Raw genomic sequence first — 121896 nt, forward strand, 5'->3', positions numbered from 1 at the left:
TGGTCAGTCTGTGAAAATCGTGTAGGAACGTATCATAGCTACATGGGTCTTGTCACTGGAGATAGTGTTATCCCCCATTACATTTAATAGCGCTTTTAAAACAATTACCTGCACTCCAGTTCGCCAAATCTGCCAATAGATGGTATGGACATACTTCTCTTGAACACATCCATCCATTTATACAGTCATCACAAAATACATATTTTGCTTAGATGTGCTCAATCTAAACAGTGTACCAAATTATTCAACCCAGTTTCTCCTTCAAGTACCATATCGCAATGCACCCTGTGTGTCTGTGGGAAAGCTCTGCACTTGCTGTGAGCCAATGACTGTATGAAGCTCTGGGCAGAGACGAACTGCAAGTTAACTCTGTTTAAGACTCCTAAATTGACAGTGCAGTTTCTCTAGGTGATTTTACAGCTAGCTAGCTACTTCACATGCTGATGTGACTGGCATCATGTTTCTTCACATAGTGTTATTTAACTGTTAATCATAGGAATGTGTGGTGGATTATCCCTTTAAGACTTACATGAAAATACAATGGTGGACAACCATATGCACATTGTGAAGTACTACTATGGTTTGGATTCCTATTAATTCAAATAACAGTTTCAGACTTCCTAAATTAAGTTAAAGGGATACTTCAGGATTTTGGCAATGAAGCCCTTTATCTACTTCCCCAGAGTCAGATGAACTTGTGGATACCCTGTTATGTTCCTGCGTGCAGTTTGGAAGTTGCTAACTAGCGTTAGCGCAATGCCTGGAAGTATATGGAAACTATTAGCATGCTAGTAGATACCATAGACTTAGTCACTTCGCTAACGCTAGTTATCACTGGCTCGCAATACTACCTAACTTCCTTATACTGGATGCAGAGACAAACGGTATCAATGAGTTCATCTGACTCTGGGGAAGTAAAGCTTCATTGCCAAAATCCCAAAGTATTCCTTTTAGGGAGACCCCCTTGCACCCACCCAAACTGCCAATCTTCCCCCCCTTGGAATTCAGACAGTGAAATACCCTAACAACCAATCAAAACAGCATGTAAACAGAGAAACACAAATCCAAATTGACTGCAACAGCTGGACAAAGTGGGCTCCTTTCCTAGCGAATAGAACAGCCCCTAACCATGATTTACCAGCACTACGATTTCCTGAGTGTCCTGTCCAAACATGGATTCTAGGATATTATTCTGTATTTCTAACAAGCTTTGTTTGTGTAAAGGCTACTAGGCTTTAGGTACTTTCCCTAACCAATCATCTCCATAGCTTTGAAAAACTATGGTAAAAACACACAAAAAATGGCACATAAGCTTTGGTACTGTCTAGCTGTTTTGACTCAAGTTAAGACATCATAAGCCAACTTGGGAAGAAAGCTACAAACTCATTTGTACATCTTGCAATATTATAAGGCAAATATTTGAATCAGCTGGCTGTCAAACAGTATCCCTCGTAATGTGGAGAAAGACGAGACTATAAGCAAGACCATGTAAATCATTACTTTGGTCTCAAAGTAATTACTTTGAAAAAAAATGCTACTAACAGATACCAGCCAAGTACTCAAAAGCCTTTACCCTGCTGAAACCATGGCACCAAACCGTTCCCATAAGGACATAAGGCTTTGTGATTGAAAGACACATTAGCTGCAATAGTTATAGAATAACGTATATAAACATATGCTATTACAAAGTGGTTGAAAAAGGCATTGCGAATTGATGGAAGCTGATTCCAGTTCTGTGGTTGTGTTTTGGATATGATTCATGTAAAACTGGGAGTTTAAGACAATCTTAAAATTTGCCTCGTTTTTGTTTTAGTGGATTGGGGAGCTACACCCCATAAGGACTCAGGTGAGTCGAATTCCCAGCACCTGCTCCAACTCCTGTCTTCTCTGCTGCACCTAAGACACAGAAATGTGTATATTTTTAAAGGAATAGTTCACCCAAATTATAAATGACATTGTTAACCGGGTTACGTAAACCAGTCTATGGCCAAGGTATGACATAAATCCATGCATTGGTTTAGTTTCCTTGGTACGGTTTCTAAATGCTAACATTTTAGCATTCGTGACACAAATCACATTCAAGTCATGGTATCGATATTAGCATTTTTTCATATCCAAATCCTCCATAAGTATCTAAAATTAAATTGTGACGCTCAACAAAGTCGCTGAGATGATTTCAAAATGTGCGAAAAACTGTAATATCGGTACCATCATTTTGAAATCATCTAAGCAACTTTGAGTCATAATTCAATTTGAGATACTTTTGGATGATTTGGATATAAAAAACACTAATATAGGTACCATGACTTGAATGGGATGTGCCACAAATGCTAAAACGTTTTTGGAAACCGTGCCAGGGAAATAAAACCAAAGCATGGATTGCAGTCATACCTTGTCCATAGACCGCTTACAGGGTAAGGAAATAATCAATGTGTAATTTGGGTGAACTCTTCCTTTAACAGTGAAATGGCATAGTAAGCATTTCTTTATAAACGTCGACCAGCCCTACCTATATAAAACATCCTAAAAGTATTCATACAGGTGTGTCAACCTTGTTCCCTTTTAGTGATAGACCAATACAGAGTGTACTGCACGGATCCAACAAATATAGCCCTAATGAAAAATATTGCGACCCATCACCCATCCGATGGTGCTGGATGCCTACCTTAGAGTAGACGTATCGGCCTACAGCCTCTGGTACCCAGGGGGCCTGGTAAAACTCAGTCCTCCTCTCCTCCTCTGGGTTACCTGCCACGTCCGTCATCAACTGAAAAACAACAATACATTTACAGGTAAGTGTACAATATTTCAATAACTTGGTCCACCATCTCAATCTCCTCTATACAACATGAGAAGAGGATATGCTTTTGTGTACATTACATTCAAGGCATTGGATTCCTATACATACATTCTATTAAGTAGGACATATGCACAAGCCACTGGATTTACATTGTGAAAATATTTGGCTATGGAAGTGTGCAGAAAGAACCAAAGAGAGAGAGGGAAGGGAGCAGCACTTTGGAATGGAATGCAGCCCTTGATGCCAAGCTATTTACAGTCAGTCAGTACCTTGAGGTCTCGACTCTGGGACTTGAGCCAGTCCTGGATGAAGTCCTGCGGGTTGTTGCTGAAGCTCAACATGAAGTCTCGCTGGGTCTTCAGCTGGTTGATGGACTCAATGGTCTCGTGGATCTGAGAAGAGTCGAGTGAGGACATGCCTGATGAGATACTAGAAATGACATGAAGAGCTGTATGTTTTTATAGTTGGAAAGGCCAGCCCTAATAAGCCTGGACCCAGATCTGTTTATGCCGTCTTGCCAACTGTCTTGGCTATACAGCACAATCCTATCTGGGACCAGGCTAAGCACTAGCCATGCTGATTCAATGACTTCTTCATCCATCACCTAATAAGAGAAATGGGCAGATGCTCAAACATTGCACTTCAAACTAAGACCTGAGCAACAGAGGCTCTCCCATTTTACGAAGATATCTACTCACTAGTTCCGTCATGGAAGTTTTATTAGTCACTCAATGAAAACAAGCAAACACTGCAGGCTGCAGCCACTCAAAAGAAAGGGTTATTGCCAAAAGAACCCACTGACTTAAAGCAAGGGTCTGAAACATTCGGACATTATAGTGGTCAGGGTTCCAGACCTCTAAGGATCAATAAAGTTTATTCAATTCAAATCGACCTTCATCTCCAGGGCGGCGATCTCCTGCTGATTGGTAGTTGAGGACAGGAAACTATTCATCTGGGCCTTCAGAGGATCGTCCACCTCCACGTCAATGTCGTAGCACGCCGTCTTCTTCTGGTCGTTCGGGTCCACGCTACAGAGTGGCGAGAATAGAACAGAGACGTATTAAGACAGTCGTGATCGGTTTTAAGGGATGAACATAGAAAAATCCCTTTAAAAAAATTACCGTACATTAAATGACTAAATACAGATGTAAGAAATGGTATCCCAGACTTTAGTCTGACTGATATTACTAAGCTATAGTAATAAACTATGAACATGGGTTTAGGAACACTTTCAATAGGGCCCGATTCCAACAGGTATTAGATATCAGTATGGGGGCCACAACAAGAAAGCAGCTTGTGGGCCGCAAGTTTGAGATCTCTGGCATATTCCCATCCATTCCGCTCAGATCTATACAAGCACAAGGGTTAAGTGTCGATTTGGGATTGGTTATTAGCCACTCATACACACCTGATCATGTGATTGATGATTATTGGGTCAGGATGCTGCAGCAGGCCAGCCAGCTTCATGGGAATCTCAGAGAACCGCATACGTGTGCAGCCTAAAATCTGCAGTTCAGACAAGTTAAAGGGATAGTTAACCGTTTAAGTAAAGCTTATTTTTGATTTACAAAAAAACAATAAACAAATTAAAAAAAACATTCCTTTAGGACAGGGGTGTCAAACTCATTCCATGGAAAGCAGAGTTTGATGTTTTGTTATTTTCTTAATTTGTGTGCAATTATGTTCCGAAATGATCAGGGACCATAATTGATCATTCAAGTACAAGGCAGGAGTGAAAACCCGCAGACACTCAGCCCTCCATGGAAAGAGTTTGATACCTGTGCTTTAGGACAGTTTCATGTTTCAACATGATAATGCACGACCCCATGTCGCAAGGATCTGTACACAATTCCTGGAAGCTGAAAACTTCCCAGTTCTTCCAATGCCTGCATACTCAGACACGTCACCCATTGAGCATGTTTGTGATGCTCTGGATCGACGTGTAAGACAGCGTGTTCCAGTTCCCGCCAATATCCAGCAACTTCGCATAGCCATTGAATAGGAGTGGGACAACATTCCACAGGCCATAATCAACAATCAAATGCAAAGGAGATGTTGCACTGCATGAGGAAAATGGTGGTCACACCAGATACTGAGTGGTTATTTTTTACTCCTTTTTCATGATATCCACTTGGTATTTAGTCTTGTCCCATCGCTGCAACTCCCGTACGGACTCAGGAGAGGTGAAAGTCGAGAGCTATGCGTCCCTCGAAACACGAACCTGCCAAGCCACACTGCTCGCTTAACCCGGAAGCCAGCCGCACCAATGTGTCGGAGGAAACACTGAACAACTAGCGACCAAAGTCCACTTGCAGGCGCCCAGCCCGCCACAAGGAGTCGCTAGGACATGCCGGTTGTCAAAACCCTCCCCTAACTCGGCGACCCTCGACCAATTGTGTCCCGCCTCATGGGTCTCCCGGTCGTCTGTGACACAGCCTGGGATCGAACCTGGGTCTGTAGTGATGCCTCATGCACGGCGATGCAGTGCCTTAGGCCGCTGCTTTAAAACATGTTTTTTTTTTAAAGGTATCTGTGAGAAACGGATGCATATCTGTATTCCCAGTAGTCAAGGGCTTGATGACAAGTTGAACCAGGTGTGCTAACGGCTGGAGGTCCCCGCAGAGAGGTTTGAAAATCCCTGCTTTAGGACAACTGTTATCACACACATTCTACCAACCTAAATGGGCTCTACGTAGGAGTTTCATTCATTGTGGAGTTACTTTTTGTTTGCTGGTATTTCTACATGTTTGTGTTGTATTTATGTCAAGTTAAGTTGACAAATGGTTGAGAGCTTTCACAATTGCTCTCTAAGGCTACATGACAAGTAATGTTTAAATTACAGTTCACCCTCCCAAAAAACACATTTTGTTATTGTTCCACAAAAGTCTAAATTTGAGCTGTAATCTATTTAGGACTGTGTGGTTTGTTGATCATACTATATCTACATTAAGATAATTCTGCAGGCCTCAAAAAACATTGGCGAACATCCAATTCAACACTGACAATGTTCAATTGAGATGAATTATCCCTTTAAGACGCGAGGCCCTTTGCGTCACTAGGTGCCATCATGAATAAGTAAGTCATCCCTTTAAGCCTTAAGGGCCAGCACCTGTCTGAAGTAGCGGTTGCAGTTGATGTACTCCTTCTCGTGGCTGTCCTGCAGCTTGTTGTTCTTGATGTAGAGCCACAGCGCCTGCATGATGCTAGCCCGTGTCTGGGTGTGTACACCTAGCAGCCGGGCCAGTCTTGGGTCCAGCTTGTACTGTGGGGGCTGTGTGAAGAGGAGGTGGTGAAAGAAGAGGTAAAGGAGGGAGGGGAGAAGGAAAAATGCAGAGGAGAAAAGGAAGAGGGAGATGAGGGCTTTAGGCCAACATAGCCAATTGGAGAACAGATAAACACACTTTCCCATCACATCGTCTCTGTGGGTTACTGGAAATTTAAACATCACTATTCAACCCTCAAAATCAACATGCAGATATTAAACACGTGTTTGGAAGTATAATACTTCAAATGTGGTAATGCCAGTTTGGCTTTTAAAATTGGCACGCCTCCACTTCCCTAAAATGAAATACATATTGCGAAAGGGCTGACAGTCACACATCTGCCATGCATCCTTCAGTTGACCTTCCCCCATATCTATTATCAGGATCATGTTCATTACGGAAAGCAACGGAAAATCTTTTAAAACATTTTGCAATGGAAAACAAAAATGTGTGTTTCTTACTGGACAGTTAGTCCCTCCCTGTTTCAGTCAGTTTTCTTTGGTTTGGTGCCTAATTAATAATAATAATTATTGATTGGATTTATATAGCACTTTTCTACCAACTGAGGTACTCAAAGTGCTTTACGTAGTAGGGGGAAACTCACCTCATCCACCACCAATGTGTAGCACCCACCTGGGTGATGCACGGCGACCATTTATGTGTCAGAACGCTCACCACACATCAGCATTCAGTTGGAGAGGTGAGGAGTGATCTGCCAATTAGGAATGGGGGGGATGATTAGCTGGCCATGATGGAATGGGGCCAGGTTGGGAATTTAGCCATGACAACGGGGTTAACACCCCTACTCTTACGGTAAGTGCCATGGGATTTTTAATGACCACAGTGAGTCAGGACACCCATTTAAAGTCCCATCCGAAAGATGGCACACTACGTAGGGCAATGTCCCCTTCACTCTCCTGGGCGATTTGGATCTCCTTAGACCAGAAGCCCTTCAACACCACTTCCAGCAGCATCTGGTCTCCCATCCAGGGACCTACCAGGACCGACACTGCTTAGGTTCAGAGTTGAACCAGTAATGGGATACAGGGTGGTATGCTGCGGGCAAACATGACCCTGATAACGTCTGAGTGACTACGTAGTAATAACAGTCAAAACATACATCACAATTTTATGAACAAAATTGTCATCACCCTGTGATGGCATGTGACATTTCACCATAGCTACTCTGGTTTATTGGTACTGTAATGTCTACGTGTTACCATGCCGTATTACACGTCTGTGTGTCAGTATTAACTTCGTTTTTGGAGAGATTGAGATCTTTTCAGTGATAAGCACAATTAATATTAGCAGCACAGATGCACCGCTCTGTTCAACAGTGGGAAGGGTACTCTACACACAGCCTAGAGCTGGTGAGCTGCGGGGGAGCAAGGGATGAGTGTGGGCTCTGGCGCCGCCTCTGGCGCCGCCTCTGATCATACTCTTGCTTCCCCATAGCTAACCAGTCACCACCAGCCTTTATGTAGTTACCCTTTGACTGGTTAGGAAACAAACTGCTTTACGGAATAAAAACAATAGCAGCATTGAGTTAAATAGTTAACAGTCTAGCTATGTTTTTCTCCCCCTTGAGTATAGAAAAGTAGGCTGGCTTTGAATGTGTAGTCTCGCTCAACCCTCCCACATTCCCCACTGCATTTCATAGCCAGGTTCTGTAGCCAAGTCTCCCTCTTTTCCTCAGAAAACCGCCTGATTCTAGCCCTTACCGTTCAAAAGATATGACCAATAATACGGTTGCGTTTTCTTTCCCAAGCGCACTGGCGGGTCGCATTTATATTCATAAAGCATAGCGCGGGACAGTTCAAAGACTATGCTTCTTGCGGACTGGACCGTTAACCATTTGTTTAGGCTACACCTTGTTCAGTCATGTTCTTATTAGCCAACTTTAAATCTGAGAATTTTATTCGTCAAATGCGCGGAATACAACTAGTGTAGACCTTACCGTGAAATGCTTACTTACAAGCCCTTAACCAACAATGCAGTTAAGAAAAATATAAACTAAAGTAGATATTTTTTTATTTTGTGACTAAATAATGAGACTATATACGGGGGAACCGGTACCAAGTCAATGTGTGGGGGTAAAGGTTAGTTGAAGACATTTGTACATGTAGGTAGGGGTAAAGTCACTATGCATAGATAATATAGTAGTAGCAGCAGTGTAAACAGCCTAGGGCTTGTTCAGCAGGACACAATGTTTTGGAACTTTCAGATAGAACTATGCTATGTAGAACAATGCAAAATATATTTGGCCTAAACCCTCCCCTATACCCAAAATAATAATTATAACAAAGTGGATAGCAGAGAACATACTCTCACTTCTTGGACAGACCAGAGACTTGGATATGCCGTTTTACAAACGGTTCTTCATCCTGTAAGCATTTTTATAGCGCACAGGGCTGCGGGCCAAAAGGTTGTGGGTTCACATACCACCGTGGAAAAGAGTAGGGGAGGAAAGATCTCCTTTAGAGTAAAAGCATTGCCTGAATCGATCATCGTATTTTTGTCTTCTATAAACATTTCATGCAATTCTATGTAACTTTACATATTAGTTGAATATCTTTTTAATACCACACAAATTTACAGGCTAAGAAATGGACAGAGATATAGGCCTGTGTTCATATTATCATATTTCTCCAATGCCAAATCAGCGTGTGTCTTGTCTGCAGTTAATTTAATCTGAGACGTCATTATGAATCTGAGCATGGTACTTTCAAAAGTTAGGCTTACCTTTCCACCCCAGAAGGTAGGCCTACCTACACAGATAAACGTAAGCTTTAACTGCTGGCTACTCTTCTTCGGTGGCTTAACCCAATCAGAGGTCACAAGTGTTTCCTAAAAAGCTGTCTGGGTGAATAGCTTAAATCAATCCATAGTGACAGAATTTGATTACTTCCCAAGCAAAGTCGGCCTCTGAACGTCAAAGAAACTAGCTTATTGGGAGGTCAATAACATATTGTTTTTAATAAAATCAAGTATAGCAGTAGCACGCTATCAAAGTTGACCTCCGGTCCCTCTCATCTCCGCGCTCTCCTTCTCAAACTGAACAGATTGTTAGTGAATTTTTTGGACTTGGCCTAATCAAAAATTATTTTAGGAAGAAACCTTTGACTCTCCTCCTGAACTGCCACCGTAGCCCAGTCATTGGGTAAGTAGCACACACACCAAAAAAAGTTTTGGATCTGCAATAGCAGAGCAGGCTGGGGCTCAGGGTTGGAATATCCATTGCCGTGTATAATGCAGCCTAGTTTTATTTACACCATCCCAGCAGCAATCTTAGAAATATAACTCTGCTCTGTCCCTCTGAGCATGCACTTTGTAGCCTATAAGCTATGGATCACTTGATTGAGACCACACTAATTAGCCTATAGGCACACTTGATATTGAGCACCCAGTGGAGAATCAGAGATGAGGGGCGGCATCGGCACTATATGACTATAGTAAAAAAATTAAATAAGACAATGACCCAACACACATCTAGGCTGTGTAAGGGCTATTTGACCAAGGAGAGTGATGGAATGCTGCTTCAGATGACCTGACCTCCACAATCACCTGACCTCAACCCAACTGAGATGGTTTGGGATGAGTTGGACCGCAGAGTGAAGGGAAAGCAGCCAACAAGTGCTCAGCATATGTGGGAACTCCTTCAAGACTGTTGGAAAAGCAACCCAGGTGAAGCTGGTTGAGAGAATGCCAAGAGCGTGCAAAGCTGTCATCAAGGCAAAGTGTGGCTACTTTGAAGAATCTAAAATATATTTTGATTAACACTTTTTTGGTTACTACATGATTCCATATGTGTTATTTCCTAGTTTTGATGTCTTCACTATTATTCTACAATGTAGAAAATAGTCAAAATAAAGAAAAACCCTTGGATGAGTAGGTGTGTCCAAACTATGGACTGGTACTGTATATGTCATATTTCTCTTGTTGGGAAGAGAATAGGATGTTATGCAGAAAAATGTTGGTAGGACAAGGCTATGGATGTTTGTGCACATCGAAGTCAGTGATTTATGTTTACTATAGGTTAATGAGGCAATACAAATGTGATGTGACTAAAATGAAAGGGCATGTATAGTAGACTAAAATGGCCAACTGCCATTTTGACAATAACTAGACTAAATCATTATTCAAATGACAAATGTGACTAAGACTTAATAGACTAAATCAAATTTAAGTGCACAAAATATACACTGGTGTGTGTGTGTATACCTGGTGGTCCAGCATTAGGAGGAGGGTGCATTTCACGCTCACGTCCCCTGGTCTCTTCACCTGGAAGCCGTCTGTCTCCTGGGTGGTGGGCATCCTGTGCCACTGAGAGAATACAGAGAGTTTAGAACTGTGGGTCATATTAATTAGTGCAAGACATTTTGCAAACGAAATTAAAAACAATTGTTTATTGGACAAGTTTAGCAACTCCCTCCACATTTCGGCTTGTTTTGAGTCATGTTCATTAGGCACCAAATGGTAGAAAATGGACAAACAGGGAGGGTCTAACTGCACTTGTCCAATAAGAAACTAATTATCTTTTTCCGATGCAAAACATTTTCCGCTGTGTGCCCAAAAGAACTTGACATGGTGCAAAAACAGCACACTAACATCTATTCTTCTTTAGTGTGGGCTTTATTGAGATTCTCTTCATGCAAGCCGTTCTCTACATAACCATCCCTCAACACCATTCGTAGGATCAACATGGCTGTGTGCTACATGTGTTATTATATTGAAGTTTCATTACGGTAAGCCTTTCATTTTTTTGTTCATGTCTGACCAATTGAACAGTGGTGGCAAATTGAACGCTTGTTCAGTGGTACTATTCTAAAAACGTTGTCAATGTAGTTGACAAAGTATGTATTGGTGTCCTTCATACCTCTACCAAGTGGTTATCAGGTCCATACAGTTCCTTGTCGAGCTCAATGACCAGACTCTTAAAGAAAGACGAAAACTTCCTCTTCTGTTTCCCAGGCTAGGAATAGCATGTGCGGAAAGAATAGAAGAAAACAAAATCATTCACACTGGTATTTTTTGTTTTAGTGTTTTGCTACAGCTGCATTGTTTGGTACCTACCACATTAGGGGGCTGTGGCTGGCGAAAACCTAACATTCTGGGAGAAGTTGGCTAAGTTTACACCCCCCCAACAAAACTCACCCCTGCCAATGACTTTTTGCGCAACATGTCCCCTCTCACCCCTTCCCTCTCTCCTTCCTACACACACTCTAACCACTGAAGCAATGGAAAACAAGAAATAAATCCCCCCCTTTTTAATGTGGCTGCAGCCAAGCCAGTCATCGCATGCGTTCCAAATGGCACCATATGCCATATATAGTGCACTACTACCATAGGTGTCTGGTTAAAAGTAGTTCACTATATAGGGAGCCGTTTGGGATGCAGTCAATGACTGTCAGCTGGAAGATGAGAAGTATGAAGCGTGCATGTCGACTCATGGCACGTAGCAGAAAGAACGAGCCATGGTTTCAATTCCTTGTTTCGGAGAAAAGAGGAACATGAGAGAAAAACGGAAAAAACATCTGGCTGGGTAGTGTAAGCCAAGGACACAGGCCAACAGAATTGGAGAACGCTGAAGTTAAGTGCCTAAAATATTTTTAGAGACAGGCTCAGGTAGTAAATTGTAAAAAAGGGGCATTAGATTCAGATGAAATGGTGGGGGCAAAAACAATATTTCTGAGCATACTCAACACCACACGTATTTGGACAGTTAAGTAAAAAATTGTGAATTTGGCTCTATGCTCCAGCATTTTGGATTTGAGATCAAATGTTTCCTATTACCATTTAGAAATAAAGGCACTTTATGTACTAGTCTCCCCCCCATACAAAGTAATAAGTATTAGGTCGAATTCACTGATAATGTGAAAAGTTTAGTATTTGGTACCATATTCCTTATACGCTGTAGCCAGGGTTCCATACAATTGGCGACAGATTTTCATGTGAATATTCTAAATTCTGTATGTAAAGAAAAATAGGCAAATTAGTTTCCATCAAACTGACTTTTTGCAGATAAACAGCTGTGCATGACGACGTAGTATCAATATTTATTGTACATTTGCATAAAGCTCATTACCATGCACTTTATCCTCCATAAGTCATAAACTTATGAACTTTAAAACTTATTTCAGCCTATAAACTCTGCAACTCCCCATTTTAAAATCGCACGACCCTGAGTTTCCCAGCGAGATGGTTTTAACATCAATATTTGCGCATAAAAGCATATCCACCGCAAATGTCGCATAATCCATTTCACCAACAACAAAATGATCTACCAAATTTCCACCAGACCTGTCATTACTTTTTTTTTTTTTTATGCGTCAGGCAAATCATCTGCATGAAATGGTTGTAAGGAAATGTGGTTAATGACTACATAAAGCTTGTGTCTCTACAAACTTGGATGCATTTGTAGTGGAGATTTGATATCCACTCCAAATAAAGTTGTAACATACATTCAGAACATAGTGTAACGGAGATAAGCGAGAGAGAGGTCATACGCACTAAAATAAAGCTGGAACATATTTTCTAAAATGTATGTATTACAACGGTTATAACAGTTAATGGTTTTTGATCATGGCTGCAGCTTTAATGGTTGGCTCCAATTTTCCCATTTCTGTCTAATCGCTGCAGCCTCATATACAGACAATATTTCCAACAGAAAATTCAGTGACACTATTTGGATAGTCCATCTGTAGATGGTCTATAATTGCTCAATTAACTATCAACAAATGTTAACTAACCCCTACCCGAGGTATCTACTGCAGCACAAGATATTCCAAAGCGCACACATCCCTGGGTCGTTCATCTTTTCAGTTTGCTGCAGCTAGTGACTGGAACGAGCTGCAAACCAAACTCAAACTGGACAGTTTTATCTCCAGCTCTTCACTCAAAGACTCAATCGTGGACACTAACTGACAGTTGTGGCTGCTTCGCGTGATGTCTACCTTCTTGCCTTCTTCTTTGTGCTGTTGTCTGTGGCCAATAATGTTTGTACCATGTTTTGTGCTGCTACCATGTTGTTGTCACCATGCTGTGTCGTTACCATGCTGTGTCGTTACCATGCTGTGTCCCAGCCCCCGTCCCCGCAGGAGGCCTTTTGCCTTTTGGTAGGCCGTCATTGTAAATAAGAATTTGTTCTTAACTGACTTGCCTAGTTAAATAACTATTTTTTTTTATAGTTTGTTTTGGTTGCGTTTCAGATAATGTTTTGCCCAGTAGGAACAGAATGGTGAATAATGTAGTGTCATTTTGAAGTCACTTTTACTGTTAGTAAGAATAGAAGATGTTTCTGGACACTCCTAAATTAATGTGGATTTTACCATGATTATGGAAAGTCATTAATGAATCATGATGAGTGAGAAATGTAGAGGCACAAAGACCATACCCACTGAAAAATGCTTACCTCCCCTGTTATTGTAATGGTGAGAGGTTAGCATGGTTTGTTGTAGGCCAACCTGACTCATCATGATTTTTCTTAATCATGGCATTATCAAGGTTTATTTAAAAGGTGTTCAGAAACATCTTATCTACTCATTTAGAAAGAAAATTACTCTGGTCATCAATCACTATTCTGCTCCTATTGGGCAAAACATAACTCAAAACACAAACCTAAATCGAGTTTGTCGAGTCAGAAGCTTGATGTACTCATTGCGTGCTAGGAACATGGGTCCAAATACTCAATTTTTTACTACTAAAATGAATTTTCCCAAATAATTACAACTTCGTCAAATGGGGGGGGACTAGATATACAGTGCATTCGGAAAGAATTCAGACCTTGACTTTTTCGAAATTTTGTTATGTTACAGCCTTATTCTAAAATTGATTCAATTGTTTTTCTACACAGTATCTACACACGATAACCCATAATGACAAAGGAAAAACAGGGCAGGAAATGTTTGCTAATTTATAATTTAAAAAATTAAATACCACACTTGCATAAGTATTCAGACCCTTTACACAGTACTTTGTTGAAGCACCTTTGACAGCGATTACAGCCTTGAGTCTTCTTCGGTATGAAGCTACAAGCTTGGCACACCTGTATTTGGGGTTTCTCCCATTCTTCTCTGCAGATCCTGTCAGGTTGGATGGGGAGCGTTGCTGCACAGCTATTTTCAGGTCTTTCCAGAGATATTCAATCAGGTTCAAGTCCAGGCTCTGGCTGGACCACTCAAGGAAATTCAGAGACTTGTCCCAAAGCCAATGCATTGTCTTGGCTGTGTGCTTAGGGTCGTTGTCCTGTTGGAAGGTGAACGTTCGCCCCAGTCTGAGGTCCTGAGCCCTCAGGAGGTTTTCATCAATAATCTCTCTGGACTTTGCTCCGTTCAGCTTTCCCTTGATCCAGACTAGTCTCCAAGTCCCTGCCGCTGAGGAGTGGCTTCCATCTGGCCACTCTACCATAAAGGCCTGATTGGTGGAGTGCTGCAGAGATAGTTGTCCTTCTGGAAAGTTCTCCCATCTCCACAGAGGAACTCTGGAACTCTGTCAGAGTGACCATTCGGTTCTTGGTCACCTCCCTGACCAAGGCCCTTCTCCCCGATTTCTCAGTTTGGCCAGGCAGCCAGCTCTAGGAAGAGACTTGGTGGTTCCAAACTTCTTCCATTTAAGAATGATGGAGGGCACGGTGTTCTTTGGAACTTCAATGCTGCACAAATGTTTTGGTACCCTTCCACAGATCTGTGCCTGTTTTCCCTTTGTCATTTTGGGGTATTGTGTGTAGATTGCAGAGCATTTTTTAATCAATCAATTTCAGAATAAGGCTGTAACGTAATAAAAAAAATTAAAAAGTCAAGGGGTCTGAATACTTTCCGAAGGCACTGTATAAAGTGCTTTCATTTCTAAACTGTAAAACAGTTTGTATGAAAATCCCCTCGAATGAAAAGGTGACATTTTGTACTGTCGCCTCATGAAACATCTCAAAACACAAAACGCTGGAGCATAGAGACAAATTTTAGGTTCTGTCTACATATGGTGTTGATTGTACATCGCAAAAATAACATGGTGTTATACGAGTATAACAAACAAGCTCTATGGATGCAGTTTAATTCAGGTATCGTTTCCTCCGCTTTAAAAAAAGGTTTCCCTACATGGTGGATGACGACCAATACCTACTGGCTTGTGACTTACGACTAAACTTTGGCTAGAAATATGACTTCATTTGTCTTGTGTGGTTTTAGGTGGGTGACGTCACAAGTTTTAGGCTAGCTACCACTGGCGTCAGATAGACACAGTTGGGTCACTTACATCCTCAAGGAGTTTTCCCTCCACCCTTAGTTCCCAGGATGACACTTTTTCTACCTCTTCGCCTTCTGGCTTGCCGGGTGTGTAGGTGTTGGATATGTAGATCCTCAACTTGCGCTTTTGCTGAGAGGTAAACAAGAGCACACATCACAACCTTACAAAGAAAGTGTTTCCCATACCTATACCAATGTTGGGGAGGCCACCCTTCCTAGTTCTCTTGCCTGACAGATCTAAAATAATTTTTGCAGATCTAGACAGACTAAAATAATTTGACATAAACTGGATGTTGCCCTGGATTTCGCTTTGGGAGCCTTTGTATACTGACTGAAGAGGAATCTAAGGGAAACACTGGAAGACCAAATTGTGTTAATTGATCAATGTATGATTATTATCTTACAATACCATACATACAAATGAGTTTGAGCTGTACCGTAATGGGCTTTTTGATGGCTTCCTGGATCTCCATGCGTTTGCGGGCGATGGTCTGGTCCAGCTTCCTCTCAAAGGCCAGCAGGTCCATATAGGCCTCAGACTCTGGAACCAGGTCTCGGATCTGGAACAAGGAGGATTCAATATGTGGGGGATATGGGGTCTTCCTCCCCATTCGGGAATAAATGGATCGATCCAGAGCCATATACTGTATGCATATCTATGGTTTTAGATCAAACTATTATTTTTCAAGGGGGCAACGTTTATACTCACCCTCTGTGGTAGCACCTTGTCGGCCATCCTGCGCCTTTTGCTGCAAAAACACAAATCGAGACAAAGTGTTAGATCTTCACGCATCTTTAATGGCATATTGTAAGGCAATTAGAATGTTGGCTATTTAAACATAAACACCTTTATGATGATAGCTACACTATTCCACACAGGGAAAAGCTAGAGGATTGGGATGTGTTCATTCAGGTAAAACGTACCAAAATGTTTTGCAACATTTCTTATTGGACGACTTCAGATGGTACCGCCACGTTTCAATATGTTTTCTTCCGCTTCGTGCCTACTGAATATGACCCTGATGCCTGTTCAGGCTCACAACTCTTTGGACCCAAAGGCTAACACTTATCACAATTTAATCAACAAAAGCTTTTGTTTTCTTTGATCGAATTAAACTAGCTCCACCTTGCTTAAAAGTAAATCCAATTATTCAGGGCCTTTCACTTTCAGCCCTTGGTTCGACTCGCTAATCAAGTGCCAAGGATCTAATATATACTGAGTAAAAATATAGAACGCAACATGTAAAGTGTTGGTCCCATGTTTCATGAGCTGAAATAAAAGATCCTAGAAATGTTCCATATGCACAAAAAGCTTATTTGGCAAAAATGTGAACAAATTTGTCCAGAACCCTATTAGTGAGCATTTCTCCTTTGCCAAGAAAATCCATCCACCTGACAAGTGTGGCATATCAAGAAGCTGATTAAACACTAGAGCTGTTGCCAGAGAATTTAATGTTCATTTCTTTACCATAAGCCGCCTCCAACGTTATTTTAGAGAATTTGGCAGTACGTCCAACCGACCTCAACTGCAGACCACGTGTAACTACGCCAGCCCAGGACCTCCACACCGGCTTTTTCCCCTGCGGGATCGTCTGAGACCAGCCACCCAGACTGCTGATGAAACTGAGGAGTATTTCTGTCGGTAACAAAAGCCCTTTTGTGTAGGGTAAAACGTATTCTAATTCCCTGGGCCTGGCTCCCCAGTGGGTGGGCCTATGCCCTCCCAGTCCCACCCATTGCTGCACCCCTGCCCAGTCATGTGAAATCAATAGATTAGGGCCTAATAAATGTATTTCAACTGAACGATTTCCTTATATGAACTGTAGTATTAAGTAAAATCGTTGAAATTGTTGCATCTACATTTTTGGTCAGTATATTTTGAAAACTACATTCAAAAACACAGACCCTTGCGGTAAATCAAAATGATAGAAATAACCACCAGAAATCCATCCTCCCAAACATTTACAAGCAGATGACCTCATTCCATTTTGAGGTAAAAAAAAAAGAAAGAAAAAAAGATGCCCTTGTCCACGTGGCTCTGTCTGGCAGTGGGGCATGGTCATGGGACGTCTTCTTTGTTTTTAACTCCTCTGTGCAGCAGATTGTGTGGAGCAACAGACAGACCACTGACTGAGAGGACAGGGGTACAAAAGAGTCTTTCAGTAGTGTCCCTACACCACCGTCACTATCAAAGACCCTGGAAGGATCCCAAAAGACCGTGACCGTCTGTCTTGTGTGTCATTAATGTACCACCACACGGCTGACTTCTAGTACTGTGGTGTACACTTAATGGTCATAAAGGGCTTGTACTTGTTTGTGGGGGATCACATGGTGCTCTATTAGTTGTGGTTACCAGATGCATTATCATTGACAGTAGTGCAGTTAGGTTGCATGTCTTCATGACATGAAGTATTCAGCATTCAAACTGCATCATTCATTCAAAAATAACTGTGCCTGAGAATTCACCAAGAACGATAACCTGGTATAGACAATAGCCGAGTCCGAATAATCATACTAGCTTTCTAAATAGTAGGCCTTTTAGGTATGTGAAATTTCGAAAAGCGAGTATGCTTAAAATTCCAGGATGTTATTTTCCTTTTGGCTTTTCATCTAGTAGAATTCGCTGCACATTTTTGAGGAATAAAAGAGTATTTACAGACTCACGTGTGTGTGACAACAGCTGATAATGAGATAAGGGCACACGTTGTACCCAAATGAACGAATGGTGGGAATCAGCGCAATTTCACATTAGATGATACATTCTCAGGATGGGTGAGCCTAGTATGTTGATATTTGTTGCTTACTGCATTAATTTTTACTAAGCAGTATGTTCTAAATAGTATGTAGTTCGATTAGTAAATAGTGTGTAGTTTTAGTAAGTAAGTAGTAGGCATGACAGATTTCAGACAAGGCCAATGTCTGGCAAGACCAAATATATTTGTGTACAGCCATAATCCTCAGTCATGGTTAATCAATATGCTGTGCAATGGCGCCCCACAAACCCCACCACCACTACAACAACCCCGATGTCCCCTTCTAAAAACAGACTGTGTGCCCCCCAGACAGTCTACCCAACCCACCCCCTAACTCACCCACGCCTTGGGCCTCCCAGCCCCCCCTGCGGTTGTTGTTGAAGGAATCGCTTTCGGGAGGCGTCCATGGCCGATTGCCCCATTCCTATGCGTAAGGGCATGTTCCCGCCCCCATAAGAGGGTCCAGGGCCCCCAATTGGCCCCATCGGGATCCCCCTGTTGGGTGGCATACCAGGGTGCTGGAAATGAAAAGCACCGGGGGACAGAAAGGGGTTACATTTATGGCAAACTGACAACTTTCTTCCTCACTGAAGTGATCAATGTTTGTTATGATATCTTTCAAAGAGGAACCATGTATTAGTAATACAAGTTTACGTAGCCTAACACATTATGCATGAACTAGCTACATATAGTCATGCATATGGCGGTGATGAAAAAGCTTGCATTTCGGCTGCCTGTTAATTTGCAAACTTTGTTTTCCAACAACTGACAGTAGCCAGCAAGCAACCACGTGATGTATGATTAGCTGTATGAAGCTAGCCATAATAAGGATTAGCCACAATCGTTTAATTTGCGGTTGGCCTTTAAAATAAAAGCCTCCAATTGAAAGTAATTCAAACAGATAGAAAATAGTGATATCATGCCATATTTGGACTAGATAAGGCTAGAATATTTTTATATCAATTAAACAAAAGACAATTAGTTCATTTGAAAACACACTGTGGATGTATTAGACTTTAGAATTGCATTGGGGCATATTTACATGCAGTGTAAAGCCTAACCTATGGACTGTGCACCCATTAAATGGGGTTTCACACAACACAACTGTGTAGAGTTTACACAAATATAAGCTTCTTACTGTGGGATTTCGAATGGAAGGGGATCACCCTTCCAGTCAGTCTATTGGACATTCATATTGCACTGTACAGCAGTTTTTAACAGTCACACAATAAGAGATAAGACGCTATTATTTGAGTATGACTGAGTAGGCTGATACCCCATTTCATAGGTACAACATCCATAGGTTAGGCTGTACAGTGCACGTGAGTATGCCCTAATGCAATTATAAAGTATAACACAGTTAGTGCAATTAACAGATTTGTACTTGTGTAAAATTAACTCATTGTCTTTTGTTGAATTTATGTAACATTCCGACTTTGTTAAGCATTATCGAGTCCAAAAACGGCATTATTCCACTATTTGTATCCGTTTGAATCACTTTCAAAAGGGGGACGTTTATTTTGAAGGCGAGCCGCAAATTACACTATTGTGGCTAGCTTCACATAGGTATGATCAACTACTCACGCCGCGGTCAGTTTTTCACTTTCTTGAAATGCGGAAGTTGCCAGATTAAATGAAAAGTCAATATACCACAGATTAATAGGAAACGCTAATTAATTTTCTAACTACAGTAGCTGCAATGCCACTTGTCTGACACTTACAGCAGTGTCTAGCTAACTTTACTAGCTAGTAGTTAGCCTAACCCAACACTGTTTTTGTAACATGATAACGTTATACAGTAACGTTGCTTAACTTGTCACTAAGTAATATTACTTGCCATATTTTAGCCAATAAAGCAACGTTATCACGGTAAATGATATGCAATTAGTTACAAGTTAGCCGAGGGGAAACCTCTCGACAAGTTACCTGATGGTACTGAGGAGTGGCATTCATGGCTCGGAAACCCGAATTCTGTTGGATTCCTGGCATCCTCATTCCACCGCCTGCATGTCCAGCGTTCATGGGGTTAACACTGGGGTTCATCTGAGTAGCCGGAAAGCCCCCTCTTGAAGCCATTTTCGGAGCTACAAGTGGTGGTAGGTCGCCGTGAAGTTTTCGGTGTTGAGAACAAGCTGTCTTGCTGATTGTACACAGGCCAAACGTTTATTCTCCACGCGTGTTGACAGTTGTGTAGCTAGTAAACATTGCCACTAAAAAGCTAGCCAACTGAGCGTAACGTTACTAACGTTAGCTAGCTAACCAGTTCCGGGGTGTTTATTTGCGAGTGATGACCGACGGTCGCTTTACTCCTTCCTACAAAGTGGTATATTTGTATCATCCCCTCCCCAAATAGTTGAATTTGTCAGGCCAATTTATATTAATGGTCACAAGAGCATGTTGAAGAGTCTGTCCAATGTCTGAAGATAGAAGTGTGTGCGCCGTGTCAACTGCCAGTGCCGCCTCCTACTAGCTAGTTGTTGCCAGATTGGTTGAAACCATAGAGGATGATAGAGGCCTCTAGTGGTCAAAAGGCTATGTTAGCATGGGCAGCGCCATTGAGGGCTTCCACTATTTTAATTGAGTCAACTGGGTGAGACTTCCAACTTCATTGGCTGATCCCTCCTGTTGACCCTGTTGGAGTCATGTCCAACCCAGTCATCAGAAGGGATCAGCCAATCGTGAAGAATAAAATTGACTACTTCAAAATGGAGATAGCATCTGCATGGGCAGTGCCATTGAGGCTATAATGGCACAGATACAAAGATGAGTCCTATCTCTACAGCTGAAACTTTTGAAAGCTCCCTTTCTGCAAGAATGGGGGGAATGGGTTTTATTTGTCACTGTTCCGACTGTAGCAAAGATACTTTACTCTGAGACTGAAGGCTACAATGTCAACCCTCATGCCAAATACAATGTATGAGTCTATAGGCTTTAAAATCAAGACATTTTCAAAAACACATAGCAAGCTAAAAGCCCTACTAGCTACATCACTTTGGGCACACACCAAAAAACAGCAAAATGTTGAATTTCCACAACAGGCAATCAACAGCCTCCCCTGCTCACGACTGAGTGCACTACAGGCTGGGAAGGCTTAGGGTATGTTCAGGTTCATTGAACAGAAAAGTGTTTACTAAAACTTGGCTTTGTTGCAACCCCCCCTCCCCAGATGTATGCATCAGCCCACATCAAGCCAAACATAATTTTAATTACTATACTCGCAGTTCAAATATTACACATCGACAGATGACAATCGTTTATTACTTGACAGATGAACAAATACAAAGCCATGATAGCAGCATTTCAACTATTTAAATATTTACACTATCACAACACTGAGGACACATATAACCCTTTACAATGTAAACAAATAATAAAGAATGTTTTGAATGCTAGAAAACAAGCCTAACTAACTACTCATCTACAATGAAACAGATTAACCCATGTTCTACTGCAAGGAGTTTGCAGTTTATTTCAAAACCTATTTCCACAGGTGAATGACAAGTGACGGGAGTCCTTTCAGCATACTCATCAGTAGGAGAATCATGATGTTGACATTGTGAATATGGAGTAATAAAATGACAAACCATTAATTATTATTGTCTGTAAGTTATGTGACTCCTGTTTTTAACTGTCCATAATTATGTTCTTGTCAAAAAAATGATAGTTGAAAAGACTTCTTGACTGATAATATCATCAAAATGTCAGTGCATAATCAAATGGTCCTTGGTATCCATTGCTCTGACTTCGACTGCCTCTGCCTAGCCACTGTACGACCTGACTCCTTGTCTGTGCATTGACAGATTCTAACACAATATTTCATAAAGATGCCAGCCAAGAGCTACCTATCGATAAAATAATGTATGATATAAAATAATGATTATTGGTGCAACGATTCGGTGAGGGGGGAAAAAACGGAAGAGACACACTGTGCAGGGGGTCTCTGGACTGCTTCAGCAGTGTTGTGTTCATTAGGGCACACAGTAACAAAACATTTTAAAACGTTTCACAATGGAAAAAACAAACAAGCATTTCTTATTGGAGAAGTTCAGTCACTACCTCCCTGTATCAGTCAGTTTTGTTCAGTGTGGTGCTTAATGAACACGACCCATTTAGAAATAGTCTACTACACATCTGTCACGGTCCATTGAAAAACAAAAGGAGCCAGGGTGGACTCTGAATGGTCTTCCTGTGTGTCTGTCACTGAGGGAAGGCCTCATCTTTCATCAGCATGCGTGGGCTCTCCTGGTTGTCCATACGCCGTCTGGGGCCCATCATACCTGTGGAGACAGACTGACTCTATTTATCAAAGTCATCTCCATTCTCCACTCCAAGCAAATTATACTGTGGCTGTGAAATTATGATTATGGGGACGTTCCAGGAGGTTTTTATTTTAGTTACACTCGTCAAATGATCTCTGGAACCACCTTCATATAAAATAGCAATATCTTCTGAGGTGCACAGCGCAACTGCAAAACATCTGACCTAAAACTTATATTTCATATGCGCCACAGTCCACACCTTACTTAATGTCTCAGTCTCAATGACCTAGAACTAGGGTAGAGCGTCTCAGGGACAACTTGCATACAGTATATCCTTTGTCATACTATTGAATTAATGCCAGAGTGTGTATTAGGCCTATCCAAAGAATGAGGCCTAAAGCAATCGCTCCATTTGTCACAATTACCATGCATTTAGTAGTTACAGACTAATGATGATAACTTACCACTCTTATGTTTAAATGATTTGGATCTCCTGGGTGAGTTTGGATTCTACAATAAAAAAGGAATATATATATACATATATTTTTTAAAGAGTTTACACAAAACTATAAGAAATATGTAATTTAATTGTCATATTTAATAAAAATAATATGTTCTGTTTAACAGAAAGCTTGACAATCACAACAAGCATTAAAATTGAAGAAATCAAAATTTGGTCTCGTCGCCTTTCAGGATCATGCTGCATACTGTTGGAAACTTTATGAACATATTAAGATAACTTTATTTTTATGGTTTGTTTTGGTCGTGCTTTCCTGTAGTAATTTTATTAGATTGGTTACAACTACACAAACCCCAAGTGCCAATCAACATTCTCCCTTCGATTTCTCACTTGAAATTCAGCTGTGGCACTGGATTCTATTCAGATAAAGCATCAAGAAAAGCAGAATGATCAACTAGTGGCAAAACTATGTTATTACAGAAAATATTTCATTGTGGTTTCAAAGAAAGTGTAAATACCTTATCTGATTTTCTCTTCTTCGCTGCAAAAATTAGAGCATTTTATAAGACACTTGGACATAATTTTCAATGATTTACAAGATATCATAATGTACAAATACACAAGAGAACCAAGCACATTGATAACACTTCAAAGCATATTTCTTAACTACTAGATCAAACATGTACAACTACATTTTGGATGCATGTGCACACAGTTGAAGTCAACTCTGTTTCAGTTCAAATTAATGTAGAGATTGACTACTGGTATTCACCATTATAGGATTCTAATTTCCATTTGTCTTCTCTTATGAGTAGATACATTTTATATAACTGTCAGTCACCAGGGTTGTGTTTAGTAGGGCACACTGTAGGAAAACGTTTTGCAATGGAAAATAACAAACAAGCAAAAACTAAAGGAGGAAGTACCAGTGACTCGCTCAATACGGAAGTTGTCAGATGACGCAGATGCCCAACGATGAACCATCAAACAGGCAAAGCATCAATACAGGACTAACATTGAATCCTACTACACTGGCTCCGATGCTCGTCGGAAGTGGCAGGGCTTGCAAACTATTACGGACTACAAAAGGCAAGCACAGCCGTGAGCTGCCCAGTGATACGAGCCTACCAGACGAGCTAAATTATTTCTATAGGTGCGCATCTGGGCAAGCAACACTGAAGCATGCAGGAGAGCACCAGCTGTTCCGGATGACTGTGATCACGCTCTCCATAGCCGATGTGAGTAAGACCTTTAAACAGGTCAACATTCACAAGGCTGCAGGTGTAACAGTTTAACTTTAGACCGTCCCCTCGCCCCGACACGGGCGCGAACCAGGGACCTTCTGCACACATCAACAACAGTCACCCACGAAGCATCGTTACCCATCGCTCCACAAAAGCCGCGGCCCTTGCAGAGCAAGGGGAACCAGTACTTCTAGGTTTCAGAGCAAGTGACGTAACTGATTGAAACGCTATTAGCGCGTACCCGCTAACTAGCTAGCCATTTCACATCCGTTACACAGGGCCAGACGGATTACCAGGGCGTGTACTCTGAGCATGCGCTGACCAACTGGCAAGTCTCTTCACTGACATTTTCAACCTGTCCCTGACCGAGTCTGTAATACCAACATGTTTCAAGCAGACCACCATAGTCCCTGTGCCCAAGAACACCAAGGTAACCTGCCTAAATGACTACCGACCCATAGCACTCACATGTGTAGTCATGAAGTGCTTTGAAAGGCTGGTCATGGCTCACATCAACACCATTGTCCCAGAAATCCTAGACCCACTCCAATTTGCATACCGCCCCAACAGATCAACAGATGACGCAATCTCTATTGCACTCCACATTGCCCTTTCCCACCCGGACAAAAGGAACACCTACGTGAGAATGCTATTCATTGGATCACTAAGTTAAGGACCCTGGGACTAAACAACTCCCTCTGCAACTGGATCCTGGACTTCCTGACAGGCCGCCCCCAGGTGGTAAGGGTAAGTATTAACACATATGCCACACTGATCCTCAACACGGGGGCCCCTCAGGGGTACATGCTCAGTCCCCTCCTTTACTCCCTGTTCACCCATGACTGCATGGCCAAGCACGACTCCAATTCCATCATTAACGTGGTCCCGTGTGGCTCAGTTGGTAGAGCATGGCGCTTGCAACGCCAGGGTTGTGGGTTCATTCCCCACGGGGGGACCAGGATGAATATGTATGAACTTTCCAATTTGTAAGTCGCTCTGGATAAGAGCGTCTGCTAAATGACTTAAATGTAAATGTAATTAACTTCACCGACAACGATGAGACAGCCTATAGGGAGGAGGTCAGAGACCTGGCGTGTGGTTCCAGCATAACAACTAGTGGTCGACCGATTAATTAGGGCCGATTTCAAGTTTCCTTTTTGGACGATTACATTGCAATCCACGAGGAGACTGCGTGGCAGGCTGACCACCTGTTACACGAGTGCAGCATCAAAATGACCTGTGGCTGCAAGGAGCCAAGGTAAGTTGCTAGCTAACATTAAACTTATCTTATAAAAAACAATCATTCCTAACATAATCACTAGTTAACTACACATGGTTGATGATTTTACTAGGTTAACTAGCTTAGAATGCGGTGACTGTTAATTGAAGTAGGCTGTGATTCGATGATAAATTTCGCCAAACAGGTGATGATTTAACAAAAGCACAATCGTTGCACAAAAGTAACTAGCCATAAACATCAATGCCTTTCTTAAAATCAATACACAGAAGTATATTTTTTTAAACCTACATATTTAGTTAAAAGAAATGCATGTTAGTAGGCAATATTAACTAGAGAAATTGTCACTTCTCTTGCGTTCTGTGCAAGCAGAGTCAGGGTATAAGCAGCAGTTTGGGCCGCCTGGCTCGTTGCTGTGTGAAGACCATTTCTTCCTAACAAAGACCGTAATTCATTTGCCAGAATTTTACATAATTATGACATAACATTGAAGGTTGTGCAATGTAACTGCAATATTTAGACTTAGGGTTGCCACCCGTTCGATAAAATACGGAACACTTCCGTATTTCACCAAAATAATAAACGCTTTGTTTTCTAAATGATAGTTTCTGGATTTGACCATATAAATGACCAAAGGCTCATTTTGCTGTGTGTTTATTATATTATAATTAAGTCTATGATTTGATATTTGATAGAGCAGTTTACCTACCACCGCTCAGTCAGCAGCAGGCTCGTAAGCATTTATTCAAACAGCATTTTACTGCATTTGCCAGCAGCTCTTAGCAATACTTGAGGCACAGCGCTGTTTATGACTTCAAGCCTATCAACTCCCGAGATTAGGCTGGCAATACTAAAGTGCCTATAAGAACATCCAATAGTCAAAGGTATATGAAATACAAATGGTATAGAGAGAAATAGTCGACACGTCATAATGCCTATAATAATGACAACCTAAAACTTCTTAAATGGGAATATTGAAGAGTCATGTTAAAAGGAACCATCAGCTTTCATATGTTCTCATGTTCTGAGCAAGGAACTTAAACATTAGTTTTACATGGCACATATTGCACTTTTACTTTCTGTATTTTTGCATTATTTAAACCAAATTGAACATGTTTCATTATTTATTTGAGACTAAATTGATTTTATTTATGTATTATATTTAGTTAAAATAAGTGTTCATTGTTCATTCAGTATTTTTGTAATTGTCAATATCACACACATATATATATAAAAATCGTCCGATTAATCAGTATCGGCTTTTTTTGGTCCCCCAATAAATCGGTATCAGCGTTGAAAAATCATAATCGGTCGAAAACAAAGGAGATGATCGTGGACTACAGGAAAAGGAGAGCCGAGCACGCCCCCATTCTTATTGACGGGTTGTAGTGGAAAAGGTTGAGAGCTTCAAGTTCCTTGGTGTTCCCATCACTAACGCACTGTCATGGTCCAAACACACCAAGGGCAGAGGGCAAACAAAACCTATTCCCACTCAGGAGACTGAAAAGATTTGGCATGGGTCCTCATATCCTCAAAAAGTTATACAGCTGCACCATCAAGAGCATCCTGACTGGTTGCATCACTGCCTGGTATGGCAACTGGCACTAGAGGGTAGTGCGTACGGCCCAGTAAATCCAGGACCTCTATAACAGGCGGTGTCAGAAGGCCCTAAAAATTGCCAAAGACTCCCAAGTCATAGACTGTTCTCTCTGCTACCGCATGGCAAGCGGTACCATAGAGCCAAGTCCAGGTCCAAAAGGCTTCTTAACAGCTTCTACCCCCAAGCCATAAGCGTCCTGAACAGCTAATCAAATCGCTACCTGTGCCCCCGCACATTGACTCTGTACCGGTTGCCAGGGTTGGGGAGTAAAATATTACAATTTAAAAAATGTGTTATCTGTTACTTTACCATAAAAAATATTGTAATCAGATTACAGCTACTTTTGAAAAACTAGATGATTACGTCGAGGATTACTTTTAAATTCAGAAAGCATGTTATATCCATTGATTCTTGAAGAATATCCTTTATAAATGCCTCATGAGTTTTAGTTCAACTGCCACACTCCACGAGAACCCAAAATATAAATATAAGCTTGTTTTTCTCCATCGTTTGTAAACATTGTAAATGTAAACAAACACTGTATATCCTCACAACATGGTTAAAACATGTTGATAACATGGATGGTCAGTCCTTACATCCATAGCTCTGTCTATTAATCTGAGAGTGGTTACATTTCTCCAGGCCCATCCCTCAGCTTTTTACCAAAACCGAGGTGGGGTAGCCTTTTTGTTATTGTTTCATCTGTGGATTTACCGTTTAAACAGTTATAGATTATCAAGATATCAAAGTCTTACCAACAAAAAGGTAAACAATAGGCCTATAGCAAATGCAGCTTACGGCATTCCTTTTTCACATGTAAATAGCACTTTTCAGTAGCACTCAAAGTATGCCATTCCATGAGAACAGCATTTATTTTTCAACTCGAATCAATGAGCCCAATCAGTCCTCCATGACAACAAAATCAGAAACAGAGTAGGGCTGGCTAATAAGTCCTTAGTTTTGGGGTTATGCTCAGGTAAAACAATTTGGCTAATCTATACTTCCAAGTCCTATTCTTGAAGATCAAAGGGTAAAACATTTATTGGAATGACTGGAATTCTGATAGACTTTGGTTTTTAATGTAAAGATATAATTGAATCATATTATTATATGTAGTAGAAAGTGATGGGTTAGAAGAAGCCTACATAACCAACCCTTAAAGTAAAATTTTACATCCATATATGGCCAGCTATGTAAACTTTAACATTGATTTATCCTACAATAGATGTTGTTCAATTGCTAACATACATTTTTGTCTTCTAATGCCTTTTAAGGAGAAAGTAACCTAATAGTAATGGAATGTAATCAGATTACGTTACTGAGTTTGAGTAACCCAAAAGTTATGTTACTGATTACAATTTTGAACAGGTAACTAGTAACTAACGGATTACATTTAGAAAGTAACCTACCCAACCCTGCCGGTACCCCCTGTATATAGCCTCGTTACTGTTATTTTATTGTTTCTCTTTATTTATTTTTTATATTTTCTAATTTTCTTCATTATAATTTTTATGTATTTATTGTTTACTTCAGTTTATTTAGTAAATACTTTCTTAACATGTATTTTTTCTTAAAATTGCATAGTTGGTTAAGGGCTTGTAAGTAAGCATTTGATTGTATTCAGCACGTGACAAATAAAATGTGATTTGATTTAACCTCTGTTCTTATTGGATAAGATCATTTAGTACCTTTCTGTTTCACAACGTTTGCTCTTGTTTTCTGCCTACTAAACAGGACCCAGATCACCTTGAAAAGGAGGGTGAAAGCCAGTCCTTTACCTTTCTTTTCCGCCCCATAGGACCAGTCGTTATCATTGACGTCATCATTATCCTCCTGGTCGCTCTCTGATTTATTGTTAGTGTTGTTGCCGGTGACTATTCTGTGTGGGGAAGAAATGACAGTCAGTGACATCATCCATTGATTTATGGCCAGACCTGGGTTCAAAATACTATTTGAAATCATTTCCAATACTTAATCTGCGCTTAAATTGAGCCTGTGTGGTTTTATGGACCAATAGAATAGTCTCAAAACGGCAAACCCCGCCCATCTGTTACTCCAGGCAGGCTAAAGCAAAGTACTTGAAAGAATCCTTCCTTCAGGATTGCTTGAGAAAGTAAGGCTACAGTTTAATTAAAAGTGTGCAAACTATATTTGATTAGAAAATAATAATACCCTGTTGTGGTATGAGGAGAGGGTAAAACATATATTTTTAAAGATGTTTTATTGTCACATACACCAGATAGATGCAGTGAAATGTGTTGTTTTACAGGGTCGGCCATAATAGTACAGCGCCACTGAAGCAAATGAGGGTTAAGTGCTTTGTTCAAGGGCACAACAACAGATGTTTCACCTTGTCGGCTTGGGTATTCGAGGCAGCAACTCCAGTCTTAACTTCATTACATTGCTGTCTGCACTGCAATGTCAACTGGTTTTAGGGTAGCTGTGTTTAAAGGTTAGCTCAACCAAAACGAAAATACTTGTCTGGTTGAAAACGGCCTATGAGGCATCGACATTAGTCAGAAACATTTATTCTAGTGCCAAAATGTAATACAAAGTGTAAATAGGATCATTTTGGTCATTAAGTCAATATCTTCCAAAACTATGACATAAATTCCTAAATCCTTGGATATTTATGAATTGGTTTTTGATTTCAATCATGCCCAGTCTTGCCCACTAAAAGGGGATGGTAACGCCTAAGGAGATTTGTCATGCACGGAGAAGCAGCTGAGCTGAGTTCAGCAGAATCAACCTACAGCCTGCCCATTTCTTTACAGACAACAGAAATACCCATTAGCACGCAGCGCCTCAGTCTTGTTTACATGAAACAATACATAGTTGCCAATGTTATGTTGAAAGAACGAGACTTGGTCTTTATAAAGGGGTTGTTTTCCCTCCCCCCAACTCAAACATCCTCACATTCGTGAAATAACATTAGCATCATAAACACAAGTATCAAAGGTATTCTAGAAAGGAAGAAATGCTCAGGGTTTAGGATTCTTGACCAATCACATTGTCATGCTGCGTCATGTGGTTGCTAAAGCCATCCATCTCGTAAAGTATGGTTGCTCTTTAGGATCAGTAAAGAGGAACACACAACACCAGGCTATTAGCGAACAAAACACTCCCACTTCAAACTCTGGTTGCTTCAGTCATGGCTTCTAGCATTTCATAACAAGGATGTGGAAAAGGGAGGCAAAATTAGTGAGTTCAGACACCCCTTTAAAGATGTCAGTAACCGCATCAATATGACATACAGTTGAAGACGGAAGTTTACATACACCTTAGCCAAATACATTTAAACTCAGTTTCACAATTCCTGACATTTAATCCTCGTAAAAAAATTCCCTGTCTTAGGTCAGTTAGGATCAGCACTTTATTTTAAGAATGTGAAATGTCAGAATAATAGTTGAGAGAATTATTTATTTCAGCTTTTACTTCTTTCATCACATTCCCAGTGGGTCAGAAGTTTACATACACTCAATTAGTATTTGGTAGCATTGTCTTTAAAATTGTTTAACTTGGGTCAAATGTTTTGGGTAGCCTTCCACAAGCTTCCCACAATCATTTGGGTGAATTTTGGCCCATTCCTCCTGACAGAGCTGGTGTAACTGAGTCAGGTTTATTGTAGGCCTCCTTGCTCACACATGTTTTTTCAGTGCTGCCCACACATTTTTTATAGGATTGAGGTCATGGCTTTGTGATGGCCACCCCAATACCTTGACTTTGTTCTCCTTAAGCCATTTTGCCACAACTTTGGAAGTATGCTTGGGGTCATTATCCATTTGGAAGACCCATTTGCGACCAAGCTTTAACTTCCTGACTGATGTCTTGAGATGTTGCTTCAATATATCCACATAATTTTCCACCTCATGATGCCATCTATTTTGTGAAGTGCACCAGTCCCTCCTGCAGCAAAGCACCCCCACAACATGATGCTGCCACCCCCGTGCTTCACGGTTGGGATGGTGTTCTTCAGCTTGCAAGCCTCCCCCTTTTTCCTCCAAACATAACGATGGTCCTTATGGCCAAACAGTTCTATTTTTGTTTCATCAGACCAGAGGAAATTTCTCCAAAAAGTATCATCTTTGTCCCCATGTGCAGCTGCAAACCGTAGTCTGGCTTTTTTATGGTGGTTTTGGAGCAGTGGCTTCTTCTTTGCAGAGCGGCCTTTCAGGTTATGTCGATAAAGGACTTGTTTTACTGTGGATATAGATACTTTTGTACCTGTTTCCTCCAGCATCTGCACAAGGTCCTTGCTGTTGTTCTGGGATTGATTTTCACTTTTCACATCAAAGTACGTTAATCTCTAGGAGACAGAACATGTCTCCTTCCTGAGCGGTATGACGGCTGCGTGGTCCCATGGTGTTTATACTTGCGTACTATTGTTTGTACAAATGAATGCGGTACCTTCAGGCGTTTGGAAATTGCTCCCAAGTATGAACCAGACTTGTGGAGGTCTCCACTTTTTTTCTGAGGTCTTGGCTGATTTCTTCTGATTTTTCCATGATGTCAAACAAAGAGGCACTGAGTTTGAAGGTAGGCCTTGAAATACATCCACAGGTACACCTCCAATTGACTCAAATTATGTCAATTAGCCTATCAGAAGCTTCTAAAGCCATGACATAATTTTCTGGAATGTTCCAAGCTGTTTAAAGGCACAGTCAACTTAGTGTACGTAAACTTCTGACCTACCGCAATTATAATACAGTGAATTATAAGTGAAATAATCTGTCTGTAAACAATTGTTGGAAAAATGACTTGTGTCATGCACAAAGTAGATGTCCTAACCGACTTGCCAAAACTATAGTTTGTTAAGAAGAAATTTGTGGAGCGGTTGAAAAACGAGTTTTAATGACTCCAACCTAAGTGTATGTAAACTTCCGACTTCAACTGTACATGTATTGCCCAACTGCAATGTAGATGACATAGCCTTAAATAATTGGTTAATTTGCATAGTGCGACTTCTTTGTGGACAGTCTCGAACATGACAATTGTTTCAGTTGTGCGGGGCGGGTAGGTAGCTAACCTGCGGTTGGCTATGCGGCTGCTATTGCGCCCCATGCCCAGGCATTTCTCCAAGTGAGGGGCGAAGCGCGACGCAGCGATGCTCCGGCTGCAGTTGGGACAGACACACTCCTTGTTCTTCCACTGGTTGTACACCTGCCCGAACACATCCACTCCTGGCTGGTCCACAATTTCTACTCATGCAAAAAATAAAGAGAAAGAAAAATTATAGTTCAAAGCACTTTACATAGTAAAGGTATATATTATATATTGCAATCATTGTATGGTGGTGTAGTTAGCAAATTAAGAATTGTGGAATGATATCTTCTGTACACGTCTTTATCTTAACCATTGTTAAACAATAATTTAAAAAAATAGGTGAGTAGAAAGTAGAAATACATACCAAAGTCCCTCATGGTTTCTTGGTCCGTGTCTTCCAGGAAAAAGTAGCCCTGCTTGACGGCCCGGTGTACCTCAAAGCACAGGCCCAGACAAGCATCCTCCACCAGGTCAGAAAGGATGTCCTGAGCTACGCCCTGCCAACCACCACAGCATTATTATATAGAACCAGGATATAGCCTTTCTATGGAATGATACTGTGAGATGAGTTGGCTACAGAACGGATTCACACTAGGGCCAAACAGTCAAGCTGAATTGCGCTGGCCAGGTTACGCATCGGCCATAGCTGCAGTCCAAATGACACACAGTCCAAATGTTTAAGCCTTTGTCTAAGACTAAAATGAAATGTGTGGGTGAAAAAACGATACCCTCATGTATAGTCCACACAGGACTAAACCAAACCTACTACTATATTTACCTCCAGCTTGCTGTTGTCCAGGCTGGACATCGAAATCTCATCCATTTTCATTTGCCAGAATTAGAAGATGAGCCCACACTTCTGTGTTCATGCTGTAAAGCAGCATGCATTGGCCAAGACGGGGCTAGACCAGACAGGAGAGAAGACACATATCATAACACATAATTTAATCTTCATACATTACATTTACAATGTAAACTATATTTTAATGAGTCATGGTAAGGAGTGTGGGGAGCAACAACAAGCAATGAAACATTGTAACAAAGGGTGACACAACTAAATGCACAATGAATTATATTAAAAAAGTGTTATCTAGGCTATTCACGTTAATAACCTGTCATTTATGACAAAAAAATAATTGGATTATTCGTTGTTTGTCGTACAAATCAGATAACGACATGCTACGTTTCCTGCTTTGCATCATATATCGTTTACAGAACAGCATTGAATAAATGTGTTCCTTATATTCTTTTTTAAAAATCATACAGAAGTCCTCGGCCCCTACTATGGGGCATAACATTGTCCAGTATGCACAATTGAAAATAACGCAGATAGACACCATCGCATTCGTGTCGATTTCAGATTAGCAGAAAGAGACGGGGGATATTTTGTGATTATTTACAGAAAATAACAAAAATACTGGAAATAAATGTATCATCAACCTAACATATGGTGCAATCGGAAGCAATTGTAAGACTTTGAATGTTACTTCAAGAAACAGATTACTGCGAAGCACGCTATGGTTTGTTTAGTGCACTGCTGCTGATCGTTTTAAAAACTCGATACATTGTGTCACAAGAAAAATATCACTTCACGGTTGTAGCTCCCTTTAGCCTTGACGATCACAACAATTAGATACATGCCAGTCCATAAATGTTTTTTTATTTACCTATATCGGAAGGCATCCATCTTTACATCAGACGACTCAGGCAGTAGCAATCGATCGCTACACAAGAGAACGCCAAACACTAGCAGCATTGCTGTCTTCAGTGAACCCAGCCGGCTATTGTCAGTGGATTTAAGCATGTCCACGTACAGTCCAAGTGACCCATATTCTCCCACTCCAGTCTTTAACACTCTCTCTTTCTCTCTGGGATTTACATATAACATGATTTGTGATTTTATGGTAAATGTCTGCTTTAAAAACTTGGCAGAATGGCTTTAGTTGTTGAAATAGCAAATAGAGGCAAGTTAATAAATGCTGATTGCAATACAGCATTCCTCATTAGAGGTCCCCTCACATACAATTAAAAGAGACATCATGAAAAAAATAACACTTCCCTTCTCTACCGTGTATCTCAATATTGGTATCATCCCGGCCCTTGTTTTAGCATGCAGGTGTTGAGAATTATAATGTAGATGCATATCAATATTATATTTGAGATAAATGTACATGATTGACACATTGGTGTATGTTGATTTCAAATTATAAATGTCTGGTCAGTTTGATGAAAGTGGTGGAAATGACAGTAGTGATGGGCAACAGCTTTGAAGGTTTCTCCTGCTTTGAATGGAGTTAGGTTTTTGCACAGGCTGCTCATGCAATTGTGGCACTGGGTGTATGCCAGTGTATGCCAGTTATGACAAGTGCAGCTATAGACTGCCTCATCTTCAGCCTCGGATCCAATAATGTGCAGATACTCAGTATAGCCAGATCCCAGAATATGTGAACCTGCTTGACAACCCAATTGCTCTTGTGTTGTCATAAAACAAAAAATTTGGGCTACCTCCAGCCTTCTGTTGGTACCACGTAATTGTCTAGGTCCTGGTATCACTAATAACATTTGAGATTTTAGTCATTCTTATCCAGAGCAATTAGGGTTAAATGCCTTGCTCAAGGTCACATCCACAGATTTTTCACCTAAGCTCGGGGGGGTTTGAAATAAAGACCTTGAAGAAGATAGACTTTATGACCAAAATGTTTCACCTTACTGTAGTTAGTGTTATATCAGTCAGAGGACATCACAGCTCAATAAATCAGAGGACATCACTGCACAAACGCTATAGACAAAAGTCTACCATTTCTAATTGTAAAGGGAAAGGAGGAACAGAATAAATACTGTAAATAAGTAAATAAATATTTGTGTGTGTGTGTGAAAATGCATAAAAGAATATATTTTATAAGCCATGGCCCATCGAACAGTCAATGGCAATGTAAAAGCTGAAAAAATTGACTTAAAAGTTGACCTATTCTGAAGAAATCTTGTGTTCATTAATTTATGAAATATGCTGTTTCATAAAATATATTTTCAAAGATGGATTTTAAGATGCTGTTCATGATCATGCCTCGAGACTGGCTGAAAAATAAAAGTAAATGACTAAATAAGAAAAACATACCTACCATTACCTTATTCATAACAAATGAGAATAGAAATGTAATTGTCTCAAAGTCAGGAAATGAAGATAATGACCGATATTAATCTGAGTTATTTGAGACATTCATAACCAGCTACAAAAGCTGTGTAACACAATGGTTGATACAGTATTGGAGTTAACATTGCAAAGCATAACATGCCCATATTATGCCAGCTACAACATTGGAAATATACTTGTTTTTTCCTAATATAGTGAGCTTTGAGGGATTTGTAAATACATTTTAACACAATAAAAAGGGATGGTAAACATGTGCTACTAGTAGATCACTAATCCATTGTCATTAAAATCGCAATGTATAATATGCCCATTATATGCCAGCTACAACATTGGAAAAAAATAGTTTACTGTATATTACAGTGATTTTGGGGGGGTTAGAATTCAATTTGAACACAGTAAAAATGGATGGTAAACATTTTTTCACGTGCGCCACCAGTATATCATTCATAATTTCAAAGTATAAAATGCCCATATTTTGCCAGCTACAAGATTGGAAGAACTAATTTACTGTATATTACAGTAAATTCAATTTTAACACAGCAGAAATGGATGGTAATGTTTTTTTTCACGTCTGCCAATAGTAGATCACTAATACATTCTCAATACAATTGCAAAGCATAACATGTCTGTATTTGCCAGCTACACCATTTGAATAATACTTGTTCTGTCCTATTACAATTTAAATTTGAGTGATAATAATAATACAATTTTAACACATTTAAATGGATGGTAAACATTTTGTCATGTGTACCACTAGTAGATCACTAATCTATTGTCATTAACATTGCAAAGCATAACAGCCCATATTATGCCAGCTAGAAGAGTTGAAAAACACTAGTTTACTGTATGTTACTGTGACCATTGATGGATTACAATTAAATTGTAACACAGTAGAAATGGATACTAAACATTTTGAGTTTGGATACCGCGACGAGGTTGGTATCAGTTGCTCGGACCGCTACTATTTGTCCAGTGATCCTGCCGACCAAGGGTGGGGTCTGAGGAGCTGTTTGGCATAGCTGCCTATCAAGCTAGCAGGGTTTTCTTGAGGGCTTGAACGCAGCCGGCAACGCGGTTAGACATTGTGGCTGGGACCACGGATTGTCCCGGGCTTGTGGCTGTCTAGATACTTGTTGTTTTCAATTTTCCCTGCGACCTGCCCTGTCTAGAACTGCTAGTAGTAACAGCGTAACCTACGCTGAAGGATCTTTTAAACAAACAAAAATATTTCTACAAGCAGTTGTTACAACAACAAGAAAATAGATTCAAGTGTTTTGTCCAAATAATGGTGGAGTCAACTAATAGAAGAATGGACGACCTGACCAGAGGTCCAGGACCTAAAGAACAGTTTGCAGTTCTCCCTGGGTCAGTTCGATGAGTTTAAACTGGAGACAGGCAAGATGCAGCAATCTGTAAGTCATTGAGAGAGGACATAAGTTCTGTATGTGAATCCATGATAACAACGAGAGGGAAATCAGATCGAGGGACAATCAAGGCATGGTTGTAGACGAAATTGCAGAATCTCCACATGAGACCTGGACGGAGTCTGAGGACAAAGTGAGGGAAATTATCTTGGAGAAACTGAAGATGGGCCACAGGAAGATTGAGGTGGAGTTCGCCCACAGGACTGGAAAACCCACCACTGGCCCAGGTGACAGGCCCAGGCCAATATTGGTCAAGTTCCTGAGGTTCAAGGTCAAGGTAGCTGTTCTGGAAAGAGCCAAGAACTTGAGAGGAACGTACAGTATATCTTCCTCAACAAGGACCATCCTGAAGCTGTGTGCCAGAAGAGGAAAGCACTTATTCCAGCCACGAAAGATGCCAGAGCGCATGGGGACATTGCTTTACATCCGCTATGACAGGCTCATTGTCTACCCTCCCTCCCAAAAGCTGGGAAGTGTTGAGACAGCCAAGCCTATGGGTTGTAGCTTCAACCCCGCAACACACACATACTTACACACATGAACTGATGAATGTATATTTTTCTCTCTTGTTTTGTTTGCTCTTTTCCATATTATGTCTATCTCTGTTATATAAGCTACCCAGGAAAAAGCTGAAAATTGCCCATATTAATATATCAAATCAACTTTTATTGGTCACACACATGGTTAGCAGATGTTATTGCGAGTGTAGCGAAATGCTTATGCTTCTAGATCCGACAGTGCAGCAGTATCTAACAGGTTATATCTAACAATTCCAAAACAAACCTAATATCTAACAAATTCCACAACAAAACCTAACACACACTATTTAGTAAAGGAATGGGATGAGGATATATAAGTATAAAATATATGGATGAGCAGTGACAGAGAGGCTAAGACGCAATAGATAGTAAAGGATACAGTATATTCATATGAGATAAGTAATGCGAGATATGTAAACATTCTTAAAGTGGCAGTATTAAAGTGACTAGTCTTCCATTTATTAAAGTGGCCAATGATATCAAGTCTTTTGGTAGTCAGCCACCTCTCTGTGCTAGTGGCGGCTGTTTAACAATGATGGCCTTGTGATAGGATCTGTTTTTCAATCTCTCTGTCCCAGCTTTGATGCACCTCTACTGACCTCGCCTTCTGGATGGAAGTGGGGTGAACAGGTAGTGGCTCGGGTGGTTATTGTCCTTGATGATCTTTTTTGCCTTTCTGTGACATCGGGTGTTACAGCCCGACAGAATGGGGGGCTCCTCTGGGGGGCTCTGCGGTTGTGGGCGGTGCAGTTGCAGTACCAGGAGGTGATACAGCCCGACAGAATGTTCTCAATTGTGCACCTGTAAAAGTTAGTGAGTGTTTTCAGTGACAAGCCACATTTTTTCAGCCTCCTGAGGTTGAAGAGGTGCTGATGCGCCTTCATCACCACACTGTGTGCGTGGACCATTTCAGTTTGTCCGTGATATGTACACCGACAAACCTTCTCCACTGCTGTCCCATCGATGTGGATAGGGGGGTGCTCCCTTCGCTGTTTCCTGAAGTCCACAATCATCTCTTTTGTATTGCTGACATTGAGTGAGAGGTTATTTTCCTGGCACCACACTCCGAGGGCCCTCACCTCCTCCCTGTAGGCTGTTTCGTTGTTGTTGGTAATCAAACCTACCACTGTAGTGTCATCTGCAAACTTGATGATTGAGTTGGAGGCGTGCATGGACACACAGTCGCGGAGGAAATAACTACACTGTTTGTATTCGGCCATGTTTCCAGTTGCCTTGCCATGATTAAATGAGGTGTAACAGTAGCTTGCGAAAGTATTCAACCCCCTTGGCATTTTTCCTATTTTGTTGCCTTACAACCTGGAATAAAATTTATTTGTGGGGTTTGTATAATTTGATTTACACAACATGCCTACCACTTTGAAGATGCTAAACATAATTTTTCAAAACTGAAAACTTTAGCGTGCATAACTATTCACCCCCCCAAAGTCAATACTTTGAAGAGCCACCTTTTTCAGCAATTACAGCTTGAAAGTCTCTTGGGGTATGTCTCTATAAGCTTGGCACATCTAGCCACTGGGATTTTTGCCAATTCTTCAATGCAAAACTGCTCCAGCTCCTTCAAGTTGGATGGGTTGCGCTGGTGTACAGGAATCTTTAAGTCATACCACAGATTCTCAATTTGATTGAGGTCTGGGCTTTGACTAGGCCATTCCATCACATTTAAATGTTTCCCCTGTAACCACTCACGTGTTGCTTTAGCAGTATGCTTAGGGTCATTGTCCTGCTGGAAGGCAGAACCTCCGTCCCAGCTCAAATCTCTGGAAGACTGAAACAGGTTTCCCTCAAGAAATTCCCTGTATTTAACCCCATCCATCATTCCTTCAATTCTGACCAGTTTCCCAGTCCTTGCCGATGAAAAACATCTCCACAGAATGATGCTGCCACTACCATGCTTCACTGTGGGAATGGTGTTCTCGGGGTGATGAGGTGTTGGGTATGCGCCAGGCATAGCGTTTTCCTTGATGGCCAAAAAGCTCAATTTTAGTCCCATCTGACCAGAGTACCTTCTTCCATATGTTTCGGGAGTCTCCCACATGCCTTTTGGCAAACACCAAATGTGTTTGCTAATTTTTGTCTTTAACTTCTTTATGATAGGGGGCAGCATTTTCACTTTTGGATGAATTGCGTGCCCATAGTGAACTGCCTCCTACTCTGTCCCAGATGCTAATATATGCATATTATTATTACTATTGGAAATAAAACACTCTGACATTTCTAAAACTGTTTGAATGATGTCTGTGAGTATAACAGAACTCATATGGCAGGCAAAAACCTGAGAAAAAATCCAAACAGGAAGTGAGAATTCTGAGACTGGTCAATGTTCAACTCATCGCCGATTAAATTCCCTGTAAGATATGGATCTGTTTGCACTTCCTACGCCTTCCACTAGATGTCAACAGTCTGTAGAACGTGGAATGAAGCATCTACTGTGATGTGGGGCCGGATGGGAGGTGTTTCAGTCATTGGTCTGGCAGAATGCCAGTTCCTGGTCACGCGCTTTCCTCATGATATCGCCTTGCGTTCCATAACTTCTACAGACATGAAGGAATGCTCCGGTTGGAACGTTATTGGATATATATGATAACAACATCTTGAAGATTGATTTTCTACTTAGTTTGACCAGTTTATTTGACCTGTTATATAACTTGTTGAAGTTTTCGTCCGAGTTTGCCTGCATCTGCGCGAGGGTTTGGACATGTGCACTAAACATGCTAGCAAAAGTAGCTACTTAGACATAAGTAATGGACATTATCGAACAAAACAACGATTTATTGTGGAACTAGGATTCCTGGGAGTGCATTCTGATGAAGATGATCAAAGGGAATATTTATGATGTAATTTCTGTTGACTCCAACATGGCGGAGAAATGTTGTTTTTATCTGAGCGCCGTCTCAGATTATTGCATGGTGTGCTTTTTACGTAAAGTTTTTTTTAAATCTGACACAGCGGTTGCATTAAGAACAAGTGTATCTTTAATTATATGTAAAACATGTATCTTTCATCAAAGTTTATGATGAGTATTTCTGTTATTTGACGTGGCCAATGTAAACCGAGATTTGTGGATATAAATATGCACATTATCGAACAAAACATAAATGTATTGTGTAACATGATGTCCTATGAGTGTCATCTGATGAAGATCATCAAAGGTTAGTGATTAATTTTATCTCTATTTCTGCTTTTTGTGACTACTATTTTTTGCTGGGAAAATGGCTGTGTTTTTCTGTGGCTATGTACTGAGCTAACATAATTGTTTGGTGTGCTTTCCCCGTAAGTCCATTTTGAAATCAGTAATGTTGGCTGGATTCACAACATGTGTAGCTTTAATTTGGTGTCTTTCATGTGTGATTTCATGAAAGATAGATTTTTATAGTAATATATTTGAATTTGGCGCGCTACATTTTTTCTGGCTTTTGGCCAATGCTACCGTCCCACATATCCCAGAGAAGTTACACAATGTCTTTTTTCTGGCCACTCTTCCATAAAGCCCAGCACTGTGGAGTGCACGGTTTAAAGTGGTCCCATGGACAGCTACTCCAATCTCAGCTCTGGAGCTCCTTCAGGGTTATCTTTGGTGTCTTTGTTGCCTCTCTGATTAATGCCCTTCTTGCCTGGTCAGTGAGTTTTGGTGGGCGGCCCTCTCTTGAAAGGTTTGCTGTGGTGCCATAATCTTTACATTTTTTAAGAATGGATTTAATGGTGCTCCATGGATGTTCAAAGTTTTGGATATTTTTTTACAACCCAATCCTGATCTGTACTTCTCCACAACTTTGTCCCTTACCTGTTTGGAGAGCTCCTTGGTCTTCGTGGTGCACCTTGCTTAGTGGTGTTGCAGACTCTGGGGCCTTTCAGAACAGGTGTATATATACACTGAGATCATGTGTCAGTTCATGTGACACTTAGATTGCGCACAGGTGGACTTTATTTAACAAATTATGTGATTTATGAAGGTAATTGGTTGCACCAGATCTTATTTAGGGGCTTCATAGCAAAGGGAATGAATACATATGCACGCACCACTTCTCCATAGTTTGTTATTTTGTTGAATTTTTTGAAACAAGTTATTTTTTGAATTTCACTCCACCAATTTGGACTATTTTTTGTATGTCCATTACATGAAATCCAAATAAAAATCAATTTCAATTACAGGTCGTAATGCAACAAAATAGGACAAAGGGGGATGACAACTTTTGCAAGGCACTGAAAGTGTTTTCAGTTTTGCGCGAATGTGGCCATCAATCCACGGTTTCTGGTTAGGGAAGGTTTAGCAGTCACAGTGGGTAGAACATCTCCTATACACTTCCTTATAAACTCGCTCACCGAGTCAGCGATACGTCAATGCTATTGTCTGAGGCTACCCGGAACATAGCCCAGTCCACGTGATCGAAGCAATCTTCAAGTGTGGAATCCGATTGGTCAAACCAGCGTTGGATAGACCTAAGCACGGACGCTTCCTGTTTTAGTTTCTGCCTATAGGAGGGGAGCAACGAGATGGAGTCATGGTCAGATTTGCCAAAACGAGGGAGGGGGAGGGCCTTATATGCATTGCTGAAGTTAGAGTAGCAGTGGTCGAGTGTGTTACTCGCTCGTGTACTGCAATCGATATGCTGATAGAATTTAGGTAGCCTTGTTAAAATCCCCAGCTACAATAAATGCAGCCTCAGGATATATGGTTTCAGGTTTGCATAAAGTCCAGTGAAGTTCCTTGATGGCCGTCTTGGTATCAGCTTGCGGGGGGATATACACGGCTGTGACGATAACCGGGGAGAGTTCTCTTGGGAGATAATACAGTCGACATTTGATTGTGAGGAATTGTAGGTCAGGTGATCCAAAGGACTTGCAGTGTTGACCCTTCTTTTTCAAGACCTCTGCAATCTGCCCTGGCATGCTGTCAATTAACTTCTGGGCCACATCCTGACTGATGGCAGCCCATTCTTGCATAATCAATGCTTGGAGTTTGTCAGAATTTGTGGGTTTTTGTTTGTCCACCCGCCTCTTGAGGATTGACCACAAGTTCTCAATGGGATTAAGGTCTGGGGAGTTTCCTGGCCATGGACCGAACATATTGATGTTTTGTTCCCTGAGCCACTTAGTTATCACTTTTGCCTTGTGGCAAGGTGCTTCATCATGCTGGAAAAGGCATTGTTCGTCACCAAACTGTTCCTGGATGGTTGGGAAAAGTTGCTCTCGGAGGATGTGTTGGTACCATTCTTTATTCATGGCTGTGTTCTTAGGCAAAATTGTGAGTGAGCCCACTCCCTTGGCTGAGAAGCAACCCCACACATGAATGGTCTCAGGATGCTTTACTGTTGGCATCACAGGACTGATGGTAGCGCTCACCTTGTCTTCTCCAGACAAGCTTTTTCCGGATGCCCCAAACAATCGGAAAGGGGATTCATCAGAGAAAATGACTTTACACCAGTCCTCAGCAGTCCAATCACTGTGCCTTTTGCAGAATATCAGTCTGTACCTGATGTTTTTCCTGGAGAGAAGTGGCTTCTTTGCTGCCCTTCTTGACACCAGGCCATCCTCCAAAAGTCTTCGCCTCACTGTGCGTGTAGATGCACTCACACCTGCCTGCTGCCATTCCTGAGCAAGCTCTGTACTGGTGGTGCCCCGATCCCGCAGCTGAATCAACTTTAGGAGACGGTCCTGGCGCTTGCTAGACTTTCTTGGGCACCCTGAAGCCTTCTTCACAACAATTGAACCGCTCTCCTTGAAGTTCTTGATGCTCTGATAAATGGTTGATTTAGGTGCAATCTTACTGGCAGCAATATCCTTGCCTGTGAAGCACTTTTTGTGCAAAGCAATGATGACGGCACGTGTTTCCAAGCAGGTAACCATGGTTGACAGAGGAAAAACAATGATTCCAAGCACCACCCTCCTTTTGAAGCTTCCAGTCTGTTATTCAAACTCAATCAGCATGACAGAGTGATCTCCAGCCTTATCCTCATCAACAATCATACCTGTGTTAACGAGAGAATCACTGACATGATGTCAGCTGGTCCTTTTGTGGCAGGGCTGAAATGCAGTGGAAATGGTTTTTGGGGATTCAGTTCATTTGCATGGCAAAGAGGGACTTTGCAATTAATTGCAATTCATCTGATCACACTTCATAACATTCTGGAGTATATGCAAATTGCCATCATACAAACTGAGGCAGCAGACTTTGTGAAAATTAATATTTGTGTAGTTCTCAAAACTTTTGGCCACGACTATATGTACCCTTAGAAACAAGGTTTATGAAATCAATAACTTGCTAACATCAGATAACATTCATATATTGACCATTTCTGAGACTCACTTAGATTTTTTTCATTTGATGATACAGCAGTAGCAATACAAGGATATAACATATATAGAAGAGACAGGAATGCTTATGGGGGAGATGTTACTGTATACAGTGCTTATACAGACGCCTTCCCTTTTACCACATTTTGTTACGTTACAGCCTTATTCTAAAATTGATAAAATAAAACATTTTCCTCATCAATCTACATACAATACCCCATAATGACAAATTGAAAACAGGTTTTAAAAAACAGAAATACCTTATTTACATAAGTATTCAGACCATTTGCTATGAGACTAGAATAACTTAATTGAAGTCCACCTGTGGTAAATTCAATTGATTGGACATGATTTGGAAAGGCACACACCTATCTATATGAGCACCCACAGTTGACAGTGCATGTCAGAGCAAAAACCAAGCCATGAGGTCGAATGAATTATCCGTAGAGCTCCGAGACAGGATTGTGTCGAGACACAGATCTGGGGAAGGGTGCCCAAAAATGTCTGCAGCATTGAAGGTCCACAAGAACACAGTGGCCTCCATCATTCTTAAATGGAAGAAGTTTGCAACCACCAAGACTCTTCCAACAGCTGGCAGCCCAGCCAAACTGAGCAATTGGGGGAGAAGGACCCAATGGTCACTCTGACAGAGTTCCAGAATTCCTTCCAGAAGGACAACCATCTCTGCAGCACTCCACCAATCAAGCCTTTATGGTAGAGTGGCCAGAAGGAAGCCACTCCTCAGTAAAAGGCACATGACAGCCATCTTGGAGTTTGCCAAAGGGCACTTAAAGGACTCTCAGACCATGAGCAACAAGATTCTCTGGTCTGATGAAAGCAAGATAAAACTCTTTGGCTTGAATGCCAAATGTCACGTCTGGAGGATACATTTACATTTAAGTCATTTAGCAGACGCTCTTATCCAGAGCGACTTACAAATTGGTGCATTCACCTTATGATATCCAGTGGAACAACCACTTTACAATAGTGCATCTAACTCTTATAAGGGGGGGGGGGGGGTTAGAAGGATTACTTTATCCTATCCTAGGTATTCCTTAAAGAGGTGGGGTTTCAGGTGTCTCCGGAAGGTGGTGATTGACTCCGCTGACCTGGCGTCGTGAGGGAGTTTGTTCCACCATTGGTACCTGACACCATCCCTACACCATCCTGACACCATCCCTACGGTGAAGCACGGTGGTGGCAGCATCATGCTGTGGGGATGTTTTTCAGAGGCAGGGACTGGGAGACTACTCAGGATTGAGGGAAAGATAAACGGAGCAAAGGACAGAGAGATCCTGGATGAAAACCTGCTCAAGAGGGCTCAGAATCTCAGAATGGGGCGAAGGTTCATCTTCCAACAGGACAACCACCCTAAGCAAACAGCCAAGACAATACAGGAGTGGCTTCGGAATTGCTCTCATAAAAGCCTGGGTTTTCTGCGCGGGACAACCACCCTAAGCAAACAGCCAAGACAATACAGGAGTGGCTTCGGAATTGCTCTCATAAAAGCCTGGGTTTTCTGCGCGTTAACACTAGAAGCTTATTACCTAAAATGGATCAATTGAAAGTGTGGGTTCCCAGTTCCAATCCAGATGTGTTGGTCATTACTGAGACGTGGTTAAGGAAGAGTGTTTTGAATACTGATGTTAACCTTTCTGGATATAACCTTTTTCGGCAAGACAGATCTTCCAAAGTTGGGGGAGTGGTAATCTTTACCAAGGATCACCTTCAGTGCTCGGTTGTCTCCACCAAGTCTGTCCCCAAACAATTTGATTTGCTGGTTTTAAGCATTAAACTTTCAAATAGCTCTTTGTTGACTGTTGCTGGGTGTTATCGTCTTCCATCAGCACCGGCCTGTATCCTACCTGCCCTAAGATCTCTCCTAGCCCCTTACACTAAGTCTGAATTTGTCCTGCTAGGTGACACGCATACTCAGGCTGACTGGCTCTCGTTCAGGCAAATGAGAAATAAGTGCACTCAGGCTATCCGGAAGGCCAAAGTTAGTTAGTTTAAGGAGCAGTTCTCTCTCTCTCTCTCTCTCTGGGTCTAACCTCCAAAAGTTCTGGAAAATGGTTAAAGACCTGGAGAATAAACCCTCTTCCTCACAGCCATGTCCCTTAACGTTGATGATGTGGTTGTTACTGACAAGAAGCACATGGCTGAGCTCTTTAATCACCACTTCATTAAGTCAGAATTCCTATTTGACTAAGCCATGCCCCCTTGCCCGTCCAACATTTACTCACCTCCCACCTCTTCTAATGCAACTAGCCCTGATACTCCTCCCTCTTTTTCCCCTACAAAGTTTCTCCCTGCAGGCGGTCACTTAGTCTGAGGTGCTAACGGAGCTCCTTAAACTTAACCCCCCAAAAACATCTGGGTCAGATGGCTTAGACTCTTTCTTCTTTAAGGTTGCTGTCCCTATCATCGCCAAGGCTGTCTCTCCTCGTTGGGGAGGTTCCCATTGCTTGGAAGGCAACCACGGTGCGTCCTTTATTTAAAGGGGAAGATCAAGCTGATCCTAACTGTTATAGGCCTATTTCTATTTTGCCCTGTTTATGAAACGTGTTGGAAAAACTTGGCAATAATCAACTGACTGGCTTTCTTGATGTCTATAGTATCCTCTCTGGTATGCAATCTGGTTTCCGCTCAGGTTACAAATCTGTCACTGCAACCTTAAAGGTCCTCATTGATGTCACCATTGCCCTTGATTCTAAGCAATGTTGTGCTGCTATTTTTATTGACTTGGCCAAAGTTTTTTTATGATACGGTAGACTATTCCATTCTTGTTGGCTAGCTAAGGAGTATTGGTGTCTCTGAGGGGTCTTTGACCTGGTTTGCTAACTATCTCTCTCAAAGAGTGCAGTGTATTAAAGTCAGAACATCTGCTGTCTCAGCCACTGCCTGTCACCAAGGGAGTACCCCAAGGCTCAATCCTAGGCCCAACAACATAGCTCAGGCAGCTCTCGCATCCATTTATATGCAGATGACACAAGTCTTATACTCAGCTGGCCCCTCCCCAGATTTTGTGTTAAACGCTCTACAACAAGCTTTCTCTGCCATTAACCTTGTTCTGAACACCTCCAAAACAAAGGTCATGTGGCTTGGTAAGAAGAATGCACCTCTCCCCACAGGTGTGATTACTACCTCTGAGGGTTAAGAGCTTGAGGTAGTGACCTCATACAAGTACTTGGGAGTATGGCTAGACGGTACACTGTCCTTGTCTCAGCGCATATCAAAGCTGCAGGCTAAGGTTAAATCTAGACTTGGTTTCCTCTATCGTAATCACTCCTCTTTCAACCCAGCTGCCAAACTAACCCTGATTCAGATGACCATCCTACCCATGCTAGACTACGGAGACGTAATTTATAGATCGACAGGAAAGGGTACTCTAGAGCGGCTAGATGTTCTTTACCATTCGGCCTTCAGATTTGCCATCAATGCTCCTTATAGGACACATCACTGCAACTCTATACTCCTCTAAACTGGTTCTCTCTGTATACCCGTCGCAAGACCCACTGGTTGATGCTTATTTATAAAACCCTCTTATGCCTCACTCCCCCCTATCTGAGATATCTACTGCAGCCCTCATCCTCCACATACAACACACGTTCTGCCAGTCAAATTCTGTTAAAGGTCCCCAAAGCACACACATCCCTGGGTCGCTGTATTGTTGTCTCTAACTTCTTGACCTTTGTGATGTTGTCTGTGCCAAATATTGTTTGTACAATGTTTTGTGCTGCTACCATGTTGTGCTGCTGCCATGTTGTGTTGCTACCATGTTGTTGTCATGTTTAGTTGCTACCATTCTGTGTTGTCATGTGTTGCTGCCACACAACAACAGTCTTAGGCCTCTCTTTATGTAGTTTAGTTGTCTCTCTTGTCATGTGTGTTTTGTGCAATATTTTTAATTTTTAATCCCAGACCCCGACCCCGCAGGAGGCCTTTTGGTAGACCGTCATTGTAAATAAGAATTTGTTCTTAATTAACTGACTTGCCTAGTTAAATAAAGGTTTTAAAAATTGTAATTAAAAAACAAGTCTCTGAATGTCCTTGAGTGGCCCGCCCAGAGCCTGGCCTTGAACCCAATCGAACATCTCTAGATGTGGCCGATGTGAAATGGCTAGTTAGTTAGCGGTGGTGCGCGCTAATAGTGTTTCAATCGGTGACGTCACTCGCTCTGAGACCTAGAAGTAGTTGTTCCCCTTGCTCTGCAAGGGCCGCGGCTTATGTGGCGCGATGGGTAACGATGCTTCGTGAGTGACTGTGGTTGATGTGTGCAGAGGGTCCCTGGTTCGAGCCCAGGTTGGGGCGAGGAGAGGGACGGAAGCTATACTGTTACATAGAGACACCTGAAAATAGCTGTGCAGCGACGCTCCCCATCTAACCTGACAGCGCTTGAGGATCTGCAGAGAATGGGATAAAATCCCCAAGCTTGTACCCAAGAAGACTTGAGACACACTACCCAAGGTGCTTCAACAAAGTAAAGGGTCTGAATACTTATGTAAATGTGATATTTACATTTTTTTTATTTTTTTTATACATTTGCTAAAATTTCTAAAAACCTGCTTTTGAGTCATAGGCCAGCTACATTGGAAAAAATATTTGTTTTGTCCTATTATAGTAAACTTTGAAGAGAGAGGCATCAGGCAGATGACAGGAGAAAAGAGAGGGAGAGCACGGAGGGGACGACAAACAGAGAAGAGGTGTTGCCCAGGGAATGAAGACATGCGCCCGAACCAGTCCCCTGCACTACTGATCTGAGGACGCACACACACGTTAGAGCCTGCTACACACTTCCTGTGACTCTATATGCTTGCTTTCTATCCAAATACGGAATCATGTAAGAAAGAAGATAAATACAGTGCGTTTATATGATATATTTCTCGGACCGACTTAATTATTTTGATTCATTTAATGAAACGTTATATGTGAGAAGGTCAGACACACAAATATCATACCCCCCCAAAAATGGTAGCATCCACATTAATGTAGAAGTGTTTAGAAACATATTCTATTCTTATTTACAATAATAGTTCATCCAAAAATGACAATACATTATTTACCATTCATTTCTGTTGGGTACAAAATAATCTGAAACACAACCAAAACAAACAGCAAATGCATCAAACACATGTGTACAGTTGCAAGCTTGATGTAGTCATTGAGTGCTATCAATATGGGACCAAATACTTAACTTTTTACTATTTTTATACACATCTAAGTGAATTTGTCCCAATACTTTTGGTTCCCTAAAATGTGGGGACTATGTACAAAAAGTGCTTTCTAAATGGTTCACCCGATATGGATGAAAATACCCTCATAATAAAGCTGGCAGTCTGCACTTTAACCTCAAAGTCGTTGTATCATCACCAAAGTGCTGGAGTACAGAGACAAAACAGCAACAAATGTGTCACCGTCTCAATACTTTTGTAGCTCACTGTACATCATTGGGTACTATCTACACACCTCCGGTGAGTCCAATGTTTAATGTGATTCTCACTGAATAGGAGGGAGTGAGTCAAGTTTTTGCTCACCTTGTTTCCCCATGGAGTGACCACTGGGCTCCTTGTGGTATATAAACCTGTTATTGTGTCAACTGTAGGAACAGCTATTACTATGGACACTACCAGCCAGAGGCAAACAATGGAGATCCCTCCTATGCTCAGGCCAGCTCTATCCAGTCCTTGCCAGTGGAGGAGCACCCAGAGCAGAGGGCACACGAGCAGGGAGCCCTGCCATCACTCTCTGTTGAACCACACATCCAGAGACAGCACTACAGCACTGTTACCCCAGCCTCAGACCAGCCAAAACGATGTGTCACATCATTAAGGGCTTTTTAACCACTCAAATTGTAAAGATGCTGCAATGGCCCTGGTGACTGTAAAGCCTCTCTTTCTCCGTAGTCTGTCAAATAACTTGATGTGTTTTCTCTTCTCTAGAGATGATAGCCCTTTGATTACAACTCATGAACGTTATGGCAAAATGTTGATTTCCGCTTAAATAGACATACCCAAAAGTTCTAATTTTTCATGAGACAATACCTGGTAATGCTGCATAGTTCTAGAAAGGTCTGGAACTCACCTTTTTGGTAAAAATAATTATAAATTGCTGAGGTTTACTCACTTTTGAGGACACAAGCTCAAGTACATAGTACAAATATACTAAATCTAATATAATATTTTCCCTATTCAACAAAAGTGGGGGAATACGGTTTGAAATGATTGAAACGCTTTATAAATATAGTAACAATCAAATTATCAACAACTTACTATAAGATTTCATCTTCCTTATAACTGTAAAATAAATATGATCATATTTAGTGACAGTGCAAATTTGGCCCCAAAGTGGCTGTGTTTCAATTTTACAAAATTGTTTCGTATTTTTTCCTGTTGAGCGCTCTAAATCCAGCTAAGAATATCAAAGTGAAATGAAACCATGACTGCTGGATTCACTAGACCGTCCCCTTTAAATATGCCGTCTTCTTCTATGGTATTATGGCGGTCTACAAACATACGTTAGAGGTGCATGCCACCATCTACTGTGTGGGCTGTGTTGGCCTACTTTTCCGAATCCAGTTTCCCAAAAGCATCTTAAGGCTAAGTTCATCGTTAGAAACTTCGTAGGAGAATTAAATCTCCAGGCTGTTTCCCAAAACCACAGTTATTAAAGTTGCACTTGAAAACGCTTTTAATCTAACGCCTGCCTCAGACCACCCATAGAACAGCTGTAGATGCTGTTTTGCCCTCCCGCGTGACTTTATACACAGAAGATCCTCCGCTAAACATAGAATCCCATGGTTTATCCATCCACAGGCAACTTCAGAACAAAGAGGACTGCAAATACAAAGTTGCCAATGTCTTTGCAATTGATACAAACAAGCAACGTATAAAAAGACGCTTCAAATGAAAACCGAGATGACTGCATTCAAATATAAAACAGTCCACTATAGGCCTATTTCAATCATGAACTACATTTCATGTTCAATCAATTGAGTTCTATTTTGCTACTTGTAGGCTACTGCCGGTAATTGGTCTCAATATATTTCATGATTTGTAGCCTAACGTGTGCAATGATGTGCCAAATTGGTGATTTAGTGCCTTTTTATTGGGTAAGCATTAGAATAAGCCGCCTCATATTTGCAGCTGTAGGTGGTAATATCTCTATAGGATCTGATCCGTCGTCAGTATTGTGAAATAATTATAAATGTTAAAGAAAGATTTGAATGGAGAAAGCTGATCCGAGATCAGCATCTCTTTCTTTCAATACTTTGAAGTATCAACAGACACATGATCCAACGTTCTCTCTGCGTGGCGTTTTGGGAAATGCATGTTACATCTTCAGCCGTTGTAGGAAAGATGCATGGTTAAAACACTTGTAAGCCTAAGTTCCATCGCTATTGGGAAACTGGGCCCTGGAGTGTGAATTCATTACACCTTGTGACACAAAAAGAGGAGGGAAAAAAGGATAGGGAAAAGGAAGAAAAATTGCTCTACCAGCTAACCCTACACCAATTAAAACCTCACCACTATTCCACTACCTTTGTTCTATCTGATCCTACACCAGGCCAACAGCCTGGGAGGACGGGACACTATCGTTCAACACACCATGTAACTCTTCTGCAGTAAAATCTTGTACACCCAAGTACTTATCTTCAGCTGCCACCACAACATATATTTTCTGTGATTTTACGTTCCATTTCTGCGGTACAGTTGATAACCATGGCTGTGAATGCTAAGAAGCCAACCTTACTGAAGCACATGTTATTCCGATCACTCTCTATTGGCCTCGGCTTACTCACAGGGAGCCTCTTAGGATCCCTTGCCCTGGACCCATCTTTCTCTACTAATCTTTTCACTGCTTCAGCATGCGTCACCTTCTGTACTACTCTGACCCTGGCAACCTCGACCTTCCTTTGTCTGACGGGCTCTTGGTAATGGCTGGAGCCGAATAGGTGGAATGGTATCAAATACATCAAAGACATGGTTTTTATATGTTTGATGCCATTCCAATCTCTCTGTTCCAGCCATTATTATGAGCCATCCTCCCCTCAACAGTATCCTGCGCTACACATTCCTTTCTCATGCCCTCCTGCACACTTCTCACATCTAGGAATCTCCTCCTACACACTGCTGCAAAATGGCCATAAGCTAAGCAGCTAAAACACCATAATGGGTTTGCTACTAAAGCTCTCACATGATAACTTACACATCCTAATTTGACTTTGTTGGGTAAAGACTTAATATGCCGTCTCCCAGGCTGGGCTCTGTCGCTCAGAGGCAGATAAAATCTCTGGTGATTTTGAAGATATGACACATTTTATACACTGAAATTGACATTATAGGTCATTAACCAATCACAACCCTCCTTTAGGATTGCACATTCAGCAAATCACCAGCAGAGGGAGATCCCTTTGAATCCATTTTCCCATTCACTGTATTGGTGGTGCTCATAAAATGTATAACGTCAACATTTGCAGAGCCCACTTTGGAAATGTGTTGTACTTGTAGAGTATATTGTTCCAAACAATGTCTTAAAATGAACAAAATCAAAAAGGGTACTTTTGAGATATAAATATTTCTAATGTTGAATGTATGCATGTGATTTTGAATCTAGATATACTTAATATTTGAGAGCAAGCTATATGGAGCATAATGACTCCAATATGTTGTCTGTAACATGTATGGTTCATGGATCATAGGGTCTTACTTGAGCCGGCCGCGACCGGGAAACCCATGAGACAATTGGCCCAGCATCATCCAGGTTAGGGGAGGGTTTGGCTGGCTGAGATGTCCTTGTCCCATCGCACTCAAGCAACTCCTTGTGGCAGCCGGGCGCATGCACGCTGACTTCGGTTGCCAGCTGCACGGTGTTTTCTCCAATACATTGGTGCGGCTGGCTTCCGGGTTAAGCGAGCAGTATGTCAAGAAGCACTGCGGCTTGGCGGGGTGGTTTTTCGGAGGACGCATAGCTCTTGACCGTCGCTTCTCCCGAGTCCATACGGGAGTTGCAGTGATGGGACAAGACTGTAGCTAACAATTGGATATCCCGAAATGGGGGGGGGGGGGAAGTACATTTAAAAAAAAAAAATTATAATAATAAATCCGGCCCTAAAATGGGCACTTTCATCATATGTTTTGCGGGGGTGATACAAATGTAAAAAGCATGTCAAATATCCTTCCTCCCAATGAAGTTTCTATGCTAAAATTGTCAGAAAAATCTGAGATACAAAGATTTTGGGGATGCTGTCCTGGCGTGAAAACGCCCAGATAACTGGAATTATTTTGTGGATGAACGTGTGCAGGTATCCTACGGAACCTATAAGATTTTTTGGACAAACAAATGAAAACATTATGACTGATCCTGCTTACCTGTAGGCCTGTGCCACATATTATTTTTTTCAATCACTTTGGTGCAATTTTCACAAGTATGTGGTACATTTTCACAACTCTAAGCACAAAAATCAAATCAAAACAAATCATCATAATGGCTCATGTTTCAAAACTTTAAGCACATTTTCAATTGACTGAGTAAGTCAAACAAACTCACAGTCACTTGTTCACCGCACCAAATCACTCTTTCAATTTGGATACATATTTAATCTAAATACAGTATATATATATATATATACAAAAGTATGTGGACACCCCTTCAAATGAGTGGATTCGCCTATTTCAGCCACACCCGTTGCTGATGGGTGTATAAAATTGAGCACACAGCCATGCAATCTCCATAGACAAACATTGGCAGTAGAATGGCCTTACTGAAGAGCTCAGTGACTTTCAAATGTGGCACTGCCATAGGATGCCACCTTTCCAACAAGTCAGTTGATCAAATTTCCACCCTGCTACAGCTTCCCCGGTCAACTGTAAGTACTGTTACTGTGAAGTGAAAACGTCTAGGAGAAACAACGGCTGGCGAAGTGGTAGGCCACACAAGCTCACAGAACGGGACCGCTCAGTGCTGAAGCGAGTAGCAAGTAAAAATCATCTGTCCTCGGTTGCAGCACTCACTACCATGTTCCAAACTGCCTCTGAAAGTAATGTCAGCACAAGAACTGTTCGTCGGGAGCTTCATGAAATGGGCTTCCATTCAGCATGACAATGCCACCATGCACAAAGCGAGGTCCATACCGAAATGGTTTGTCGAGATCAGTGTGGAAGAACTTGACTGGCCTACACAGAGCCCTGACCTCAACTCCATCGAACACCTTTGGGATGAATTAGAATGCCAACTGCGAGCCAGACCTTATCGCCCAACATCCGTCACTAATGCTCGTGGATGAATGGAAGTAAGTCCCTGCAGCAATGTTCCAACATCTAGTGGAAAGGCTTCCCAGAAGAGTGGAGGCTGTTATAGCGGCAGGTAGCCTAGTGGTTAGAGCGTTGAGCCAGTAAGATGGCGCCGGAGAAGAAGGCAGATGTTTTACGTGCGCCCAGCCTATTGTGTTTTTTTGTTCGTTTATTTGCGTTTTGTAAATATTTTTTTAAACTTATTTTGTACATAATGTTGCGCTACCTTCTCTTATGACCGAAAATAACTTCTAGACATCAGGGCTGCGATTACTCACCATGGACTGGCGGAATCCTTTTTTTACTTTCACGACTCTGACGAGCCCGACGCGAAGAATATACTGCTTCCTCGGGAACCGTTATCTGCGTAAAGAGGAGGCGGAGAAAGAGGAGCTGAAGGGCGGGCTACCTTCTGAGAAGGTGATCAAAATAAACCCCCACTTCCCTCCATTCTGATAGCAAACATGCAATCCTTGGAGAATAAAATCGATGAGTTACGCGGAAGATTAAACTACCAACGGGTCATTAAAAACTGTAACATCTTATGCTTCATGGAGTCATGGCTGAACGACGACAATATCAACATACAGCTGGCTGGTTATACGATGTACCGGCAGCATAAAACAGTGGCGTCTGGTAAGACAAGAGGCGGCGGACTATGTATTTTTGTAAATAACAGCTAGTGCACGATATCTAAGGAAGTCTCAAGCTATTGCTCGCCTGAGGTAGAGTATCTCAGGCAAGCAATAGTGTAGACCACACTACCTACCAAGAGAGTTTTCATCTGTATTTTTCGTAGCTGTTTACATACCACCACAGTTAGAGGTTGGCACTAAGACAGCATTGAATGAGCTGTATTCCGCCATAAGCAAACAAGGAAACGCTCACCCAGAGGCGGCGCTCCTAGTAGCCGGGGACTTTAATGCAAGGAAACTTAAATTCGTTTTACAAAATTTCTATCAGCATGTTAAATGTGCAACCAGAGGAAAAATAACTCTGGACCACCTATACTCCACACACAGAGACGCATACAAAGCTCTGCCTCGCCCTCCATTTGGCAAATCTGACCATAATTATATCCTCCTGATTCCTGCTTACAAGCAAAAATTAAAACAGGAAGCACAAGTGACTAGATCAATAAAAAAGTGGTCAGATGAAGCATATGCTAAGCTACAGGACTTTTTTGCTAGCACAGACTGGAATATGTTCTGGGACTCCTCCGATGGCATTGAGGAGTACACCACATCCGTCATTGGCTTCATCAATAAGTGCATCGATGACGTCGTCCCCACAGTGACCGTACGTACATACCCCAACCAGAAGCCATGGATTTCAGGAAGCATCCGCACTGAGCTAAAGGCTAGAGCTGCCGCTTTCAAGGAGCGGGACTCTAACCCGGAAGCTTAAAAAAATCCCTCCCTATGCCCTCCGACGAATCATCAAACAGGCAAAGCATCAATACAGGACTAAGATCGAATCGTACTACACCGGCTCTGACGCTTGACGGATGTGGCAGGGCTTGCAAACCATTACAGACTACAAAGGGAAGCACAGCCGAGAGCTGCCCAGTGACGCGAGCCTACCAGACGAGCTAAACTACTTCTATGCTCACTTTGAGGCAAATAACACTGAAACATGAATGAAAGCACCAGCTGTTCCGGAAGACTGTGTGATCATGCTCTCCGCAGTTGATGTAAGACCTTAAAACAGGTCAATATCCACAAGGCCGCATGGCCAGATAGATTACCAGGACGTGTACTGCGAGCATACGCTGACCAACTGGCAAGTGTCTTTACTGACATTTTCAAATCTCTCCCTGTCCGAGTCTGTAATACCAACATCTTTTAAGCAGACCACCATAGTCTCTGTGCCCAAGACCACTAAGGTAACCTTCCCAAATGACTGATGTCTGTAGCCATGAGGTGCTTTGAAAGGCTGGTCATGGCTCACATCAACACCATCATCCCAGAAACCCTAAACCCACTCCAATTTACATACCGCCCCAACAGATCCACAGATGATGCAATCTCTATTGCACTCCACACTGCCCTTTCCCACCTGGACAAAAGGAACACCTATGTGAGAATGCTATTCATTGACTACAGCTCAGCGTTCAACACCATAGTGCACTCAAAGCTCATCAATAAGCTAAGGACCCGGGGACTAAACACCTCCCTCTGCAACTGGATTCTGGACTTCCTGACGGGCCGCCCCCAGGTGATAAGGGTAGGTAACAACACATCCGCCATCCGCCCCTCAGGGGTGCGTGCTCATGATTGTGGACTACAGGAAAAAGAGGACCGAGCACGCCCCCATTCTCATCGACGGGGTTGCATTGGAGCAGGTTGAGAGCTTCAAGTTCCTTGGTGTCCATATCACCAACAAACTAACATGGTCCAAGCACACCAATACAGTCGTCAAGAGGGCACGACAAAACCTATTCCCCCTCAGGAGACTTTACATGGGTTCTCAGATCTTCAAAAAGGTTCTACAGCTGCACCAGAGACCATCCTGACTGGTTGCATCACTGCCTGGCAACTGCTCGGCGGCATCCAACCGGAAGGCACTACAGAGGGTAGTGCGAACGGTCCAGTACATCACTGGGGCCAAGCTTCCTGCCATCCAGGACCTCTATACCAGGCGATGTCAGGAAGGAAGACCCTAAAAATGGTCAAAGACTCCAGCCACCCTAGTTATAGACTGTTCTCTCTGCTACCGCACGGCAAGCGGTACCGGAGCGCCAAGCCTAGGTCCAAAAGGTTTCTAAACAGCTTCTACCCCCAAGCCACAAGACTCCTGAACATCTAGTCAAATGGCTACCCAGACAATTTGCATTGCCCCCTACCTCCCTTATTTACACCACAGCTACTCTCTGTTGTCATCTATGCATAGTCACTTTAATAACTCTACCTACATGTACATACTACCTCAACTCACCAGGGCCCCCGCACATTGACTCTGTATCAGTATCCCGCTGTATATAGTCTGGCTATTATTTTACTGCTGCTCTTTAATTACTTGTTACTTTCTCTCTTATTCTTATCCGTATTTTTTTTTTAACTGCATTGTTGGTTAGGTGCTCGTAAGTAAGCATTTCACTGTAAGGTCTACACCTGTTGTATTCGGCAAGTGACTAATACAATTTGATTTGATTTAACCGAAAGGTTGCTGTATCAAATCCCCGAGCTGACAAGGTACAAATCTGTTGTTCTGCCCCTGAACAAGGAAGTTAACCCACTGTTCCCCGGTAGGCTGTCATTGTAAATGAGAATTTGTTCTTAACTGACTTGTTAAAGGTTAAACAAAAAAAATATTATAATAAATAGCAAAGGTGGACCCACGATTTTGGAATGTGATGCTTTGCGAGCGGGTGTCCACATACACTACATAACCAAAAGTATCTACAGTGCATTCAGAAAGTATTCAGACCCCTTGACTTTTTCCACATTGTTACTTTACAGACTTTTTAAAATGGATTAAATAATAGTTTTCCTGTTCAATCTACACACAATACTCCAGACCATCTCAAGCTCTGTCAGGTTGAATGGAGAGTGTCGATGCACAGCTATTTTCAGGTCTCCGCAGAGATGTTTGATCGGGTTCAAGTCCGGGATCTGGCTGGGCCACTCAAGGACATTCAGAGACTTGTCCCGAAGCCGCTTCTGCTCTGTCTTGGCTGTGTGCTTAGGGTCGTTGGCCTGTTGAAAGGTAAACCTTCACCCGTCTGAGTGCTCTGGAGCAGGTACTTTTCTCTGTTCATCTTTCCCTCGATCCGGACTGGTCTCCCAGTCCCTGCCGCTGAAAAACATCCCCACAGCATGATGCTGCCACCACCATGCTTCACCGAAGGGATGGTGCCAGGTTTCTTCCAGACGTGACGCTTGTTATTCAGGCCAATGAGTTCAATCTTGGTTTTATCAGACCAGAGAACCTTGTTTCTCATGGTCTAAGAGTCCTTTGGGTGCCTTTTGGCAAACTCCAAGTGGGCTGTTGTGTGCCTTTTACTGAGGAGTGGCTTCCGTCTGTTCACTCTACCATAAAGGCCTGATCGGTGGAGTGCTGCAGAGATGGGTGTCCTTCTGGAAGGTTCTCCCATCTCCACAGAGTAACTCTGGAGCTCTGTCAGAGTGACCCTCGGGTTCTTGGTCACCTCCCTGACCAAGGCCCTTCCCCCCGATTGGTCAGTTTGGCCGGGCAGCCAGCTTTAGGAAGAGTCTAGGTGGTTCCAAACTTCTTCCATTTAAGAATGGAGGTCACTGTGTTCTTGGGGACCTTCAATGCTGCAGAAATGTTTTGTTACCCATCCCCAGATCTGAGCCCCGACACAATCCTGTCTCAGAGCGCTACAGATATTTCCTTTCGACCTCATGGCTTGGTTTCTGCTCTGATATGCACTGTCAACTGTGGGACCTTATATAGAATTTACCACAGGTGGACTCCAATCAAGTTGTAGAAACATCTCAAGGATGATCAATGGGAACAGGATGCACCTGAGCTTCATTTCGAGTCTCATAGCAATGGGTCTGAATACTTATGTAAATAAGGTATTTCTGTTTTTTTATTTTAATGTGCAAAAAAATCTAAAAACCTGCTTTCACTTTGTCATTATGTGAGGATGAGGATTATTTATTTAATCCATTTTAGAATAAGGCTGTAATGTAACAAAATGTGGAAAAAGTCATTGGGTCATTTATTTTACCTTTATTTAACTAGGCAAGTCAGTTAAGAACAAATTCATATTTTCAATGACAGCCTAGGAACAGTGCCTTGTTCAGGGGCAGAACGACAGATTTGTACATTGTCAGCTCGTGGATTTGAACTTGCAACCTTTCGGTTACTAGCCCAATGCTCGAACCACTAGGCTACCCTGCCGCCCCAATCATGCTGGCCATATTGCAGTCTTCTCGACTGCCATAATAAAATAAACACTTGAATAAATGAGGGATACAAATAACATGTTATGGTGGGGTGCATTTTCCATGGTTTAGATCCACTAGTACCATCTATGCCAAGGCGACTGCGTGCCAAGAGTGTGAAAAGCTGTCATCAAGGCAAAGGGTGGCTACTTTGAAGAATCTCAAATATAAAATATATTTTGTTTAACACTCCCCCCCCCCTCCCCATGTGTCATTTCAAAGTTTGTAGAAAATAGTAAAAATAAAGAAAAACCCTTGAATTTGTAGGTGTGTCAAAACTTGACTGGTACTGTATATATTACATATATACTGTATGGATTTCCTTTATTTGCAAAAAAACCTCCTGCCTCTCAGGCCCACAGGCCTGGGCCAAGGGGCTTCAGCCCCGGTAAGCCCTTACAATAACCCAGCTCTGTGTAATAGTGAACAAACAAAAACGTACTTCAAAGATAATCTAAAATAAAAAATAGAAATATGGCTCACCTGGCGCAGGTAAAACCATTGAACTTGTGAACGGATGTCAGACTACATCAAATAACATCAACTGGCAAATTAATGTATCTTACCTCTTGTCCACTTCAAGTTCATAGAGGATACTGATAGAACAGCAAAATGATTCTCAAACTTTACATGAAACATCATAATCTGCAGCACTAAAATACATCATGGGTAAGAGAGTTGTTTTGATGGAAACTGATGAGTAAATCAATGAATAAATGGTCCTTTCACATTTAACTACCACACAACGAAAATTCAGATTGTTTTTAATAACAGTGAACATTGATACAAGATACTGAATGTTATGTCACGGTTACTCAATGGCCAAGCAATAAAACTGTCTAGGCAGATTGAGTCCCCTAATCAAAAATCATAAAACAGCGGAAACATTTCAACTCATTACCACTTTATCCTGAAGAGTCAACAAAACTAGAATCATTGACATGAATACCTTAGTCTCTCCTCCCGAAGAAAGGGAGATTGAGGTAGTCCCATTAGTCTTCGATCACTGAATTCCAATGGTATATCCAACAAGCAAGCACAGTGACATTAGGTTATGGGCAGTGTGCATCATTCTGAATCAGAGTCCTCTTTAAAAAAAAAAAATAATCTGCTTACTTCAGATTTGTGATTTCTTCAAGGAAGGGAGGAATGAAGGATGCATTTCCTCACGCCATCTGAACAGGGCGGCAGGTAGCCTAGTGGTTCTGCCCTGAACAAGGCAGTTAACCCACTGTTCCTAGGCCATCATTGAAAATAAGAATATGTTCTTAACTGACTTGCCTAGTTAAAAAAAAGTTTTAAAAAAAAGAAAAAAAGGCCAAGGCTCAAAATAAACACCTGAGTTTATTGGGACAAGTGTCAATGACATTAATTCAGTCATTAGGTTATGGACAGTGTGTATCATTCCATATCGGAGTCCTCTTCGGAACTGGAGCTAATACTGGAGCACCCTGACCAATTCTCCTTTTCCGTCATATGTTCGTCATCCTAAAAAGGTACATAAGATCAGTGTTAACACTTATCTTGGCGAATTGTCCCAAAATAAAGGCTTGATTAAATAAAAACAATGTGTCTATTCTAACCTCATCTGAGTCATCTTCATCACTGGATGTGTCGATGTCGCCCTCCAGGTCGTCATCCTCTGAATCCTAGAGAGAAACATGCTGATACTGGCTGAAATCCTCATTGGACATCAGTGAGGGATTTAACCCTTACATTGAAATGATGCCTAACCCTATAGGCCCTGGTCAAAAGTAGTGCACTTTAAACGGAACAGGATGCCATTTGGGACACAGGCCATGTCAAGTTAGGATTCCACCCCATAGGAGCACTTGTTGCAGTACTGTTGGTAAGTATTAGAGATATTAAATAAACAATACCCAATGAATGCTCCAGGAGTTTTATTGTGCAATGCTTCGACCCGAAGGTCTTCGTCAGGCTGATGTTGTACAAAGAAACTAGAGCATTTTTCAGCGTGCAGGTATCTAATCTTTACAACATGAGTTTACTTTTTGTACCCAGCACCTGCAAGTCACTTGATGTGCATACACTATGTTTGAAACTATATACACAGGGCATTCGGAAAGTATTCAGACCTTACTCTAAAATGTATTAAATAGTTTCCCCCCCCTCATAAATCTACACACGATAACCCATAATGACAAAACAAAAACAGGTTAATTTGTTGCAAATCTATAATAAAAAATAAATAAACTGAAATATCACATTTACATAAGTATTCAGACCTTTTACTCCGTACTTTTTTAAAGCACCTTCGGGGATTACAGCCTCGAGTCTTCTTGGGTATGACGCCGTTTCCAGCTACAATAGTCATTTACAACATTAACAATGTCTACACTGTACTTCTGATCAATTTGATGTTATTTTAATGGACACATTTTTTTTGCTTTTCTTTCTAAGTGATGCCAAACTTAAAAAAATAATAATTATTTATTCGTTATTTTACCAGGTAAATTGACTGAACACGTTCTCATTTACAGCAACGACCTGGGGAATAGTTACAGGGGAGAGGAGGGGGATGAATGAGCCAATTGTAAACTGGGGATTATTAGGTGACCATGATGATTTGAGGGCCAGATTGGGAATTTACCCAGGACACCGGGGTTAACACCCCATCTCTTACGATAAGTGCCATGGGAACTTTAATGACCTCAGAGTCAATTTGATGTTTTTTTTTTGTGTAATTTGAACAATAGTGTATGTAAATAAGTTATTTTTTTTGCAAACATTACTAAAAACCTGTTTTCACTTTGACATTATGGGCTATTATGTGTAGATTGATGAGAAAAAAACAATATTTAATCCATTTTAGAATAAGGCTGTAACGTAACAAAATATGGATAAAGGGGTCTGAATATTTTCCGAAGGCAGTAACCGAAAGGTTGCTGGATTGAATCCCCAAGCTGACAAGGAAAAAACCTATCATTCTGCCCCCGAGCAAGGCAGTTAACCCAATGTTCCCCGGGCGTGGAGGTCGATTAAGGCAGCCCCCCCGCACCTCTCCGATTCAGAGGGGTTGGGTTAAATGCGGAAGACACATTTCAGTTGAATGAATTCAGTTGTACAACTGACTAGGTACCCACCACCTTTTTGCATTTTTACTCCTAAACTTATTTAGGCTTGCCATAACAAAAGGAGTTGAATACCATGCAAGACATTTCAGCTTTTCATTTTTTATGAATTTTGAAAAACGTGATTCCACTTTGACATTATGGGGCATAGTGTGCAGGCCAGTGACAAAAAGTACATTTAATATGTTTTAAATTTGGGATGTAACACAACAAAATGTGGAAAAAGTCAAGGGGAGTGAATAGTTTCTGAAGGCACTGTATCAGTACATGTCTTTTGCCGTCACGGTGTGGTGTTGTGGAGGTGATAACGTGTGGTGTGTTAACTTACTGATGTTCTGCCCTTCTTTGCCATCCTGCCCTTCTTTGCCATCCTTCCCTGCTTTGGGTTGTCGAGGATTTTCAATTTCTGAAGAACAGATACAAGATCAACGCTAAAGATAACTCACGCCAATCGCAACCAGACAGACACACACACACGGCCAGTATAAAATCCTTGGTGCCGGGAAATCGCAAGGAATCACGGAATCCAGACAGTAAAACAGAATTCAAGAATATTCCAAAATGTACTGAACTAGGGAATCAACTAAATGTATTGAAAATTAATTAAACTTCCCAAAGTTTATTATAAGACATGAACAGAATGCATCAGTGATTCGTATTTCCTGCAACTTTCTGAAGCGGCAAAAATAATTCCACGTCTGTGTATGACTGGTGCGTGCGTCTACCACTTTGTGTAGCCGTTAGTGATGATGCTAATGAAAAAAAGAAATTAAAACGTTAACTACAAAGTAGCCTATGCTTACCTGGCAGAATGATATCATGATTATTTGCATCAATCAAGAGGGTATTTGTTTCGCAAACTCTACCATCACGTGTGCTACAAAAACACAGCTAAACAACAGCCTCTTGCTAGGTCCGCACTGGAATTAAAGGTTAACTAGCTAAGGGCCTCCCGGGTGGCGCAGTGGTCTAAGGCTGTGCCACCAGAGACTCTGGGTTTGAGCCCAGGCTCTGTCGCACAATTGGCCTAGCGTCGTCCGGTTTAGCGAGGATTTGGCCGGCAGGGATATCCTTGTCTCATCGCACACTAGCGACTCCTGTGGCAGGCCGGGTGCAGTGCACGCTGACCAGGTCGCTAGGTGTACGGTGTTTCCTCCGACACATTGGTGCGGCTGGCTTCCGGGTTGGATGCGCGCTGTGTTAAAAAGCAGTGCGGCTTGGTTGGGTTGTTTCGGAGGACGCATGGCTCTCGACCTTCGCCTCTCCTGAGTCCGTACGGGAGTTGTGGCGACAAGACAGTAACTACTAACAATTGGATACCACGAAATTGAGGAGAAAAAGGGGGTAAAAAATAAATATATTTTTTAAATAAATAAATTAACTAACTAACTACACTCAACATCTAAATTCCTTCTAGACCTAAAAAGTGGTCACCTGATGTGGTTTAAGAACTGTTGTGGACTTACAACATCAAATTCATTTTTTTTTTCAATAAAAAAAAAAAAGGTGTGCTTTTGAGAGGGAAAAACTGAAAAAACTGGGGTAAATGGAAACCTGAAAAAACTAAATGGAGAAAGGGGAATTTGGGAAAAACTAAACAGAATCCGAAAAAATAAAATCTAACATTTTATAGGGCCTTTGTACATACACACCTCAATTTCCTCTCGGTTTTATCTCTACTTACATTTGGGTTTTGATCCAAGTACTTTGCCTGTTCCTTTGGGGACATGGTCTGAAAAATGTTAAATAGTAAGACCACCAGTTAACAGTAAAAACTTTACAGATAGACCTCAACTCACAACAGTGGTCATATTTAATCTAAAAGAGGGTTTGTCCCAAATGGCATCCTATTCCTAAGTGCACTACTTCTGACCAGAGCTCTACGGGACAGTAGTACACTGTATAGGGATTAGGGAATAGGGTGCCAAGTGGGAAACACCAGAGAGTGAATGGACTTTACATTAAACCAGCTGCGTAGCTCTACTTGGTACTCCCTAGCCCTCTCCTGGGCTATTCTCTGGTAGTGCTCCTTTTCCTTCTGGGCCAGCTTCCTCCACAGTGGGCTGACCCTGGCCATGCACTTCCTGGAGCTGAGGTGGCTCGACTTGGCTCTCAGCTCTGCCATCTTCTCGCTGTAAAATACTGTGTGACCCCACCTGTTCAGTGAAGTGGAGAAAGGTTTTCAAAGCTAGAAGTTGGGGTCACACTCAATGCTGTCACTGGGGAATGGGGGGGAAATAATGACTGGATATGTTTCGAAAGGCATATAATTTCCTCTTAGCTGATACATCTGCACAGCACAAAACTATTAGAAGTAATTCTTTCAGAAGTACTTTCACAAACTCAGATAACTGATGAAGAGATCAGTTGGGGCACAGCCAGGGATACTCACTCAGATGGTTTCTTGGGCTCGCCTTGAAATGTACTTTTCCTTTTCCCCAACAGAATGCGCTGCTGCTCCTTATCTGTCACAGTCTGATTGGACAAACACACACACGTCATGTTCCTGACTGCATTAGGACTAATGTCCACGATACAAATGGTCATTTTTGGGGCCAATATTGCTGAGCAATGTTAAGGAATCCTCAAACCAGAGCGTAGAAATTGGCAATGTGCTCAATCTCCCATTAAAATATTTTGGAAAACATAGCAGACGTTTGAGCTCAAGTGAGAGAAAATCAACTCCTGTTTTGGAGTGAAATGTTGGCCATTCACATCTCAAATGATTCCGCACTACAATATTCATGATACGTTAATACACACAGTGCATTCGGAAAGTATTTAGAACCCTTGACTTTTTTTAAACGTTAAAACATTATTTTAAAATGTATGGGAAAAAAGTCCCCCCCCTCAGATCTAAACACGATACCCCATAATGACAAAACATTGACATTTTTTTTGCAAATGTTTAATAAAAAATAAATAAAACTGAAGCTGAAGCACCTTTGGCAGCGATTACAGCCGCAAGTCTTCTTGAGTATTACGCTACAAGCTTGGCACGCCTCTATTTGGGGAGTTTCTCCCATTCTTCTCTGCAGATCCTCTCAAGCTCTGTCAGGTTGGATGGGAAGAGTCGGTGCACAGCTATTTTGTCCCGAAGTCACTCCTGTGTTGTCTTGGCTGTGTGCTTAGGGTCGTTGTCCTGTTGGAAGGTGAACCTTCACCCCAGACTGAGGTCCTGAGAGCTCTGGAGGTTTCATTAAGGATCAAATCAAATTTTCTTTGTCACATGCGCCGAATACAACAGGTGTAGACCTGACCGTGAAATGCTAACTTACAAGTCCATAACCAAAAATGCAGTTAAGAAATAGTTAAGAAAAGATTAACTAAATAAACGAAAGTATAAAATAACGAGGCTATATACAGAGGGTACTGGTACCAAGTCAATGTGCGGGGGTACATGTTGAGGTAAATTGTACATGCATTATCGCTCTGTACTTTGCTCTGTTCATTATTCCCTCGATCCTGACTAGTACCCCAATCCTTGCTGCAGAAAAATATCCCCTCCGGCATGATACTGCCACCACCATGCTTCATCATAGAGATGGTGCCAGGTTTCCTCCAAACGTGACGCTTGGCATTCAGGCCAAAGAGTTCAATCTTGGGTTCATCAGACCAGAGAATCTTGTTTCTCATGGTCTGAGAGTCCTTTAGGTGCCTTTTGGTAAACTCCAAGCGGGCTGTCGTGACTTTTACTGAGGAGAGGTTTCCATCTGGCCACTCTACCATAAAGGCCTGAGTGGCGGAGTGCTGCAGAGATGGTTGTCCTTCCGGAAGGTTCTCCCATCTCCACAGAGGAACTCTGGAGCTCAGTCAGAGTGACCATCAAGTTCTTGGTCACCTCCCTGACCAAGGCCGTTCTCCCTCAATTGCTCAGTTTGGCCGGGCAGCCAGCTCTAGGAAGAGTCTTGGTGGTTTCAAACTTCATCCATTTAAGAACAAAGGAGGCCACTGTGTTCTTGGGGACCTTCAATGCTGCATAAATGTTTTGGTACCCTTCCACAGATCGGTGCCTCGACACAATCCTGTCTCTACGGACAATTCCTTCGGCCTCATTGCTTTGTTTTTGCTCTGACATGCACTGTCAACTGTGGGACCTTAAATACAATTGTGGCCAAAAGAGAATGACATTTTGAGAATGACACAAATATTAATTTTCAAAGTCTGCTGCCTCAGTTTGTATAATGCAATTTGCATATACTCCAGAATGTTATGAAGTGTGATCAGATGACTTGCAATTAATTAAAAAAAAAACATTTCCACTGCATTTCAGCCCTGCCACAAATGGACTAGCTGAAATCATGTCAGTGATTCTCTCGTTAACACAGGTGTGAGTGTTGAAGAGGACAAGGCTGGAGATCACTCTCATGTTGATTGAGTTCGAATAACAGACTGGAAGCTTCAAAAGGAGGGTGGTGCTTGGAATCATTGTTCTTCCTCTGTCATCCATGGTTACCTGCAAGGAAACACATGCCGTCATCATTGCTTTGCACAAAAAGGGCTTCACAGGCAAGGATATTGCTGCCAGTAAGATTGCACCTAAATCAACCATTTATCGGATCATCAAGAACTTCAAGGAGAGCGGTTCAATTGTTGTGAAGAAGGCTTCAGGGCGCCCAAGAAAGTCCAGCAAGCGCCAGGACCGTCTCCTAAAGTTGATTCAGCTGCGGGTTTGGGGCACCACCAGTACAGAGCTTGCTCAGGAATGGCAGCAGGCAGGTGTGAGTGCATCTGCACGCACAGTGAGGCGAAGACTTTTGGATAATGGCCTGGTGTCAAGAAGGGCAGCAAAGAAGCCACTTCTCTCCAGGAAAAACACAAGGGACAGACTGATATTCTGCAAAAGGTACAGGGATTGGACTGCTGAGGACTGGGGTAAAGTAATTTTCTCTGATGAATCCCCTTTCCGATTGTTTGGGGCATCCGGAAAAAAGCTTGTCTGGAGAAGACAAGGTGAGCGCTACCATCAATCCTGTGTCATGCCAACAGTAAAGCATCCTGACACCATTCATGTGTGGGGTTGCTTCTCAGCCAAGGGAGTGGGCTCACGCACAATTTTGCCTAAGAACACAGCCATGAATAAAGAATGGTACCAACACATCCTCCGAGAGCAACTTTTCCCAACCATCCAGGAACAGTTTGGTGATGAACAATGCCTTTTCCAGCATGATGCAGCACCTTGCCATAAGGCAAAAGTGATAACTAAGTGGCTCGGGGAACAAAACATCAATATTTTGGGTCCATGGCCAGGAAACTCCCCAGACCTTAATCCCATTGAGAACTTGTGGTCAATCCTCAAGAGGCGGGTGGACAAACAAAAACCCACAAATTCTGACAAACTCCAAGCATTGATTATGCAAGAATGGGCTGCCATCAGTCAGGATGTGGCCCACAAGTTAATTGTCAGCATGCCAGGGCGGATTGCAGAGGTCTTGAAAAAGAAGGGTCAACATTGCAAATATTGACTCTTTGCATCAACTTCATGTAATTGTCAACAAAAGCCTTTGACACTTATGAAATGCTTGTACTTAAACTTCAGTATTCCATAGTAACATCTGACAAAAATATCTAAAGACACTGAAGCTGTAAACTTTGTGGAAATTAATATTGGTTTCATTCTCAAAACATTTGGCGACGACTTTACACGATTCCATTTGTTATTTCAGAGTTTGTCGTCACTATTATTCTACAATGTAGAAAATAGTAAAAAGAAGAGAAAACCCTTGAATGAGTCAGTGTTCTAAAACTTTTGACCGGTAGTGTATATATATTATTCATGTCCATATTGCTCATTATTGCACCAGTATCTCATACTCCACTCTGTTACCAGCAACATTTCTCAGAAATATTGCCTCAAAATTACTAGTGTATAATCAGTTTAAGTGTTCACCTAACATGCTAATCAGTCATTACACATGTTTCTGTAAATAATGTGTTCACACAAGTAGACAGTTTTTGAAATTAAGAGAAAACTTACACAAATTGGTTCACGTTGATGAAAAAAGAAATGTACACAGAAAGTTTAATTGGAGGTCAGACATTTCATGTCTGTCTTCACAATAAGAGATTAAAAGAGCAGCTTCAACAGACTTGCCCCCAAACATGAAAATACATACGAAATACCAAAAAGAGTTGAAAGGAGCATGCATGATCTCCAATTAACCTTGTCACAGCGTCTCTCGTAGGCTTCCTTTTTACGCGTTGTCATTGTTTTCCAGCGCTGGGAGCAAATCACAAAATACTGGTTGTTAGGGTCTCCCTCTCCCAGTATGGTGGCTTTCTGTTCCTTACAGAAAAGGTTGTAACCCTTCCTAAACCACAAACACATGGTTAACTCAACCTTAAAAAAGCAGGTATGACCACAAACTCCATCACTGTAAATATGACATGGCCATTTACAGTGCATTCAGAAAGTATTCAGACCCCTTGAACTTTTCCTGATTTGTTAACATTACAGCCTTATTCTAAAATGTATTAAACCCCCCCCCCCCCCCCCAATCTACAAACAATAGACTGTTTAACATTTTGTCAACTTTATAAAAAAAATACTAATCTGAAATATTACATTTACATACACTACCGTTCAAAAGTTTGGGGTCATTTAGAAATTTCCTTGATTTTGATAGAAAAGCACATTTTTTGGTCCATTAAAATAACATCAAATTGATCAGAAATACACTGTAGACATTGTTAATGTTGTAAATGCCTATGTTAGCTGGAAACGTCAGATTTTGAATGGAATATCTACATAGGCGTACAGGCGCCCATTATTAGCCACCATCACTCCTGTGTTCCAACAGTACGTTGTGTTAGCTAATCAAAGTTTCTGATTTTAAAAGGCTAATTGATCATTACAAAACCCTTTTGCAATTATGTATGCACAGCTGAAAACTGTTGGTCTGATTAAAGAAGCAATAAAACTGGCCTTCTTTAGACTAGTTGAGTATCTGGAGCGTTACAGACTCAAAATGGCCAGAAACAAAGAACATTCTTCTGAAACTCGTCTGTCTATTATTTTTCTGAGAAATGAAGGCTATTCCATGCAAGAAATTGCCAAGAAAGCTCTCGTACAATGCTGTGTACTACTCCCTTCATAGAACAGCGCAAACTGGCTCTAACCAGAATAGAAAGAGGAGTGGGAGGCCCCGGTGCACAACTGAGCAAGAGGACAAGTATACTAGAGTGTCTAGTTTGAGAAAGACGCCTCACAAGTCTTTAACTGGATACTTCATTAAATTGTACCTGCAAAACACCACTCTCAACGTCAACAGTGAAGAGGCGACTCCGGGATGCTGGCCTACTGGGCAGAGTTGCAAAGAAAAAGCCATAAGGTCAGCATCCCGGAGTCGCCTCTTCACTGTTGACGTTGAGACTGATGTTCTCTGTTCATCTTTCCCTCAATCCTGAGTAGTCTCCCAGTCCCTACAGCTGAAAAACATCCCCAAAGCATGATGCTGCCACCACCATGCTTCACCGTAGGGATGGTGCCAGGTTTCCTCCAGATGTGACACTTGGCATTCAGGACAAAGAGTTCAATCTTGGTTTCATCAGACCAAAGAATCTTGTTTCTCATGGTCGGAGTCCTTAAGGTGTTGTTTGGCAAACTCCAAGCGGGCTGTCATGTGCCTTCCGTCTAGCCACTCTACCATAAAGGCCTGATGGCGGAGTGCTGCAGAGATGGTTGTCCTTCTGGAAGGTTCTCCCATCTCCATAGAGGTACTCTAGAGCTCGGTAAGAGTGACCATCGGGTTCTTGATCACCTCCCTGACCAAGGCCCTTCTCTCCCGATTTCTCAGTTCTCCCCCGATGATTCAGCCAGCTCTAGGAAGAGTCTTGGTGGTTCCAAACTTCATCCATTTAAGAATGATGGAGGCCACTGTGTTCTTGGGGACCTTCAATGCTGCAAAAATGTTATGGTTACCTTACCAAGATCTGAGCGTCGAAACAATCCTGTCTCGGAGCTCTACGGACAATTCCTTCGACCTCATGGCTTGGTTTTTGCCCTGACATACACTGTCAATTGTGTGACCTTATACAGACAGGCATGTGCCTTCCCAAATCATGTCCAATCAATTGAATTTACCACAGGTGGACTCCAATCAAGTTGTAGAAACATCTCAAGGAGGATCAATGGAAAGAGGATGCCCCTGAACTTAATTTAGAGTCTAATATCAAAAGGGTCTAAATACTTATGTAAATAAAGGTATTTGTTTATTTTTTATAAATTTGTCAAAATTTCTAAAACCCTGTTTTCACTTAGTCATTATGGGGTATTGTGTAGATTGATAAGGGGGAAAAAAGTAGACATTTTATAAAAAGGCAGTAACGTAACAAAATGTGGAAAAAGTCAAGGGGTCTGAATACTTTCTGAATGCACTGCATATTGAAAACGTATCTATATTGGAAAATGAATTGCCACTCATGCAATAGTTCTGTAAAAGGCATGAGTGGACCCAATAATGTTGGAGAGCTGCTGACTTACGGAACAGTATACTTGAGTAAAAATAAATAAAAATACTGTAAATATGCTCATAATAATTGTATGGTTTAACACCAACGTTCAAGCCTGAAGAAGGCACTATGTGCCGAAACGTTGTTTACCCGTTCGATTATTGGGTGCATATTTAGAGTGTGCGACTATCTTTCTGTTTACTCATGCAACAGTTACTACTTTGGCAAAGGTAGCCCTTTATGGTAAAGGCAGGCCCAGTGACTTACGATGGGGGTTTGTCAGGCTTGCCGTCTGCCAAGTCCTTCAACAGTCTCTCACACTTGCGCAGAAGTGGCTTATGCTTGGCCCTCCGACTCCCGTTATTCTCTGGCTGCTCCTCCATCTCCTCCTGCAACATGAGAGTTGTTCATGGTTGAGCGATTCATGTGATGCAAAATCAACAACCTAAAACATAAATGTGTCCTGGAACTTTGCATTGTGGAACATTGTGATAGTGAACATATTGTTAGCTTCTAATTCTCAGAGTAAAAACCTCAACAGACACTATGAAAGCTTAACCAAGTTCACTCTTCCCAGAGGATCAATACAGCTGCATTAGACAAAACATGTTTCCACCAACACAAGTATATATACTCCAATTTAGCTGCACTCCTCCTTCTCTCCAATCCTTACATCTTTTATGGTTCGACAGGAAGACGAAGTGACGGGGTAATAAACCGCTCCTCCTCCCTTAAGGTGACCTGACCTCAATCCCCTTGATGCCTAATCTAAAGCTCTCCACCCGTATCCCCTACAGCACTCCCGTGACTGCCTCCCCTCTACCCAGCACATTCCAAAGCCATCTGGGCTCCTACAGATAACCATTAACTTCTGATGTAAAAACCAGTCTCCATCACTCCTCACATACTATAGTATTACTCCTGATGTATCATGTCTATGGTATAACAATGTTCCAAGTTTAACCCAGAGTCTAACAATATACTGAACAAAAATATAAACGCAACATGTAAAGTGTTGGTCCCGTGTATCATGAGCAGAATTAAAAAGACCCCAGAAATGTTCTGTATGTACAAAAAGCTTATTTTTTCTCAAACTGTGCACAAATTAGTTTACATCCCAGCTAGTGAGCATTTCTCCTTCGCCAAGTAAATCCACTTCAAGAAGCGGATTAAAGAGGATGATCATTACACAGGTGCACCTTGTGCTGGGAACAATGGAAGGCCACGTGTGCAGTTGTCACACAACACAATGCCACATATTTCTCAAGTTTTGAGGGAGCGTACAATTGGCATGCCGACTGCAGGAATGTCCACTAGAGCTGTTGCCAGAAAATGTAATGTTAATTTCTTTACTATAAGCCACTTCCAACTTTGTTTTTAGAGATTTTGGCAATACGTCCAACCAGCCTCAGAACTGCAGACCACATGTAACCAGGCCAGCCCAGGACCTCCACTTCCGGCTTCTTCACCTGCGGGATCGTCTATGACCAGCCACCCGGACAGCTAATGAAACTGAGGAGCATTTCTGTCTGTAATAAAGTCCTTATGTGGGGAGAAACTCATTCTGATTGGGTGGGCCTGGCTCCCAAATTGGTGGGCCTATGCCCTCCCAGGACCACCTATGGCTGCGCCCCTGCCCAGTCGTGAAATCTATAGATTAGGGCCTAATGAATTGATTTCAATAGACTGACTTCCTTATATGAACTGTAACTCAGTAAAATCTTGTATTCTAGGCAATAAAGACATCAGCAAAACACCCACCTCCTCATACTGTGTCTGCTGCTCCAGAGAGAGATTGATCCACTTGAGTTTCTCCTCGTCAGGTAGCTCGGACCAGCGCTTCTTCTGCACAATACTCTGCTTGATACAGCCTCCTTTGGCCTGTGGAGAGAGACATGATGCTATATCACCTGCAGTTCATGTGTTTCTCATGCAATGTAGATTCATCAGCAAGACTAACCTGTATAAATTACAGCTAAATTAATTGTGAATTGGAACAGTCAGTGGGAGGTCAGGATAATCAGTCATTCCTCTATATAAAGAATATGCCATAACAGTAGAAGCAGATTGCTGAACTCTGAAGACACACCGGCCCTTGCTGATTAACATCTCCCACCCCTCCACTAGCTATCCTTGTAGAATATTTCAACAACAAAAAAATAAGCCTTGAACAGATTACATTAGATTGGTTGACAGCTATGACACTCACATCTGGGTTGGCTAGAAGGAATATCCTCCTCTCGTGGCGGTACCAGAGCCCGTGGGGTGTGAGGGGCCCTTTTATGTTCTTTAAATAGTCTCTCCGTACCTTCTTCCCCCCAGGGTACTCTTTCCTGGAGGAGCATTGGTTCAGTTGAGACTTTAGAAAGTCAAATAACAAACAAACATGTATCTATGACATCAAGAGAGCAACAGACAGCTCAATACATTCTTACCTCAACTTCTTCATGCTTTTCTCATACATTTCCTTCTCCTTCTGGAATTTCGCAATATATGTTGCCTAAAAACCAGAAATAGGAAGTAATCAACCAGTCAGTCAAGTGTATAGGTCACAAAGGTATCTTAGTCTAACTCAAACCAAAGAATTCGAGGATAAATAAATTGTGCTATAGCAACTTGAAAATAGGAGATCATTGCCATTATGACTATAAAAAGCACTTCAGACACTGACACACCTTCTCGTGCTCTGGGAGCTCATTATACTTCTCATTGATTAACTTTAAGAGCTCAGAAGTTGTCATTTCAGGCTGCTGCTTCGCAAACTTTTTAAAGTTTTCTCTGATGAAGATGCTGCTTGACGAGGCAGGTCTCTTTGGGAAGTCAGGGTGTATCTGCAAAAGAACAGAGAAGATTTCTTCAATATGTAAAACATCCTCTTAAAGTCCTACTCCGGTCTCCTTTTCAGCTAATTCACCACCCAATTCAGTTTACAAAAGGCACATCTCTGACATGGCACAAGTGTGACGGTGGGCCTTTCCTCTTTCCTTCTCAATTGCTCCTCTATTGTTCTTCAAGCATGGGGGAGGTTGATGAAAACCAGATGGAACCATCAGACCAACTCATTGAATGGCCTACTCCATGAAGTTTGCGCTTGTGTCTAAAAAAACACTATTTGCTCAAAACATGTTTTTTTTTGCCCTTGTACATTACTGTATTTATACATAGGATATTGTTTTTCCAACAGGAACAGCACTGTAACAAGTAATGGACAAGAACAATATTTTTTTTTACCAGTTTGCCACTTGACTATAGAAAAGAAGAGCCGCACACTTTAGGAGCTCAGATGCAATATTTGAATAAACTAATAACCAACGTTTCGACAGACAAGCTGTCTTCATCAGGGTATAATGACAAACACTGCGGGTCACTAGTTTATAAAGTGTCTAATCATGGCCGGGTGTGGCCTGATATCATTGGTTAATTCTCAGATATAAGAACATACAAAAACATGAATGGATAGCATACAATAATAGATACAATTTGGATACATAGGCCTACAAACATTTACAAGGAATAGCAAAATCACAATAATCACAAGAATGGCTTCAGATCAAAGTCTACGTTGAGACCGAAGGGAGCAAGAGTCTTTAAATTAAAGATCCAGGCAGCATCTCATTATAACAATAAATTGTCGAGGTCACCCCCTCTCCTAGGGAGGGTGATATGTTCAATGCCTACAGCAGGTGGAAGCTTCTAGGTCTACTCCAGGGTCTCCAACAGGTAGATCACGAGCTACCAGTAGCTCACAGCCCACCTATGAGTAGCTCGCCAAACAGTTCTGGAAGCACATGCAATTTTTCAAGCTCCCCTGCAAACTGTCAAACAAATCTCACAAGTATCAGACACCGCAAGCTCCCAGCTACCATTTAATCAACGCAACATTGACAAGGTAAAAATCTGCAGTCATTGAAAATAAGAATTTGTTCTTAACTGACTTGCCTAGATAAATAAAGGTTTTGAAAAATAAATCCCACCCCTGGTTAGCCACTAAAGGCTTAAAAAGCCAAAACACAACATCTGCCAAATACTTTCCAGCAATATTGCCCGTCTGTGTAGTGCGCGCGTTTGTCTATCACTCTCAGTGTAGCCAGTTGATGTGATAACCGTCGTCGGTTGACAGAAATACTTTCCCCAAAACCGTCTAAATTCAATGTTAACTGCAAAGTAGGCTAACCTGGCAGAAGTATATCGTGAGTAAGTATATAATTTGTATCTGTTATTTGCACATTTTGCATTGAAATGAGCAGCAGCAGCACAGGATCATTGCTAGTCCAGCACATTCCTCACTCACTAGATGCACAATTAAAGAAAATCTCAATTTGTTTGTTTTCTTCTCGACCCTCCCTTAATGGTTTAATAACCATTATTTTACCAGGTACAGTACCAGTCAAACGTTTGGACACCTACTCATTCAAGGGTTTTTCTTTATTTTTACTATTTTCTACATTGTAGAATAATAGTAAAGACATCAAAACTATGTAATAACACATATGGAATCATGTAGTAACCAAAAAAAGTGTTGGTGACAGCTTTGCACACTCTTCTCTCAACCAGAATCATTAGGTAGTCACCTAGAATGCATTTCAATTAACAGGTGTGCCTTGTTAAATGTTAATTTGTGGAATTTCTTTCCTTCTTAATGCATTTGAGCCAATCAGTTGTGTTGTGACAAGGTATACAGAAGCTAGCCCTAAAAGACAAAGTCCATATTATGGCAAGAACATCTCAAATAAGCAAAGAACAACGACAGTCCATTACTTCAAGGCACGAAGGTCTGTCAATTTGGAGCATTCCAAGAACTTTTAAATGTTCTTCAAGTGCAGTCGCAAAAAACATCAACTTCTATGATGAAACTGTCTCTCATGAAGACCGCCACAGGAAAGGAAGACCCAGAGTTACCTCTGCAGCAGAGGTTAAGCTCATTAGAGTTACCAGCCTTAGAAATTGCAGCCCAAATAAATGCTTCAGAGTTAGACAGACATCTCAACATCAACTGTTCAGAGGAGACTGTGTGAGTCTGACCTTCATTGCCGAATTGCTGCAAAGAAACCACTACTAAAGGACACCAATAAGAAGAAGAGACTTGCTTAGGCCAAGAAACACGAGAAATGGACATTAGACCGGTGGAAATCTGTCCTCTGGTCTGATGAGTACAAATTTGAGATTTTTGGTTCGAACCGCCATCTCTTTGTGAGACGCGGTGTGGGTGAACGGATGATCTCTGCATGTGTGGTTCCCACTGAGAAGCATGGAGGAGGTGTGATGGTGCTTTCCTGGTGACACTGGTTGAGAGAATGCCAAGCGTTTGCAAAGCTGTCATCAAGGCAAAGAGTGGCTACTTTGAAGAATCTAAAATATAAATACATTTTTATTTGTTTAACAGATTTTTGGTTACTACATGATTCCATATGAGTTATTTCAACGTTTTGATGTCTTCACGTATTGTACAATGCAGAAAATAGTACAAATAAAGAAAATCCCTTGAATGAGTAGGTGTCCAAACTTTTGACTGGTACTGTATATTGACAGAAAACATAGTGCACTACTTTCTCTTGGAACACTAAGGACGGGGAAGAGTTGCAGTGGAGAAGAGAAGAATGTCCCTATTTGAAAGCTAGAGAATAATTAGTAGCTTGCTATGTTTAATTTCTTTTTAAAGTAGCTCTCGTGCTAGGAAAGGTTGGAGATCCCTGTTCTACTCTATTACTTTAAGCAGCATTCTATAGGTTTAAAAGGGACATTTACAGGAGTTAGACAGAGTTCTCACTTACCTTCCAGTTCTTGCCCTGGAAAGGGTTTTCACAGGCAACCTCAGCTTCAGTGACCAGCTCTGATAGAGAACGAATCTTGCGCACCTTAGAGAGAAACACAGAGATAGTATGTTTTGATAGTATCCCATGTGGCTCAGTTGGTAGAGCATGGTGCTTGCAACGTCGGGATTGCGGGTTCGATTTCCACGAGGGACCAGTACGAAAATGTCCGCACTCTGGATAAGAGTGTCTGCTAAATGACTAAAATGTAAATGATAGACATTACTTTGTATATCTCTGTACTAAGTTCATGTGAACCAATGTATGAATATTTTGACTGGCATTTCATATTCCATGAGAACCAAGAACAAACATGCAAGAGTAGCCTAACTAATTTACTTAATGGATAGCAAGGGAGCCAACTCAGATGAAACACTGTCTGTCTCAGGAGAAATTGCCTATCCTGGTCCCAGATATGTTAGTGCTGTATAGCCAACTCAGCGATACAGTGCAAACAGATCTGGGACCAGGCTAGGGTTTCTAGGCCAGAAGTCACCCACCTTTTTTGATAGGTCCTTCCACTTCTGATGACACATCTGTGGAGAGTAGGGACCAAAAGCCACCTTGTCCCACTCCAGTGTCCTCTCCCCTTTAGTGTAAATACTCATGTCACCTTTGGGAATGTTTTCTTTGATACCATGCAGGAGCGTTATCAGGTCCTCCCTACCCCAGGCTGTAACCAAAGGACAGACATACAGACAGATGACCAACCAGTCAGTCAGACACAAACAGACGGTCAGACAGACAGCAAACCAGTCAGACAGATGTCTAAGAAATCAAACAGACGACCAACCAGACAGACATATGTATCGACAACACAGATAGACAGCCATATAGACAGACATACTGACAACCACAACTAGACAGATGACCAGTCAGACAGAACCAACGAGTAAAACAAACACAGTCCACAGAAGAGACAGACAAGGGGAAATGACAGAGTGACAGGCAAAACCTTACTGCATTTCAAGCTAATTTACAGTGAACAAATATAAACATGCCTAATTGAGCTACATACAAAACGGTTGCTTTAACTCGTATCCAAAATTCACAACTCAATGATCCCAGCCAGCTGGTCAAGTCACTTCACACCCCGGAAATAGTTCGTTAAGTCTTGAAAAAACCTTCATACATTACTTACCTTGTTCTTTATCGCTTGTCTCCATTTCTCCTTCCTCTGTAAAGTCCATCACAAACTAGTGGCGATGTTTGCACGAGTAATAGCCCTTTGAATGATGCTGAAACACAACTAACGTTAGCGGCTATGTGAGTAACGTTAGCTAGCTTAGTTGCTAAAGAACCACATGGCTATTTAAAATGCATTCGTGTGGTCATTGTAAGCACGTGAGACGTTCCCCTTTCATGGTCCTGGTGCAAGCAATAATGTTTAGCTAAATGAAATACTAAATGTATAAACAAATGATATACATAGCTAGCTAAAGTTGCGAATTTCCATTGGGATAGGCTATATGGAAACGCCTGGTGCCGAAATTGATGACGTAGGGTTGCGCAGTTGAAACTGGGAGTCGAGTGGAGACGAATGTAAATTCGGTTCAGACAGTCGAGTCGTCCTGATGAGCCCTTCCCAGCTAGGTACATTATGCTAACAGCAGCAGCATGGCGCTAGTTAACACTTATAAAAGTGGGAACAATTTAGAAATAACCATTTAGAATATGGATGTCACCTTGACATGTAGGCTGGCTAAAGTAACGACTAACCGGTGTGAATCCAGTGCAATGATGTTGTATCTCTGAAAAGCGGATGCATACGGAGTTGCCGTCTTGTGATAGGTTAACGTAGTTATTTAACCAAAAAAATGTGACATAGTAAAAGTAAGCGACGAGTAGCTAGATAGTGTTGCTAATCTGGCCAAAATGACAGCTAAAAATCACATGTATTGCTTTTGTAGTCCGATAAAAACGGAATGACCCTGAACACTCCCAAATCCCAATTTCGGCAGACTAGTTTAAAATTATTGCTGAAGTTTCTAGCCACAAGCAGGCTGGAGGGCTCATTATGACAACTGACAAAACTCAACTGAGAGAACCGAATCCATTCGTCCCGATGACTTAATATCAATAAAAGTATGTATAAAGCCCCTCTTACATCAGCTGATGTCACAAAGTGTTGTACAGAAACGCAGCCTAAAACCCCTAACAGCAAGCAATGCAGGTGTAGAAGCACTAGATGTATATATACAAATTGGCTATATTGTAAAAATGTGATGTTTTCTTAATTTAAAGGTTAGGGTTATGCATAAGGTTAGCAGAGTTGTTAAAGTTATGTTTGAAATAAGATTTTAAGAAGATAGAGCTCCCGAGTGGCGGAGCGGTCTATCACAATCGGCCGTTATCGGGGTCCCATAGAGCAGCACACAATTGGCCCAGCGTCTTCTGGGTTGGGGGAGGGTTTAGCCGGGGTAGGCCGTCATTGTAAAATAAGAAATTGTTCTTAACGGAATTGTTTAGTTAAAATAAAAAATATCAATTATAGAAATAGGTGGGGCTTATGACTTTGTGGCTTTCGTAACTAGTGACGACCATTTGAAGTCACAGGTTGGCCATATTGGCACTCCCCAGTAGAAGTGGTTCTTCATAGGAATTAATTGAATTCTACAGTATTTCAATTAAAATATTTAAAGGACAAAATTACATGTTTAAGTATTTTGTTGTAAAAGTATGCATTTAGGTGTCTGTAATAGAATAAATGTGGCAAAAACAAATGGAGACATTAATAAATGCATTTCTATAGCTTACAAAATATATTTTAACAAGGGGGGAAGGGGGATTGTCAAGATGGAGGCACGGAGGCTTCAACACAGCGCCCTCTATTAGTCATCTAGTGTATAAATAAATAAATAAATAAATAGTCTGCCCCTGCAAGCTGGTCAGGCGCATAGTCACACTCTCCTCCGATTGGTCGTTTCCCACGACAAGTCTCTGACCTCCAACTTCAGTGCGTTCAAGACAACTGTGAACTCAGAAAAAATTAGCTCCGACTGAGTAAATCGTTTCGAATGGTCATCCAACTCAGGAACTACAGCATCTTTCTACAGCTCCGGCTTTCCGATATGATCACTGATGTCATGATTTTAATTAGTTCAGTTTTTCGTGTTTCCAGTTGTCTTAAACACCATAGTAAAAACGGTTCATCCCCAGAATCCACACTCAACTGGAATACAGCTTTTGTCAAAGATAGATTTTTTTTCTCTTCATTTTAGTTAACCCATTCCCTAACCTGCTATGTTAATTCTCCTAATCTGCTGCGAAAATGTTTCTAACGTGCTACAAAAAGTCAGTTCTGACTAAAGCAGGGATGGGTGACACTTTTTTTTTGTTGCACTGAAACATGCAAAAAAATCCTGCTAGGGGGAAATGCAGGTTTTAACTAATTAAACAACAAAGAATATGATTTACATGATCAGTCTCTGTGTGTAAAATAAGTGGTTAATGTGAACCTAACTCACAGAAAAAAAATGTAAAGAAAGCAATCCAATGTTATTTGTTGCCTAGACTTGTTGCCTACTGCAAATGAGAAAGAACAATACATTAATATTGCAGTTAGCCATGACAGCCTTTATAATAGAACGCTTGTGACCACACACACACCTAAATATTGCACTTGGGGGGAAAAAAACATAACGTAGAAATTGAATGAAACAAACATGCATTCGATTTTTGCTCTATTATAGTGGCCACTATAGACATCGATCAAGTGCACAAGGGTACATGTGTGCAAAAAAACGTTCACTGAGTAAAAATGTAAGAATCCCCACCTCACTCACAAGTGTTACTGTCAAGTTCAACACAACAAAAGCAATATCTTTGGGCTACACTGAACATTATTACATTGTACACTTTCTGCCAGTGGACATCTGTGCCACCAGAGAATTATACCCTTTGTTGGCATAATTTATCTCTTTCAGGCAGAGAGTACACCTGGCATACCCCTTTTTAGCCACTGTATTGAAAAAGTGAGAAAGAGGGAAAGTGTGTGGTGTTCCTTTCACCTCTATAGTGACATCCATCTTAAGACAGGCCCAGCTACACTTGTTTAACAAGCAACGCCTCATTGTCACCTAATTATCTCATTCTGAAAATTAACCACATACTGTAGAGGGAAAACATTAATTCACAGATTACTAGTTATAGTTAGCTAACGAACTAACTTCTAACCAACTATTTAATTGATTATCACAGAAACATAAAAATTGATATTGTTTATTCTATAAGTGTTGTAAAAGTATGCTAGACCTTTGTTTAGATTTTTTTTTTTATCCAGTTGATGGAAATACACACAATCTTTAAAATGCTATTTAAAGCTGTATAAATCAATAACTAATTCACTTTTTGTCACAGAATCAAACTAGGTATGATTTATTCTATAAATGTCTAACATGCTTTTACAACCTGTTTTGAAGAAAAATTCCAGTTTATCATAATTCCACGCTGATTCAACTCAAACCAACTCCTTCCCCACCCACCCTGAAACCACAAATGGATTAGGCTCCGTCTTCACCACACTTTCCACCTCACTTAACTCGCCCTCATTCACTTTCATTTCACCCCCAGAACTCGATCTGGTGTAGGGAACACTGTTTGCACCTGATACCAATCTTCTACGACACACCTCCTCCCTATTTTCTGCCATCTTCAACAGATTCTACCTCTGCCTCGCTCATTCTCTTCAACTCTTCTACCTCTCTTTTTCCCTCCATTCCTCCTCCGAAATCCAATTAAACGACTCCTTGTGAAAATATTCCACTTTTCCGCAGTGAAATCTCTTTCTTGCTTCATTAAGGGACGCCATCTCTAACGTACCCCCTGCCAATGCAAGTTACCTTCTCTCATATGTCCGTGTTTAATATTATTATTATTTTTTTTAAGAAGTATGAGCGGGTCAGTGCAAAGTAACCAATCAGATGGACGAAAGGGTGCGTTTACCCACGGCATCCGATTAGTGACGAATACAAAAAAAGTGAAATCACTATATATATAATTTTTTTAAGCATTTAATTGATGTTGAGAAGAGATCACAACAACAAAGAAACACTGTCAGACCTATCAATAAAAAGTTCAATTAAACACACCCCTATGCATCCCTCCATCCTCTCTTCAAATATACTTTTAATTTATGATTTTAGCTTTGATGTATGTACATATAGATAATAGTAATGGTGTCTTTCTATAGGCACTAACCACCACATTTCGTTTGCCAAAGCCTATGCGAAAATGAATGGTTATTTTAGAGGGGTTTTGGATAAACGCTGAAAATAAGGTCTGTAGCAAACACAGGTTTAGGAGATCTTAACGTTTGTTCTATGAGATAATCTTCATCCGCTAACGTAATTTTTTGTGAATGTCGAAGCATTTATGTAATCAAAACAAGCACATACAGCACATAAAGGCTTCATAATTCATAAAGGTCATGCTAACTGACTGATATTATCTCATAGAACAAAACTTATAAGATCTCCTCAAACTTTTTTTCAAAATTTATCCCAAAACATTCTTTCCCCATTAATTTTCCCCATAGGAATGGCTAAACAAACCAGAGGTTACTAATTTCTATTTTTAGGACTACAAGCTTGCGAGCTCTATTGTTCAAATCTCTCTTATACAATATTTAAATCAATCACATTCCACAATCCCCAGGTGCTTAAATTAAAATAAAAGCATTTTAAGAATTTATCCCATCTCCATGGTATTTCATATCAATACGTAAAACAATACCTAAAAGTTATCCGAAAGGCAAGTTTGAGTGATTTTGCTTCTTCAGTCATATGGTAGGTTTGTAATTCATGGATAAAACTCCTTAACAATGTGAAAGATATTGACACTGATATGGCCTCAGTCTACAGCGGTCTGCTTTTCAGCTCAACTGTTAAAAAATACCATAATAGTGGGCAGACGTGCAAAACATCATTCTTATATGGAATGAAGCCTTCTTGTACATTTTTTTTGCAAGATAATAGTTCTAAGTCAAAACCTTTTTAAAGGCCTTACAAAGGTGGAAAGTCAATAGGGCAATATGAAATTAACACACTATCATAGGCCAAAGTATTATTATGACGGGGAGAGCTGTTTGCTGCATAAATACACACATATATGGCTGCAGGAATGTTTGACTGGAAAGAAATAGGCAAATATACAGAAGGTATATTCAACTCTTTAAAAAATAATTTTATTTTACTGACAATTTCTTATATTTGAAATCTAAGGGTCATAACCTACTATTTGGGCTTCATGATGGTTTAAAAACAGTCCAAAATATATATTTGTCAGTTCATACGGTAGTGGACAAAAACAAGAATCCTATTAAAATACTTTGTCATGTCAGATAAATAAAATAAAGGGCTTTTGGATAAAAATGGCGGGTCCAGATGTCTACAATGGCATCTGAGTTTCATTGTAGACATCCTGTCCAGGTTCCTCCTCAAATGTCACCTTAGCGTCGTCGGCGTCCAACTGAAACACAACAGAACAAGGAAATACATAACAGTAAGGAACAATCTCATTCGATGTCAACCTCAACAAACATTGTGCTCATTGGTTGCTTTATGTATGAGACCAAACCAAACAAAGGCCTTCGATTGACTGATTTCAAATGAAGATTCAACCCTCAATGATGAACAGCATGGTATAGATGAGGGTGGGAGTGAGGTTGTCTGTAGGTATGCTTCATTGTACTGTATTGTTCTGTATTGTACAAATAATAATAATATGCCACTTAGTAGATCATTTTATTCAAAGCAACTTGCAGTACAGTGGGTGCATTCCTTTTTTCGTATGTGTATCTGATCCCCTTCGGGAATTGAACACACAACTTTACCAATACCAGCACCAAGCTTTAATAATAGGACCACACACACAACACCCTGATGTCTACTTACACATTTCATCTCCAGTTCGGTGAAGAAGCGTCCGGTCATGGCCATGCGGAGGGGGATAGTGAGGATGAGAACGAAAGGCAGGGCCAGGGAGGCCGGGCTGGACTTGACGATCCACAGCACTGCAAGACACACCACCTGGATGGCTGTGTATAGGTGCATCCTGCCCGTTGACACCTAGTGCAAGTATGAATAGGGCGAAAGGGAATTCTGATTCTTATTTATTTACTAATACCATCTCCTTTTTGAGGGAGTCCTAGCCAATACACAAGAATACAGAGGCATGCAGCGTGATATCGTAATCTGGTAATCTGACCTACAAAAACAAACACATCATAACCAAAATATGACATCTTTCCCATGGCGTCTTGATCTAGTCTTTAACTGGTTGTAAGAGTCCAGTTGGTTGTAATCTGGTTATATTGCCTCTTCTCAACCAAAAAAACAGTTTATAACTAGAAAATGGTGTCATAAAGACGTCACATCATATGCCACCTTTTGCCCAGATCCCTGATACAGTGGGCATACTGTGTCAGGGATTTGCTGTCTGTTAATATACCCTGGTGGCGTAGGGCTCGTTGGGGTGGTATTTCTTGGGGACGAGCAGGAGCAGAATGCGATCCCACAACTGGATCCCGTTGAGCGAGGTGATTCCCATGTAGAGGAAGATCCCGAACAGAGCCGTCATCGGAATCATCTTCAGGATGGGCTCCATGAGAATGGACAGACCTGGATACAAACAGGTATTAATTAGCTTTGTCAATACAGGTGAAGGATGAAGATTCCCCTAAACACTGATGGGGTCAGTTTTGCATTTCCCCCACTAATGGTTAAGGTTAGGATTGGGGGGTGAAAATTATCATAGATCTGTTTTTACCTAGGGAAAACAATACTACAGTATAAAATGGGCCACTATCTATCAATAAGACTGCAAAAAGGACACAGTGAACAGTTACTGTATTGTGTGTGGCAGTGGAGGCTGGTTGGCGGAGTTATAGGGAGGAATGGCTCATTGTAATGTCTGGAATGGAATCAATGGAATGGTACTAAACACATCAAACCCATGGAAACAATGTGTTTAACTCTGTTCCATTTCTACCATTCCAGCCATTACAATGAGCCCGTCCTCCTATAACTCCCCCCACCAGCCTCCCCTGGTTTATGGCTATATCCTATGTGTATGTTTCTCAAGGTTTTTGTATTTAGTCAGTGGTGTAAAATATTTAAGTAAAGCTACTTTAAAGCACTACTTAAGCAGTTTTTTTCTTGGTGTCTTTACTTTACTATTTATATTTTTGACACATTTTACTTTTACTCCACTACATTACTAAAGAAAATAATGTCCTTTTTACTTAAAATATTTTTCCTGACACCTAAAAGTACTCGTTACATTTTGAATGCTTACCAGGACAGGAAAATAGTCCCATTCACGCACTTATCAAGAGAACATCCCTGGTCATGCTTACTTCCTCTGATCTGGTAGACTCACTAAACAGTGTTGGAGTGTGCCCCTGGCTATCCTTAAAAAAAAATCTAAAAAGTGTGCTTCCTGGTTTGCTTAGTATAAGGAATTTGAAATGATTTATACTTTTACTTTTGATACTTAAGTATATTTAAAACCAAATAATTGTATACTATTACTCAACTACAGTGGTGGGCCGTCAGGGCCTGCAAGGCCTTCTCTGCTGGCCTAAACATCATCAGAATATAATTTTTTTTTTAAAATATATTTTCCCACAAATATGTATTAAATTATTCCCCAGAGTAAGAGTTATACTCTTCATTTCATAGCTTTCCTCTTGGTTGCACTGCTTCCAGCCCCAGGTTGAGATTTGGAGGGCTGGTCTTTACGTTAGATCTTTTATCCAATCATATTCAGCCATCATGTGTTGCCAGGGGTCTAAAATCTGCCCTCAGGCCTTCAGAATCAACAGTGCGGGCGCTTGTAGCTTAAAGTGAATGGAAATTAAAATTTTGTGTCAACCAATCAGCTTTAGAGTTGGCTATTGTACGCCTGCTGGCTGGCTCCAGTGTTACACAGGAGCCAGCTAGCAGGCGTAGGGCGTCCACGTCTTTTGATTGGATTACCAATATTGAGAGGCAGGTCCTATGGGCAGGTCTATGCAGATCTAGGAAACTAAATTTGATAAACGAATTAATTCGCGTTCTACTGTTTTTTGAACCCACAATGGCGGAAGGAGGAGAAGATATCGATTTGGTCGAGGATATAATTATAACGCCATTCTCAAGACGAACTTTTCAAGAAAAGTTAGACATTGTAAGGAGAGGTCGCCCGACGCCACAAAGCCTGTCACAGGCGGGAAAGGGGTTCGTTCGTTCGCCACTTTCAAAGTTTCAACTATGAGCGCTGTCAATGGCTCACAGGCTCCGAGAAGCACTGCAAACTGTACTGCTGGAAATGCCTATTATTTGCAAGTGATCGATTTGGTGTTTGGAGCCACACTGGCTTTGCAAACTTGAGTTGTCTAACCAAGGCAGCAACGAGACACCAAAGTACGGCTGGGCACTTAGAAGCAATGGTGCTTTTGAAAACGTTTGGGGACACCAGAGTGGAGCTACAGCTCTCACTCGTCCTGCGTTATGTGACGGACACGGGAGTCAAGGAGCGATTTATCCGGTTTGAAGATGTGACAAGCGGCAAGCGAGCTGATGACATTGCCGCTCTTATTTTCCGTTTCTTGGAGGAAAATGAATGTAGTCTGGATAAAGTTGTGGCACAGTGTTTTGATGGCGCAGCAGTCATGGCATCTGGACTCAATGGGGTGCAGGCTAAAGTTAAGGAGAGGGCACCGATGGCCTTATTCATTCACTGCTATGCACATCGACTAAATTTAGTACTGACTCAAGGAGCCTCAAAGCTTAAAGAATGCAAGGTCTTCTTTGCCAACCTCAATGGCCTTGCAGCATTTTTCTCACGATCCCCTAAGCGCACGCAACTGTCTAATAATCAGTCTTTGGTGAGTAGGCATACAATGCATGTTATTTTTTATTAAATGTGTATGTATGTTTCGCATTTTATTTCGTTAATATTAAATAGCCTATATATTAACAAAATAAAATGGCAAATAGCCTATGTTGCAAATTATTTGTTTTCTTTTATTTTCAGTGAATAGTTATGTGTCTTTATCATCACGGTGAAACTGCTTTGGGTGCGACAATGCGCTGTTTAGTGAACACACTGTATTTATTTTTTGGGGGACTTAAAGCTCAAAGTTTGTGGACCAGAAATGGATAGAAGAAGAATATTAATATAACTCTGTTGCACTCGACTATGTTCTTGCCTATTAGTTGAACTGTACTGTATTGTACTCTTCCCCTGCAATTCTCTGAAAAAAATGTCAATTTCAAGGTGACGCAACGCCTGGTTATACTGCGTTTCTGTCTAAATGTATAGTGTCTAGAGCCATGGCATCTAAATGATGGTAATAACAGGTGGATTAATTCGGGTGGGACTGTGTAGGACCTCACTGAAGGCCCAGGTGCCAGGCCCACGGCACGCTACTGCTCAACTACTATTATACTGAGTTACTTTCTTACTTCAGCCATTTTCTATTAAGGTTTACTTTTTTACTTTTACTCACGTATGACAATTGGGTACTTTTTCCACCACTGGAATTAGTAAACATTGGGTCATGTACTCTGCATATGGCAGGTGATAATCAGACAGCTATATCTTTGTACTTGTTCCCCTGAAAATATGGTTGTTTATTGCCATTTCGAAAGGTTGTTTCTGTGGTGATTTTGACTTCGAAAGGAAACCGAACATAGTGTACAAATTATTTTCGTGGCTCCTATGGTTATTGTTATACCTTACAACCAGGGCTCTTAAGTGGTACCATTTTGGTCGCATATGCTCTTATATATTTGGCTGTGCGACCTGAAATGTAATTTTGGGAGCACCAGTGGGGCCAATTTTTTAAAACAAGTTAATAATTGTTGTAATGATTAGGCTTCACTGTACCGTTGTTCCAGAGTTCTCTAGAGCAGGTATGTGGTCACCTGTTCGTCGAACATCTCATTCATCTCAACATCTCATTCCAAAATCATGGGCATTAATAGTTGGTCCTCTCTTTGCTGCTATAACAGCTTCCGCTCTTCTGGGAAGGCTTTCTACTAGATGTTGGAACATTGCTGCGGGGACTTGTTGGGCGATTAGTTTGCATTCTGGCTCGCAGTTGGCATTCCAATTTATCCCAAAGCTGTTTGATGGGGTCGACACCGATCTCGACAAACCATTTCTGTATGGACCTCACTTTGTGCCCCTACCTTTTTTAAAGGTATATGTGACCAACAGATGCATATCTTATTGCCAGTCATGTGAAATCCATAGATTAGGGCCTAATGAATTATTTTCAATTGACTGATTTCCTTATATGAACTGTATCTAGAGCTATTTCTATGCTTCCCATTCTTAAGTTTTGTTTTTGCGTATTTTACTTTCGGTTTTGTACACCAGCTTCAAACATTTAAAAATACTATATTTTTGCTTGTGGAAGATATTATAATTCACAGGGGTACGCGCAACGCCGTCGGAGGTACGTCAAATAAAAATGTGATTCAAATTCTTCTTTTCAAACAGTACATTTATATTTTACAACGAGGCTATACATTTGGGTGAGTTTTTTTCTCGCCTGAGTAGCCTCGTTTCACTAGCAAAAATAAAATCAAACCATCTAGTGTTCAGCGAAATAACAACACAATGTCAAATACAGGTAGCCTAGTCAAACAATTAACATCCAATCACATTAACCGTTACTCTCTCACGGGAAACCTTCACTCTTAAGCAGACATTTAGAAACGAAACATGACAAATTGAAAAATAAGCCATGGGAGTTTTTTGAGCGAGAATAAAGATGACTTTTGAGTAGTAAGACATGTATAAAATCAACAGATACCATTAATAAGAAGGGGCTAGAAGCGTCTTATATGGTGAGCTACCGAGTGACTAGGACAGGCAAGCCCCATACTATTGTGGAGTACTTAATTCTTCCTGCTACTGCGGATATGGCTGGGACAATGCTGGGGGAAAAGGCCAAAAAAACTATACAGACAATGCCTTCATCAAACAACACTGTTTCACGACGCATCAGTGACACGGCAGGAGATGTTTAGAAACAATTACTGCTTCGCATACAAGACAGTGAATTATATGCGTTACAGCTGGATGAGTCAACAGACGTGGCGGGCCTGGCACAGCTCCTGGTATGTGTCCATTATGTTTTTGGGGGGTCAATTAACTTCTCTAGGATAGGGGGCGACATTTTCACTTTTGGATGAATTGGTGCCCAAATTGAATGGCCTCGTGCTCTGTCCTAGATCATATGATATGCATATTATTATTACTATTGGATAGAAAACACTCTGAAGTTTCTAAAACTGTTTGAATTATATCTGTGAGTAAAACAGAACTCATATGGCAGGCAAACTTCCAAACAGGAAGTGAAAATTCTGAAATGGGTCGCTGTGAAAGTCATCGCCTATTCAATTCTCCTATATTTATGGATCTGTATGCACTTCATACGCCTTCCACTAGATGTCAACAGGCAGTAGAACGTGGAATGAAGCGTCTAGCTTGATGTGGGACCGGATGAGAGCCATTGGAGTGACTGGTCAGGCAGATTGCCAGTTCTTGGTCACGCACACTGGGCATGTGATGTCCTTCTCTGCCATGGGTTATATAGACATGAAGAAATCCTCCGTTTGGGACGTTATTGGATATATATGAGAAAAACATCCTGAAGATTGATTCTCAACTGAGTTTGACCAGTTTATTCGATTTGTAATATCACTTTTTGAAGTTTTCGTTCATTAGCGTAAATTTGTATGGACACGTGAACTACACATGCTAGCCAAAGTTGCTAATTCGACAGAAGTAATGGACATTATAAAACAAAACAACGATTTATTGTGGAACTAGGATTCCTGGCACTGCATTCTGATGAAAGTTCATCAAAGGTAAGGGAATATTTATGATGTAATTTCGTATTTCTGTTGACTGTTGACTCCAACATGGCGGAGAATGGCTGAGCGCCGTCTCAGATTATTGCATGGGATGCTTTTTACTAAAGTTATTTTTTTTAATCTAACACAGCGGTTGCATTAAGAACCAGTGTATCTTTAATTATATGTAAAACATGTATCTTTCATCAAAGTTTTATGATGAGTATTTCTGTATTTCACGTTGCTCTCTGTAATTATTCTGGCTATTTTGGAGCCATTTCTGAACATGGCGCCAATGTAAAACCAAGATTTGGGGATATAAATATGCACATTATCGAAAAAAACATAAATGTATTGTATAACATGATGTCATATGACTGTCATCTGATGAAGATGTTCAAAGGTTAGTGATTCATTTTATCTCTATTTGTGGGATTTGTGAAAGCTATCTTTGCTGTGAAAAAATGGCTGTGTTTTTTTGGATATGGTGGTGAGCTAACATAAATATATGTTGTGTTTTCACTGTAAAACATTTTAAAAATCGGACATGTTGGCTGGATTCACAAGATGTTTATCTTTCATTTGCTGTATTGGACTTGTGATTTCATGATATTATATTATATTATTTACCTGTGGCGCTATGCTAGGCTATGCTAGTCAGCGTTTCTGATGACAATGATCCCGGATCCAGGATGGGTGGTTCAGAGAGTTAAGGAAGACATCCTCTTCTGCAAACCACTGGAAACCAGGACAACATGAGAGGATATTTTTAAAGTACTAGACAGCTTTGTGACATCAAATGGACTTTGGTGGTCAAGATTTGTTGTTTTCTGTACAGATGGCGCAAAAGCCATGACAGGGGTGACATAGTGGAGTGGTAACGCGCGTGCAAGCAGTTGCTACTTGGGTACACTGCAGCATCCACCAAGGGAATGCCTGACAGCTTGAAAGGCGTTTTGGACACTACAGTGAAAATGGTTAACTTTGTTAAAGCAAGGCCTCTAAACTCTCGTTTATTTTCTGCATTATGCAATGATATGGGCAGCGACCATGTAACGCTGGTTAACAAGGGGCAAAGTACTGACACGTTTTTTTGAATTGAGAGACGAGCTTAAAGTTTTCTTTATTGACCATCATTTTCACTTGTCTGACCACTTGCATGATGATGAGTTTCTCACACGACTGGCCTATCTGGGTGATGTTTTTCTTGCCTGAATGATCTGAATCTAGGATTACAGGAACTCTCCACAACTATATTCAACGTGTGGGACACAATTGAGGCTATGATTAAGAAGTTGGAGCTCTTTTCTGTCTGCATTAACAAGGACAACACACAGGTCTTTCCATCATTGTATGATTGCTTTGTGTGCAAAATACAAATAGTCTGGGTAGCCATTTGATTAGGTGTTCAGGAGTCTTATGGCTTGGGGGTAGAAGCTGTTTAGAAGCCTCTTGGACCTAGACTTGGTGCTCTGATACCGCTTGCGTGCTGTAGCAGAGAGAACAGTCTATGACTAGGGTGGCTGGAGTCTTAGGGTCTTCCTCTGACACCGCCTGGTATAGAGGTCCTGGATGGCAAGAAGCATGGCCAAGGTGATGTACTAGGGCTGTTCGTGCCTTGCGGTCGGAGGCCGAGCAGTTGCCATACCAGGCAGTGATGCCACCAGTCAGGATGCTCTCGATGGTGCAGCTGTATGGTGGTGGATCTGAGGACCTATGTAAAATCTTTTCAGTCTCCTGAGGGGGAATATGTTTTGTTGTGCCCTCTTAATGACTGTCTTGGTGTGCTTGGACCATGTTCGATTGTTGGTGATGTGGACATCAAGGAACTTGAAGCTCTCAACTTGCTCCACTGCAGCCCGGTCGCTGAGAATGGGGGCGTGCTCGGTCCACTTTTTCCTGTAGTCCACAATCATCTCCTTTGTCTTGATCACGTTGAGGGAGAGGTTGTTGTCCTGGCACCACACGGCCAGGTCTCCTCCCTATAGGCTGTCACATCGTTGTCGGTGATCAGGCCTACCACTGTTGTGTCATTGGCAAACTTAATGAGGGTGCTGGAGTCGTGCCTGGCCGTGCAGTCATGGGTGAACAGGGAATACAGGAGAGGACTGAGCACGCAACCCTGAGGGGCCCCTGTGTTGAGGATCAGCATGGCGGATGTGTTGTTACCTAGCCTTACCACCTGGGGCGGCCCGTCAGGAAGTCCAGGATCCAGTTGCAGAGGGAGGTTTTTAGTCCCAGGGTCCTTAGCTTATTGATGAGCTTTGCGGGCACTATGGTGTTGAATGCTGAGCTGTAGTCAATTAATAGCATTCTCACATAGGTGTTCCATTTGTCCAGGTGTGAAAGGGCAGTGTGGAGTGCAATAGAGATTGCATCATCTGTGGATCTGTTGGGGTGGTATGCAAATTGGAGTGGGTCTAGGGTTTCTGGGATAATGGTGTGGATGTGAGCCATGACCAGCCTTTCAAAGCACTTCATGGCTACAGACGTGAGTGCTACAAGTCGGTAGTCGTTTAGGCAGGTTACCTTGGTATTCTTAGGCACAGGGACTATGGTGGTCTGCTTAAAACATGTTGGTAGGGCTGCGCTCAGAGTTTTTTGCCTTGGCAAATTGTGCTGTTAAGACACTGATGCCCTTTGCAACCACGTACTTATGTGAGAGTGGATTCTCAGACCTCACTAGCATGAAAACTAAATACAAGCACAAACTGTGTGTGGAAAATGATATAAAACTGAGACTCTCCGATACAACCCAACATTGCAGAGTTATGTGCATCCTTTCAAACACACCCTTCTCATTTATTTATTTATTTATTTTTACCCCAATTTCGTGGTATCCAATTGGTAGTAGTTACAGTCTTGTCTCATCGCTGCAACTCCCATACAGACTCGGGAGAGGCGAAGGTCGAGAGCCATGGGTCCTCCGAAACACAACCCAACCTAGCCGCACTGCTTCTTGACACAATGCACATCCAACCCGGAAGCCAGCCGCACCAATGTGTCGGAGGAAACACCGTACACCTGGCGACCTGGTCAGCGTGCACTGCGCCTGGCCCGCCACAGGAGTCGCTAGTGCGCGATGCGATAAGGATATCCCTGCCGGGCAAAACCCTCCCTAACCCGGACGATGCTGTGTCAATTGTGCATCGCCCCATGGACCTCCCGGTTGCGGCCGGCTGCGACAGAGCCTGGGCTCAAACCCAGAATCTCTGGTGGCACAGCTAGCACTGCGATGCAGTGCCTTAGACCACTGCGCCACCGGGGAGGCCCACACGCTTCTCATTAACCTGTGGTAAGTTATTCACAATTTTTGATGAACAAATACGTTTTTATATGCAAGATTGATAAATAAAGAGCACAATTATTGATTATTATTATATTATTATTTGTGCCCTGGTCCGATAAGAGCTCTTTGTCACTTCCCACCAGCCGGGTTGTGACAAAAACTCACACTCATTCTTATGCTTAATAAATGTATTGTATAGTGTGTGTGTGGCAGGCTTACAATGATGGCAAAAAACAACATTGAGAGTGAGCTGACCCTGATGCTAGAGGGGGTACGCAGCTGGAGGTTGAATATTTGAAGGGGTACGGGACTATAAAAGTTTGGGAACCACTGCTCTACACTATACTTGCTTGTTTTGTCACATAAACTGAAATTAGGCAAACTATTAGAATTTTAGCAACCAGGAAATGGCGGCGCGATTCCTGCGTAGTGCATCTTTAAAGTTACGTTGTTAGGACAGTCACCATTTCGTTACAATACGATTTGGCACATTTTTTATATTTTCCATATATTTTAATAAAAAAATATATTTCTTAGAAATAAATGTAAATGCATTTTTTTGTATTTACCAAATATATCGATAAATACATTAAACATATATTCTAAAATACATTATTTAATGTATTTCAGAATTTATTTTGAACTACTGTCACGACTCCGACCGAAGGTGGCTCCCCTTCCCGTTCGGGTGGCGCTCGGCGGTCGTTGTCGCCGGCCTACTAGCTGCCACTGATTCTTTCCTCCCCCTCCTTGTCTCTTTATTGGTTACACCTGTTATGCGTTTGTGGTGATTATTTGGGCTTTATTAGTCAGCCGACCCGCCTGTTTCTTTGTGCGGGATTGTTTGTGGTAACATTTGTGTATGTTGGAGACGAACGTGTTTGTTCCTGTTCGTGGGTTTTGCTGGATTGTTTTAGTCCCCGTGTTTGGGGCATTTGTTTTTCAGCACCCAGTGTTTCGTGGGGTGGCCTATGTCCGCCGTGTGTGCATTAAAGAGCACTACCTTGAACTCTCTGTTTCCTGCGCCTGACTTGACACCCAGATCGTTACAACTACATTAAGTCAAAATACTTTATTAAAGCACTACTTAAGTATTTTTGGCGGGTCTCTGTACTTTACATGACTATTTATATTATTGACAACTTTGACTTTTTTTTCACTACATTCCAAAAGAAAATAATGTACTTTTTACTCCATACATTTTCCCTGACACCCAAAAGTGCTCGTTACATTTTGGATGCTTAGCAGGACAGGAAAATGGTTAAAGTCATGTACTTATCAAGAGAACATCCCTGGTCATCTGTACTGCTTCTGATCTGACGGACTCACTAAACACACATGCTTCGTTTGTAAGTGGTGTCTGAGTGTTGGAGTGTGCCCCCGGCAATCCATAAAAAAAGAAAAGAAAATGGTGCCGTCTGGTTTGCTTAATATAAGGAATTGGAAATTATTTATACATTTGCTTTCGATACTAAAGTATATTTTTGCAATTACATTAACTTTAGATCCTTAAGTATATTTAAAACCATATACTTTTAGACTTTTACTCAAGGAGTATTTTACCTGGTGACCTTTTACTTGAGTCATTTTCTATTAAGGTACGGTATCTTTACTTTTACTCAAGTATGACAATTGGGTACTTTTTCCACCGCTGTGATCAAGTAGTGAGGTCACTCACCGACGAGCAGAGCCACCAGAATCCCACTGACCCTCTGCTCCACAACCTTCTCGATCTCCGGCTTGGGCCCCTTGCTCATGACGGTGAGGGCGTTGGCGTGGGTAACCGAACGCACGGTGGTGGCACTCAGCCACGGCACGCCAAAAATGGCACCAAACCCGCCCATGCCCACCAGGATGAGGAGGTCCAGATGGAAGCCGGATCCCTTGACCATCTTCCTCTCCGGCTTACTCACAATCAGACTGACAAGGAAGAAAATAAAGGTTTGGTTATGGGTAATGGTTAGGGGTAAGGATTGTGTATCTATGGCCTTGTCCAGAAACAATCCTTAGAAACAAATGTGTAGGAGATGGGGAATAGGGGTTTTGGACAGGGCCATCATAATGTAACCCTGTCCAGAAAAAAAACCTAGCCCCTACAACCTACAGTCGCCTTTCTGAGGGCAAGGTGGAGATACAAGCATATTGCTCTCTGAGTATGTTTTCCACAATAACTTATTATTCCATATCTCAGTTACTTTTGTAACTGAAATTTCTATCCAATGACTTATTTCACAATCACACAATTTCACTTGTAAATGGCCTGAATTACAAGTGAAATAACCCGATTTTTGGCAAATGGCCTGATTTTAAACTGTAAACGTTGTAAATCGCCTGATTACTGATTGACAGCTGTCACTCACGTGGTGATCTGGGACTCGAGGAAGATGAGGATGAAGACGAGACAAGCGGGCACACAGCAAGCGAACATGACCCACACGGGGAAAGTCTTGTGTTCGCCAAACGGGTTGATGAGCCAACCTCTGGCAGCAGGGTTTGACACCGTCAGACCCTTGGGTACTGCCAGTTTCTAAGCAGGGAAAGACACCAGTTAGGGTGGCGAACTTTTAATTAATTTGATCTATTCCTACCTCAGGTAAGTTACGCTTATTATGCTCAACTCACACTACAAGTTTATTCTATAACAAAGTGAATTTATACTTTAGTTGAAAGTAGGGTTGAAAATACTTTATAAAATATGGTTTATAATTTTGTGTAGTCTGAACATTTCCAGAAAACCTGCAGTCATAGAAATAAGGACTTAGCCTGAGTGCCAGTCTGTTTGTGCCACCATACCAACATGTTTGGTCCGACAATGACAGAGCAATGGAGTTGGAAAGAGCACAAACATATCTGAGACCAGGCTAGCAAGGACTAACCTGGGTGTACGCATCCTCTATGTTGATGTCCACAACACACATTAAGAAAATAGCAATGGGCACCCCAAAGTCCCCAATCAAGCGCCTGATCTGAAAGGCAGACAAACACATAACAACAAAGTTTGACAAGTGTATCTGACTGGTTCCAAGGCTAGTGCCGAGTCCCCTGTCTTATAATTTAAAGTGCTTATAGCACTTGAATAATTTAATTGAGTTGAACTTTATTGATCCCCAATCCAGGAGGGGATGGGAATGTAAAAAACATTGTTAAAACTAAAGATACAAGCCCTATTGAAAGGAAACCATGCTACAATTGAAATGAGTCTGTTGACGTTATCCTCAATGTGTGCATTGTTGTATTCACATAGCTGAGGCCACTTTAAATGTACATTCAATTGTTGAATAAACATGTATTAATTAATATCATTACCTTTCCAGGTAGGAAGGTCCCGTTCTTGAACTGGCGCAGGAAGAAGGCGATTAAGAAGCATCCAAACATGAGGCACATGGAGAGCAGGGCCGTGTTGGGGTAGGCCCGGTCCAGGATGTTGACTGTGGTGGTGGTGTTGCCCGAGCTGTTGTCATACAGGTGGTTGTGGATCACCACTGGGTGCCATGGGTCCTCCACCGTGTTGTTGAGGTGGTCGTAGTTCAGGATCAATGGGTGGGCCTTGAAAATCTACAGACAGCGATTGGATGAATGTTGATTGTGCTTTTTGAAAAAGCTGTATTTACATTCCTGTTTTTTAGCAAAAACAATGATTTATTTCTCCGGTCTTTTGAGTCAAATACCAGTAATGGATATTGAAATAAAGTTAAGAGAGAGCAATAGGATTGGAGACAGTGGAGTAATGTAACAGTAATGACAGTGTAATAATGTAATGTAACAGTATTGACAGTGGAGAAATGTAATGTAATGACAGTGGATTAACGTAATGTAACGGTAATGACAGTGGAGTAATGTAATGGAAAAAATAATGACAGTAGACTGAATTAATGTAACATTAATGACAGTTGAGTAGTGTCATGTAACAGGATGGACAAAGGTGGGATGGTGATGTATACCCTGCCCAGCTTGGCGAAGGTCTCATAGATGAAGATGAGGGAGATAAGGATGGAGAAGATCTCCTGGGTGAAGCGGGAGATGAAGCGGACCAAGAAACTGCCCTCGAACGCCACGATGACCACCACGATGACCACCAGCCACACGCCCACCCACACACGCCCCACAATGTACTCAATGTCCTGAGACTTACAGAACTGAATGGAATGGAATGGAAAGACTCCAGGTTATTGCCAGTGGTCAGTGATATTTAGTGGTATTCTACATATACTGTAGTCAAAGCGATGTGTGAAAATGTGAAATTTTTCATAAAAACATGAAACTTAGTACACTTCAACAGTTTGGAGCCCTGAACATTTTCAGATATGGATCCATCGCAAAAACAACTCATGACTGCTGTGTTGGCCATTTTCCATTCCTACATAACCAAATAATGTATTTTACCTCATATCTCCAAAACCAAACATAATAACATAAAATGTTCTATGTCTACTCCTATGTTTACAATGATGCCATGCACAACTTCAAAAATCACTCCAGGCGGCCATGGTGGCCATTTTGCTATTCCGCCACAACCACCTGGCTCCATATTTGAAAATAATCAGGGCCCCAAACTGTACAAGTGTACCAAGTTTCATACTTTTATTAAAAAGTGAATATATCACCTAGAATTTGGCACATATTGCCTGGACTAATAGGATATGCCGTATGCACATCTTTAGCATTCTCATATCACCATTTACTATTCATCATACATTTAATTAAATATGATGAAACAGATATGACACCACATACATAACAGAAAGAAAAAAACACACTAACAAAAACACTTGAATAAGATGCATCGTTGCATGCACGATGGAATATCAGTTTTATCTCGATCAGATATAGAGAGCCATAGCTCTTTAGTCATTTTGCAGGTGCTGCGTTACAAGAGGAGTCACTCACGGCAAAGAAGGCCTCCTCAAACACCAGAAGTGGGCCTGAGAAGCCGATGACCAGGACTGGCTGGGCTGCGATGCAGCAGAAAATGACTCCCTGGACACAGGTGGAGACCAGGAGCTCAGACACACCCATCATGTTGTCCACCTTATCAGCTGAAGTAGGGAAGTGGGAAAGGAGAGGTTATGGCGTTACAGACATGGGTTTGAATAGTATTTGTTTTCTTTCAAATATTTTAGTTGCATTAGATTGAGCTTGCCTAACCCAATGGAATAGTCCCCAAAGTACAAATCACACCCATCTGGCACACCTGACAGGCTCACTCTGACACATAGATAACACGAACACACATGTATATACACACACACACACATACATGCGAACACGTAATCAAGCATGTACAACACACACACAAACAGTAATTACCTAGCAATCCTCCGAAGGTGACGGCAGGGGACAGGGCAGCGAAGTAGATGAAGATGATAGCGGCGAGAACTTGAGCGTTGAGGGCATCGGTGAAGTCACTCACATAGTGCTCGTAGCGTCTCTTCGCATCTCGTATCATCCCGCCGAACGGCCGACCCGTACGAACCAGAGGATCCTCAGGAGCAGGCCCAGATGGTTTGGAAGCTAGGAAAAGATTAGGTATAGCTAAGCTGGGAAGGTTTGGAGTATACAGTACCAGTCAAAAGTTTGGACACACCTACTCATTCAAGGGTTTCTCTACATTTGTACTATTTTCTACGCTGTAGAGTAATAGTGAAGACATCAAAACTATGAAATAACAAATATGGAATCAAATATATTTTAGATTTTAGATTCTTCAAAGTAGCCACCCTTTGCCTTGATGACATCATTGCACACTCTTGGCATTCTCTCAACCAGCTTCATGAGGAATGCTTTTCCAACAGTCTTGAAAGAGTTCCCACATATGCTGAGCACTTGTTGGCTGCTTTTCCTTCACTTTGCGGTCCAACTCATCCCAAACCCTCTCAATTGGTTGAGGTCGAGTGATTGTGAAGGCCAGGTCATCTGATGCAGCACTCCATCACTCTCCTTGGTCAATTAGCCCTTGCACAGCATGGAGGTGTGCTTTGGGTCATTGTCTTGTTGAAAAACAAATGATAGTCCCACTAAGCGCAAACCAGATGGGATGATGTATTGCTGCAGAATGCTATGGTAACCATGCTTGTTAAGTGTGCCTTGAATACTACATAAAATCACAGACAGTGACACCCGCAAAGCACCCCCACACCTGCTCTTTTATGTTTCACGGTGGGAACCACACATGCGGAGATCATCCGTTCACCTACTCTGCGTCTCACAAAGACACGACAGTTGGAACCAAAAATCTCAAATTTGGACTCATCAGACCAAAGGACACATTTCCACCGCTCTGATGTCCATTGCTCGTGTTTCTTGACCCAAGCAAGTCTCTTCGTCTTATTGGTGTCCTTTAGTAGTGGTTTCTTTTCAGCAATTCGACCATGAAGGCCTGATTCATGCAGTCTCTCATGAAAAGTTGATGTTGAGATGTGTCTGTTACTTGAACTCTGTGAAGCATTTATTTTGGTTGCAATCTGAGGTGCAGTGAACTCTAATGAACTTGTCCTCTGCAGCAGAGGTAACTCTGGGTGTTCCTTTCCTGTGGTGGTCGTGAGAGCCAGTTTCATCATAGCGCTTGATGGTTTTTACGACTGCACATAAGGAAACTTTCAAAGTTCTTGAAAAAATGTTGTGTCTTAAAGAAATCATGACTGTCGTTTCTCTTTGCTTATTTGAGCTGTTCTTGCCATAATATGGACTTGGTCTTTTACCAAATAGGGCAATCTTCTGTATACCACCCCTACCTTGTCACAACACAACTGATTGGCTCAAACGCATTAAGAATGAAAGAAATTCCACAAATTAACAAGGCACACCTGTTAATTGAAATGCATTCCAGGTGACTACCTCATGAAGCTGGTTGAAAGAATGCCAAGAGTGTGGAATGCTGTCATCAAGGCAAAGGGAGGCTACTTTGAAATATAAAATATATTTTGATTTGTTCAACACGTTTTTGGTTACCACATGATTCCATATATGTGTTATTTCATAGTTTTGATGTCTTCACTATTATTCTACAATGTAGAAAATAGTAAAAATAAAGAAAAACCCTGGAATAAGTTGGTGTGTCCAAACTTTTGACTGGTACTGTACTTCTAATAAAAAACATTTAAATTAGAGAGGAACACTGATATAAATTTTTTTGGGGGAAAAGGTTACAGTTGAAGTTAGAAGTTTACATATACTTTAGCCAAATACATTTAAACTCAGTTTTTCACAATTCCTGACATTTTATCCTTTCCCTGTCTTAGGTCAGTTAGGATCACCACTTTATTTTAAGAATGTGAAATGTCAGAACAATAGTTAAGAGAATGATTTATTTCAGCTTTTATTTCTTTCATCACATTCCCAGTGGGTCAGAAGTTTACATACACTCAATCAGTATTGGTAGCGTTGCCTTTAAATTGTTTAACTTGGGTCAAATGTTTCGAGCCTTCCACAAGCTTCCCAAAATAAGTTGGGTGAATTTTGGCCCATTCCTCCTGACAGAGCTGGTGTAACTGAGTCAGGTTCGTAGGCCTCCTTGCTCGCACACGCTTTTTTAGTTCTGCCCACACATTTTCTATAGGATTGAGGTCAGGGCTTTGTGATGGCCACTCCAATACCTTGACTTTGTTGTCCTTAAGCCATTGTGCCACAACTTTGGAAGATTTCTTGGGGTCATTGTCCATTTGGAAGACCCATTTGCGACCAGCTTTAACTTCCTGACTGATGTCTTGAGATGTTACTTCAATATATCCACATAATTTTCCTCCCTCATGTTGCCATTTATTTTGTGAAGTGCACCTATCCCTCCTGCAGCAAAGCACCCCCACAACATGATGCTGCCACCCCCGTGCTTCACGGTTGGGATGGTGTTCTTCGGCTTGCAAGCAGCCCCCTTTTTCCTCCAAACATAATGATGGTCATTATGGCCAAACAGGCCTTGAAATACATCTACAGGAACACCTCCAATTGACTCAAATTATGTCAATTAGCTTATCAGAAGCTTCTAAAGCCATGACATCATTTTTTGGAATTTTCCAAACTGTTTAAAGGCACAGTCAACTTAGTGTATGTAAACTTCTGACCCACTGGAATTGTGATACAGTGAATTATAAGTGAAATAATCTGTCTGTAAACAATTGTTGTAAACATGACTTGTGTCATGTACAAAGTAGATCTCCTAACCGACTTGCCAAAACTATAGTTTGTAAACAAGAAATGTGTGGAGTGGTTGAAAAACGAGTTTTAATGACCCCGACCTAAGTGTATGTAAACTTCCGACTTCAACTGTAAGTTTTTTTTAACAAAGGGAGACCTCCATTAACCAACTACAAAACAGGTGCTATGGATGCAAGTGGGTTTTTGAACACTTATGTATGTGTATGCTCATGTATTGATGCTATTTTAATTCATTCTAATCCATTGTATTATTGTAGAATATGTTAATGAGCCTCCGCCTACATTTGCGGGGCTTCAAGTCCAGACGTAACACGGGGTCGGAGGGACGGAGCCTCTCCTGCAGCAGTTTCTTCTGGAAGCCGATGATGGACTGGAGCATCGCCCCGTCCTGGATCTCCGTGGGAGGGATCACGATGCTGCAGTCCATGAAGTCAGCCACGGCGTCCATCAGCTCCCGTTCGCCCTGAGCTTGGAACGCCGCCTGGTTGAACACCTAGGATAGAGGGAAAAGAAGAGAGGGGAAAGAAATGGGGATGTTAGAAAGTATGAGGATGATGTCTAGTGTCTTTTTGTATTGTTGTGAAGTGATATACTTTGGGCCGGTTTCCCTGACACAGATTAAGCCTAGTCCTGGAATAATTAACATGCTCAATGGAGAAATTGTTTTGCATTTCTCCTTAATGGAGAGTGTATCATGGTTGTAGTCCTCGAAACACCCATATTTTACAGACATGTACTGATGCTGGTTAAACAATGTGTCATGAATCCCGTTTTTGATGATTACCATTTCCTGTTTACCTGCTCTCATTTCCTGTACAGTTTCGCTCATCTCCACTTCCTGCTCTTTCATTGGACCTTTTAATTTGCTAACTCACTTTGTCGGCCATGAGTGCTGCCATTGCGCGGCCGGTTTCGTGGTAGTCCATGTCACTCTTGGTAGGGCCCACCAGGATAAAGACGAAGCGGACTGGCACTGGGGCCTCCAGGGCCGAATCCAGAACCAGAGCCTCCTTCAGACGCACAAATGCCACTGTGGGCCTCTCCAGGAAGTCCAGAGCTCCTGGTACACATACACACAAACAAACATACATAAGCGTACATAGGTATGACACAGGATGTTGGTGGCACCGTAATTGGGGAGGACTGGCTCATAGTAATGGCTGGAACGGAATCAATGGAATCGTATCGAACTCATCAAACATACAGTATGGTTTCCATGTGTTTTATACCATTCCATTCCCTCCATTCCAGCCATTATTATGAGCCATCCTCCCCAATTAAGGTGCCACCAAACTCCTGCAAGGTATGAGTATGCATAAACATAGACAGGCATGAAGATGCGTGCACACACACACACACACACACACACACACACACACACACACACACACACACACACACACACACACACACACACACACACACAGTGTACTGATAACCAATTCAGATTTGCACTTACCAACAAGCACCATAGAGGCCTCTACAGTGTCAGTTGCATCTCTCTGAGGAAAGAAAAGTGATGTGTATTGTATTTAGTCAAATCAATTATCTAAAATGGCTGTTTGAACACATTGACATTGAATTTGTGTGTTTATAAATGTTGGTATTGTTGATCTATTACTGTTTAGGGTGACTGCTGGCTGAATGACCCATTACACGTACCCTCTCTTTGACAGAAAATGTCTGCATCTCCACCCCCACGACCAAGGGTTGGCTCTCTACTGCGGTTTGGCTGGGGAGAGAATCACACCTTATATTCATGTACTGTATGTATAGCTCACAGAAAGGCTTATGCCTAGGTAATGTAACAGGTCCCCATTCTATGTCAGTTTTAGAGTTACGAGCAGGCATACACTCAACTGGTTTAACTGGCCCCTGGTCTGTCCCTAACAGCGGTGGTCAGTGGCATTTTTAAAAATGAGTATGTGTCACGCCTGCTCCCGCTATCCCTCTCTGGAGCTCGAGGGTGCCAGGCAGCCTTTCATTACGCACACCTGTCACCATCGTTACGCACATCAGCGCTCATTGGACCCACCTGGACTCCTTCACGTTTTTATTGCCTTCCCTATATCTGTCTGTTTCCTCTGTTTCATCCCCGTGTCAGCATTATTGTCATTTCCATTTCCCCTGTCCAGACGCTGTCTGTATTCTGTTCCTGTCCGTGGTCCTTAAATGTTCACTCCCTGTACCTGCTTCTCGTCTCCAGCGTCGATCCTTACAGAATGCTGACACCCCTATACAAAGCCTCAAGGAGGTTTTTGTTTTTTGTTTTGTTGGTGACGTCGGGTCTGGGTGCCATCGCCAATGGAATCGAGGGTGACTCAGCTGGCTTCTCGGGCTTCCACGCCTTAGCTAGCTCGAGAGGTTTCCTTGCCCTGGTTGGGTTGGCAGGCTCCCATCCCACGTCATGCCTCAGCCAGCCCATCAGGCTCCCACGCCTCAGCGGGATCGTCAGGCTTTCACACTTCAGCCGGCTCTCATGGCTCCCATGCCTCTGCCGGCTCGTCGGGCTTCTACTCCCCCAGCCGGCTTGTTCAACGCCCATGCCTCGCCCGGCCCGTCAGGCTCGCCCTGGTGTGACGCCGGGTGGCGTCCCTAGAGGGTGGGGTACTGTCACGCCTGCTCCCACTCTCCCTCTCTGGCGCTCAAGGGCGCCAGGCGGCCTTTCATTATGCATACCTGTCACCATCATTACGCACATCAGCGCTCATTGGACTCACCTGAACTCCTTCCCGTTTTGTTTGCCTTCTCTATATCTGTCTGTTTCATCCCCGTGTCAGCATTATTGTCATTTCCGTTCCCCCTGTCCAGACGCTGTCTGTATTCTGTTCTTGTCCATGGTTATTAAATGTTCACTCCCTGTACCTGCTTCTCGTCTCCAGCGTCGATCCTTATAGTATGGCTTTATTTCTACTACTGCATATTGAATGACTGTCATTCATATTCCATTCACTTAACTCAATGTAACATCAATAGGTTTAGGCTACTACATGATACTCAAATTTGCCCTATAACCATCATGAGGTTGCTACAACCTAGCCTTCAAATGAAAGTTTATAATGTGGGTACATCCGTCGGGAGACGAATTGGAGTAATCAAGGTGACAGACAGTGACACATTCAATACCACCTTGCACATTCTTGCCTGCTTCTAGCTGATCTGGGGTGTAATCATTAGTCCAAACTGTTGCAAAAAACAGAGAGTTTCTATTGAACAAATTCAGGTATGTCCCTCCCCATTTCGTTCCGTTTGCTTCCGTTTAAGGAACGTTTTGCAACAGAATCGGCGGAATGAATACACCTTGATCACCTGCGTATAGAGTTCACTTTCATAGCAGCCATATATAGCATCATCACTTTGCTCGTTGTATAATTCCTTTTCGAATCTCCTCCTCTCACCTTTTCCCTTCGCTTGTGGACTTCAGTGCACAACAAAACAGCTGTCTGTGACCAGGCGCAAAACCCTCTCCAAGCCAAACCTTCATATCATAACCGTTAGCTGCTACACAGCCTACATAATTTTCACCATATTAATGTTATTGTCAACAAACTAAAATTAACGCGTTAGTAAACTCACAATCCAATCCATGTGTACAATCATGCAGTACAGCGTACAGCAAGCAGTTTAGCATAAATTAATAAAACCTCAAGTTTACCTTGACTTGGAAGAGTTGCAGTGTTGGAAAACCTTAGTCTGCTAGCTAACATAAATAGCATTCCTCTCTGAGTCAACTTGTTGAGTAGGCTAAATTAGCTGCATTAGCTAAGTAAGTGACAGGTTAACAAGGAAGAAATAAGTACAACAAAATATAGCTAGCTTTCTCTCTGTCTCTGCTGCTTCTCCTTCATTTTTGAAGAAATATATTTTCCCAAAACTGTTCAACTATTGTTTTTCTCTCTCTTTGAATCAACTACTCACCACACTTCATGCACTGTAGTACTAGGTAGCTGTAGCTTTCAGTAGATTCTCTGATTCTTTGATTGGATGGGCAACATGTCAGTTCATACTGCAAGAGCTCTGATAGGTTGGAGGATGTCCTTCAGAAGTTGCCATGATTACTGTGTAAGTCTATCGAAGGGGGTGAGAACCATGAGCCTCCTAGGCTTTGTATTGAAGTCAGTGTACCCAGAGGAGGACAGAAAATACCTGTCCTCAGGCTACACCATGGTGCTACCCTAGAGGGTGCTTTTGAGGCTACTGTAGATCTTCACTGCAAAACCATGTGTTTTAGCAGTTATTTGGTGTTGTGAATATATTTAGTATAATTTTATCTAAAAATAATAACTTTTTGAAAATAAAAAAATAAAAAAATAAAAATCACTGAGTGGGATGCTCCTCCCCTTCCTCCTCACTGGTCCCTTAGTTAGTATTTATATGGACAGTGGCATGGCTTGGCTTTGAACCACCTCTGATACAAAGACCTGAGTAGGACTTCACTGTGACAGACCATCTGAACCCATTGCGCTAAAGCCTAGACGTTTACTTAGACAGCAAACACAAGTCTTCAAGTCTTAGGCAAGGTGACTAATCATACAAGCGTAGCTTAGTGAACACTTAGTGAACTTTACCTGCGGTTTTGGAGCAAGGAACGGAGCACCCCATCCCGATCGCTGGGCCTGATCTCTTTCTTGCTGATCAACTCGTCCACTATCTTCTCAGCGATGTCGGAGAGATTGCGCTCCACCCGGTCTAGCATCACCACACCTGAACAATCCACAGGAAACATCACAGGGTGAGAGGTTGGACAGGGCCAGGGTTAAAATAAGAATGAAGGATGTAAGAGGGGTGGAAGAGAGAGCGTAACTACGAAGGAAGGGAAACGGAAAGGGGATACCGAGTCAGTTGCACAACTGAATGCATTAAACTGAAATGTGTCTTCCGCATTTAACCCAACCCCTCTGAATCAGGACATTGATGTAGACGGGTTATATGGGAAGGAATATGCAGGTGCAGTACCCCTATAGGTAATTTCCTCTTATATTGCAACACAACCTAGAAATACAGGTTCGGACGGGTTCTATAGTTAGAGGGCAGTTGACGGAGCTCACTCGAGCTTCAAGGTCAAAATATGATCATTTCTCTCAAGATCTCATCTTGATGATATTCACTCATCTTCAAACCTGTTCAAACACTTTTCAATAAATGCTTCCTGTCCCTTTACAAGGCAGCTACTGCAACAAAGGCAGAGTTACAGCATAGCTTTTGCCAATCCAGATCACTGATTACCTCACTAAAAGAAGAAGGAAGTACCCACTGGGCACAAACTGATTAAATCAACATTGCTTCAATGTAATCATTAATACGTTGGATGTCACCATCTCAACCAAACATCTAAGTGAAAGAATAGGACTAAATGAAATCAAACTTTATTTCAAGAGCATTTCAAGTTTGATAAGATTTTGTCCTATTCTTTAACTTAGATTTTTGGTTGAGATGGAGATGTGAATCGCACATACAGTATCAAATTATTAATTTTGAGACAAACTGGATATTGAGTTGTGTTTGAAGGAGATGTATCTTCTGCTTGGATAGCTCCATCTGTGCCACTGACTTAGTCTGCCTTTAATTCCAGTTTGTCTACAAATTAATAATTGATATGTTGGATTCACGTCTTCATCTCAACAAAAAATTAAAGTTAAAGAACAGGATAAAGCCAGTGGCTCAGATGAAACTCTCCTCCGTTGTCAACCAAACACAATTCAACAATACAGTGGCAAGAAAAAGTATGTGAACCCTTTGGAATTACCTCGATTTCTGTCATCAAATTTTTTACTTATCTTCATCTAGGTCACAGCAGTAGACAAACACACTCTGATTAAACTAACACACAAACAATTACACGTTTTCATATCTTTATTGAACACACCGTGTAAACATTCACATTGCAAAAAGTATGTGAACCCAATTTAATAACTGGTTGACCATCCTTTGACAGCAATAACCTCAACCAAATGTTTTCTGTAGTTGCGGATCAGACCTGCACAAAGGTCAGGAGGAATTTTGGATCATTCCTCTTTACATAACTGTTTCAGTTCAGCAATATTCTTGGGATGTCTGGTGTATACCGCTCTCTTGAGATCATGCCACAGCATCTCAAATCGGGTTGAGGTCAGGACTCTAACTGGGCCACTCCAGAAGGCGTATTTTCTTCTATTGAAGCCATTTTGTTGTTGATTTACTTCTAAGCTTTGGGTTGTTGCCCTGTTGCATCACCCAACTTCTGTTGAGCTTCAATTCACGGACAGATAGCCTTACATTCTCCAGCAAAATGTCTTGATAAACTTGGTAAATCATTTTTCCGTCGATGATAGCAAGTTGTCCAGGCCCTAAGGCAGCAAAGCAGGCCCAAACCATGATGCTCCCTCCACCATACTTTACAGTTGGGATGAGGTTTTGATGTTGGTGCGCTGTCCCTTTTTTTCTCCACACGTAGTGTTGTGTTTTCCTTCCAAACAACTCAACTTTAGTTTAATCTGTCCACAGAATATTTTGCCAGTAGCGCTGTGTAACATCCAGGTGCTCTTTTGCGAACTTCAAATGTGCAGCAATGTTTTTTTTGGACAGCAGTGGCTTCTTCCTTGGGGTCCTCCCATGAACACCAATCTTGTTTAGTGTTTTACGTATCGTAGACTCGTCAACAGAGATGTTAGCATGTTCCAGAGATTTCTGTAAGTCTTTAGCTGACACTCTAGGATTCTTCTTAACCTCACTGAGCATTCAGTGCGGTGCTCTTGCAGTCATCTTTGCAGGACGGCCACTCCTAGGGAGAGTAGTAACAGTGCTGAACTTTCTCCATTTACAGACATTTTGTCTTACAGTGGACTGATGAACATCAAGGCTTTTAGAGATACTTTTGTAACCCTTTCCAGCTTTATGCAAGTCAACAATTATTAATCTTAGGTCTTTGTTTGAGGCATGGTTCACATCAGGCAATGCTTCTTGTGAATAGCAAACACTGTTTTTTATGGGACAGGGCAGCTCTTACCAACATCTCCAATCTTGTCTCATTGATTGGACTCCAGGTTAGCTGACTCCTGACTCCAATTAACTTTTGGAGAAGTCATTAGCCTAGGGGTTCACAAACTTTTCCCAACCTGCACTGTGAATGTTTAAATTATGAATTCAATATAGACAAGAAAAATACAATAATTTGTGTGTTATTACATTTACATTTACATTTAAGTCATTTAGCAGACGCTCTTATCCAGAGCGACTTACAAATTGGTGCATTCACCTTATGATATCCAGTGGAACAACCACTTTACAATAGTGCATCTAACTCTTTTAAGGGGGGGGGGGGGGTTAGAAGGATTACTTTATCCTATCCTAGGTATTCCTTAAAGAGGTGGGGTTTCAGGTGTCTCCGGAAGGTGGTGATTGACTCCGCTGACCTGGCGTCGTGAGGGAGTTTGTTCCACCATTGGGGTGCCAGAGCAGCGAACAGTTTTGACTGGGCTGAGCGGGAACTGTACTTCCTCAGAGGTAGGGAGGCGAGCAGGCCAGAGGTGGATGAACGCAGTGCCCTTGTTTGGGTGTAGGGCCTGATCAGAGCCTGAAGGTACGGAGGTGCCGTTCCCCTCACAGCTCCGTAGGCAAGCACCATGGTCTTGTAGCGGATGCGAGCTTCAACTGGAAGCCAGTGGAGAGAGCGGAGGAGCGGGGTGACGTGAGAGAACTTGGGAAAGTTGAACACCAGACGGGCTGCGGCGTTCTGGATGAGTTGTAGGGGTTTAATGGCACAGGCAGGGAGCCCAGCCAACAGCGAGTTGCAGTAATCCAGACGGGAGATGACAAGTGCCTGGATTAGGACCTGCGCCACTTCCTGCGTGAGGCAGGGTCGTACTCTGCGAATGTTGTAGAGCATGAACCTACAGGAACGGGTCACCGCCTTGATGTTAGTTGAGAACGACAGGGTGTTGTCCAGGATCACGCCAAGGTTCTTAGCACTCTGGGAGGAGGACACAATGGAGTTGTCAACCGTGATGGCGAGATCATGGAACGGGCAGTCCTTCCCCGGGAGGAAGAGCAGCTCCGTCTTGCCGAGGTTCAGCTTGAGGTGGTGATCCGTCATCCACACTGATATGTCTGCCAGACATGCAGAGATGCGATTCACCACCTGGTTATCAGAGGGGGGAAAGGAGAAGATTAATTGTGTGTCGTCTGCATAGCAATGATAGGAGAGACCATGTGAGGATATGACAGAGCCAAGTGACTTGGTGTATAGCGAGAATAGGAGAGGGCCTAGAACAGAGCCCTGGGGGACACCAGTGGTGAGAGCACGTGGTGCGGAGACAGATTCTCGCCACGCCACCTGGTAGGAGCGACCTGTCAGGTAGGACGCAATCCAAGCGTGGACCTTGCCGGAGATGCCCAGCTCGGAGAGGGTGGAGACGAGGATCTGATGGTTCACAGTATCAAAGGCAGCCGATAGGTCTAGAAGGATGAGAGCAGAGGAGAGAGAGTTAGCTTTAGCAGTGCGGAGCGCCTCCGTGACACAGAGAAGAGCAGTCTCAGTTGAATGACTAGTCTTGAAACCTGACTGATTTGGATCAAGAAGGTCATTCTGAGAGAGATAGCAGGAGAGCTGGCCAAGGACGGCACGTTCAAGAGTTTTGGAGAGAAAAGAAAGAAGGGATACTGGTTTATTAGTTTAAGCACACTGTGTTTGCCTATTGTTGTGACTTAGATGAAGATCAGATCAAATTTTATGACCCAGTTATGCAGAAATCCAGGTAATTCCAAAGGGTTCACATACTTTTCTTGCCACTGTATTTTTGTATTACAGTAAACAGCTTAAAGTTAAGGCTATCATAGAAATTAATGTAACAGTATTTTTTCAACCTTAAAATGTGTAACACATCCATGGCTACATTTTGAGTTTAGTTTACTGTAACTAGTATAAATGTCTTCCTACTTAATCATAGAAAGCATTCATGTTCAAGATAGCATGTAAAGGTCGCAAGTTGTGGAGAACTTCACACTTGCTGTAATCTGTGCAGAATCTTGAACAGCGTTGATCACTTCCACTATGTACTTTTTTTTCACCCCAATTGGTAGTTACAGTTTTGTCCCATTGCTGCAACTCACGTACGGACTCGGGAGAGGCGAAGGTCGAGAGCCATGCATATTCCGAAACATGACCCCGCCAAGTTGCAATGCTTCTTGACACACTGCTCGCTTAACCCGGAACTCAGCTTCGCCAATGTGTCGGAGCAAACACCATACTGCTGGCGACCAAAGTCAGCGTGCATGCGCCTGGCCCGCCGCAAGGAGTCACTAGAGAGCAATGGGACATGGACATCCCGGCCAGCCAAACCCCTCCCTAACCCAGACGACGCTGGGCCAATTGTACACCGCCTCATGGGTCTCCCGGTCGCAACCGGCTGCGATTGAACCCTGGGATCGAACCCGGGTCTGTAGTGACGCCTATGTAGTGACGCGATGCAGTGCTTTAGACCGCTGCGCCACTCGGGAGGCCCTGCAATATGTACTTTTAATGTAATCTCAACTGCAATCCAGGTTATTTGGCTGTGCTATTTGATGAAACACAGTGATAACGCATTAAGTTGTTGTATAAATACAACATATCTGACATTGTATTGCCATTTGAACTTTGTTGTGCTTTTAAATGGTTGAAAGCGCAGATAAGACATTTAGATGACACCTAAACTAAAAAGCAGATATTGTTTTTCCATTGGAATTTAGTTTTGTTTTAGATGTTTGAAAGCATATTGATAACATATTGGGAATTTACAAAACTTCTGGCTGTCTTTTTGAGTCGGTGAATAATGGTTGAAATCTCAGTGATCAACATCTCAACCAAATATTACCCAAACGTCCACTTTGAAATGACATGGCGTGCCCAGTTGGCAGGCTTTTCAGTCCATTCTATTCTATTCCATTCAAATTCAAATAAATTCCATTCAGATAAGTAATACTTCTACGAGATAAGGAGGAAGAACTCATTTGAAAACTATTGGAATGGGACCTTTTCCTCCATTCAACTCTATACTGGGTCGTGTTCCCAAATGTTTTTGGCCAGTGACCCCATTTTGATATATATAAATATATATTTTTTTTTACGACCTCACCATGTAAAGAAAGTGATGTAATCAATAGCTAATGTTTCATGTTTTATTTGGGCGCTATGACAGTCTATTACAAATGAGTCTGACAGTACTTCAATCTGAAGGAAGTATGGTTTGAAGTGACTGAAATGCATCAGAAAGATATTAGGAAGTTCAGAAGATTATCAGGCAATAATTGTGCATGACATTCTGTGTAGAAAAGAACACCATCATCGCTTTCAATGATGATGTTATTTTCCCCCCCGAGTCTGATTTGGTGCCTGGTCCTGTGCGTGGCTGGTCCTGTGCGTGGCTGGTCCTGTGTGTGGCTGGTCCTGTGTGTGGCTGGTCCTGTGCGTGGCTGGTCCTGTGCGTGGCTGGTCCTGTGTGTGGCTGGTCCTGTGCGTGGCTGGTCCTGTGCGTGGCTGGTCCTGTGTGTGGCTGGTCCTGTGTGTGGCTGGTCCTGTGCGTGGCTGGTCCTGTGCGTGGCTGGTCCTGTGTGTGGCTGGTCCTGTGTGTGACTTGTGAGCATTGTAATAGCTTATAGCTCCAACCGTTCACAAGTTAGAGCGACATTTGTAGGAAGTAAACAGAAACCGCTTTATTTGTCACGACCTGTTCAGCGGATATCAAAGGTTACTCACATCACAATGGTTCTATGAACCAAGCAGCAGTTTTTCTCCAGAGTTTCTCTCGTGACCCTATTTTCAAATCAAGCGACCTACATGGGGTTGCAACCCCTAGTTTGTAAACGCTGCATTAGGGCATGCAACGGAAAACATCTTAAAACATTTCAGAACGTAAAATGAAAATGAGCATTTCTCAATGGACAAGCCCAGGTAGTTCCTCTCTGTTTCAGTACATTTTCTTCAGTTTGGTGCCTAATGAACACAACCATGGGACAAAACACAAGGTTCTACCTGGACTAAGAAATGTAAATTTTTGTTTTCCATTGCAAAGCATTTCAGAACATTTTCCACTGTGTACCCTAATAAACACGGCCCTGTTCTGACCTGTGTTCATGGTGCGGCGCAGCTGGATGAGGCTCTTGAAGGTGAGGTAGGAGATGTGTGAGGGTCCCCAACCCCCGGCCTCGGGGTCGTAGCTCTCCTCATGGCCCACCCATCGGCCCGTCTCCTGCCAGAAGCCCTGCTGGTTCTGCTGGTCATTCATCAGCTCGTTCAGCTCCACGTAGGCCTGCATGGGGAGACACAAGATATAGGCAGTGTGGAATTGAGAGGGATCGCATGGGGACTAAGTGAGTTCCCAAATTAACACACATTGTCCCCCAAATCTTTTGCTTAATTCTCCAGCATGTATCAATGTAAATATATATGGACAGATGAAGTAATATAGCAGTAGGCCTATGGGAGCCACAGGACACTGATGCAGCCAAACTAATTTGAAATAATCCATAATGCCCAATATCGGGGTTACCCTTGTGGCAATACCGGTGCATTTGAAAAAATGTTGTTACACTAATGCAGGTGATTCAAACACCCACAGGCATTCATCATTGTGCTGTCACCTTATTCAAGCAAGCAGGTGCACTTGAACATGATTTAGCAGTTTCACCAAAAGGCTGATTCAGGTGTGTTCATTATTGACATTGGAAGCAATGACCTCTCTATCAACTTTTGCATTGTCACTCCTGCACACTGCACACACACAGCTCTACAAGGCATGTAGTGAGGGTGGGGTGAGGTCGGTCGCCAAGGCACCGACATGCTCGGCTGGTTGCCACAACGAGGGAGGCCGGGTGTAGCTGGTGTCTACAGCGTAAACATGGTGGCGGTAGCCCCCGTCTGCAGTGTTTTTTGTCCACTGGTTGTTTTCGGTGTCGGTGTGGAGGTGACAGATTAGCTGCTGGCTGTGTTTGGAGTGTCAATAAATGGCGTGTGGCAGAGTGTGTGTGGGTACAAGAGTTTCAAAGGACAGGAGTGTGTGTTTGTTTGTGTGTATGTCTTTCCTATGTTTGAATACATTATCAATGGTGACAATCAGTTTGGTGACAACGGTGGCAGCTATGACATAGTGGTGGCAGCTATGATATAATGTGTGTGAGGGGGGAGGGTGTGTGTGCAACGGGGTTGAAGTTTGTTTTGGTTCTTGAATGAACCCTCCTGCCCCTGCCAGTCACAGGTATACCTCAATTTAATTAAGTGCGCTTCAGGGGATCCACTAATAGTTGTAAAGGCTGGTAAGGCCATGGGAGAACAGGAGAGGAAGCCATGGTGTAGCTGAAACGGAGACGTTTAGTTGTGAACATACGCTCTACGTAGGTCTGTCAAACGATTAAAACATTTCATTGAGTTAATCGCAGAATTTGCTGTGATTAATCACAATGAATTGCACATTCCAAATTTGCTCAAAGTGAGCTGTAATGTAAGATTTTTTTATACAAAAACCATTACAATAATATTGACGTCCTGATTTGTCTAATGTAAATGAGGTAAATTGGGAAATCACACTTTCCTTAACCTCAATGTCAAAGTATAAAGAATAGTATTATACAGTAGTAGAATAGTAGTATTGGCTATAGGAAAGGTCATGTATGTGTAAATCCCCCCTGTTGTGTGTGTGTGTGTGTGCTGTTCTGCCTCTAAGTGAGGGTCTGTATGCATGTATGAACTACACTATTGACAAGCTGCACTTCAATGGCTTTTAACTCTTCCCACAGATGGCTGAATCTATCACATCAACTGTATCAGTAACAAAATATCTCCATCAGATTGCTCAGCATGTTGCAGGTGTATTAATGCTGTGGTACAAGGTCCTAGCCTTAAAACACCGAGAGACGGTTTCCAGACACTGATTCAGCCTAGTCCAAGACTAAAATAAATGTTCAATGGAGATTCTCCACTAAAAGTGGTTCTTAGTCCAAGGCCAGGCTTCTGTTTCCGGGAAACCATTTCTGAAATGTATTGTAGCAAAAAGGGGGACATAGTTAGATTGAATGGAGAACCCTATTTTCCCAAGGGTGGACAGCACGGGCAGCACAAAACACAGTATTAATACACTTCGAAATCGTTGCAGTATGCTAACCAAGGGAGTTATATACAGTATAAAGTATATACTGTAGAAACGTGTGGAGGGACCACTTACCTGGCAGTCTCCCCTGGGGTTGGCGTTGGTGTTAACGTTCAACGCAGCTGGAACATAGAAAGGAGGCTCTGATAAGCATTGTACATAACCTTTCCTATTACTGTCTATACAATACATCGTTGTCCGATTGATACACTTTACACCTGAATATGACATTCTCAACAGTATCCTCTAATGACTAAGTCCCTGCCTAAATGCCTAAATGCATTTTGGTTGTAGACATTCAAGTATAGAGAGAAGTTGTTTTTCAACCATAATTATAATTTCCCCAAATCCACTGCAGGCTTGCTGGCCGGATTTGGCTTGTGGGCTGTAAATTTGCCACCCCTGCTATACAGTTCATTCTGTACTGTGCAACTGAATGAAATACAGTGAATCTACAGAGCATTCAGAAATACATTTTCCACATTTTGTTACATTACAGTCTTATTTTAAAATTAAAACATTTTCCCTCATCAATATACACACAATACATCATAGACAAAGTGAAAACAGGTTTCTTGAATGTTTTGCACATCTATTAAATTAAATCATCTATTAAAAGTTTGGGGTCACTTAGAAATGTCCTTGTTTTTGAAAGAAAAGCACATTTTTTTGTCCATTAAAATAACATCAAATTGATCAGAAATACAGTGTAGACATTGTTAATGTTGTAAATGACTATTGTAGCTGAAAACGGCAGATTTTTTATGGAATATCTACATAGGCGTACAGAGGCCCATTATTAGCAACCATCACTCCTGTGATCCAATGGCACGTTGTATTAGCTAATCCAAGTTTATAATTTTAAAAGGCTAATTGATCATTAGACAACCCTTTCACAATTATGTTAGCACAGCTGAAAACTGTTGCAGCACTCGTGGGTTTGATTACAGACTCAAAATGGACAGAAGCAAAGATCTTTCTTCTGAAACTCATCAATCTATTCTTGTATTGAGAAATGAAGGCTATTCCATGCGAGAAATTGACAAGAAACTGAAGATCTCATACAGAGCTGTGTACTACTCCCTTCACAGAACAGCGCAAACTGGCTCTAACCAGAATAGAAAGAGGAGTGGGAGTCCCCGGTGTACAACTGAGCAAGAGGACAAGTACATTTGAGTGTCTAGTTTGAGAAACAGACGCCTCACAAGTCCTCAACTGGCAGCTTCATTAAATAGTACCCGCAAAACACCAGTCTCAATGTCAACAGTGAAGAGGCGACTCTGGAATGCTGGCCTTCTGGGCAGAGTTGCAAAGAAAAAGCCATATCTCAGACTGGCCAATAAAAAGAAAAGATGGGCAAAAGAACACAGACACTGGACAGGGGAACTCTGCCTAGAAAGCCAGCATCCATCCCGGAGTCGCCTCTTCACTGTTGACGTTGAGACTGGTGTTTTGCGGGTACTATTTAATGAAGCTGCCAGTTGAGAACTTGTGAGGCGTGGTCTGCGGTTGTGAGGCCGGTTGGAGGTACTGCCAAATTCTCTAAAACGACATTGGAGGTGGCTTATGGTAGAGAAATTAACATTCAATTATCTGGCCACAGCTCTGATGGACATTCCTGCAGTCAGTATTACAATTGTGCATTCCCTCAAAACTTGAGACATCTGTGGCATTGTGTTGTGTGACAAAACTGCGCATTTAGAGTGACCTTTTACTGTCCCCAGCTCAAGGTGCACCTGCGTAATGGTCATGTTGTTTAATCAGCTTCTTGATATGCCACACCTGTCAGGTGGATGGATTACCTTGCCAAAGGAGAAATGCTCACTAACAGGGATGTCATTTTTTTGAGAGAAATAAGCTTTTTGTATGTATTGAACATTTCTGGGATCTTTTATTTCAGCTCATGAAACATCGGACCAACACTTTACACGTTGCTTCTATATTTTTGTTCAGTGTATTTAACAGATTTGCACAAAAATGTGAATTAATGTTAGGATTCTGCCTTTATTGATTGAATGAGTGGGTACACAGTGGAGTCCGAAATTATTTACACCCTTGATAAAGATGAGCAAAAATAACTGTGTAAAATAAACAAATTCAGGTACTGAGCTATATTGTATGCTCTAAACACTTTGGAAATTATTTTCTGTAGTACTAGTACAATTTCTCCGATAAAAAATATTTTGTTTACCAAGTAATATAATTTGTTCTCAAAAAGGTAAGGGTAAATATTATTGACACCCCTTTTTCAATACCTTTCAATACCTCACCTTGTGAGGAAAATAGCCCTGAGTCTTCCTCTAAAAATGTTTTATGAGTTGTAGAACACTTTGGTATCTTAGACCATTCCTCCATACAGAATCCTTCCAGATCATTGATATCCTTCGTCTGCGCTTATGGACTGCCCTCTTCAATTCAAACCACAGGTTTTCAAGTCCGTACACTGATCAAAATGTTGATTTTGTGGCCAATTAAACATTTCTTTATGGATTTTGATGTCTTGCTGGAAGAGCCACTTGTGGCCAAGTTTCAGCCTCCTGGCAGAGGTAAACAGTGTTTGGGCAGAAATCTCCTGGTACTGGGTAAAGTTCATGATACCACTGGTGTGCGTGGTCAAAGAGCTCTTTAGTCAGCGCAAGAACGTATGAGTGCATGTCTACATGTATTCCTGTGGTCTTGTCCTCCTTGTTACATAAAGTCTGTTGTGGCCTGTCACAGCATCCACAAATCTCTGACGGGAGCTGAAGATAGAAGTTGTCTGTGATAACAGCATGGATTATTTCCAAAACAGAGCAAGGTAAAGGGTAGTAGAGAGTCAGATTAGACAGACTAGACAGGTGTGTGTGTGTCAAGGTTATTATATTAAACTAAAACTGAAACTATAATTAAAACTAATCATGAAAAAACGATTTAGTAAATAATTAATAAACCCATTTGAAAAAACAAAATTATACTGAAACTATTATCTTTGACTCCAAAACGAACTAAAATAAAATAAAAAACATATGAATTATGTTTTTGGGGGGGTGTGGGGGGGCAAAAATCACTGGTTGAATCAACGTAGTTTCTACGTAATTTCAATGAAATTATGTTGAACCAATGTGGAATGGACATTGAGTTGACATCTATGCCCATTATTTATTCCAATGGGGTTTTAAAGCTTCTGAATCTGGCGGGTCACATTGAAATTAACTTTATAATTTAAAGGTAGACTCAGTGAGATGACGTTGCCATGAGCAGCACCGCAGATATTGGGCTCATTTGAGTGGTAAGACTAAAGCAAACGACTGTAGACGAAAGTGAAGTCACGGGAGGTGCATCTGAGACAGCTGAAAGACGCACACTAATGTGGATTTCCAACAGCAAGGCTCAGATCAACATGGCAATGTTGCCATTGTTTATAAAAGGTTTTCTTTATAATGTCGAAAATAAACATGTATCTTACCCCCATATCACACACTCAAAAACTCATAATACAATATTTTGTGTGTACATTGTACAATCTCTTAGTGAGATAGAGCCTCAAATATCACATTCATTTGTATATATCCACTGTACCCATAAATCGTGGCAAATTGGTTCCTGTTTCAGTCATATCTTTGGTCCAGTTCGCATGGGTCAAATCAAATCAAATGTTATTTGTCACATGCACCGAATACAACAGATGCAGACCTTACAGTGAAATGCTTACTTACAAGCCCTTAACCAACAATGCAGTTTTATGAAAATACGTTAAAAAAAGTCAAAGATAAAAAAACTAATAATTACAGAGCAGCAGTAAATGACAATAGTGGGGCTATATACAGGGGGTACCGGTACAGAGTCAATGTGCGGGGGCACCGGTGTTGAGGTAATTGAGGTAATATGTACATGTAGGTAGAGGTATTAAAGTGACTACGCATAGATAACAACAGAGAGTAGCAGCAGCGTAGAAGGGGGGGGGGGGGGGGGGGGGGGCAATGCAAATAGTCTTGGTAGCCATTTGATTAGCTGTTCAGGAGTCTTATGGCTTGGGGGTAGAAGCTTCCAAGACATGGCACTCTGGTACCGCTTGCCGTGCGGTAGCAGAGAGAACAGTCTATGACTAGGTTGGCTGGAGTCTTTGACAATTTTAGGGCCTTCCTCTGACACCTGGTATAGAGGTCCTGGGTGGCAGGAAGCTTGGCCCCAGTGATGTACTGGGCCGTACGCACTACCCTTTGTAGTGCCTTGCGGTCGGAGGCCGAGCAGTTGCCATACCAGGTAGTGATGGAACCAGTCAGGATGCTCTCGATGGTGCAGCTGTAAAACCTTTTGAGGATCTGAGGACCGATGCCAAATATTTTCAGTCTCCTGAGGGGGAATAGGTTTTGTTGTGCCCTCTTCATGACTGTCTTGGCGTGCTTGGACCATGTTAGTTTGTTGGTGATGTGGACGCCAAGGAACTTGAAGCTCTCAACCTGCTCCACTACAGCCCCGTCGATGAGAATGGTGTGTGCTCGGTCCTCCTTTTCCTGTAGTCCACAATCATCTCCTTTGTCTTGATCACGTTGAGGGAGAGGTTGTTGTCCTTGCACCACACGGCCAGGTCTCTGACCTCCTCCCTATAGGCTGTCCCATCGTTGTCGGTGATCAGCCCTACCACTGTTGTGTCATAAGCAAACTTAATGATGGTGTTAGAGTAATGCCTGGCCGTGCAGTCATGAGTGAACAGGGAGTACAGGAGTGGTCTGAGCACGCACCGCTGAGGGGCCCCTGTGTTGAGGATCAGAGTGGCAGGTGTGTTGTTTCCTATCCTTACCACCTGGGGGTGGCCCGTCAGGAAGTCCAGGATCCAGTTGCAGAGGGAGGTGTTTAGTCCCGGGGGCTTTATCTTAGGGATGAGCTTTGAGGGCACTATGGTGTTGAACACTGAGCTGTAGTCAATGAATAGCATTCTCACATAGGTGATCCTTTTGTCCAGGTGTGAAAAAACAGTGTGGAGTGCAATAGAGATGGCATCATCTGTGGATCTGTTGGGGCGGTATGCAAATTGTAGTGGGTCTAGGGTTTCTGGGATAATGGTGTTGATGTGAGCCATGACCCGCCTTTCAAAGCATTTCATGGCTACAGACGTGAGTACTACGGGTTGATAGTCATTTTATGCATGTTACCTTAGTGTTCTTGGGCACAGGGACTATGGTGGTCTGCTTGAAACATGTTGGTATTACAGACTCAGACAGGGAGAAGTTGAAAATGTCTGTGAAGATACTTGCCAGTTGGTCAGCGCATGCTCGGAGTACACGTCCTGGTAATCCGTCTGGCCCTGCGGCCTTGTGAATGTTGAGCTGTTTAAAGGTCTTACTCACATCTGCTGCGGAGAACGTGATCACACAGTTGTCCGGAACAGCTGATGTTCTCATGCATGTTTCAATGTTACTTGCCTCGAAGCGAGCATAAAAGTTATTTCGCTCGTCTGGTAGGCTCGTGTCACTGGGCAGCTCTCGGCTGTGCTTCCCTTTGTAGTCTGTAATAGTTTGCAAGTCCTGCCACATTCGACGAGCGTCGGAGCCGGTGTAGTAAAATGTGATCTTAGTCCTGTATTGATGCTTTGCCTGTTTGATGGTTCGTCGGAGGGCATAGCGGGATTTCTTATAAGCTTCCGGGTTAGAGTCACGCTCCTTGAAAGAGGCAGCTCTACCTTTTAGCTCAGTGCTAATGTTGCCTGTAATCCATGGCTTCTGGTTGGGGTATGTACGTACAGTCACTGTGGGGACAACGTCCTCGATGCACTTATTGATGAAGGCAGTGACTGATGTGGTGTACTCCTCAATGCCATCGGAAGAATCCTGGAACATATTCTAGTCTGTGCTAGCAAACAGTCCTGTAGTTTAGCATCTGCTTCATTTGATCACTTTTCTATAGACCGAGTCACTGGTACTTCCTGCTTTAATTTTTGCTTATAAACAGGAATCAGGAGGATATAATTATGGTCAGATTTCCCAAGTAGAGGGCGAGGGAGAGCTTTGTACGCGTCTCCGTGTGTGGAGTAAAGGTGGTCCAGAATGTTTTTCCCTCTGGTTGCACATTTAACATGCTGATAGAAATGAGGTAAAACTGATTTAAGTTTCCCTGCATTAAAGTCCCCCACCACTAGGAGCGCCGCCTCTGGATGAGCGTTTTCCTGTTTGCTTATGGCGGTATACAGCTCATTGAGTGCGGTTTTAGTGCCAGCATCGGTCTGTGGTGGTATGTAGACAGCTACGAAAAATACAGATGAAAACTCTCTAGGTAGATAGTGTGGTCTAAAGCTTATCATGAGATACTCTACCTCAGGCGAGTAAAACCTTGAGACTACCTTATATATCGTGCACCAGCTGTTGTTTACATATATGTATAGGCCCCCGCCCCGTGTCTTACCAGAGGCTGCTGTTCTATCCTGCTGATAGAGTGTATAACCCGCCAGCTATATGTTTTTAATGTCGTCGTTCAGCCACAACTCGTGAAACATAACATATTACAGTTTTTAATGTCCCGTTGGTAGGATATACATGCTTTCAGTTTGTCCCATTTATTTTCCAGCAATTGAACGTTAGCTATCAGGACCGAAGGCAAAGGCAGATTAGTCACTCGTCACCTGATCCTAACAAGGCACCCTGATCTTTTTCCGCCAAATCTCAGTTTCCTTCTCCACCGAATGATGGGGATCTGGACCTGGTCGGTTGTCTGTAGTATATCCGTCCCGTCCTACTCATTGAAGAAAAACTCTTCATCTAATCTGAGGTGAGTAATCGCAGTTCTGATGTCCAGAAGCTCTTTTCGGTCATAAGAGACGGTAGCAGCAACATTATGTACAAAACAAGTTACGAACTACGCAAAAAAAAATAAAAAATAGCATGGTTGGTTAAGAGCCGATAAGACAGCAGCTAAACCCCCCCTTATGATTGGTTGACAATAGAGCCTCCCAATATGCAGGTGATAGCTGCAGGATGAAGTTGGTGAAGAGCAACTACAGAAACTTGCGGTCGACTGCAGTCAAAACTTCATGACCATTGATCACATGGTTTTTGAATTTTTTTTGCCCTAGAATGCAACTCACTTTGAAAGACTTGACAAAATTGATCTGCTTGAACGAGCGCATTGACAGGAGCACGATGCAAAACTTTGCTCTCAGTAACAGTCATACGGAGTTTCTGCGAATGTACATGGGTGTGCTTCACACTGCTACAATGTGGTAGATATGGGACCAAAACACTCCTGTTTTTTTGCGGAAATTGACCCAGCACCACTACTGTTTACTTTGTGCATCTGCGTCATCTCGCTGAGTCTACCTTAAAACCTAACCTAACCTATGACCTGACCCATCATCTTATGCATTACTGTCCCACAGTGGCAAGAACTGACATCCCCAAAAACACATAAATGGCTAAAACTACAACTGAATCTAAATAATATAAAAATGTAATATAAATGTTTTTATAAAACTATAAATAAATAAAAATTATTAAAGTGGATCTGAAAACTAATTGAAAATAAACCAAATTTAAAATATAATTCTTAAAACGAATAGAAATTAAAACTAATATTAAAACACTAAACTATAATAACCTTGGTGTGTGTGTGTGTGTGTGTGTGTGTGTGTGTGTGTGTGTGTGTGTGTGTGTGTGTGTGTGTGTGTGTGTGTGTGTGTGTGTGTTGGTGTGTGTGTGGGTGTGGGTGGGTGGGTGGGTGGGTGTCTGTGTAGATGTATACAAATTGATCCAGCATGAGTTTTGTATGGATAACCAATGGAAATATACACAGTGCAAATGAGGTGGAAAACGACTAGCATCTCAGATCTCAACTTCCAAATACAATGATTGCCATTGAAACTGATATTTGCACAACTATCAAACCTATTTTGGACAGTTTTTATAACTAACAAAGTGACAATTAAATTTATATCATGTAAATAGTACATGCATTGTTCCTATCCCTCTGTTACACCCTGAGAGCTTTCCTATGGGTTAATTCATGTAACTCTGTGAAATTATATGTGGCGGTAAATATGTTGCATGATGGCAATGATAAATAAGATAACAACTAGAGTTATAATACAAAAATGAACAGATAATTATGCATATTATGAACCAAATATTTTCGATTGAGTTAAAACATTTGCATTGTTGATCATTTCCGGCCAACATATAGCATAATAATTTTTCATCTCGCACAATTTTATCACAATAACTTAATACTATTTATAAGAGTAACGTTGATGGAAAAGCTTAAACGTACCTGCACCACAAACTAGCCAACCCAACCACTTTGACAAGCGACTGGCCCCCTCAATGCAAAAAAAGTGTGACTTTATAAACACCACCTCTTTATAATGTTTGTGACTGTGGCCTTAGAATGGGACACGTGCACACACACACACACACACACACACACACACACACACACACACACACACACACACACACACACACACACACACACACACACACACACACACACACACACACACACACACACACACACACACACACACACACACACACACACGCACTTCACTCAGACTCTGAGCCAGTGTGTTCCCAATGTCACCCATAATATTGATAGTAAATATCGTCACTTGATAACCTCGGACCAGTCTGACTGTCTCACTATCCTGACCGTCATCTTA

General features: G+C 41.9%; 5 protein-coding genes across 11 annotated transcripts in view; all 5 read right to left on the reverse strand.

Moving 5' to 3' along the window:
- Window positions 1–20541, reverse strand: part of smarcd2 (SWI/SNF related BAF chromatin remodeling complex subunit D2) — a 21548-nt gene extending 1007 nt beyond the window's left edge. Inside the window, exons 1-13 of the mRNA XM_071392470.1 lie at window positions 19982–20541; window positions 18395–18573; window positions 16012–16051; window positions 15740–15862; window positions 15313–15432; window positions 10940–11035; window positions 10285–10386; window positions 5910–6071; window positions 4209–4306; window positions 3693–3828; window positions 3070–3192; window positions 2666–2767; window positions 1–1896 (exon numbers count right to left, since the gene is read on the reverse strand). The exon at window positions 1–1896 is cut by the window's left edge and continues 1007 nt beyond it. Coding sequence (XP_071248571.1) covers window positions 1843–1896; window positions 2666–2767; window positions 3070–3192; window positions 3693–3828; window positions 4209–4306; window positions 5910–6071; window positions 10285–10386; window positions 10940–11035; window positions 15313–15432; window positions 15740–15862; window positions 16012–16051; window positions 18395–18573; window positions 19982–20131 — 1485 coding nt within the window. The 5' untranslated portion in view covers window positions 20132–20541 and the 3' untranslated portion in view covers window positions 1–1842. The remainder of the gene's footprint in view (window positions 1897–2665; window positions 2768–3069; window positions 3193–3692; window positions 3829–4208; window positions 4307–5909; window positions 6072–10284; window positions 10387–10939; window positions 11036–15312; window positions 15433–15739; window positions 15863–16011; window positions 16052–18394; window positions 18574–19981) is intronic.
- psmc5 (proteasome 26S subunit, ATPase 5) overlaps window positions 1–30868 on the reverse strand; it is a 59722-nt gene extending 28854 nt beyond the window's left edge. Inside the window, exon 1 of the mRNA XM_071392472.1 lies at window positions 30865–30868. The gene's annotated coding sequence lies outside the window, so the exon portion shown is untranslated. The remainder of the gene's footprint in view (window positions 1–30864) is intronic.
- Window positions 21296–33701, reverse strand: atxn7l3b (ataxin 7 like 3b). Of its 5 annotated transcripts, none has more exons than XR_011674096.1 (9): window positions 33566–33701; window positions 32677–32800; window positions 32263–32395; window positions 31882–32053; window positions 28634–28734; window positions 23293–23315; window positions 23127–23190; window positions 22779–22824; window positions 21296–22332 (listed from the first exon to the last, which is right to left on the reverse strand). XR_011674096.1 is itself a non-coding variant. In XM_071392478.1 (9 exons), the coding sequence occupies exons 2-9, from the start codon at window positions 32725–32727 to the stop codon at window positions 22327–22329; spliced, it is 558 nt and encodes a 185-aa protein (XP_071248579.1). In that variant the 5' UTR covers window positions 32728–32800; window positions 33566–33701; the 3' UTR covers window positions 21296–22326. The 5 variants fall into 5 exon arrangements, 4 of the variants coding, with proteins under 4 accessions (XP_071248579.1, XP_071248576.1, XP_071248578.1 ...); XM_071392478.1 differs by having other exon boundaries at window positions 23165–23190; XM_071392475.1 differs by having other exon boundaries at window positions 21296–22345; window positions 23165–23190.
- Window positions 33702–59277: 25576 nt separating this feature from the next.
- LOC139570535 (nucleolar transcription factor 1-B-like) lies at window positions 59278–78191 on the reverse strand. 3 transcript variants are annotated; one of them, XM_071392480.1, is made up of 16 exons: window positions 77990–78191; window positions 77024–77120; window positions 76383–76555; window positions 75844–75927; window positions 72748–72903; window positions 72508–72572; window positions 72282–72405; window positions 71834–71953; window positions 70340–70461; window positions 67785–67932; window positions 64014–64096; window positions 63582–63777; window positions 63306–63353; window positions 61950–62027; window positions 60113–60178; window positions 59278–60017 (listed from the first exon to the last, which is right to left on the reverse strand). In XM_071392480.1, exons 2-16 carry the CDS (start codon window positions 77070–77072, stop codon window positions 59931–59933), a joined length of 1599 nt encoding a protein of 532 aa, XP_071248581.1. In that variant the 5' UTR covers window positions 77073–77120; window positions 77990–78191; the 3' UTR covers window positions 59278–59930. The 3 variants fall into 3 exon arrangements, 2 of the variants coding, with proteins under 2 accessions (XP_071248581.1, XP_071248582.1); XM_071392481.1 differs by lacking the exon at window positions 77990–78191 and adding an exon at window positions 77602–77689; XR_011674097.1 differs by lacking the exons at window positions 59278–60017; window positions 60113–60178; window positions 61950–62027; ... (1 more) ...; window positions 63582–63777; window positions 77990–78191 and adding an exon at window positions 64565–66077 and having other exon boundaries at window positions 64011–64096; window positions 77024–77595.
- Window positions 78192–80878: 2687 nt separating this feature from the next.
- Window positions 80879–121576, reverse strand: slc4a1b (solute carrier family 4 member 1b (Diego blood group)). The gene is made up of 18 exons (XM_071392479.1): window positions 121506–121576; window positions 113346–113392; window positions 111254–111437; window positions 104742–104877; window positions 101836–101905; window positions 101633–101675; window positions 101049–101233; window positions 100456–100666; window positions 97330–97533; window positions 96910–97058; window positions 95964–96158; window positions 95329–95577; window positions 94899–94988; window positions 94383–94549; window positions 93701–93942; window positions 83332–83501; window positions 82776–82949; window positions 80879–82350 (listed from the first exon to the last, which is right to left on the reverse strand). Exons 3-18 carry the CDS (start codon window positions 111411–111413, stop codon window positions 82270–82272), a joined length of 2526 nt encoding a protein of 841 aa, XP_071248580.1. The 5' UTR covers window positions 111414–111437; window positions 113346–113392; window positions 121506–121576; the 3' UTR covers window positions 80879–82269.
- Between the last annotated feature and the right edge of the window lie 320 nt (window positions 121577–121896).

This window comes from Salvelinus alpinus, chromosome 3 (genome assembly GCF_045679555.1).
Source record: "Salvelinus alpinus chromosome 3, SLU_Salpinus.1, whole genome shotgun sequence".
Taxonomy (NCBI): domain Eukaryota; kingdom Metazoa; phylum Chordata; class Actinopteri; order Salmoniformes; family Salmonidae; genus Salvelinus; species Salvelinus alpinus.

Coding starts and splice junctions, on each gene's coding strand:
- atxn7l3b (XM_071392475.1), bottom strand. CDS start 32,727: ATGAAAATGGATGAGATTTCGATGTCCAGCCTGGACAACAGCAAGCTG. Junction 28,735..31,881: donor AGCCGCATAGCCAACCGCAG/GTTAGCTACCTA, acceptor TTCCCCACACAG/AATAGTCACCGGCAACAACA. Junction 22,825..23,164: donor GTGCCACAGCTGAATTTCAA/GTGAGAAATCGA, acceptor TTTTTATTGTAG/AATCCAAACTCACCCAGGAG.
- slc4a1b (XM_071392479.1), bottom strand. CDS start 111,413: ATGAATGACCAGCAGAACCAGCAGGGCTTCTGGCAGGAGACGGGCCGA. Junction 93,943..94,382: donor CTCGAGTCCCAGATCACCAC/GTGAGTGACAGC, acceptor CTTCCTTGTCAG/TCTGATTGTGAGTAAGCCGG. Junction 82,950..83,331: donor ACGAGCCCTACGCCACCAGG/GTATATTAACAG, acceptor TACTTGCACTAG/GTGTCAACGGGCAGGATGCA.
- LOC139570535 (XM_071392480.1), bottom strand. CDS start 77,072: ATGGACTTTACAGAGGAAGGAGAAATGGAGACAAGCGATAAAGAACAA. Junction 75,928..76,382: donor GGAAGGACCTATCAAAAAAG/GTGGGTGACTTC, acceptor TTTCTCTCTAAG/GTGCGCAAGATTCGTTCTCT. Junction 60,179..61,949: donor CAAAGAAGGGCAGAACATCA/GTAAGTTAACAC, acceptor GTTTCTCTCTAG/GATTCAGAGGATGACGACCT.